Raw genomic sequence first — 133,385 nt, forward strand, 5'->3', positions numbered from 1 at the left:
TAGGCTAAGTGAGAAACTAATTGTCCTGAGACTTGAGACAACACATATAGTTTTGGAGTTCAAGTACATAGAGGGGATTAGCCATCCCCTTTGACATGACATCGTAAAGACAATGTAATGCTTTGTTGGTGAGGCCAAGCTCTCTTATTTCAGATGCATAATATAATTAGCTCAAGAGGTATAATACATAGAAATATTTTGTGATATAGGATGCCGATGGGGTTTTCTATTTGTCTTGATGTCGCTAGGAGGCTGGTTTGATGAGATATCAAGTTCAACCAAACTCACTATGTGTAACACATTTCATTGGAGAGTGTATGTTAAAGTCCAATCTTGTCATAAGTGTTTTTTTTGTAACTCTTTATATGCTAGGAGGAAATGTCAAGACTTTGTGAGACCACACAAAAGAAAAACTAAAGTATTGTGATGTCCTTAAGTTGTCCCAATTGGGGCACAATCCTAATTAGAGTTGGGACTCACCACGGGGCCCAATCTCAGTCCCAAAGAAGGCACCACCTTAGGTTGGGACAACCCAATCCCGACTGGGAGTTCGAAGGGGACCTCCCAATGGCCATATTTGGCCTGTATAAGGAGGATTACTCCTCATTTGTAACAATTCTGACATTCCCATTTTGAGAGATTCACTCTCTCCTATTCTCTTGTTCTCATATTGGTTCCAATGAGCTTGTAACATTTCTCTCTCTCTCTCTCTCTCTCTCTCTCTCTCTCTCTCTCTCTCTCTCTCTCTCTCTCTCTCTCCCTTTTTGGTGGTTTTGGGGAGTTGTCCCAACTCAATCTCCACTTGTGCCAATTCCGAGTGGTTGATCGTGGTTTGTCCCAATTTGGGACGGTTGTAAGCTTTTGTATTCATAATGAAATATAACTATGATTTATGTCCTAATTGGTGTCTCAACTGTGTTTTCTTGTGGTTTTGAGACCATCATAATCTAGGGGCATACCATGTACAAAGTTGTGCACAAAAGCATTGAATGTCGACGTTAGTACTAAACTAAGTGCACGATTAGGAGAAAAGAAGAAAAACAAAACTATCTCAATTGTTTTAGGCCAAATGACCTTACCTCAATGTGAAACGGAACAACCTTTTTGTGAGAGAGTTATGAAACTAACTTTTGTGACGTGTTTGCTCTTTCTTCTTCATTTTTGGCCTAAATTTCTCTTAGATAGAATCCAGGCTTGTTGAGTACACTCTTGTCCAAATCCACCTTTATACTTGTTTGCTAGTACGCTACTTCATTCACATCAAACATGATCACTTTCTCTATTGTAATGCATGCTTAGCACAAAGTCATAATGTGCCTTCATGTTAATGCATGTAGGATGATTCTCCATCAAGGCCAACGTGAATCATTGGGCTTGATTACCACATATAGATATCTAGGGTTTCCATATTCACATCTAAACCCACATGTAATGCGCTTCATTGACCCAATGGACAACATGGTTTTTGTTTACGAGCCCTATTCTATACAATATTATCACATGTCTTGACCTTGTAGGGCTCGCTTTTTTGCATGTTTGAGGACAAAAAGCTAAACCTCAACCTCATGTGTGTTTGAGCATGTATGCCACACATAATTGATGTGTTTTACTCTACATGAAGCTTTCTCTTTAAAACTACCCTCAAAGTATCACATATTTGACATGATATCCATTGAATTTCATTCAATGAAGAATAGGGTACTACTACGAGGGACATTTTAATGCAAACTTCATCTTGATTGTCCTAAAGTCTAGATATCTCCATACATAACCATTTCACCCTCCTTTGTTGCTTCAATCATTTGTGAGTTGTTATTGTTATGACATGTAAGTTGAGCACGCATCAAGGCATCATCTAAGTATATATGTAGTGAGTGTGCTTCTTAAGAGTTTCTTCGACATGATGTCTTGGAAGCAAATAATAAAGGTTATGCATCCGAAGTCATCCTTATCTATGCTCCATGCAAGTTTGTTCCAGAGGTTTGGCTTCATCTTGTGGATTCATGTACATACACAAACGTTAATTCTAATATAGGTTGATCAATTTATCTCCACTTCACTAACTTTTTTAGACTAGAACTTAGATGTACAAGTTTCGTTAGTTATAAATTCAGTATATTACTTCATCAGGAACTAAAATCTTTCTTCTTCTTCTTCTTCTTCTTCTTTTCCTTTTGTTAGAATTGTTAAAACAAAAGAAGCAAAAACAGGTATGCTAAGCATGATGCTTTCTGTACAAATTTTCTGAATAATGCGGAAGAGAAGCTGTGGGAAATCGAATCTGAGACCCTTCCGCCGCCCCCAAATGGATCATCATGAAGAGGTTGATAAAAGCAGCGCAGAGTTCAGCGATGATATGGATCGATTCCACTCTGCACCTCCTGCTAGATTTGGGGCCCCTTCCCAATGTTGTCCTCATCAATTCCCACAGGTACAACAATTGGGGCATGGACAAGGGCCGGAGGAGCATAAGAGTGGGTATGGGTACAACGTTGTTGGGTAGTAGAGACCAGTAGGAATATACGTTGGTCCACCTATATAACATCCATTATAGTTGATACATACTCATATTTGTCAAATCTACTACCTCCATGGATTTTTTGATTGTTTAACAAGAAAATGTCAAGCAAAACATACACAAGTTATTGATTTGTGAGCACATGCGCGTGCATTACCTGGATAGCTAGGAGATATATGATGTAGAGGTAGAGGATGATGAGGGTGATGATATAAATGAGGGGGGTGAGGATGAGGTGATGAGATTTGAACGTGTGCGGTTGTGCTCCTTGCTTGCGCCGAAGTAGGTTCTGTCAATCGTGTTGGTGGTGTTGATTGTGTCGCAACCGATGGTATTGGTGTCATTGACACTTGCGCCGGAGTAGACTCTGTTTGAGGTGGAGGCACAGGGGGAGGAGGTGGCATTTTCTCAGGAGGCAATGGTGCAAGAGGCATCACTGCTTGTGGTGGCACCTCTACATCTCCATCTAGACACCCTCCACAACACCTATCCACCACTCCTTTGGACCCGTAGGGAGAACCATCACCCACATGTCTACTAATGCATGCTCGTCTTATGGCCTTTGCAATGATAAGGAGGATAATTATCGTCGTGACGACAATGATGACTCCCATTATGGCTAGTCCTGGGTCTGGGTGATGCCCCTCATGTTGTTGGGTTGCATTGTAGGAGAAATCCACATTGGTTGTAGACATAATGTTGCTTAATTTTTACAATCTTACTGTATAATATTCCTAGGGGAGTGGTTATTGTAAATACAATTAGAAGAAGCAAAAAGAGAAGGGTATATATTCCCCGTCCTATTGTGTTATACCCATTTTATAATATCTCTCCTTGGTCAAAAACTTATGTTGCTTACTTTTCCTCGGTTTCTATTGAAATGTTAAATAAAGTAGGCAATCCTTGTTTATTACATTGTAGTCCTTTTTCCTACGGAAGTGGTTACTATCAATGCAACTAGAGAGAAGGAAAAATGGAAGGGCATATGTTCCCCATTCTATTGTGGTATGTCCATTTAGTAAAAAATCTTTCCCTAGTCAAAATCAACATTCCAATTGGAATGTTAAAGAAAGGAGGCGATTGTTTTTTATTACTTTGCATTCCTTTTTCCTCCCAATTGAACAATATGGGACGCATGTTTTCCTTATTGGAGTATGTAAGTATGGTGCTTAGTCCATCCTAATATCATCAACATGTATCATTTGTTTTTTTAACACATAATCTTGTTGTTCATATAAATAAACCATCCTTTGTCAATCTTGCTTATGCAGTTCCTTGGGTCATTACTTTATATATATGCATGTATATTTGGACATCATCATTAAATCAACAAGATGCCAAGAGAACCAATGTCTTTTGGTTGTAATCGTAATGAGTACACGATCCCATTCCATTGAGCCATGCCCACATGGTTATATCTCATTGCAACAATTTTGTTTCTTGACATAAATTTTACCCTCTCTCCACATTTGATTGGTGATGACCACCCTCTTTGCCAATAGACACATTTAATCTCTTACCACTACTCATTTGTAATGGAACAATTGCCTATTTTTATTACACATTCAATAGGGTTTATTTTTTTGGGCACTATTCTTTGTGAACCAAATTTATATTTTCCCTTTCATTTGAATGACATTTCTATATCCTTCCACGATGCTAAATTTCAATAACATACCCAAGAGTTTTCATCATTAAGCACAAGCATGACACATCCTGTGTTATTCCATTTACACAAATTTGTTGACTTCACTTTGTTTATGGATAATGTTTATTATTTAAATTTACACACGTCATTTGTGAAGCCACAACCACTTGTTTATTTTTTTCTTCCCGCAACAATACATCCACCAAACACGACTCTACATTTTCCTGTTACAATGTGCTTTCACAAGGGATGATTATATCAATTTCTTGTCGCACAAACAAAAAACGTTGTTTATGTGAACTATAGTTTAACATATTGCAAAGAAGGAACATTGGTCGTTTTAATGTTCTTAGAGTTTAATGCTTGAGATGTGGGTTAGACTAAATGAACATGATTTCTCACCTCTCTAGAGTAAAGAAGCTTCTCTCCACATACATAGTTCTAATTTAATTTTATGTTATTTAATTATAGCAAACTAAGCATTCATATATGTATACATACATTAACAAGATTGTAATGGACTTCTCTCAACGTGAAACATATGTGTTAATGATTTATCACACCCCAATAACATATTGGTTTGTGAAATATACTAGATAGAATTTGTATGAATCCTATAGATCTCATTGTTATTGACCGTCTTTTCCATACAAATCTTATCCATAAGTGTTGTCACATCAAATTGTTCAAATAGTTGAAATGCCAAAGTTGGCCTTGATTGATTGCAAGGTGTTTTCCAATTACAATTCAAGTTCATATGTAAATGTTTTCAACAAAGTCATTGTTATCAATTCCATAAAAACAACAATAGAATGACCAAATATGAAACTAAACAATGAAGTAAATCAAACAATAACGATATGAAAATCAAACTCCCAAACCAAGAATAACACAACTATACGAACACTCTTTGGCATTATATTGCATTATGAAATTTGTCCTAAAATATTGCCATCGTTGATTCTAATGACAACATTGTTGAACCCAAATAACATGTTGACTAAATATTGAAATACCATGTTGTGTGTGTTAATATCTTGTCATGTTGTATCCTAATATTTCATTTGCATATGATTAAGTAGATCGTTCATAAATATTGAATGTGTCAAGATTCCTTTCCAATTAAGTAATGATATTTCATTTACACCATTTGGTATCTTTCCAATTAAGTAATCATATTTCATCTACAACCTTTGGTATCTTTCCAATTAAGTAATGATATTTCATTTACAACCTTAGATACCTTTCCAATTAAATATCCAATTAAGTGTTGGGATGATATTTCATTTACAACCTTTGGTATCTTTCCAATTAAGTAATGATATTTCATTTACAACCATTGGGTAGAACGTTGCTCTAGTTATTCTTACAATCCTCTTATATGTACCATGGCTAACTTTAACCTTCAGGTAGGCTTACTATACTTGTCATGAAGTTGTTCCTACAAATTCGGGGGATTGAATCATAAGTGACGATAGGTTATTATCCAAAAACTCAAACTCACAAAACATGCCATCTTGAGAAGGTTTGATAACAATATCATATTTGGAATGATTATTGTTGTTGAGATATCAAGGCCATACCACACACCCTTTGGGGCACATGTACTAGACTCCACAGTAAAAATAAAATGGATGGGAAATGACTCAACTTGAATGAATTCACACATTAGCTTCATCAATGGGTTATCAATTTGAGCTACTCTAGTGGTAGCACTAAAAGGTTTAGACATGGCTTTTGGTGATTGAGGGCTCGTGTGACAAGCATATTGTTGTAAGGATGGTGGGAACTCATTGAACTAGTAAAAGTTTCAAATGGCTTCTCAACCATCCATTTCCATGTGGACTTGAATGAATTCACACATTAGCTTCATCAATGGGTTATCAATTGGAGCTACTGTAGTGGTAGCACCAAAACGTTTAATGGCTTTGGTGTCTAAACTTTTCGGTGATTGAGGGCTTGGTGGGAACTCATTGAACTAGTAAAAGTTTCAAATGGCTTCTCAACCATCCATTTCGTATGCCCACGTGGCAATGTGGTGTTGAACCTCTAACATCTATTACTTACATGACAAGGAAATTAGCTTCCATTTTGTTGATACCATCAAGTGTCACACTGCTTCCATGATAAGGAATTTATCTTCCTTTTCTTTGTTGTCCTTGGGTGTCCCGTTCATGTTGAGCAAGTGCAATTGGCTAGATTTTGTTACCCATTGCCATAAGACTTTTGGCAATCATCAACAATGTCAACATTCATTGCATCACCTTGCTACCATCATTTTGCTTTGGCCATTGGTACGAACCAATTCAAGGGATTTTTGAAGGCCTCTTGTTGGGTTGATAAAACGCTCAAATTGTTGTTGAAGTGCAATCAATGCCTCAAAAGTTGCCATTAACACCAATTCTTGATCGTAAAGCCACTCCTTTGTATGTTTTTCATCCATTAACCGTAGAGGTCCCTCGTAACTATCAATGAAGGAGGTAGGATGTTAAAGAAAAACTAATGATCAAGCAAAAATTATATATTTAAGGAAATAAATAGATTAAGGGCACATTACCTCCAAATCACCCCCCAATCCAAGGAATTACAATGGATCATAAACACCATCGTTATTCTATACCATCGAATATCACCTAAGATCATACCTTATGTGTAAATCCACAAAACATTATCATTAACAAGAGCCTCACCATACCACTGGTGTCTGAACAAGGTTTTGATAGAGGTATTCCTCTTCCCTCGTGACATTAGCTACTTCTTAGTTTATATTTGCACCCTAGGTTTGCATGCCATTGCATATACTTGACATGTGTCCAAATCTTATGTGATTTACCTGAATCTTAATATACCCATAAAACCATTAATATTTTGGATCTTATATAAATATTACAATTCTTCACGTAAGGGCCTTCAAAACCTAATTTTTAACAACGTTAACCCCTCCTACAACTCTCTTGAATTTGTCCTTTGCCTATTGTAGTTGATGGTGAATGAATTTTTTCTCCACTAGTTGGAATTTGTCCTTTGCCTATTGTAGTTGCTGGGGAAAAGCAACGAGTTGTTTCTCCACTAGTTAGGGTCATTGTTTTAGATATGAGTGATTGTATATTTACAACTATTTGGTTTGATCACTTACCATGGTTACAAGTTACAACAATGATATAGTTCATTATTTTCCCATCCAACATTACCTTTACAAGCCAAGGCACTTAGAGGCATCTTGAAGCTTATATTCCTTTGTAGCCACCTTGACGCTTAGCTCCTTCACGAGTCTAGTGATTTGGAGTAACTTTTCATTTAATTACCATTGTAAGAGAAACTAATACAATTGATAATTGTGTTTTTTCTTCACTTCATTAACCACATGTGCCCAACCATATTTAAGTCCCTTATAGTTTTGTTTGAGCTTTGTTGTTGTTGGTTCACATGTTTTTTTTATCCATATTTATCAACCCCATGTGACAGACAATTAATGACTAAGTGTTGAGAATCGAGATATCAAGCTCAATTATGATTGTTTAGTTAACCCATTGTTAAGATCCTTGTAGTTGTAAATATTTTGTAGTTGCCTTCATGTAGGTCAACTCCATAAGTGTTCGATGAAATAAGATGTTGTGCTTTGAATCAATGTTAGATATTTTCTAGACATCCTATTTTCTCACTCATTCATTGTAGAATCTTGTTACCATTGCATGTCCACTCACACGTGGTTCTTTTGAAATCGATGTTTAATAGTGTGAAATGCACATAAGAGATAAAAAACCAGTCTACTTAGCTTCTTACTTCTTAATCAATTTATAGTTGATACAACGGAACCCATTTGGGTTGGCTTGGTTAAACAGGGTTTGCTAAAAGGGTGGGTCAACTTGAGCACACACATCCTGAAAAGGGTGAGCTAAAAGGGTGGCACAAAGGAACACATGCACACCACATTTCCCCCCTGCGAGAAACAAGAGATTGAGGGGCATGAACAAGAACAGGACAAGAACAAGAACAAGAACAAGAACAAGAACAATGGCTTGTCGAAGGAGGGGGAGCATCTGATAGCAGGTTTCAAATGGAAATCCATCGTTGATTTTAGTGCGAGGCGAGGGTTACACCCATAGAGTGCTTGAAAAGGGTTGATTTATGCAACCATCTCGTGTTTGAGGGTCTTGTTGAGGCGTTCGGTGAAGATGGCGTGGGGATGTAAACATCTATGGACACGTAGTTGAGGTGCAACGACGTTGAGGACATCCCCATGGAACTGTTGGCCTTGATAGTTGGACGGGGCTAATGACGAAAAACGAGTTATCAATCGGCGAATATAGATCAATCACTCCTGTGGACTAAGGGCCACCTAGACTTTGCTGAGGTGGGGGACAGGAGGGCTATCGTGTCATCTCGGAGGGGGATCGAGGAAAGATCATATGGTGGCGAAGATAAATCGCTCCTGTGGACTGAGGACCACCTGGACTTTGCTGAGGTGGGGGACAGGAGGGTTATCGTGTCGAAGGGGGATTGAGGAAAGATCATATGGCGGCGAGAGATGAATCGCACCTGTGGACTGAGGTGGGGGACAGGAGGGCTATCGTGTCAGAGGGGGATCGGGGAAAAGATCATTTGGCAAAGAAAGATCAATCACTCTTGTGGTCTAAGGGCCACCTGGACTTGGTTGAGGTGGGGGTCAGGAGGGCTATCGTGTAGGAGGGGGATCAGAGAAACTCATGGGACAAGAAGTTAATGGGCAACCTAAGGTGAGGGGGAAGAATTGGTGGGGCAAGACATAAAAGTGGTGTGAGAAAGTGAGAGTGTCTAAGGTGAAGGTGTAGTGGGCTTACGTGCTAGAGAGGTATAGATGGCGATCGCCAAAAACGGACTTGGATGGAGGAAGTGGTGGATATCGGGAGGCCTAACTAGTGAACTAAGGTGGTGCTAATAGAAGAGATACTACTACAAGAGACTAACAAGAGTGTCGGTGATGGTGGTGAGGGTGATGCTACTTACGAAGCGGAAGAGGTAGATGCTTAAATGTGGGGGACTGGTACCCCGCATCTCCACCAATATGTGAAATGCACATAAGAGATCAAAAATTAGTCTACTTAGCTTCTTACTTCTTAATCAATTTATAGTTGATACAACGGAACCCATTTGGGTTGGCTTGGCAAAACAGGGTGTGCTAAAAGGGTGGGTCAACTTGAGCACACGCATCCTAAAAAGGGTGAGCTAAAAGGGTGGCACAAAGGAACACATGCACACCACAAAGGAACACGTGGTTCTTTTGAAATTGATGTTTAATAGCATTTGCTCTTTTGTGCTTATTTTCTCAAGTATTAATCATCAACTATTATTGTATGATTATTGTTTAATTATTTCTCTCTCTTAATTAAATTTTCCTCTCATATGCACACAAGCACAGATTAACACATATGCTTCCACTATGTAATCACACACATGTGACATGATTAAGAATCACTCACATAACTAGTACTAGTTACACATATGATTAGTACCTAATTAGTATACAATTACATACAAAATAGTATATATTGGGTAATGTACCAAGTATTTATCTAGTTTGTTTTGAAGTGCCATGTTGAAAAGAGGATCTCAAATTGTCTTATTCATTTGCAACACAGCAAGAAAAGAAGATGGAAAGAAAAACAAGTATAGATAAGGAGATAAGAAAGGGAAACACAATTAAATCACCAAGCAAGGAATGTCCCTTTTAGGGCATTATTCATTTCCTATTTAGGACTTGGTAATTTATCAAGGCATGGTCACTATTGTTGTAGTTATGTGTCCCGACTTTAAATATAGTCAATCCTTAAACTATCTAGTTGTTAAACCTTTTCTATACAAACTACACTATGTTATCCAATTCCTAAACATGAAACTTGTTATAACTTCTTATGTACATACCTTTACCTATATTGCCATATGGCACATGATTGTTAGTTGTTGCTTTGCTTTGGCTCACTTGAGTTGGTCTCTAGCCTAACTAGGAATGGATTTGCCAACATGGTAGTATGGTTTTGGCCAAACACCATTCATCAAGGAAGTGGCCCATGCTATGATGAAAAGGAAGACAATAAGCACTCATAGCAAGCATAGGTTGTAATAGTATCTGAAAACATATTTTTGGGGCATCCCAAAGCCGGGTTATTTATCTCATGCATTGGTGCCTAACTACTCGAGTACATGATATGACTCCGCACAAGTGATCGTATGGAAAGCAATCAAATTTGTATCACTTAAATGTTTTGATAACATCTATGCATGCATATTCTATGAATTCTAAACAAACTAGTTGTTGCAAAGTCAAGAAACGTGTATTTTTTTAGCTATTTCCTTAGGGTTTTAAAGTTCACATATGTCACTTCAACGAATCAACATTGTGGTATGCTCCAAAGTTGGTCACAACTACAACAATCGAGGACATCATTGTTGTCAAACCAAACCTTATAATGTGTGACTAAGTGACTATCATGAGCTATTGAGTGACCACAACACATTGAGGGATAGTAGAGACCTTGACAATATCTCTTCATCCCATCCCATTTGTCTTGATAGAGGAAACATAAAGATGATCTATAGAGCTCCATTGATTTGACAAAACAACTTCATCCGTTGATGATGAGATCGATGAGCATATCAAGAGGATACTTACTATGCAAATTTTATACTCCAACGATACATTTGAATCACATTTTTTCGAAGGGATTAACATGACTCATACCTTGGAGCGTTGCACTTCCAAGTATCACTACCAAGTCTTGAAGGGTAGCTCTTTCCATGGGTGGGCTAACCAAGGAATTAGTGGATGTCACTCCCCAATGGTTGGGCCCTCTATTTTTTTCCACTTTCTACCTTTCGGGTCTGCCACATCACCACAACAAGTGTGTTAAAGTCCACCCTCGTAATTAAGTGATGTGAGATATCTTGATAGAATGGCCACTTTCCCATTGTGATAGATTGGTTCAAACTTCGATGCAAAATACGCATAGAATATCTTACATAAACCAAGCATGGTTCATTGTTAATATGAAATCAAAATCATGTAATAATTTAATTACACAAAATTTGGTTAAAAACTTAACACTACTTTTGAAGTGCAAGAAGTCTAATTCAAAAGGAAATTGTAAAGACTAAATAAAAGGAAGAACTTAACATTTTTTTTGTATTTCAAATATGTTATATTATTCTAATTATTGTAATTGTACATATCAACATTTCATCATTTGTGGGTTGCATTACAAATTTAGTTATGTGAGAGTATGCTTCATCACTATTTTATGGGATACTTGTTTCTTCATTGGAATATTTCAAATGCATATGTATTAATAAGATTGTTTGGCTCTTGTTCGATCCAGATTCCAAACCATGATCTAATGACTCATCCAATATTTAATTGGAAGAGACCACCATGATATTTGATGTGAGTGCCAATGTTGGATCATGATTCATAAATGATTTGTTGTATCAAGAGACATACAATAGCAATTCGAATGTTTTGAATGTCAATATCGGTATCGTAAATGAAAACCTCATGAATTCAATTACACAAATAATTTCATTAACTCTACCCCTCTCGATTGTCATGTGAGAAGTTTTGTCAAGAAGGGAAAAATATAAAACTGAAATCCATAGAGGATATCAAAGGTTCTAATGATTGTATTGGTACCGATATATAATCGACAAGAAGGTCAAGTACGCACATTTGGCGCAATATTTCAAATTTGTCTTGATAAGGCTCTTTGACATCCACCTATTAGTCATAACATAATGGCTAATAGCATAATACCATCATCCATGAATGAAATAATATGTTTGAAACAAGTATATGCTAATGCAGAATTAGAGATTCATGGCACATAAATGATTTGCCGTATCAAGAGACATGCAATAGCAATTCAAATGTTTTGAATGTCAATATCGGTATCATAAATGAAAACCTCATGAATTCAATTACACAAATAATTTCATTAACTCTACCCCTCTCGATTGTCGTGTGAGAAGTTTTGTCAAGAAGGGAAAATATAAAACTGAAATCCATAGATGATATCAAAGGTTCTAATGATTGTATTGGTACCGATATATAATCGACAAGAAGGTCAAGTACGCACATTTGGTGCAATATTTCAAATTTGTCTTGATAAGGCTCTTTGACATCCACCTATTAGTCATAACATAATGGCTAATAGCATAATACCATCATCCATGAATGAAATAATATGTTTGAAACAAGTATATGTTAATGCAGAATTAGAGATTCATGGCACACCTAAATTTTCTTCTCATTAGAGTGTTGGTGGGCAGTCATTAAGTCTATATCCTATGTACACACGCTATCAATGTAAATGCAAACAACTACATAAAATTAAACATGGAGCCAAAAACCGTAAATGTTGAGGTGGAAATTTAATATTAATCAAGTTTTGTTAGTATTCCCCTTTCACTCACATTGCAAGAAAACAATATAGACGTTGATATGAAGAAAACGGTTGATGTGCCTCGCAAAGTAACAATACAAAAATCATCATCAAATCTATTACGTGTGAAGTTTAGAATTTTGATGAAATAATTTGGTGGATCTAAAAGCATTAATTTATGGAGACATCCAAAGTCTCTTCTATGATGTGTGAACTCATGACAAAAGCGGTGGTTGTTTCGTGCATGTGCAATGCACAAAGGAAAACATTAAGTCCCTTTCGAAGGTAGGTGTGTCAAATATAGAGAAAAATAAACAACCAATGCAATAAACAACAATTGTTTGGTTTGTTCAAATGTATGTATGTACATCTTATGAGTAGTGTTTTTGCATGACGTATAAGCCAACAATGTCCAACGAGATAGTGATGATCCCTCTACTTGAAAACCCATGGGTGAAACCCCTATACTTTCATTTCCAAATAAGACGCAATCCCCATCACTATCAACTCAAGTATCTAATACATAGTTATCAACCACTTCACTTTCCTACTACCAATTTTTGGAACAATGTGTGACCCACCATTACCTACTCCTCCACCCCCCCTCCCCCACCCAAACTTAAAATATGTGCCTTTCAAATCCCTATAAGGACATGCAACGCTAGATCTAATCATCGCAACTACTTTTCAACAACATGCCCCTAATTTAGAATATCATTCTAGGATGTTGTGGTAAACACAATCCAAATTTAAAGGGAGGAGTCCGAGGAGAAATAATAAGTATCCAATTTACACATCTCCAAACATGATTTATGACTTTTGGAGTGATACCTCGACGTGAAACAACCGTCAACCATTATATTACACGCAGGTAGTGACAATACTCTATGGGATATCAAGGTAAACCTACCATGATAGTGATAAGTGATGGATAATTATGGTTAAGCTAGTGAGAGAGGGGTATGAATCACGATGTAAACATAACTATTGCATGCATGCCCATATTCCATATTCAAAGCATGTTTATTTGAGTTGAATACTAACCCCATCAAACGTGGTTGAATACTAATCCCATCAAATGTGGTGATAACGATCTACATAATAGTGATATTTCAAGGTCGTGATGGGTGATGTATGACAAGGACTTTTGTCTAAGGTTTTCAATTCATGGTAGAGAACTTGACGACTATTGCTAATATGAACAAGTTATTGATCATGATTCAATGCCCAATGCTAGTTTAAATAATTGTATGCAGGTATTGCCATCACTCATCACTAAAGGACACATTTGTGAGTCGAAAATGTGTTCCTCCCTCTTCATCGATGTGTGGCCACCCTAAGGTTTAGGTTTATGCCATAGCCCTCTCGATTAGCAATTGACTATCTAGGGCTAATGTAATTGCTTTAGCTAATCCACTTACTTTAGCCATTCCACATGCTCACAACAACAATATGATGAAAAGAGACAATCATCACGTGCACATTATGATTTGATGGAGAATGTCACAAGTCATCGATTTATATGTGGGTGTTAACAACAATTGTGTAGCTTGTCCTAGAGTAACCATGCCCCTTTACGACATAATGAAATTGTCTTCTCGAGTGATTGAGAGGTTTCCATATGCCCACCACTCTTCCTAGGGTGAAAAGACGTGTCATCACCCATAGAAGTGGGCTCCCACAAAACATCACACACTCTTTTTGCATTAATTTTCTCATCTGTTTCAGTGCAAGAGGGAGACAATAAAGGGTCATGCGTTCAATCCCCTACACTACGTAGTTGGGGCATAAAGGGATTTGGAAGAGTCATTCATGTAGTCACCCACCCAAGAATATTTGAATTTAGAAGAGTCATTCATGTACCCACCCACCTAGGATGGATTTGAACCCAGGTGGGGTGTGCATGGCACCATTTCATGTCCCTCCCTAAGATCAAATCTTACATCTAACATCTCTCTTTCTCTCTATTCTTCACTTTAACAAGGTTTGAACCATTTCATGTCCCTCCCTAAGATCAAATCTTACATCTAACATCTCTCTTTCTCTCTATTCTTCACTTTAACAAGGTTCGAACCATTTCATGTCCCTCCCTAAGATCAAATCTTACATCTAACATCTCTGAATTCTTCTCTTTTAACAAGGTTTGAACCATTTCATGTCCCATCCCTAAGACCACCAAATCTTACATCTAACATCTCTCAATTATTCTCTTTTAACAAGGTTTGAACCATTTAATGTCCCTCCTGAAGACCAAATCTTACATCTAACATCTCTCTTTCTCTCTATTCTTCACTTTCATGTCCCTCCCTAAGATCAAATCTTACATCTAACATCTCTGAATTCTTCTCTTTTAACAAGGTTTGAACCATTTCATGTCCCTCCCTAAGACCAAATCTTCCATCTAACATCCCTCTTTCTCTCTATTCTTCCCCTTAACAAGGTCTGAACTTTGAAGACGAACAAAACACCCACCACTCCATATCTCTGGCTTTTAGGGCTTGAAGAGCACACCCTGCCTCTGACATGTCTTTTTTAGGGCTCGAGAACAAACCCTACCTCTGATATTTAGGGTTTTGGGACAATGTCCGTATTCTGCTTTTAGGGTTTCCGTAAACACTCACATCTACAGGTTTGAGGAAATTCATCTCTAATGTTTAGGAACTTGACAGAACTGGCATCCCTGATTCTAGGACGTCGGAGAAAATCCATATCTGTTTTTAGCGTTTAAGGAAGAATCATTTCTTGTTTTAGCATTGCTCGGAAAACTCGTCTTTGATTTTAGGGTTTTGGTAGGAACATCTCCGATTCTAGGGTTGTAGAAAGAACTCATCGCTGAATTTTAGCATTTGAGATAAAGCCCTTCCTTTATGGTTTGAGACTAAACTGTCTCTGATTTCAGCTTTGAAGAAAAACTCGTCTTCGATTTTAGGGTTTGATAAAAAACTCCATCTGTGATCTTTTTCAAGTTTAGGGAGGAAATCTCCCCGCACTGTGGATCGAGAGTATCACAGCCATGTCTGGCCTCTGCTTCTGCTTCTCTCGTGGTTCCTCTACAGAGAAGCTAAGCTCTGTTATACCTTCATCTTCTACTGTGGCAACAAAATTGCCTTTCCAGTCATCAGAACATTCTGGTTCATCAAAGTCATTGAGCCCACTACTAGTAGAGCTCTTCACATCACAAGGATGCAGCTCATGCCCCCCTGCAGATCTAATTATTTCAAAGCTTGGTCAACAAAGAGGAGAAAAAGATGAAAGAGGAGAATCGGAGAAAGAAAGAGAAATAGATAGAAAACGAGAAGGGGAAGATGGAGATGTAAAAAATAGAGACAAAGAAGATTCTAGAAGCAATGAACCTGACCAGATCTCGAAGCTTCCACCTGTAATTGCATTGGCTTATCATGTGGATTATTGGGATTATCTAGGATGGAAGGACCCCTTTGCATGCAATCGATGGAGTGGTAGGCATCGAAGCTATGGTGAAGCTCTCCAACAAGATAGTATCTATACGCCAGAGGTGGTTGTCCAGGGTCGTTTGCATTGTATTGGCTCGAACGTGGAATTGGTTTCCGATCTCATTGAATCTGCCCCGAGATTCCCTGCTCTGGATGTTCGGGTAAGAATGCTTCTGCTGGAGCCTTTTGTTTTTGCTGGTTTTTAGTTTTGTATTGGATATGGCGTTAATCAGGATGATAGTGATCATCACCCAAAGGAAATGCAATGCATCTATGTGAGTGATAAGCTACAATGATGATGGTATTATGGATGATGTCTATGTTCACGATGGTGATCAGGATAATAATGGTGACCCAAAGGAAATGCAATGTATCTAGTGATAGAGAGGATGATGATGAGAAGATGTATTGGCATTCACAGGGCGCCAACTTAATCTCTGGGATCAACTATAATTAGAAGTACTCGCCCCAACTTTTAATACCAAAATCTGCCCATGGGACAATTGATTACAGTAATGGGATATGTACTCAATCATTGAAAATAAAAAATAAAAGAAACATAAATAAAAAAGTTCTAGTGTGGTACAAAAAATGTTATGACGTGTAACATGTTCTATAAAGAAAAAGGCTTTGTCATAAGACTATTGTTTCATTTCAATCCAAGTCCCTCGAAAAAGGGGGGGGGGGGGTGTTGACAGGTTTCGATGTAGGTGTGCCCCATGGTTTCAATGTAAATTGTATCTTGACCATGATAGCTTCTAGGCGGGGTGAGTCCCGTTTCTTATCTTCTCATATCCTTCTACATGACAACGAGTGGCTTTGAAGCCCGGTATCTGAGGGCATTTGGTTGCTCTTTGGTTTTTTGCGTTAGTGAGGGAGAGGCTGAGTGGTGTAGTGTGTCCACGTTCATCGTTCCCCTTGTACTTGAAAAAATTCAATGGTTATGAGTTCATGGCTATTAGAAAGGTTATAGTAAACATTTTGTAGCTTAGTCTCTCTATGTTGTATTAGCTCTAAGATATATGTACGTAGTGTCTTTATGTTTGAGGTATCTACTAATTGGGAGAGGGTGGGATAGATTCGAACTTTGCATGTAAAATGGTACTCATCCTCTATCTCTCTATGACATAATCTACATTTCCTTTCCTCTCGAGGAACTCCATTAGCACAACCATTTTCAATCCCAAGTTGGTGGGATGATACTCCAAGTTGTCCAAATGACAACCCTTAATGCATTTGGTAAGAACATATCTAGATATTTTGGTCGTATAATAAATCTTAACTTAAGAGAAATGCATGAAGTGCTCTCAAAGTGTGATACTTGCATAGTCGACTACTCTCAACCCTTGTGTCCTAACTTTCTGTCTGACATTGCAATACACATGAGCTAGGTTGCATGGAAGCAATGGTTTGGATGGCAGACAATGGGATGTGTTCTAACATGTATTCATGTGTGCGAATTTGTTGTTTGGCGAAGAATATAGATTTGGAGTTAGGTGCAACATAGATGAAGCTAGTGATGCATCATGAAGCAAGTGTGTGGCATCCTATATTCCGAATCATTTTTCCATATCTTGCATCCAAATAGAACATAAAAATTAGCATTTATGTGTCTTTTGGATCTTTTGGAGAGAGAGAGAGGATGGCAAAAACCCATGGTTAGGAAAGGCTCTATTTTTCGGCACTTGGGGTATCCAATTGGGAATGAATGTTACGAATGGTGAATTGATCGAATTGATGTCTAGTAAGTTAGGGTATAAGTCCATGTATTGTAAGTCACAATGTTGGCCATTGTACGTACACCTAAAGGTTGTACAATGTATTATGGAACCATGGTATTATATTACTTGCGATTGTTGCCATGGACAAAGGCTTTGCATTTTGTTTTGCAACCTCTTTTATATTTGTTGTGGAGGCAAAGGGATAATATGGGAATCAAATGGGTTGTGTGGAATCATCTATGAACACCTAAGCCCTTGGACTTATCTATGCATATGATGGCTCATAGATTTTCATTTTTGCAAGATGTGATCAAACTCACAATCATGGATATCTTTTATTTAATATTTTATTGAAAACAAGGTTTAATATATGGGAGGACATTGATTAAGGGTTCATGGTGGCAATTACGGAGCAAATGTATTTGACTTAGGATTCCTTGGTCTTCATGGTTCATGGCAAGAAGCTCTCTCGCTATTTGTATGGAAATCATCATCTAGTAAAGAGCATTGTAATTTAGTGCAAAAAAAGTTAATTGTGTCTTCTCGGTTATTATATTGGCCTAGAAAGGAGAGATCGTGCTCTTAGTTTAATCACATGTTTTATTTGGGGGTTATAGAGGCGGGAGATATAATTGAGGCTCCATCTCAAAAAACTTTGGAGCTTGTTGAAGTACCTCAATTATTACGCATCTTGCCCAATGATTGGTTTACCTTGCAACAACTACAAAATATTGCATTAATGTAAGGTTCATTACTGTTACAACCAAAAGAGAAATCGTGGTTTGATTAGTGTTTACAAGGTCATATGCGGATTTTACAAGTGACTACTAATCTCTTGTATCAGTGTCTACTAAACTCTGAGCATAGATAGTGGCAGATCATACAACCTGGTTGGCATTTTACATTTCACTTGTAGCAGAGGTCTTCATTTGGAGAGTTTTGATTGGGGTTTTGCTTGTGGGATAAACTCTAAAACGATGAGAAATAGCAATGGGTAGTTGCTTCTTTTGCATTGTTCAAATGGAAGATAGTACTCATCGTTCATACAGTGCTTGATTGCTTGTTAGATTTGGAGTTATGTTTATCACATTCGGTTAGGTTTATCACGGTTTTATTTGATGCTAAAGACAGTGGGTGTTTGCACAATTCACATAGGTCGACCCAAATTAGAGATGGAAATTGTTTTTCTACTTCTAAGATATTAGGGATTGTGTCATAATTGGGATATCCGCAATGCTTTTGTGTTTGATGGTAGGCATGGAGTCAAAAGCATGTTTGTGAAAGTTGAAGGGAGCACTGATGTGATATATTTTTTTATATGGGCAAGTGGAAATTCTTTTCTCAGTGGAGTGTTTGTCTTGCCTATATGCAATTTAACATATTCCACTACCCGTGTAGTTAGTGGGTGACCGTACTCCATTGTGACACTCATTGTAAGTAGTGGTTGTACACACATTTATTAATATAATTGGTGTTTGAGAGAGAGAGACAGAGAGAGAGATTTTATACCTTTTATCTCAATCAGGTTTCTTTCTCGAGGCCAAACCCATCAGAGCTCCAACTGACGCTAAGTGTATCCTTGAGAGTTAAGGTCGAGGGAAATGTTGATGCAATGGTAGCCATTTTTGAGAATGGACTGGTGACAGATTGTTGCAAGGGCGAAAATAGAGGACGAGTTCTCACAAATGATCGCATTGTAAGAAGCCTAGAAAAGGTTTGCACCTTGCAAGCACCTGTAACTAAAAAGCCCACGCGGGGACAAGTTAACATTAAGCTTTGGGAAGGATATACAAAAGCTAAGTGTGGAATGGTTGTTTTCCTTCAAAATCCTTCTTCAATGGAGGTCGTTGGAGCTCAGCTTTTAGAGTTACCCAACGATGCATGATAGATATCGTATCTCAATAAAAACTCTTTGATTGATGAACATAGTTATGTATGAAAGATAGAGGAGAGGGTACATGCCCTATTGTTGTATAATTTTTTATATTGTATTTTCCCTTGTATCAATTCAAATTCTTTTATGAGTAATCATGTGTACGTACATATATTTTTATCTTGGGTTTACTGATAGGGCATATCTTAATGTGGCGAGTAACTTGAGCATTTTGATCATCCTGTGTATTCTTGTAGAATGGTTTGAAATTCTTTATCCATTTGAGCTCAGAAAAATCTCCTTATTAATTCATATGAATTTTCAAACATGGAAGTATATATGTCCATGATGTTCCAATCAAAATTTTACTTTGGACATGTAGTTTGCTGAAGTAGACCCCATGATATGTATTTTGGGTTTGGTGGTCTTCAACCATCACCATCACCATTACCATCGCCATCGCCTATGCTTTGTTTTTAAAAGAGATGTCATCCCATCAATGTTGGAATTTAAAAGAGACTGATCCTCATCTGCATTTTGGTTTAAAAGAGATCCCTACCAAAATTAGACCCAAATTGATTTGACCTTTTGTCAACCAATACCCAAATTGATTGCTACTCCTTATTGAAACAACCTTTCCGGGCTCTCTTTATTTCAGAATGACTTGCTTTGCTAGGAAATCGTAGAGATTAGATTGTAGTTGTTGTTGACTCCAATGGATATCGCAATCCTCTTTTTCTGAAGATCAATTTACAATAATTAAGATGTGTGATTATTTAATTGCTAGTAGGCATGTCATAGTTGATAATTCATCACTCTAATTTTTGAAGCTTAATTTGTTCATTAGAAGCTCCCTTAATTAGTCAAAATCGTAGGTTTATATCTTAGTTAGAGCTCAATCGCAAAAAATGCTAAATCAATTTACCTTTCACCCTAAATATTGATTGTGGTACTCTATGGAGAACATCTTAGAAGAACATATTCTCATAATCCAGTTATTCCGTTGGTAAAGCTATGGCTTCCTCCCTATGTGAAAATTAGTTGAAAGGATGGCAAAACTTTCGTAATTAACAATGCCCAAATTTGTGACATAACAAACCAAATGACTTCAACAAGTAGGCTTGCAAGGAAATGCCAAATTGTGCTTGGTATCTCCTCAATCATTGTAGAAAAACTGGCCCCATTTGAATTTGTTGGTGTTTTAAACCAGCCCGAAAGGTAACCTTGATCATCATTGGCTAACCGATGATTTCATGTAGAATTCCAACAATAAAGCCCTATTATGTTGTGATGTTTCCTTCTCAAGATCTATAATTTAATTTCAAATTTGGTTTGAAGTTGAGAACAGCTACCTCAGAACCTTATAGTTGCACAAGGTTTGTGCTATGTGCTTTAGTAGATAATATGTGTAATGCATCAATTGATTTTTGTAATGTAGAAGGTTGATATGGTCAGTTGAACAACTTCCAAGCCAACAAGAATAAAGGTGTTGGGGTATTGAATGTAATTGTGAATCAGGTGTATCACATATTGCATATTCTCCTATCTATCATAAGTAAATAAAACAATAAATAACCGTAAATTTAAAAGTGTAACATCCTTGCAAGTTGCATGTGTATATCTAGAATTGAAATTAGTATAAATCATCATCTGCTTGCTACCCGATGATTATCCTATCTTCTCAAACTAATAATACACTATTCAACACATCTTCATGATATAAAAAGTCATAAAGTGTTTTCAATGATATAGTCTATTGGTTATTTGTTCACGTCTCAATGTTCATATCCATCATTTGCATTCAACAACAAAAGTAGCCGGCGGGATCGTGGGTATCTTGTATAGATATTGGTTTGAACAATTTCTTCACGATTGACCGTTCCGAGTTTGTTGCACAAGAGCAAAATACATCATTGACATTGAATTTGCCTTTACTATTCACTGACTTTCAAAACATTTCTAACATTTGACACAAGCAGATAAATGCATGCATTATTTGGCAATTTGGTAATCTCACCAAAAAACAAAAATTGCATAGTGTCTAGGTTGGAATTTCTAGATTGTTGGTGTATTTCCTTGTAGAAGATATTTCCCATGCATGGTTCTTCATACCAAAATATTTCATTAAGAACAAACCTTATAAGGATATAAGACCTACGTTCACAATATTTAACTCACTTGTCCGCCTTTCCAAGAATTTATAACATATAAATCCAAAATGTGTCATTGTTTCATTGTTTCATTGCTTTCAAGAGGACAAATGTGTTATGTTTTGGAAGTTAGTGTTCAAAGAGGCCATCAGCTCAGAATCCTAACTTTATATTTAGGATCTTACATTGTGATATTCAAGTGTGTATGTATGCAAGTTCTTGTTCATGTTTAAATGAATGTGTGGAGAGGAGAAAAAGGACAATGGTAAGGCACACTATTCTTGTTCAACTTTATGGATGCTCTTCACATTTATCCATTGGCATCTTCATTTGGTTTTGTTGGTTATGATCTTGTCCAATACAATGTATGTTAGTGCGAAAAAAAGTCTAATTCTGAATATTGTCCTATAATAATATGGCAATCGGCAAAATGTCCACAAAAAAGTTCAATAAATTAAGGTCCAATTACTATGTAACAATTGAGTGAAGAGAAGAGACCAAGTAAGACCAAGTATATTTACGAAGGAAGCAATCTAGACAACAAAAAGTTGCTCAATCAATACATTCAATGGACACTTAACCATTATTGGTTTATATGTTATATGCAATAATATCTAACATTGCATAGGCCGTACAATCTACACTTTCCAAAAGGTGCAGCATGAAAGATAAGACTTTACATGTACAATCATAGCATTCTTTCCAAACTTGCGCACTATACCTTTTAACATGCACGTCATTGCATGGATCATGTGCAAAGGATCAAATGAACAGGATGATAAAGAAGGGGTTAAAATGTGGGAGTATCATTCAGAAGAAAAACCTAACTTTATACCTTTAACTTGCACATCATTGCATGGACTGCATGTGCAAAGGATAAAATGAGTAGGACAATCGAGAAGAGGGTTATAGTATGGGAGTACCATTCAGAAGGAAAACCTAACCATATTGTTCATATCCATTTCCTTTTACCATTAAATGCATTGCCAAATAAGCAAACTAAATTGTTTTAATGTTACTTGAGCAATTTCTGTAAACGAAGTGTAATAGAGAAGTTATTAGTTTGCTATAATTGCACGTGTCCTTTCCTAAAATGCACTCGGCTTTAGATCACATACACATAATACACCTTTAAAATACAAATAAGCTCTAATTCTCTGTGCATATATCTCCGTATCTTTATCATGGTTCAGCACCGTTCAAATAAAAATATATATTGTCTAAGGCGATCAAATCATCCATGGACAAATACATAACCATTCAATATATATATATAACTTCCATGCAATTGTGGATGACAGTGATGAACTAAATTTGATTCTTTTCTGTTAATCATAAATCATCTAAATTCATCACATGACTACTCTCTGGGCGTGCATGGAATCCAATGTATCAATGCAGTTTCACACCTTTTTCCTCACTCCCAGGATTCACATTATCCATAACTTCCCATGTTGGTTTCGAAGCTTTTCTTTCTGCATACATACTCATAGGCTCAAACATCTATATGTTAAACAAGTCATTTGCCTTTGAAAAACAATTCACTACCAATTAAAAAATGTTTGTTATAACATATTTCTAACATAAATTATCAATGATTTCATGCATGTGCTGTGCTGATTTCTTTGGAACAAGTGTTAATTGTGCTCAGTTGTGTAACACATTTTCTAAAAAGACTTATCAACACCGTTAAGAATTTAACTGCAATTACATCAATAGAGTCACAAGTCATTCAATAGGTTGTGAACAGAAGACATGACATACTTTATTTCTAACATAAATTATCAATGATTTCATGCATATGTGCTGTGGTGATATCTTTGGAACAAGTGTTATTGTGCCCAGTTGTGTAACACATTCTAAAGAGAGTTATCAACACTGTTAAGAATTTAACTGCAAATACATCAATAGAGTTGCGAGCCATTCAATAGGTTGTAAACAGAAGACATGACATCTTTTATTTCCCTTTCACAAAAATGTAGACAATTCAGGTTATAAAAGATCATGGTCTTGAATCTCATAATATTTACCTCCCCAGGAAATACACAAGGCATTTACAATTGATCTCAAATGATGTACATCCCCAGAGGATTGTATCCACTTAGGGAATGATGTACATAATGCAAAGATTTCCGAGACCCTTAATAAAGACACTCGGAGACTATCACCATTCTTGATAGCTCTTTCATGTACCCTAAACAATATGCAATTATAAAATAGAACAATAGCGTAACCAATCCTCAACTAAAAATACCTTCAAGAACACAAGTCAGCTGAAGCTTGGCTTCCTCTTCAAAGCTGAAAAGAAGCCACCTTTTTTCTTCTCCTTTTCTTCTTCCGCGATGGTGACCTACAAATTAACTGCTTCATGATCAGGGAAGTGCTTTTTTTCATTCCAGGTTTTTAGAAGCCATTGCAATGAATGAAAACGAAATAGGATCATATAATAAGACCTCTTTCAGAAAATCCCGAAGAAGGCTTGTGATTTCCGAAAACTCAGGACGTTCAGCAGGATTCTGTTTCCAACAATGGAGAAGTAGATCAGCGAGTTTCGGATGGACATTCTTGGGGATGGTTGGGCGTAATCCCTGCACAACTTTATAGAATTAATCATTCAAAAGTGGCATACAAATCGCTCTATCTGATGTGAGTGGTGTAAATAGTAAGGATGTGTCTGATTTAGCAAACAAGTTCTTATGCTGTCTGTTAATGGGGTGGCATCTATTGTCATCTGTGACAACAGAGGATAGGAGGCAGTGTTCAAACACCCCACCTGTGGTTTAAGGCAAGCTTTGAGTAGGAAAACATTAACTTCATCAATACAACAAAAAAATGTGCCATTTTCCTACTCGTCGAACCTTTTGTACCACTCCGACAGCCGCTTGCAATGGCGTTAAGTGGTCATAGGGTAACTGCAATACAAAACAAAGGATTACACTACTCAGGAGTGCTATGCAGTGGGTGAGTATTACATATATGCATACATAAAGTCAACACCACAACACCTTGCCAGTCAACAACTCCCACATGACTATTCCGAAACTGAATACATCAGCTTTATGATCATAAGGTTGGTGCTCAATAACCTGTTGAATATGACACAGTCATTTATCAGGAAAGAAATAATCAGAAAGCATATTATTAACATATAGCCTATACTAATACTTAGATGTATATATTTTTGGGAAGAGGACACATCAAACAAAGGCGTGGCAGAATGGCAGGGATAGAAAGATGGCCATCTTCAGTGACTAGAAAATATTGTTTGAAATTTGATGTGGGCTTCTGAAGAGTGAAAAATTCTCTGGGTGTTTTTTATCTACAGGAAAAATATTAACTAAATGAGAAATCCTACAGTATCCCAGACTCTAGGTGCATACCTAGCAGCACATGCTTACCTCAGGAGCCATCCATCTATAAGTGCCAGTCTCTGCTGTCATCACACCACTTTGCGATTGGACACGGGCTACTCCAAAATCTGCAACCTTAATAACCTGGATATATCGTAATCAATTACGTTCTTAGACTTTCATTTATTGCAAATATTATCTAACAAAAATTACACAATCTCAAAATATAGATTGATGTGTTACTTGAATTACCTCATGCTCATCAATTAAAAGATTTGCTGCCTTGAGATCTCTATGGATGATATTACATTGATGCAGAAAATCCATCCCTTTTGAAATATCAATTGCTACCTTAAGCAGATTTGGTAGCTTGAATGAACCATGTTTCTTATGCAAATGGTCATAAACACTCCCTCCTGACATGAATTCTATTTTTTGATTCAATGAAACATCATGAGAATCTTTCAAGTAACAAAGTACAAACACAATTGAGTCAGCAGAAACCAATCCAAATATTATCACCTGTAACAATACATAAATTGGGAGGTCGGGTGCATGCACCAATGAACTGTACAACATTCTTGTGACGAACTTTCCTGAAAGATTAAAAACAAAACATAAATGGTGTCTACAGTCTGATAAAAGATTTTTCTCATACAATCATGCACGTGAAGCCTAAACTTGAGGATCAGATAGTAAAAACTTCAGCTTTAGATTAAGAAAATTGAACCCATGTACTCCAAATATCACATTACTTCAGAACTTAACTAGTGGTTTACCCAAATGTTGTTGTGCAAGAAGGAAACTCATTGGACTATTTCAAATGAATTATCACTGTGGAAAGATTCTTATCCTAGTGCTTTAAGACAGGCCAAATAATAATTTATTAAGATTGTTTTCTAATAGCACCTCATGATAGAGACTTCCTGAGCAAATTCCTTCTGCAGATCTTTGTTTAAACGCTCCGGTTTCAAGACTTTAATGGCCACATCTTGTCCACAGTATGTACCCCTAAACCTGCATTGAATTTGCAAAATATCCATTTTCAATGTTCAAATAAAGTCTTAAATGTAAGGAAGAGTTAGTACTCACAGATCTCCGAATGATCCACTTGCCACTTTATTGCCATATCTAAGTAGGTTAGGATCAATCTCCCAGTCATCAGTGCCGTCAGATGGGATGCTCAAAAACTCATCTGCTGCCCTTTTAGCATCTGGCATTGCCTCATCACTAGAATCTTTTGTCCAAATTTTCTTCTGTTGACAATAGAAATAAACAACTAGAATGCTTGCCATTGATCAAAATTTTATATTACTACCCAAACTGGGATATGTCAGCCTTTTTAAAAGTGCACATCAGCATGTACATCTGCCTAGTCACCATCACTACCATGTTATTTGAATTTTGGATCTACCCTTGAATTGTGGAAGGACACATTTATGAAAAAAGGAATGATGCTGAATAATTTATTACCCTCTGGCAAACTCATGGGGAACCTTATATGTACATGATCATGAATGAACCTTAGCAGCCAAATTATTTTATTATAAACGAAGATATATTAAAACTAAAATCTACACAATCCCATTTCAGCTACATGATAAGAATATAAAAGGCTGCTCATCAATGCACATACCTCTGAATCAGCTATTGTATTCCACAATTGGTGTTGTAATTCTTCTGTGTCCTATATAAAATACATTCATTGCTGACATTTCACACCCAAAGAAAAAATAATAGAAAATGGCAATTACTATATGAGACTTGGTAATGCATTTGGTAATGAATCCTGTACCTCAGTTGGCCAACCATCTACTAGAAAAACATCTAAAGAATATCCATCATCTGTTGAGAATACATGAGCTTCACGAATGTTGAGTCCAACTTCTGCAAGCACAGATGATAACTGCGCATGCAACGCAGCTGTGACTATAATCACAGATAGTATGGCATGATAATTTTATTGCAGAAATTCTTGCTCTCAACCTTCTTTACAACATTGATTTTACCTCACTAAGAAGCTTTGGTTTATCCATTGTCGAAAAGGTAACTTCATGCATGGGTACATGATATCTTAATAATCCAACAAAAAAAGGTTTCTTTTAATACAAAGGGCATCAAGATGAAGAATGATGGACACATATACATGCAAGCCCAGATATGCTGACACTTCTCGTAAAGATTACATAACATAGGTGCATCTTACTTGGGTGAAGAATGAAGACCATTAGCAATGCTAGATCTATCATTATCGATTCCTGAGGGCTTGATCATCTCTACTGCCAATGCTTCTAAACTTGCGAAAGTGCCGAATGAAGGAGGACCAGGCATACTGACACAAGAAGATTTAAGTTTATCAATACATTGAATCAGAAAGATAAAATTTCCTTCAATATTGCAATACCTTGGCTTGGCAATGCCCCCAATATCTTCTTTCCCCGATGAATTCTCTAAAACATTTACTTCTGAAGCATCCAGTCCAGTGGGCACAACCTATACTCAACACACTCATAGAGTAAATTCAGCAAGATGCAGACTAGAGTCAAAATAAAGTAAATATACACAAACTGTTGCATTTATTTTTAAGGATATACTGCGATAATTTATTCAGCCCATACTTCAATTATTTTCTAGGTCATTAATTTATATGCTAATTAAGAATCTAGAGATGATTATGGAAATTTAAAATCCCTACTATAAGTCGTGCAAAAATAGGACGAGAAAATTAAGATCCTTAATTAAATACAGGTTCATAACACCATTTTGAACATGTCCAATGGAGAAAAAGGGGAAATGCTTACATGGATAGATCTAACATGGACAATGGGGGGGGCAGTTTTATTAGTTCTTGCCAATTCCAGTAATCTCTTGTGCCCCAAAACATCTTCAGCTCTCTCAGGATTGACATCCATAGCGTACCTGCAATGAAAGTCCTTGGTCTCCGTTTCTTGTAGAAAGATATTGTATTGTTCTAATATATACAAAACGCGCACATGATCTTAGCTCTCTCTCACACACTATATTGTTGCTTTGTGGACTTCAAATAAGCATTTGATACTGTATCATGGAGTGGGCTTTCGAAAAGAATGATGGAGATCAGAGAGCCAATAGAATATAAAACAGCTGTAGCATGATTTTATGAGCATGTCAGGTGCAATTGAAAATGAATAGTGGTTTCTTGAAGTACTTTTTGAGCAACATGGGGGTCAAGCAATGGAGTCCACTCTCTCCCACACTCTTTGGTCTATGTATCGATAAACTTGAAGAAATAGTAAACAAGGCTGCAAAAGAAGAAGGATTGGATGGCGCAAAACTCATGCATGAGCTTGTTTTTCTACTCCTATATTCCAACAATGTTGTTTTATTCTCCTATAACATTTTATCAAATCAGTGGACTAAATGTTAATATGGACAAAACAAAAATGATGGCAATCAAGGCAATACAAAAGTGTCCAGGATAATTCATCAATTCCAGGAAATACAACACCCAAGAAAAGGCAATAAAGTCATAGCTATATATACAGGACAATTCCAGGGAATACAACACCCAAGAAAACAGATCCATCAATAAAAAACTGGCCTGACATAGCACAAGAATGTACTGACAACATAAGGCTGTGCTATTGATAAAAATTGATGTTCTGTAGACAGTGGGCATATATGCAGGGGTAGCATATCATCAACGGGATTAGGAACATTGTTAGATTTCCTTAAACAATCATGGCTCCAGTCTCTGAAGACTCCTTGTCTGGCCGTATTCATAGAAGTTTTGGGTGCCATCATCAGCACTAACAGGTTGAAACACACTCTAATACACTGGCAGTAAAGTACACTCTCATAGTGAACTTTACCATGATAACAATAGAGGTAACCCCAGTCTCTGCACATAGCATCTTTTGCTCAAGCTTGTACAATAGGTTATATAAGCAGAGGACCCATGATAAAGACAGACAATGACATGCTGACTAGCACAGATAATGACAATGGCACTGGAACACCATCAACATTAACAAGATGATAAACACCCTAACGAACGGGCAGTAAAGTGCACTATCATATTATGAACTTTACCAAGATAACGAAGGAGGTAACCCCAGTTTCTCCACATAACATCCTTTGCTCAAGCTTGTAGCATGGGTTATATAGGCAGATGATCCAGAAAATAAAGACAGACAATGACATGTTGAGATTCTTCCAAAGATTACAGAGTACGCTATTTTAGTAAATACTTGGAATGGAAGTATGTGAACCCAAGCTACTAAATTCTGTAAGACTTGGTGTATAAACATTTTTCATATATAGGTTGCTTCACTTTGACAGAGTCCGTCTATGTAATTAATGATAGGATTGACCAAAGCGAAGTCCAGGTTATTACCAAAAGTCTATCTCTTGTTCCAAAGGTGAAGGTTGGATGAGCTTGATCATAAATATGGATGTTTAATTGCTACCAGCCTTAGAAACATTATCAAGCAGTGGATCTCCTAACAAAGAGAATAACATAATTTAATATAAAATTAAAGAAATTAAATAAGCGCACTAATAACCCTCTGACCTAACCAATTCCCTAAGCTAAGATCAGCCAGTAACCTAGGTGACTTTTGCACATCCCGTAGAGACCCATGTTGAAGACTAGTGCATCAAGAAACATCCATACCACTGCAACCGTAAGAGGGTTGATCCAATCACATAACAGGGAGAAAAAGATGTGCAGAAGGGTAACTGGCCCTCTACATGATATTAAACACCCAAGTATGTGCATGGAATATGTCAATGTCCAGCACTATAGCTATCCAGACAGGATATCGACAAAAGGCCAATTGCCCTATCTGTAACCTAAATTCAACTACACAATAGAAAAGTTTTCGAACAAACATGGCCTGGGAAAATCTCCAAAAGTTCCACAGTCACAGAAGGTTATCATATAAAGGGGATACTTACATACTCAATAAGAAAGGGCATATGTAATTATCATAAAAAGGGGTGTTAATTTAGAACTTGAATACATGTGATATACAGATTTTAAGTATAGTTACCCCATGCAAATCAAGTAAAGACACCAACTTGAATGGTTAAACCTGCTGTAGAATATCATCTAAAAATGTGTAGACACTATCAACCTTAATCCATATAGCATAGCAAATGTTACAAGTAAATTTTTTGATAGTATCTCAAAGACAGATGTGGACATATCAGTTGAAATGAATATGAACTCATACAAAATAAATAAATAACAAACATAACTTCAATGATTTAGTTTGCGTTACAATTATAATATGAAAATAGCACATGGTCATATTTATGATCTCATTCAAATAAAATTTAGGAAAGGCTCAATGGAATGTTTAATCCTAAACCATATTATCCTAAAGCATGAATTCATTTCAATCTGATAGAGCAAAAATTAATTGAAATGCTAAACCACACAGGTAGATATAGAGCAAAAATTAATTAATTAACCAGAAATGAGTAGAAACTTGGGCAAATCAGATAAAAATAATATAAAATGAATGCATGAAAAATATCATATGATCATATTCTGACGAAATGTTTAACCCCTAACCCCTGACTCACATACCTTACCACATGTTCATACATGTGACCAAATCATTTGTTCCCATCAAATGACCAGAATTCATGCACATCTAAGTAAGACGAAAATTAACCACGAAACGTTTGAAACTCAAAACACCTAATATCATTTTGGTCATATAAAATGAACTGAACTCGTGCAAACATGAGAAAGACATAAATAAACTGAAATGTGCAAATAATCCTCAACCCTATGAACCCTACTAGGCCGTACCTGACAGGTAGATGCTGGAAATGGGCATGGAGGCCTTCTACGAACCCGGGACTATCCACAGCTTCATGTCCAGATTCTCGGAGCCTTTCAATAATCTCATTGCATACGTCCTTCTTTTGGCGGATCTGCTTTTCAGTCGTATTCCCGAAGCTCGTTCGAGAAAAGCCCACTGTTTCTTCTTTGCTTTTAGTATGATTATGATTACGAAATTCTGCTTCCATAGAAAAAACCTAATTTTTTTATTATTATTATTACAAAAGACTGAGGGCAAAAGTAGAAACTTAAGAAAGGGAAGGGAGTGGGTAGTTTGGAATTAGGGACAGACTCAGGCGCGGGAAAGCTGAAACCCTGAAATTCTGTGAGAAATGAGAGAAGAAAACCAAGGTTTATCGAGAGCTTTGGGATGAAACCCAAATGAGAGGGAGATTTGTCTGTGCAACCATGAGATTAGGGCAGGAACAGAGGAGATATTTGTTGTTGCAGGGGATGTGGGCCTTGAGCCAACAAACCTCTAATAATTGGAAAAGAGAAATATTATTATATTTTGGTGGTGTAGTGAGACGAGAAGTCAATAGGCAAGTGGATCAAGATCCTAGGAATCGCCACTCAGTTTGATTGACCCGCGGAAGATCCATCCAGGCATATGATCCTCGTTACTATTAATCACACCTATGTCAATGAATCGATCTATCGGGTCGACGATTCTCGCCTCTATCCTGAATGACTTACTGGATGCTAAATGATGCTTGTCATTATCTCATAATGGGGATGAATGGTTAGATCAGCAATAGAGAATCCTTGTTGTTATCGCATTTAATGAGAGAGAGAGAGAGGAGTTGGTCGGTCAATTGATTGGCAATGGAGGATCGTTGTCTTGATTCCTTAAACGAGATTGAGGGAGTTTGATTAGCATTTGAGGATGCTTGTAGCTATCTCAAAAAACAAATCTTCGTTGGTCGATGATTAGTGATCATTGTTAGTATCTTATAAACAAGGGAATTGAGTTGCTTGACATGATTAGTGATCATTGTCACTATCGCATAGCAAGGAGGATTATTTGATCAATTAACTTTTGGTGGAGGATCCTTGTCACTCTTGGCAAGTGATTTTATCAACTAATCAATAGTGGAGAATCCTTTCATATGATCTCCTAGACAAAGTAAACTGCCATTGATTGATGATGTAGTATCTTCATCACTAAGGCATCTTATGAGTTTGAGAAAAAATAATTAAGAATATACTATTGAAAGTAATATCATCATAAGGAATCAAGGGTGAAAGTGTTTGAGCATGTAAGAAGGTCCAATATGAAATGCACAAGACATGCATACCTCTTATATGTTACATATATAATCTCTACTAGCAATGTTTTACTTCAACTAAATCTTGACATTCAATGCCTCCTATATTCCATAATGATTGCCAACATGCTAGAGTTGCTATTGTTGTTTCACAAAATCTTCTATCCACCTAGGATTTAGCCTTTGAGATGCTCTTGGTCTAGGTTAAATACCTTACCCTTTCGTAATCAAAGGTTGATTCTTTTAGCTCATCATTTCTTGTCTAAGGTTGAGTCCATATTCATGAAATTAGCTTCTCATAAACCCTTTTGCCTCCAACACATCAAAATTAGACACAAATAAGTTAATCCTTTTCTTCAAAGCTTTTGTGGACCGAATTCTTGTTTTGATATCTTGATGAATAAATATGCCTTAAAGGTAATGGTAGTTTTTTATAAAATTGTATTTTTCTACAAAAGTCATGGCTAAGTAATTGTAGAGTTTTTCAACTAGAAATGCAAGTACTATGGATATAAATTATAATAATGGACATATTTGAAGCCACGGCTGTAACATTGTGAAGCGTACTTTTTTATTTTTGCACTTTCTTGTTGAAATATTTAATTTATGAGAAGATTTTCACACGGAAGTAACTTACAAAGTGGACATGAAGATCTAATCTTTAGCATCATGATTCTTATATTGCTTCTAATCTCTTTTGGAGGGTGTACTTTGAAATCCTCCTTTATAAAGTATCTCCTCCTCTACTTGTTCTTTTATCGATATGAAAGTTTTAATTGCTTCAAATGTTTGTGTTACATTCAAAAACCCAAGACATCAAATCTTAATCCAATCCAAGTCATTGACTATTAAAGCTGACATTGTTCCATACTTTCATTTGTTACCAACTTTTCTACAAAATATCATGGAACCTATCATCTTATATAATTGAAGAAACAAAATATTATCGATTATGCTTTGCATCTTAATATAATCCAATCCCATCACCTATTAAAAGTTTACATCATACCATATTCCCATTTGTTACTAATTCTTCTAGAAACACCATTGGATCTATGAAATCATAATTGAAGGAACAAATGTTATTGATTTTGCTTCCTTGAAATTGGAGCACAATTAAGATGATTTCAAACATTTTGCTAAATGGCATTGAGAGATTTGTGGTTAGGTATGGGTATAAGAACAAATTATGGCACACATCATATTGGGACTAGATCATATAGGGGTATACAAAAATGTATGTCTGTCATCTAATCTCTACTCTTGTAAGGATGATTTTTGGTTTACCATATCCTGCTGGCAAGTGTATGAGTCATCCTCTTTTTGTTAATTGACAATGCTCACAAGGAAGCTCAATGCTTGGTTATGAGAACAAAGCTTTTTTCACACCAAGTTATTGCTTCTGTCTCTGAAGTAGAAGTGATGGGTTCAATTCTTCATTGCATCCTATACTTCCTATGAAGTCGATAAAGCAGATTCTCCTCGTGGGTTTTCTTTTTCATGAAATGATTTATAGGAAACTGGAACAGATATCATGCAAAAAGAGACATTTTCAAATGATTGATGTGATAAAGGCTGGAAATGACATCTGCATATACATGAATGGATTACCTGAGACAAAGAAAATAAGCCAAATGAATTTGTAGTGCAAGAAGAAAGTCATGGTGAATTAAACATTTTACTCAGAACTACATTATGAATGCCCAACATATGCCACATGTACCAATGCAAAATATTTTACATTTCACACAACCACTTTCTCTTCATGGGTTCATTAAAGAAGATTGTTGATCATGTTGTAAACACCTTAGCATATGAAGGGTCAATGTCAACTGCAAGTTCAATAATGTCAATGACACAAGATGTTGACTAAATCTTGTATGACTTGCCCTTCCATACCATGGGGCTTTCCTCTAACACTAAATTCAGTCAACAAAAAAAATAAATTCTGTGGCAGCTTGTGTTTTTGTATAGGTTGGTGTATATGTAACATATAGCATACATATAAATACAGACGCGCGAGCGCACACACACACACACACACACAGAACATAACAAAAAAAATTGACAAGAGATTTAAATATTAGACCATCAGTGATAGAAGGAAATATTACACATGATTTTTAGTCTGACTTTGCGATGAATATGCATATGCATATGAAGAAAGATCCTCTGTCAGGAACAAGTCTGAGCTCTTTCAAAAAAACAGATATTAATATAGATGAACAGTATGATTCATCTTACATGATCACATTTTTATCAAAATGCAGAGATTGTGAGGCGGAATCTCCATTGCAATTGACACTTTTGAGTCAAACCAGAGCATGGAAAGAAACCATCATCATCATCAGAACTACTTTAACAATGGTTCTTATCACAAGAAAACCTCAATTTATAAACACTGGTGGAAGCTCTTCACTCCTTGAATCCATCCTGAAGAACAAACTCCAGCACCTCTAAAAATCATAAAAGCAAAAAGAAAAGCACAACAAGATTTGCTTTACATGTTAGGTGCCAAAAAACAAATGTAAGCTTGCTTCCTTTTTTCCCTTTCATGGTCATGTATGTGTAAGTCTTGCATAAGTTAAAACCAAAACCTAGTTCTGAAGGTATGAAGCACTTTCAGTTTCATAAAGTTAACTAGCTCCAAGGTGTGAAATCCGGGTCTCCCAACTATTGACTTCTCAGGGTTTTATGACGTCAAGTAGTTTCACAAGGCAATGGAAAGCTGTGGGGTTCTTCTTTTCAGCATCATAAAGCTGACTAACTTCAAAAAGCTGTAAAATTAGGCTTTTTGGCATTACAATGATAGCTAACATCAAACGGCGAGCCCCAGGAAAACTTCCCTTCTGAATAGGTGAATCCCTTAAGGTATAATTTTTCCCTATTTTTGAAAGGGGGAATCACAGAAAATATATACTTACAATTATATAAGAGAAATCTATCTCTTTCACTGAAAATCCAGACCTTCATTACGTGCTTCAAGCATTACTCTATCACCAGTATCATCATCCTGTGCACGAGGTTGAGATGTTTGCCCAGGACTATCGAACCCTTCTCCGGCGGGACCACTTGAGACAGTCTCAGTACTATTTGCCTGGCTCGCGGTGCCCATTTGAGCATATGCAGCTGAATGGGAGGCTGCCATGCCAGTACGAAACCATGGAAGGGTATTCATATGAAACCGAGCACTGCCCCTTCCTCCGCGAGGGGGAAGAAGAGAGTTTGATCCTCCCCCAACCATGGAAACACCCCCTTGAGTCTCGAGTTGTTGACCTGTTGTCTCTGTCCAACTCTCACCACCACCTGGACCCAAGCCTGCCCAATGTGCAAAATCACCTGCACCGCCAAGATCAGGCAAAGAAACCTCGGGACCAGATCCAGGGCCTTGCCGTCCATGATTGTGATTTTGATTTTGATTGTTATTGTGATTCTCATCCTCATCCTGAATGTTACTGGGACTGGGGTCTTCGTCAGTGGGCATCTCATACCGACACACGGGACATGAATTATGCTGTGCGAGCCAAGGGAGGATGCAATCCGCATGATACAGGTGTGAACATGGCATCTGGCGAGCATGAGCACCCAGTTCAAATGCGTCTTTGCAAACTGCACAATGAGCAACATCCGAACCATCACCCTTGCCTATTTCTTCATCAGAGATAGTAATAGATGGCATGGATTCAACAGAAGCTTTAGAGGCTGGACGGGAACCATAACGATTAAGGTCATTTTCAGAGAGATATTGAATGATTTGCTCGAATCCAGGCCCAACAAAATAGTCACCGATATGACCTGGCAACAATGGGCGAGATCCACCACCGTTTTCCAAGAAAATGTCTATGTTTTCTCCTCCTCCTATTTGTAGGTTATTGGACATGTGTTCTTGAAGTAAAAACCACGGATTTGTGGGCCGATGTGGATTGTTTTGTTGCATTTGTTGAAGCACAGCCGAGAATAGATCTAGCAAAGGAGGACCTGGAGATCTATTCTGGCCAGTCATCATCGCTAAAGGTCTTTCTGACACCATAGTATTATGGCCATATCTCCTATCAGAAATGTTTTGACGAGCTATGGTGGGAGCAAGCGTTAGAGGTAAAGGTAGAGTCAAAGAGAGGCTAGGCATTCTCTCTCTCTCTGCTACCACTTCCTCAAGAAAACCTTCACCACAAGTAGGGCAAACAAGATCTCCGGACGACGATAGTGGCGACGATATCTGAACATTCCTATCACATCTGTAACAGTGGTATAGGTGCAAACCTGAAGAGGTAGCCATAGCGGAAGGCTTGCTTCTTTCCTGCCTGATCGATCAGAGAGAGGGAGGTCTGCTTGGCGAAGATGGGGTCCCGCTTTCGTGAAAACAGAAAAAGAGGTGAGAATGGGATGTGGGCGAATCTCTCTCTCTCTCTCTCTCTCTCTCTCTCTCTCTCTGCGACTGGGAAAAGGGGATTCGATTCTCTCAGAGTTTCTCTCTTCCTTCCTCTTCAGCTAAGAAGAAAAAGACTAAAAAGCAAAAAGCAAAAAGCTAAACGCAATCTGAAACCTAAATAATAAAAGAACAAAGGAGCCCATGTCTATCTACGCATACATTCATACCGTATATACTGTTTTTCCTGCCTCTAAACATTGACTTTATGCCTCCCATCACACGGCATGTGCAAGTGTGTGTGTGTGTGTGTGTGTTCATCAGAACGTGTGTGGACCACCGAGTGCACATGTTCAACCAAGCTTCATTGTCAAATCTAGGTCCCACATGTGCCCATTACTACAAGCTTCAGAGTACATACATAACTTATGGCCACCGATTGGTCCTTCAATTCGTGGGCGAAGAATGAAAACAAACCATGGTAAGTAGAGGCTCCCCACAATCAATCGAAAAGATATTGACCCACCCACCAATATGTGGACGTCTTGATAGACATGAACCTACACATAATTGACTCCATTAATCTACGAAAATTGAGGGATTCAAAGGCCAATGGTTGACATAGGGATTGACTAGGTAAATAGGGCCCTTCCATGAGCTACAAAGATAGCCATTCGTGAGATTATGACCATTGAATGAAGGGCCCTTCCAAGCTACAAAGATAGCCTTAATTCTTGAGTGTACGTTAATTCTCTTTATTTAAGGTGTTGCTCTTGAGTGTTCATTAGTTCTCTTTCCGTTACATACTTGTCTTGTTTTCTCTGATCCAAGGCAACCATACTTTATGTTTTGCTCTTAAGTGTAGGTTAATTCTCCTCAAGTCGTATCCTTCTCTTGTTTTCTCCACTCCACAACATAAAATACTACTATGTTTAATCGACACATTATTTTGGGAAAAAACTTTACATTTCTCGATCTACAATGTCCAAAAAAGGTCCTAACATAATACAACTAGCACTTTACGTTATGTGCAATTTGCTTTGCCTTGGTAGTGTCTTTGTAATACAAGTGGAATGCAATGTTGACAATCTACTCAATAGCATTTCATGCATGTTGACAAAAATTGAGGAGGCAAGCATGAATCCGTAAAGACTCCTAATCAACAATGTACAAAACAATGACTAGGTTGACGACGTGATTTAGAACAAGTCTTTTCATAATATAAATGCACTACTAGCCAAATTTATCAATAGCCATTATAGGAAGTTCTACAAAACTATCACTTATCATTGTCCTTGTGCAAACTCGTCCTTTGGCCATTTGGAATATTATACAAAATTCTTGAATTTGGTTGTGATGTAAGGAAAGTTTACATTAATCATGGGATGCTTGTCCCATCGAAAGGACACACATAGTTTTGTGAGCATAGAAATATGTATAAATGCAAATGCATCCAATAAAATAGCCAATATATTATCTTTATGACAATAATCTAGACAATCATGTTATCCATGCGAAGCAATTATGGATTGGAGCACCTTATGCATAAATGGACTGTTTATAAACATTGTAACATTTGCATGGCATGTGTTTATTATACAAATTGCAATGTTTTTGTGTTGAGTTATTATAGACAGTGCAAAACGAGCATATTACAAGATGAAATATAACAGATTATAATCATTGTAACATTTGCATGGCATGTGTTTATTATACAAATTGCAATGTTTTTGTGTTGAGTTATTATAGACAGTGCAAAACGAGCACATTACAAGATGAAATATAACAGATAGGAGGTTCCCTCGTTTCAACTATTGGTCACGCTGTCACATTACACCATGACATGAGAGACCTCTCAACTTTTGGTAACATATTCCCATGCCTCATTTCAAGAAAAGAGAACACAATAAACCAATCTATTATTTGTTATGTTTTACAACTAACCAATCTGAATTGTTGCTTCTAAGAGAATTTAGGAATAGAATTTGACAATGCAATTGTGGTCTTTTGGGGTTTACGGTTTAGGATAACCCAATCATAGTCTTAATGGGGCTTCAGGTTAACCCTTTTTATGCTTCTTTGCATCTTCATACTCATTACACCCCAGTTATAAGCCAGAATATGGAGTTTTCAATGATATTTTGCAGGGAATTTGTATCACACCCCACTTATAAGCCAGAATATCTAATTACAGTTAAAACATCAACAAATTGATCTTTCTTGCAGAATTTTGTTTCAAAAGATCATATAGAGGTCAATCATTGCATGTGACGGTAAAAAACTATTGTAAGAGATCCCAACAAGCATTATTATAAGATCAAAACTAGTTTCAGAATAAATAAAACTGAAAATGAATTATATTAAAATAGAGTTGTGGATTAGGATATCACCCACCATTAATATATGAATATTTGACAGAATATCCCTGAATGAAAGTTCACCAATCACAACATTACCAAAATACCACTTATGATTCAACTCTTATTCTGCAACTTAAGAATCAGGCAAAATGAAGTCACCTCATGCACGGTACTACGCATAGGGGCCTATAAAGTAACCCATATATTTATAGACGATGTCACCTGCATGCAAGGGGCGGCAGGCCTCTGACAGAGATAGGTGGACCATTATTATGGCTGCCCTATCATGTAGGAATTTGCAGTATACAAAGAGGTTGGCAGGAGCCTATAAAGTAACCCCTATAGTCCTTGATGATTTTGCCCTCATGAAAGAGGCAGGCCATCTAAGATAGGTGGATCATTATTAAGGCTCTCCTATCACTTGGAGAGTTGCAGTATAACAAAAGATTGTGGATAGGAAGCGTGAATAAGATTTGCAATACAGAGCTACAATGCATCATTATGAACTCCCACAATTGGAGAATGCCATTACAGAGACATCAGCGCCCAGAGAGAGGATCCCCAATTGGATGGACACAGATAGTGCATCCATGTGTCCAAAGACTAAATGTCAGCATGGTGAGGGGCTCAGGGGTGGCTATACTTTTCAACAGAGAAATACACAGAGGATTCAAGTGATCGCAGGAGTTTGATATATGTGGGTCTATGTAGATCCCACATCACGTGGGTAATATGCTGTGGATACCGGGGAGAAAGGACACCCTACTGCTTACATAATCCTGCAATAGCAGAACTCTTTGTCATGCGAGGACTTCGATTGTCAGTGTTACACATCCTGTCCAGCACTCCAAGATAGATATCATATATGGGTTTCATGCAAGTCTCTAGAGCTGTGGCAATGGATCTTATCTCTATCTACTCAGAATGCTCTTTCAATAATGGAGGAAGAAATACACTTGCCTTATTGGACCTTCTAGATCACCACACAAGGCCTTATCATTTATGGTGCCACTTTGTCCTGCTGGATCTGATCATATACATATATGAGCTTCTCATTCTTGGGCTTAAACAAGAGTTGTCTGAAATCTAGACTAATTTGGATCTGAATACTCCCATGGGGACCCTCACATTCCGGCTTTAAACCAGGCCAAATTATGCAGTCCTGAGGAGTTTCCCACATTATTCATACATGAACAGGAAGCAATGCTAGAATACGTAGTACGATGAGGTATATCAAGAGCATACATAAACAAAACTCACTGCAGAAGACAACACATCAATATGCACTACTGTAGATGCATTATCCCAAACATTGAAAATGACAGGAATGGGGAAAGATAGAGGCTCTCTTAAAAGATAGGGGCTCTGTTATGACAGGGGAACACCTTAGAGAACCCATATACCCATCCCCATAGAGGATTTACACGCATGGCATGGGTCTGTATAGAAGCTTCACCATGTCCCAAAACACCCATTGGTAACACTTCTGCACCATGGCCCATTATCTCCACCTTCACCAAAAGATGCTCTCGATGATCTTTTAAAGATTACAGCAAAGTGATTGAGTAATTGATAGGTCAGGGATCCAGACTGAGCATCCTATATATGCTCATGAGATGCGTGTTCCCTCTAATGCACCCCTCTTTAACCATGCCATGGTTGAAGTTTTTATAAATGAGAAGAACGAACACTGTTATACCTATACCCAACAGGGGACAACATGGATCCCAATAGTTACAGAACAATCATTCATTCACATTGATACTGTATTGCATTGTCATAGAGGCTGATCTTTCAAAGCATGCAGAGCAGAGGGGAAATGCAAGCACCAGGAGAGCCTTGTCTACATTCCCTTGCATGTTAACTTATTCAAACGAAGGATATGGAGAGAATCATATCTATTACATGCCCTTCAGAAAAGAGCAGGAAGGAGATCAGCTCAACAATTAAGGATGGAGACTGGAAAACACACACATAGCTTAAAACAATTGCATTTGCCAGCTTTGCAGTCAGGAAGTTGAATCACAGGAGCATTATGTATTACAATGCTCAATCTATGAAGAGATTGGAATGAAAGATATCACTGTCTCTTTGGAGAAGGATCTTTGTAGAGTCATGGAGTAGAATGATCAAATATGCTTAGACCTATTCCTTCAACAAAGAAAGACAGAAAGATATATTAACATCTACTAGAGACCAAATACACGATTACAAATGAGATATGGATTCATGTTATCCATACGGAAAAACAAAATACAGGTTCTATGTTTCCTATTAGCTCCACGATTATGATCTTCATACATGTGAAATCATTTTGGAGATGGTTTACAATCATGAAGTGGACCGATATGTATGGGTGGAGTAGCAGTGACTGGACATCATCCAAAGCTGGTTGGTATCGCAGAACCAGACATGGCAATCAATTATCTCCATGATATGTTGATGGCATGGTCCGTGTGCCTTATATCTTGGTCAGTCTCTGTTATCGTCAGCATTCTTCTGCTTGGCCCAGCAGCAACAGTCACTCTCTGAATTGAGAGAGAGAAGGAACCTTTCGGGAAACAGAGAGTACAAGAGAGACAAGACAGAAAGAAGAGAGAAATAGTAATTTGGTAATGTATAAATCAGTTCAGGAGTACTTTGGTAAAGAGATAAAAAATAATTTGTTGATTTCTCTTTGACAAGGTTCTAGGGGTCAATCAATGCTTCTGAAAGTAGTGTGAGAGTTCTCAACAAAACCTATGCCAATAATATGTGAAATAAGGATTGATCAATTTCTTGAAGACCTTACATTTTTCTCTCTCCAAGTGACTACCCATGGCTGAATGCTCCATACATGTTGATGCTTTACCTTTCCAGATTGTGCTTTGGCTTGCAATAATCAAGGTGCTTGTATATGCACAAATTGATTTCGATTTCATGCACTATATATTCTCCTACATGGTATTCGAATCAAACAAGCAAGAAATGTTTCATCCTATGATGCTAACTAATAATGGCCAAAAATGATGTGTTGCGTCCATAATTGAGACCAGTGGGATCTAAGCTAATGCAAACCAACCAGTTGAAACTTACCATCTGCTAGGATTGACAATACTATGAACTCAATGTTTCAGGATCTTCCCACTCAGAACAACTAGGCACAACACTTTTCACAAGAGATTCCACTAGCAACCTGATATCGTTTCCAGACAATTTGATTCAGTATAATTTGGCAAATAAAGCTTATATGACAAGATATTTAATCTGACTCACGTAACTTATAATGCAAGGAAAGACGTGATCCAAATAAAAACAAAAACGATGTATGCATTGCGTGGTCATGTTCACCTTAACAGGATTGACGGAGAGCCTTGGTTACACCTTACAGGCTCTTCTGTAGTCCACATCCCTTTGGCCAAAAAGGTCTAAATCACATTTTGACATTGCTAGAAACCTCCTCATCTACTCGATAAAGTTACGTACAAATGATATGGGCAGAGACTATACCACAAGCTCATCTTCTAGGTAACTATACTCGAATGTAAATTCTGTTTTGATGCGTTGGCACCTACATTGCAAAGAAAGCTTGTAATATGGATAAGCAACAAAATAAAAATTCATTTCTCTTTTGCTTCACATTCACATCACATACCATCCTTGTTGAAAATCATCATGAAGAATGTGGAAGTCGAAATACACATATGTTCCCTGCTCGAATTCATCAGTGGTCACTTTTGGCTCCTCATGCCGTTGAAACCATGTGTTGTATTTCTTGTGGTATCTCCAGGACTGTTTTTTCAGCTCCCTTGCTGCAAGATATTGCTGGTAGGTACCCTGAAATCAACAGTGAAATAACCCTCAAAAAAATCAGGTGTAGTGTGGATGTTACAAAATTTCCTATGTTCTTTAAAGATATGTCTCATTAGCTTATAATAATTTGTGTGGGTTCATTCACTCTAAATTCCATAAATCTCTCAAAACATGTATTTTCATTAGTTTGGAGGAATTTCAAGTAAAAACCAAATATCCTTTTCCACAGAAAGATGGCCTATATTAATTTTGATCATCTCTCATTTAAATGAAAGTTAATTTATGTCAGATTTTCATAAGTTTCGACATTAAACAATCAAAAATCTTCCTTTTCGAATGTCTATTAATCCATTTGATCAAATTTAGCAAAGTCAGATGTGATGAAGTCACTCCAATTCAGTTAAGGTTTTACTTTAGCAAGAAGTTTAACCTGCTGATAGTAAAAAGCAAAAAATAAGACATCAGTGCCGAGACGTTCCCAGAATACTGGATTATCTATCAACTCTGCAGGTGCCTGAGGATAGCTTGAAGGTGTCACAGCTGGATGTCTCTGCATGCAGGACACTTTCAGTACATATTCTAATTTCTGCTAACATTTTAGTACGTGTTGGATAATTAGATTTAATTAAAAAATGGAGAACCAATCACGAGATTGATTACATATCTAAAAATCTTGTGACTTGTGTCTTATGGTGAGTGTTTACAAGAGGAGAACCAATCACAAGATTGATTACATATCTAAAAATCTTGTGACTTGTGTCTTATGGTGAGTGCTTACAAGATAAACCCTTGTGATTTATATTACGAATTTTGTATAAATAGAACTAATGCACACATATAGATAACATTTCCATACCGGAGTGTAGCTTCGTAACTGTTCAGAATCCTTTGGCAAAGGAATCTTATGAAATGCAGCATCAAGCATTTGCAAGTTGTAAAGCTGATCATTTGCTGCAGTGTTAATCAAGTTGTCCCCGATAGCTCCAAGGTCAGCTGTACTTCTGCGTCCAATGATACCTGGCCCTGCAACAGATACTTGGCTTGATGGCATACTCTGATTTGATGGTTCAACATTACTACTCGCCCACCGGCTCATCTCTGGGAGGCTGCTTGATCCCCCCATCTGTAAACAAATACAAACAAGGAAATACAGTCTAGAACATCATACCACTATTGGAAACATTCCCTAAGGACAATGAGTATTATACACAAACAAATGCCAATGCAACCATCAGACAAGTAACCATAAAGGAAACACAGTCTAGAACAGGCTACTATTGAAAACATTCCCTGAGGACTCTGAGTATACACAAACCCATGGTGATTATACAAGCCATCAGACAAGTAACTATCACTTAATTCATACATTCCATGAATGAATGGAGTTACTGAACAAATTCATCTAAAAATATATCAATTTGTACTCTTTGCTATCTAAGAGAACTCATTGTGTTCCTTTCTAGCAGTAATAGTCCATGGGCATGCCAACCAAACAATATATATCACCCTTATTAACCTTAAAATCATCACCCTCACCAATTTAAACACCATACTCATCTCTAACATCTTCATCACACTTATCCTCACCCTTACCATTTCCATCACCTACATGATGTAAGTGACGAGAGAAAAAACCAAACTTTACCTTTTGCATAGCATCAAAAAATGTGTTTTTGTTGTAATAATCTAAGAAGCCCATCAATAGGAAAGTAAGGTAAAGTCTCTAGTACGCAATACTTTCATCCTATAAAGCTCACTAGGCTAAGCACTTTGCATTAAAAAATTGGCTTTTGGTGCTCAATATGGAAGCTTGAAATCTCATATCTACATATAAAAGCATACAATGGTTTCCTTCATCACCTAAAGCATTGATACTAGGAAAGTTCATAGGTTGACTAAATATGTGATAAAACCTTAGAAATGCTGTTGCAAAACTTTGACCAATAAATTTCAATGTGGATTCCTCATCCTTCAGTTTTATGAAGAAACCTGGGGAAAAATCATTCCTATACATGTGGTTGAACATTGCATTCATTACCTCTTGAATAATATGAGAAATTTAGTGCTTTTTAGGGAGAGGATTCAGATCATTACATCATCAGATAACTTGTGTTGTAGGCCAGACTGAGATAGTTCTCCAATTCTATCTGCAGAGGTTTCTGTTGCCAAATAGGAAGATAAAGAAACTATTAATAATAAAAGGAATGCCAATAAGGGATACATGAATCTTTAACATTTAAATCCTACTGATTCACTACTACCCTTTCTTTTTACTGAAAAAGAGACACAAACTCTCATATTTGTATCCTATGATCAACCATACCATTTTCTTTTACTGATACTCCAGACGGTAGTAGAATCTGCTGGCTTGCCTGAGTTGCTGGCAGCTGCTGTGCTTCCAACCCTGTCTGAACCAGTGTTGTGGGTGAATTTGCAGCTTGAGGTTGCACTCCAAGATTTAATCCTGACTGTTGCTGTTGTAGGACTCCAGCATGTGAAGGTTGAAGAGAAGTATGTTGATTTGGTATTAACTGGAAAAAGAACCCACAACACATATACAACTACCATTAATTCATGTAATATAAACAAAAATAACGTGTCTTACACCATTGGCGCATTTAACCACATTACTAGCCAAATAATTGTTCAATGTCTCATATTTGAATAGTAAAATAGTCTCCTGTTTATTCTTCAATTTTCAAAGAAATGAATCAGCCCTTTTGTTTTAGCTAGTGCACCATCCTATAATGCCTCAGCAGACCAGTTCAAAGACAATTCACTCGTAAGTGCAAGCCACCGAGTCTTAATGTGGAAAGGGAAAGGTTTGAATTTCCCACACAATCAACCACAGCTTTAAGCAATCTTAATAATCATCTTCCTCAGTCCCTTGTAAGCTGCAGTTTATGAAACCTACCCTGGCCTTCATTGTAAATTTGAATTTCGAATTTTAGTTTTCCTCATTAATTTGGACAGGTTATTTTTTCTTGTGAAACTCTGTTTTGCATCAGATTTGAAGTTCTTCACAAGAAAAGGTCTGTATTACTCCTAAGTGTGCACATAATAGGTAAGAAAGGTGAGAACATATCGAATTAGGTAACAATTTTATAACCTGTTGTTTCTGACTCGTTGCTCCTAGATGAGATATCTGTTGAGCACTTGCTAAAAGAGGATTGTTCTGCTGTTGCTGCTGAGAGACTTGCTGCAAACGCTGTAGAAATTTTTGCTTTTGATCTGGTGCTATCTCTGCCCTTGCTATGAATTGTCCCTATTATATATCAGAAGGAAATTGTTAACAATACAGCTAGCTAAATTCTCAGCATTATCCTCAAGAAGAGAATGCTTTCTTACAGTTTCAGTTGATTGAAATGGAAGTGCTGAAGGGGACCTCCATTGTCCTCCCGGTGACGTAAACAGCCTAGTTCCAATAATGCCCCCATCAGTGGAAGATCCTGTGACAAAATAAATTAATTCAGTTACTGTCTTGAGTCCTTTTGCAAACATTTGTTTGTTACAGCTCAAATTGTTCACACAAACCTCCAGTAGTTAGTCTTTCTTCAGATGGCAATGGACTTCTCTTGCTCAAATCTTGAATGGAAGAGGTTATGACATGGCTACTGCTAGTAACTGCACTAGAGCTTGATGACATGGCTGTGGCAACAAGAGGTGAAGATGGCACAGAGTTCACACTTATCGGTAATCCTCCTCGTCCTACACCTCTTGAAAGACTGGAATTCTGCCCAAAGTAGCTTCCACCACCTTCCTCGTTTACAGTACTAGAGAAAGCAACAGGGGATGAGGGAACTGATGGATTGTTACTTTTACCAACCCTGGAAGATGTTAATATAGTAGGGCTACCAACACTAATTCCAGTGCCTCCATTTGTCGTAGAGACAGCCGAAATTCCAATTGGGATAGATACAGTTACACCAATTGCATTTCCATCTTGCTGTATTTGCAGAGGTGGTGTTTTAGCTCCACTTTCCACACTAGTTTGTAAGGTACTCTCCTCAGGCACCACTGTTAAAACGTCCTTTGGAATCTACATTATTTTTAAGAGAAACCAATTGTCCAAACTCAGAGAGTTGAGAGAGATATTTCATACTAGCAGAACAAGAATGTACACAAGAAAGAAGGAATATTCCACAAATGGAAATAAATCACCATTATCCATCAAATTAAAAGGATCATTTCAGTATGTTCTGATACAAGGTAGGTTCTACATGGAAGTTAGTAAAGCACCTTTTCGGTATCTTTACCATAACTGTTTCTCAGTTTGGAATTTGGATCAAAAACTGCATAATTATTTATTGGTTTGAAGGCAAACTAAACCTGAAGCCTTCAGCATACTAAAACAATAATTATTCAATGAACCATCGGTAAGAAGCGAGCTTGAGTGCCCATGAACAATAATGGTTATGCTTTACATTGAAACACACATGTACGTAGGCAGACAATAATATTATAGTTTACCTTTACCATAAGTGCTGAGGCGGCAGTAGCTATTGCATCCATTTCTAGGGCCTCGATCTTCTCAATGGGTATTGAGCTATAAAGTTCATCCACTTCTGAGAATTCTTCAAAATCATCCTAAGAAGGAAATTTCCAGTATAAGATAATGCATTAGCAAGCATATACATACTAAGCTAGGCATATATTTACCTGGTTGCGCTCCACATAGTCTTCAATAAAAAACTTGATTTCATTGACCTGATCAGGGCTTACTCCATCGTTATCCAGGAGTCTGAGTATTTGTTCTAGCTTCACAATATGTGCCTTGTGACGGTTGATGGACTCCTCTAAATGTCCCTTTAGTACAATAATGATTTGTTAACAGAGAATATAGCTATATACTATAAATATCTTCTGTAGGAACTCCGTTATTCCTTTGTTTGTAAAATAAGCGATATTAGGATATTTTGCTCATACATGCAGAGCCCACTTATGGCCTTAAATTAATTTAAAAATTATTAATTCTTCAAACAGCTTTACCAATCGGGGGGTCAAATTCCTGCTCTTTTTCACTGTCAATCGCTCAATTTCCGCTTCAAAGGAATCCATTTGCGATTCTAATTCACTAACCTGCAGTAAATCTTGTGTATAAGATCTATAGCATATAAAGTACACTGTAAATATCAAAAAACGTATTTAATAGAGTAGGTAATGTGTAAGCTTAGCTTGTACTTAATAGCTAGATGAAATGACATTATCGTTTCAGACATCTAAAAACTTTCTCAGTGCATTGACAACCATATTACATTCTATCCAATAAGATACCTCTTTCAGCATGAACAAATATTTCAAATTATTATTTGCATAGCTGAAATCATTAGGATAAGTAAATAATGGTGGATACAAGTTTTTCTTCAGTTTCATCATTCAATCCATAAAAGTCATCCAGGTTCGTTTTAAGTGACATGGAAATCTGTGTCTACTGTCCAATATATCCAGCAAAAGATAATTGATATCACCATCCCATTGTTACATACATAGATTGACATATTCGCATTCATGGGGTTTTCCATTCGAATGCAAACGAATACATATACGAATGCATGGTCAAGTACATGAGCTCCCTACTTTTTAGTTTCCTAGGGCTAGGATATAGGAAAGGGGACTTAACAATAAAGAAGGGAAAATAAAAGAGGGACTTCCCCATTAAGTTCCAAATAAGTTCCAAAAACTTCCCATTAAAGGCAAGTGGATCATTGAGCCTATATAAGGACCTGCCATTTCAAGTGTACCATTTGGGGCCATAATCTCATTGTTCTCCTGGATTAATACTCAGGTATTTCATTTTTTTTTTAACTTGTCATTGAGTTTTACTCAATCTCTTATGCTCCATAGCTATGCAAACCTATTTGCTCTCCTCAACTTCAAGCATTTAATTGTTCTCAATCTTTTCATTAAGTTTAAGAAATCCATTGTCCTCCGTAGCTACACAAAACTACGGATGGCACCGCAAATATGGAGACACAATTGACCCTTGAACTAGCACACCTCATTGCACTCACACACCACACAATATGGCCTGAGCTAAAACCGGATTAAATCAGTTCAAATATCTCTCCAAAACAAAAACAATCACAAATAGTCAGCCTCAATCAATTTATCTTATACTAATTAAAGTTTTATAAATACATACCATATTATTCAGCCAGTCCCTTGACTCACTTTTGGCTTTCTCCCTTGGATCCTGTAAAACATGCTTATATATTGTAGAAAGAAAACAATTACTATGTCAATGTCAAAATAACAATACTTTAATGTGTTTTGGCAACCTCTTAGACTTTGTGGACCATCCAGATTGAGACATGTAATTCTATAGTCCAACGATATTTCAAATAGACCAGACAATATTGTTTTCATGTGACCATGTAATCATAAATGTCTACAATAATGCTGTCACGGCATTCTAAAAACATAGAGACTATAATGCATGCATCATCATACCTTTTTTTTATGTTATTGATCTATATCAAGATCACTTAAGATACAAGGATGGTAATTGAAAGAAGCAATGGCATATATAGTCATGCATGAACACAGCCAATATATTATGGGAATTATGAAGATGCATGCATATAAATATAAATATATATATATATATATATATATATAAGTTCTGATCTCAATGTTGGTGTTATAACCTAAAAGATTAGATGAAAACCATGTGTGTGTATCTGTATGTATATACACATGATGGAAATTAACTGCACCTCTTATTTGGTGGGAGGGGTATGTGGAATAAATATTCGATATTATAGAGAGGGCAGTCTTGATGTGAATTTCATGTCAAAGTAGATTCTTCAAAGTGACCCCAGCATTGAATGATATAAGCTTGCTTTATCAGTCTACTTCCACAACCTAAACTAAGTTATCCCTGCAATATTGTTTTCTCTCCTGTACTTTGTCAAGGATTGTGATTATTGATGTGATGAGGAAAACCAAGTGAAATTCACTTAGAACCTCTGTCTACGAATGTCATACTGAAGAAGAGAATATCCATACTCTTCATCAATAGCTGCAACTCTAAGAAGCAACAGACTACATCTGTAGAAAAGTCCAAGCTCCCAAACATGACTTGAGACTTTTGGTTGATAATTTGATGAATGTTTATCAATCACATTTCACACTTGAGCAACAAGTTGTACCCATAAAAACATATTACCCACAAAAAAGCTTACAGTTTTAGGTTGTTGCCCAAGGCCTTCCTTAGAGAATGCCTTTGTTTTTGTTTCTTTCTCACAAACTTTGAAACGTTCCATCTCCTTCTCAATAAGTTTGCGTGCATCAAGAAGAGCCTGGGCAAAAGGAAACATTTCTTATTTTTCCAATAAACCTGTTCAATCAAGTTTTTCGATTCATAGATAGTTATATAATTTCCATAAAGTTACAAAGTTACCAAGGATTGAAGATGATTGCCGATTTAGACAATCTCCAGAATTATGAGATTAATATATTGCGCTTAATAATGTCTAAATTTCAAAACTCTAAATAAGGCTATCTTCATCTTCGAACAGGTCTGAGACACACCGATAAAATCTGCCGCAGATGCCAACCATACGTACTTCACATTTATAATCAAACATTGCCTATATTTTACCTATATTGTACTAGATCGATGGATCTAATTTGTGCTAATGTTTGTCAATGATATGAAAATTATTTTTTTTCCTGATTCAGATACTTTTACCCAAGCGAAACAATTTCCAGCATTCAACATAGTTCAAAAGAAGTAAAAGACCTCCAACATCAGCATATCACAAACTTTATTTATAAGAATTGAGCACTCTACCTTTTTATCTTTAATTTCCGAGGATTGGAGCCATGTCTTGATTTGGTCTCTGTATCTTTGCAACTTCTTTATTTCTTTCTTCAAATCTGCTTCAAATTTCTCCTTCTGATTTGCATTCTCTGTATCATACACCTAATTTACAACAGCAAACAGTTTATTCATAACCTCAAAAAAGAACATTTTACTCAGAAATCAAAAGATAATCACAAAGGAACTATTTATGGTCAAACCTTGTTCCAAATGCTATCAAACACATCCACTCCTTCTTGAACCTTTTTCAAAACTTTATCAATCTCCCCTTGCAATTTCCGTGTAGCACCCATCCTGCTTTGAGCTTTATAATCTGTTCAAGTACCTATTCAGATTATGTGTGCATACATACACACACATTTGAAATTTGGAAATGCATTCATCACTTGACGAAATCTGACAGATATATGAGGGTTTCTAGTAAATTCCTTTGTTCTTGTGGTATTTTCTCATGCATTCCTCATTTTCATGCATACATACGGTGTTAGGACAATTAGACTTAAACGTTTGACAATATTCTGAGAGAAATATAAGATATTTTCTACTAAAACCCATAAAGTATGGTATTTTCTCATAATTTACTATATTTCATCATAGAAATGAAAGTCTGCCAATTAGGGGATAGGTCATTTGGTAGTGGAAACTTTTCACTGGTCCTAATTGAACTTGGACAATTAATTGGAATTCTTTAACGAAATTCAAACAAACCATCTGGTATTTTGTCAAATTTTCCTTCTGTGCTGAAATCCTCTAAACGTTGTGTATTTCTCAAACTTGCCACTTTTCTTACTTGTGCATGACAATATATTTATTCAGTTTCATTAGGAATTTCCCATAACGCATGCAGCATTTTGTCATAATTTTTTATATTTTCATGCATGAGAAGGAGAGAGAAATTTTCCCAAACAGTGAATTTTCTCATTGATCTTAATCGACCTTGACAAAAAAAAACTTCCGTTAGCAAGTTACAAGTTCTGAGAAGACACCGGATATAAAAGGTTAGGGTTTAGATTTCTAGTTCCAAGCAAAATAGCAGTTCTATAAAGATATAAAAAATCATCAGAGAATTGAAAATGAATGTTACGCCACATACTTTTTTAACACTTTTTAACAGAGAAATTTAGAGAAAAAAATCATCAGAGAATTGAATAAAAACATTACATCAGCGAGTTCTTTTTCTCTTAAGCCCTTTTATTAGATAAATTTAGGAAGAAAGAAAAAAAAATTATTAGAGAACTTTTCTTCATTTTTAATAGGAAAATCATTTCGTCTGATGAAAAATTCATCGTCTGTTTTTTTTCTTTTGTGGGAAGAGGAATGAAGAAACATTTTATTTTCGTCTTCAGATGAAATGAGATATGGGACGAACTTAGAGAGAAGAGGAAGAAGAAGAAAAAGAAAAAGAAGAAAAAGGTAGCAGAAAACAGGAGCAGATCTGAGCATACCTGGAGAATAAATACGAAGTTATGTTCTCCTCCTCCTCTTCTTTTTGTTCTATTTAATTTGAAGATGCGAGAGGCGGGGGGGATGGATCAACTGATGACGAAGATCAGAACAGGAAGAAGAAGAAGAAGAAGAAGAAGAATTGTACAGGAAAAACAGGAGAAGGGGGTAGCAGCTGCTGCGGTGTGCCTGTGAAGAAAAAAAATAATGGCTTTTATATATGGATTATATATGTACATATGTATATGTATAAATATGTACAGTGTGGGGAGTGGGCTAAATTTAGATTATTCTCATTTATTTTGGCTATTACTTTTCTCTAATTCCCAGAAATGACCCTCACCCCCCTCCCCTCTCATGTCCACAACTCAAAATTCCCTTCCCTTCTGAGCTTGTCGTACTCGCTCTCTTTGCCCAGTTTCCACCACCACCAGTCCGCAGTTTTGAACCCCGACAATTCGATCAATGGCCTTACGGGAGCCACTCACTGATGGACGGTCACATCACGTCCCACCGCTCTCGATCACGCCCTCATCCCCTGCCTTGCCTTATTGTAGTTGTTAGCATAATGTCAATCGATGCTTGATTCGTACGATACCGTCATTGTTGCAACTCTCGAAACATGGAGAGTTTTATGACCCCCGGACCCTCTAGCTCCACTTTGCATTCCTCTATTCTGGTTTTCGCCCGTTGTGAAGGATTTCCCCTTGTCGCTCCAATTCTAGCATGCTTGATTGACCCCTTATACTAGTTATTGATCATTACCTCAATAGGTCACTATTGTCACAACATCTAGGACGTTGGTTAGGGAATGCTCATATCTACCAAGGTAGGGGGTAGGCCTTTGAGCTTCATGATGGACATCATTATGACATGTTGCTTTTATTAGGGGTTCAAACAAGCCATGGTAGGAACAAGGGTGGTCATTAGGGCTCATGGCGGTATGTGGTTGCTATTTGCAAATATTGGGATGAGTCCTCCAACGAGAATGAAATAGTGAACCACCATGGAAGCAATGTGTTTGGAGCTTCCCCTTGTGAGCCAAAAGAACTTCAATGTACATGGCATCAACTAGATATTGCTCTAAGTATTAATGTTTAATTCCAGTAGACGACAATGCTGGGAACTACTCAAACTCTAGACATGTATAGGGTCTTGTGATGGAGAAAGCTGAATTCAAACAAGAAGTGGGCCACTCCTCGATAGAACGGGTTGGGTCTACCTGAAGTTTTGTGGGACTTTGCACTAGTGGAGAAAGGGAAGTAAAGTACTACTACATGGCAGAGTTATCTACATGCTCATGGTGGTTGGTTCCATTGCCGAGGAAATGAATGCAAGTGGTTGATGAAGGCATTTATAGGGAGGACAAATGGAGTATCCTCGTAGAGGGCAAAGACAAACATGTGCAACCACAAGTGTCGGAGGAGCCAAGCATATGTTTAGTACCAACTATAGGTTTTAATGGTGTAATCATTGTCATACACTAGGAAAACTTAGGAAAAAAAAAATTGTCCCCACAAATGTGAAAGACAGACATTCAACTCATAAAGAAATATAACAACTATTGATTCAGCTCACCTTAAAAGGCCTTCTTCATTCAAAAGATTTTTACTAGTTCTCTTAGAGTCACGGTGTGCACCCTCGATTGCAACATTCATCAGTAAGGTTCTTGAACATGAAGAGTTGTTACTCACTTTCGCATGTATTATGTGGAAATGATATATTTTTGGTCTTATATGTCATATTTGACCTTGCGAGAAATGTTAATAATTAGGTAATTAACTAGGGTTAATTAGGGTCTAATTATGCGAGTATTGATAAAGTAGCGGAAGATTATTTGATTTGTGTGTATGTGTGTGAGAGGAAGATACACTTATGAACAATAATATAAATGGGGGATGATTAACAAAGAGTCTAGCTAAAGACCTTTATCTAATTAATAAGCATCAAGTTACAAAAATACTCACAAAGAGGTATATACATACATCTCATGTGCAAGGGTACACGTGTGTGAGTATAATATAGGTACAAGGAAGTAAGTCTTATATTAAATATACCTAGTACTAGAGGATCTAGAATGTATCCCCACTTACGTACAAGTATAATATCCTATTTAAGGCAAGACGAACACTCCACCGAAGAAAGAATTTCCACTTGCTCCAATAAAGAAAATTGTCACATTAGTACTCCCTTCAATTTTTGTAGATATGCTTTCACTCCATGTCTACCGTTGAATACAAAAGTGTTGCGCATATTCCAATTATGATGCAATCCCCAATATCTCACAAATAGAAAAACAATCTCCATCTCTGATTTTAGGTCAACATGTGTAAATTATGCAAACACCCACTATCTAGGTGCCAAATAACATCGTGATAAAACTTGCCAAAATCCAAGATTACTCTAAGTCCTTAGCTATCCCATAAAAAATTAGCTCAATTGTATGACCACAATTATGATCAGGAACACTTCAATGGTGATGTGTTGGGGGGCTAGTGCCATAGGTGTTTGCTACTAAAGAGGTATTGATTGTCATGTGGATTGATGTTTCATAATTAGGAGAGTTATCATCGAAAGAGTTAGCACTTGGAGAATTGGCACTAGTGTTATATAGTGCGTTGAAGGAGTGAAATGTAAGTTGTTCCAATGTTGAACCCATAGATAATTTTCATGCTACCTCCGAAACGGTGTGCATGATAAAGGGCATGTAAAAGCCTTTTGTTTGAAACATATTCTAAACATAGAACACACGTTTTTTAACAACTATGCGAGTAGTAACTACATTAAGCATAACAAAGTGAACCCTCACTGTACTACTTTTTGGGACATGAGCTCATATGGTACACTCTCTTAGTATTACTAACAACCTTCTCTCTTTACAAGGGTGGTCTTGTATATCAAACCTATCTTGTCTTGATGTGATGTGATTGTCATGTGCTAAGTTGGCTGGTTCTACAGATAATACATTGAATGTTGTATCGGGTTACGTTCTCTTTCACAAAAATGTTGAGTTTTATACACCATTACCTAGTGTTACACATAATGCATTGAGTGGTTAGACCATTTAATATCAAGTAGTCATTATGTAGGGCATTGGGAATGTGAGACATGCATATTCCCATTCATCTATCGCTATTCTTTAGGAGTTTATTGCTCTCTAGATTCAACACCCTGTTAGGCTTTTACAAGTATTCGTGTTTTTCATTCTAAGAGGATTCTTGTGCGTAAGCCACCCATTAGCGCAAGTCCATGAATCCATGTGCTTTGGTAATCATGTTTGTTGTGACTCTAGAAATGAGGCCACACCATATCTCATCATTCTTCCTCTCTATCTAACTACATTACATTAACTCACAAGTGGAGCTCCCTAAGAGGATGCCATTGACACTATCCTATTAATGATTAAGATGGAGCACTCCATAGGGATGTGATCCAAACACACAAACACATACTCTCTCATTCATAACATTCTCCCAACAATGATTAGGATGGAGTTCTTTGGAGAGATGCCATCCACACACACATTGATCTTTTGTGGATGTTAAATATATATCTTTGCAAATATAATGTATTAATTATCAAAGTCGAATTACAATTGATGTAATATAATATCCTACTAGTTCACCTGAAAATCAATTAGGTTCCCTACATACATACTCTCTCCCAAGAGAGAACAGGAAACTTGGAAACAAAGTAAATTTTTAGGTACATTTTCCACTTTCAAGATAAGAATGAAGAAATTGGAGATTTTTCCAATTATAGTATTGATTTGGGCCCCTATGTGGTTGTGAAAAGGCAGAACAAGAATTGCTTTCATTTTTACAATGGCTAAAGTAAGTATGAATAACATAAAGTAATAGATAATTAATAATTTGTTATCTTTTACTGCACACATTAACAAGACTTATGCACGGTTATCAATGCAAAGAGACCACCTATTTTTAAAATCATAAGATGTGCCCCCCCTTTTACTCCACTCAATGTAACAATATTCTAATGAATCTAATCTTACTTCTTATAAGAACTCACATTGCAATGACGATTTATTGAGTAAAACTCTATGCTTTCCAAGTTCCTTCTAAATCTCTGTAAGACTACACTACATCCTATTACTATTCATGTTTAATCAATCTAGTCTATGCATAATAATGTACTTGCTATTGTAGGTTGCGTTAACTAGGTGATCGAGGATAGAATGAGCAGGTATAAATGTAACCAATGTCGTAGGAAAGCAAGTTAAGAAATATACTAAATTCAAGCTCCATTCTTTCCCCACCTTTTATTTTCCCATCTCCAACCCTTCAGTACACACATTACCTTCTTTTAGTGGCTCCAAATTCTCTGGTGCCTCAATGCCATAACCCTCCAATTTCCTTGCTTTTTTTCTTTGATTCACACATACATAGATTAGAGCATGCACTGACACACATATTAAAGCACATGTGTACGTACACTTCATCATGCACCAAAAATGCAGTGTACCATGTGGACAATTCCCCCTCCCCCTAGGATCAATAGAACAAAAACACGATACATGCCTTCACAAGGGAAAAATTTAGAAAGATATTCAAGTTTTCTTTATTTGACAAAACTATGCTTAATAAAACCACATTAGCACATAAACATCTCACATTTTGAACCTTGAAATCCTTCATGGCATACATTGTGTAAAATTCCTATTTGTATAGACAATCTCACACTCACCACCCCTAAAAATGTTATATCACCAATATTGTATGTTCATGTTTAAATTCTTAATAAGAAATATGATAATATATGCCGTTGAGCTTTACTTTGCAGGGAATCTGGAACCGTCGCCAAGGACATCATTAACAATGAGATGGATGGATCTGATGTAGCATTGATCGAACATGATCATCATGTATTTTCCCTGTCTACAATACTTTTATGACCATTTTCCATTGTGTGCATGATTAGGTTTTCACGATTAAAGTTTGTAAGAAATACGTGTTCATCCATTTACACACTTTAATTGATATACTTTCTAAATTTAAATATATATAAACATGATCATGCAAGGATGGTGTTTTTGTAATGCTTGTGCGTTACAATTTAAGGTGTGGCACTAGTTAAGGTTCAAATGCAATGCTCATTCCCGATAATTCTTCAAAATTTATAGTTTGTGACAATGCATAAACTTCATCATAGAAGTTCTTCTTCTTATCAAGACCATGTAATAGAACTTTTGCAAGTGTAAGCCTAATTATCGCTTTAACTTACCTTTAATGGACGCGTGGTGCATGTATTCTATCCTATTTTTCCTAGTTTTGGATCCCACTAAATCTTTCAATATGCGTCTATCATATGTCTTCTTTCCCATATTTCGAGGTACCCGTCTATTGTTAAGACATATGTTTATCGAGGACTCGAACCAAGGCCATAACATACTTTGCCATGTGACATTGGGGAGGTCAATCTGCACATAACGTCCACAGGACATTCACATGTGTGACCGACTTGTCTCCGACACCTCACCTTAATGTCTATCACATATTGTGTGACATGCCCAGACAAAGTTCTCAATTGCAATCCATGTCTCTCCTTCCTACCGCACAAATTTCTTTTGCCATGCGGCACTCTCGGGGTTAATCGCGTGTCTGCATTCCATTGCGCCACGTGGCAAAAGGAATTTCCAAGTGGCCACACCTGGCACTATTGTGCCACTTGGCCTTTTATTATTATTATTTACTCTGGTCATCCAAAGCTATGGAGAAGCTCAAGAAGAATTTTGATGGGTTAGATCATGGAGAAACTGGAGAGGAATTTTCATGGCCAAGCTATGGAGAGCCCTCAAGAGGAAATTTGACGGGTAAGATGATGAAGAAACTGGAGAAGAATTTTGATGATCATGGAAAAGATCGAAGAAGGATGGTGATGAGTGGTAAGATGATGGGTTAGATCATGGAAAAACTCCCGAAGGGAAAACTTGATGCTTTAGATCATGAAAATGCTCAAAACGGGTTTCTGATGGGTTAGATCTTTGCGAAAGCTCGAAGAAGAATGTTGATGGGTTAGATAACAGAAATTCTCCAATGCTTTTTGAATGATACATATATGCAATTCTTCTGATGGTATTATGTACATAATACTTTCTTCCGGATGTTTGATTTCTACAGATAACACTGGACAATGGAATTCTGCAAGTCACAATCTCTAAACCAGAGGGACATATAGTTGGCATTCAGTATGGAGGGCTTGACAATCTCCTCGAGGCATCAAACAAAGAGAAAAACAGAGGGTGAGAGTAATCTAATGAAAAATATCATTATGCTTCCACCATTTCCCTAGAGAGAAAGAAGGAAATAAAGAAAAAGGAAATATTATTTCAAAGATTTTATCTGTAACTATTTCATGATGGAATCAGGTATTGGGATCTTGACTGGAACATCCCTGGAGGACACGATCGATATGACACGTGAGTTGAAAATAGATTTTCTTTTATGCATTTTGTTTGTGGAACTAGGTGAATGACATGGGCACAATTCCTTCACATTGGAGAGAAATGATTTGCAGTGTTGAGGGAACTCAATATCACATTGTGGAACAAACACCAGATAAAGTGGAGGTTTCTTTTGTGAGGAATTACAATGCGAGCACAGACATGGTGCCATTGAGCATTGACAAAAGGTACTAAAGAAATTGCCCCAACGTAAGATCTTGCTGTGTTGCTATGTGTCATTAAAGACAAAAAATATATTCTTGTAGCAACTTAGTTGTTAATTCCAATAGCTCTATTTTACTTGCAGGGTTCTTCTTCTTCGTGGCAACCATGGTTTTTATAACTATGCCATATATGATCGCTTGTCTGGATGGGAAGACTTTGATCTTAATCAGACACGCATTGCATTTAAGCTTCGCAAAGACAGGTGCATACAATCTTTCTTTCTATCTTTTTAATGCATTTAAGACTTAAAACTTAGATGAATTATATGCAATTTTCACTTTAAAATATGGGTTAGACTAAATGAACTTCGTGTTCATTTTATATACATAATATTTGTGTTGTGATAAAGACTTCCATAATTTATATAGAACCATAGATGGATAAGAGAGTGAAGTTCTGATTTTTTTATATTATATGAGAGCATGCTGAAAGTTGTGGGTATTGATATTCCATTATGTAATGAAACAGCCCATATCGAAGATGTGGTTACCTGTCAATAACCTTAATATACTTCTATATGAAATTTAACCTCTGCAGAAGTTATGGTTCATTTATAGAAGGATAAACAAGCTTTAAAATCCTCTTTCTTGTGTTTGCTTCTAGATTCCGTTATATGGCAATAGCAGATAACAAGCAAAGGATCATGCCATTTCCAGAAGATAGACAACCACGTAACTCCCAGGAACTTGCTTATCCTGAAGCCGTTATTCTTACACACCCAAAGGATCCAGCATTACAAGGAGAGGTTGGTAATGGAAGGCTTGATGGTTATATGGGAGATCTTTGTAGACAATTCACTCTTCTCCTATAGTGAATGCCATGAAGGATAGATACCTGGTTACCTTGTGATCTGGTGTCTTTTTTAAGGATGCATCTGAAAAATAAATGCACATCAAATTATTGTACCACAAGGACAGATGTTCTTTCGATGAAATGGAGATCATAGTATGTAATTCTCTTGCTCAATAGATTGATGCTTGATTGATTTCCAGGTTGATGATAAATATCAATACTCCTGTGATAATTGGGAGAATAAAGTGCATGGGTGGATCAGCTTTGACCCGATGATAGGTTTTTGGATCATTTTCCCAAGCAATGAATTTCGTAATGGGGGCATTGTAAAACAAAATTTGACGTCCCATGTTGGTCCAACCAGCTTAGCTGTAAGTGAACACTGTTTCATTAAACGTGATTTTTCCATAGTTACTACATGCCAACAAACAGTTTTTTTAAGGAGTCTCTGACAACATCATGATGCAATTCTGTGTTGTTCATGACCACGATATTTTTCCTCAATAACTATCTATATAAGCGGAAAACTTTATTTTAAGCATTGATTGTCCTAAGTCTTATTTGTCTTGAATGACCATGGGACTTAACTGTTAGATAGAAAACCGATCAGCCAAAGCACCAAAAGTCTGAAGCACACTACGTAACATCTTCATTAAATAACTTCAACTTCTCCATTTCGAGTTAAAACCATATGTTCATCATTCTATCTGGAAATATCCTGTATCCTTGATTTATTCATCTTTTTATATTGCAGTTCCAGATTATAAACAAGATGAATCATAAAAATTATGACCCATCATATGGGTAATTTCTCTCAAGTAGTCAAATGGAAACACTGTTAACTTTATGTTATTCTTTTACATTACGATGATATTATAATCAAATGGAGCTGAAGCCTGAAAAGAAGTCGAGCAAATCATTGCCAATCAATGGGAACTTACTATGGAGTATCTGAGCGATCCATAATCTTACAAGAACTTAGTAGTCAACTCTTAAAGATACCATTTCCTAGCAAAAGAGCTAACAGGCCATTATATAATCTGAATCTCTTATTATTCATGGTTTCTTATTTGCAGATGTTCCACAGCGCTCATTATGCAGGCCAACCACTTTGTGCAAAGTTTAGGAATGGTGAGCCTTGGAAAAAAATATTTGGACCAGTTCTTGTATATCTGAACTCTGCAGCAATTGCTACCACTGAAACTCTATGGAAGGATGCAAAAGATCAGGTAATGTAGGGAGGATTTGCATATGTTGATGACTTTATAGAATTTATAATAATGTTTTTTAAAACTCTGACTTCTTGGTATTTTTGTATACTTCTGTTCCCTATGGTGTTACTATAAATTTGGGATTCATGTGATGGACCAGTAACCTACAAGTTACAACTATGTACTGGTTCTATTTATGATGGGAAATAAAAGAGAGGGGTGTCAACGGCATTGGATTTTTATGTTGTGCATGTCTTTGCTATAATCATGTTATGTGTGTTTTTGCTATGATCACATTATCCGTCCATGCTTTATTAATATTGGATGGTAACGGGAAATTTGCCAGACATGTGATGTATTTTCCTAAATTAACCATTTATAAGATCTCAATATCAGAGAAAACTGAAGTGTATGGATAATGTTTGCTATTAATTATGTAGGAAAACAGTTATTAATTCTAGATAATTTTTAGCTGATGCACTCTGTGCTGTACTGAATGTCCTTTAATATTGCCTCATGCAGATGATCTATGAAGTTCAGTCATGGCCTTACAACTGGCCAAACTCTGAAGATTACTTGAAACCAGATGAAAGGGGAGCGATAAGTGGAAGACTGTTTGTGAATGACCGGTTAGTTCAGTACCAACTTCTTTAACTTTCCGTAGTGCCTTTTTGAAAAATACATATGTAGGTCAAGGAAGAAACTGAAAATGCATAGTTTTGCAGTACTGTTTCATTTTCAAGATCTTGATAATAGATACTGTGTGTGTGTTGATTATAGCTACAATGATCGAGTGTGCATAAATTGAACACAACATTCAGGGTTGATTTGCAATGTAGTATTTTAAAATTTCCCTTTTAGCATCTTCCCACTTTTTCCTTAGTGTTTCCATTAAACTTTCCTGAAATAACTACATATTGCATCGCATCACTTGAAAGGTCTACGAGATCTTCTACACTGCATCTTTTGAACCATTTTTTGATGTCAACTACCAAACCAGATGACAGAATTTTGCTCCCTCCAACATTTCAAGCAGGATGTGGTATTCTATTATTTGGCACATTCTTGGCGTTTGTAATGTATCTATATATTCTCTATGGGTCGAACACCTGTTTCCAAGAGTAGAACTTGGTAGGAAGTTGAGGATTTGACTTAATAATGAGGAATAAATGTCATGGGGGTTGGATTTTTACCCTGATATTTTTTGTAGAGACCACTAATAATGCTCTTGTTATTGCCGAAAAACCAAGGGCACTGACAACTTGAAATATAGCCAGTTGGGAAAGAGAATAACATAAATTCAACCGTCTGTCCTTTGCGATATGACATGCTTATTTTGGCTCAAATATTTGAATGACATAAATTTCTCTGTCTATATTCTGATTATTAAAATAGCTGATATCATACAAAGAACCAATAACAACGGCGTTGCTAATGGGAAAACATATTTTTTCATCATACTCTTCCGAGGAGTGGAATGAATCTTGTGACAATTATTCTTTAGAAAGGAAGCATATGTTCTTGTTAAGAGTTTCCTCTTGTTTTATTTGAAAAAAGGTTTGGGAATATCAATTTTGAGTTTAGGTTGCAATGTTTGAAGTTCTTAATAGATGCTGAAAAGATATTATGTTGTATGACATAAGAGGCCATCATGTGCAATATCTCTTTCTTTAGTACCTTATAGATATGAATACAATGGCGAAAGAATAGATGCTCATATTTTTTGATACAGTCAAATAAAAGGGGTTGTATAGGACGTCTTCCTAGTGTATGTTCTTGTTAAGATTTTCCTACTGTTTTATTTGAAAAAAAGGTTTGGAAATATCAATTGTGAGGTTAGGCTGTAATGTTTTAACTTCTTAATAGATGCGGAAAATATATTATGTTGTATGCCATAAGAGGCCATCATGTACAATATCTCTCCCCTTTTTGTACCTTATAGATATGAAATACAATGGCTAATGAATAGACGTTCATCCTTCTAGATACAGTCAAATAAAAAGGGACTGTATAGGACGATTTCCTAGTATTCGTGAAGGTACTTGCACTTTGTGGGATATCTCATGGATATGACGCTTCCTGCAAATGTTTTGTGGAGAAAGGTAAAAGAAATAGTAAAATTGACCTGTGTACATATTTATCTGCTTTGGAGTTTATGTGTGGGAATTGATGTGCATTAGCATTATAATTGAAATAGAAAGATGAATTTTATTTAGTTGATGCCAATTTCCGATTATGGTGGTAGTGAAGTTCTAGTCAGTGCAATTTGTATTTATATCAAATTATTATTTTTCAGTAATACTCCTTTTTTTACATATGACTTCAGGTTTTCATTGCCACCAATCAGACTTGCTGCGTCAGCTTTTCTTGGGCTAGCGTTACCTGGAGAAAAGGGATCTTGGCAAACAGAAAGCAAGGTAAGTAAAAATTGAAACTCTAATTATATATTATAATTTAAGAGCTGCATTTTAAAAGAGGATTGTTGAAAAATATAATTTTGTCTTTTTGCTGTAATCCATGCTCTCTAGGGCTATCAGTTTTGGACGCAAGCTGATGATGATGGATACTTTACAATTCCTAATGTTCGCCCTGGAGACTATGAACTTTATGGTTGGGTGCCAGGGGTGTTTGGTGATTACAAGAGGGAAGGAGTCATTACAATTCAAGCAGGTAAGCTTGGTGTTTCGTGAGAAAAAAATTAGGTGGAGGAAAAAGACTTAGTTTTAGATATATCAACCCAGCTACATGATCAGAGAACTGTTAGACATAAGAATAGCTTGAGATGTTAAAACAGATCAAAACCACAGGATGGATGTTTGGAGATGTTATTTCATAAAATAGTCCTCTACGTGTAGGCTTTTGTTTTTTAAATCTGTATGTAGACATTTCTAGGACATTAAATCTATAGTTACAGTTCCCTAATTGGATGCTCTGTAATGATATTCTCAGGTTCATCCATTGACCTTGATGAATTATTGATCTTTGAAGCACCAAGAGATGGTAAAACGGTGTGGGAGATAGGCATACCCAATCGAAGTGCTTCTGAGTTCTTCATCCCAGATCCAGATCCCAAATATGTTAACAGGCTGTTTCTTGATCACCCGGAAAGGTAATTTGATCAATTCTAGTGTCCGCACTTGCACTTTTTGTTGATTAAATGCTTAAATCTTTACTGATGTGCAGTTAATGTCTAGGACAGAAATATTTGACTTTTAATTGGGCAATAGAATGCACATTCTTTTCTAATTGTAATATGTGCGGTATTTAAATACTCAATATACTACACGCTTCTCCATTAATCCATCCAAAGTTTCACATCAGTTGAAAATGATATCGTTAGTATATTTCTCATGTATATCATTGTCCTTGTAAGATGTGATTATCAGGTATCGTCAATATGGACTTTGGCTTCGGTATTCTGAAATTTATCCTGACAAAGATCTTGTTTACACTGTTGGAGTCAGTGATTGGACTAAAGACTGGTTCTTTGCCCATGTTGGAAGGTTCTCTTTCTCATTCGATAAATCTCCTTTCAGATCTAACTTTTATGGAACGTATGCACAAATATTCAAGTATACTTAATGTACCATTTATCTATGGTAAGGCAAGTATGCTTTTTAAGTGTCTTCAGTTGTATCTGGACAGGGTGAAAGAAGATGGCTCTTTAGAGCCTACAACATGGCAAGTTCATTTCCAACTCGATAGTGTCACTCAGTCTGGAGTCTACAAGCTCAGACTAGCTTTTGCATCTGCAAATTTTGCAGTTATTGAGGTATCAGTTTTCCATCCTATCCTACCATTTAAGTCTGATTGCTCAAATTTTATAAATCTTCAACGCTGCATTTGCACTGCTTAAAATTTCAAATGTTAGATAGACAGTTATAGAGTACCCACTCATCAAATATGAATTCTCTGCTTCTTCTTTTTGTTAATTTCCCTTTTCTTAGATAGAAGTGTTTGAACCACATGGTGATTCTAATGGAATTTAGATTCAGTTATACATAAGCTCTGGTCGTTTTAGAGGGCAAAACCGCAACATGTCTTCCAGCTTCAAGTAAAATACAAATAAAACCATGTCGCAAGATGAATTGAATTAACAATTATACTCTTTCTTGACAATGTCAATCATAAAAATTCCTCCTCATTCCTTTGGGAAGGCTCAGTTTTTGCAAGCCTGTTCTACATGAAAGCAAACAAATCTACTTTTTGACTGAACGACCGAATTATTTGGCAGCGTAACTCATCTTCTTTTTATGGATGTCAATAGCATTGGTTAACTCTTTTCTCATGTACTGACATAGAGGATATCAAACCAGTTGCATATAAAAGATTTAACTTCTTGTTACAAAACATAAAAGAGTGTATATCTATGAGATGAAAATATCCTTGTGAACTCTTGTCTGCCTATTATATCGTATGTCTACCATGCAATAGTGACTGTATTTTAATTTGCTTTGTAATGCAGGTGAGGTTCAACAATCCAAATGTTAATGTGCCACATTTTGATACCGGTCGATTTGGGATGGAGAATGCAATTGCAAGACACGGGATTCATGGATTGTATCATTCGTTCGATATTGATGTTGCCCCTGAGTGGTTGCATGAGGGACAAAACGTTATGTACCTCAAACAGAGGAATGTTCCAAATATTTTTGTCGGGGTTATGTATGATTACTTGCGGATGGAAGAACCAGCCGCTCTTGGCAATGGTGAATGATGCATATGAAGGAAATTATAATAAGGGTGATAATTCTCATCAAATCTTTCAATAACTTGGAACCATTTAACCAAACATATCAAAACTATTTCTCTATTTCCTCGAACTTGCTTTCTTATGAAGGAAAGAAATTATGTCGCTTTTAGATTAAGGTTGATAATTCACCTCAAACCTTTTGATGCTTGGAATCATCTAAGCAAACACATAAAGGCTATTTCTCAATTTCCTTTAACTTGCTTTCTTATGAGGGTTCATTTCAAAAATGCATCACCACAAAACCATGATCTATTTCATTAGGCTCAAATATGTCACACTAATATCTTCACATATATATGAGCAAATACAAGTATATAACATGTTGATGCCTGCAATGTGGAACATACTTTATTTCCACACCTCCCATATTACACAAAATTTATATTGACTCAGCAAGGCTCAACTTATCGCATGACAGCCACTATCATGTCACCGAAAGAAGTATTAAGCATTCTCAATTGACATCCAGCACATGTCTATTCTAAAAACACACAGCTGGATTTTGAGCTCCTGCCTAAGATATATATGACATGGCTGCAAACAGTTTTTTCTATTAACAGAAAATAAACCTTTAATATCTATCTCATTGCACATGACACCTAATGTAGGTTCCACAAAACAAATCTTAGCATTTACAGCAACAGATACCAGGAAATGTGTTATCACTACTTATCAAAGGCTGAGCACATCAAATCATACACTGAGTAGTGGATTACACAGACATTCAACCGAAGCTACATTAAAGCTTTTGCTAAGTCATTGCCAACCTAGTATAACATGGTTACCTTCATGTGAAATAGAGAGATTACTATCATATCAGGGGCATAATGGTAGTAATCTCCATTTCACATGAAGCTTTCTAAGTCATTGCCAACCTAGTACAAGATGGTTTACCTTCATGTGAAATAGAGATTACTACCATACCAGGGGCATAATGATAGTAATCGGTATGTCAATTTGCAATCACTATATAAGCTTGCTTTGCTAATGTTGCAATGAAATACAGACTGCATTTACTTCATTATAAATATTGCAAAAAGAAATGTATTTCTGAGAAATGTATTGAAGTTTTGGCACTATCACAATTTCAGGAACCACCAAGTCATCTACTTCTCAGATGGTACGTACCATGCCTCTAAAGTAAGATTCAAGAAAAGCTAGAAAACCCAAATAGCATTTTTAGAGTACATGAACTACTAGCACTTCCAGTTCAGAATACTGAATGATTCATTATCTTCCATCAATCTTGCCTCCTGCCAGATGCACTACCGCTGCCATATTTACCGCCAGATTCACGATCATAGGGACCCGATCGATCTCTATAAGCACCGCTGCCGCCACCGCCTTCATTACGAGAGGGTCCACCACTACTATATCGATCACGACCCCCACCATTCTCACGGCCAGATCTACCATAACGATCACCACTAGAACGATCACTACCATATCTGCTTCCACCACCACTTCCTCCGTACCGATCACTTTTACCATCACGATCTCTATCTCCACCTTTACTATAGCCACCATCACGGCGACCACCACCACCACTTGAACAATCTCGAGCCCAATGGCCAGATTGACCACATTTGAAACAACCGTCACCGCCACTAGCTCCTCCCGAACTTCTGCCCCCACCACCCCCACCCCCACCACTGCCCCTTCCTGAAGCCTTGTCAACAGTAATTGGTCTGCCATCCAGCTTCATGCCGTGCATCTGTTCTATCGCCTCCTGCATCTCCCGCTCTTCACGGAACGTTACAAACCCAAAACCTTTTGAGCGACCTGTATCTCTATTCACAACTACCTGCATCATGAATGAAAATACTAGAAACGTGAATATTTGTTGATAGTGACTTAGCTAAGTAAGCCAAGGAGTACATAACCTAAACTTAAATAAGGTAAAAGAAATATAAACTATACTCCATCCAATATTATCAAAACACTAGAAATATAAATGTATTGTTTGAGAGTTGTGTTGCAAGTACAACAAGGTACAATACATAAACATGAGGTCAAAAGCAATATAACCTAGACTCCCATCCAATCCATGCAAAAAGTTCCTATGCTAGCAAGATGGAGAATAGAAATTAATGATCCAAAACCATACACAAAGTAAAAACAGCATTGAACCTTTAACTCCTCATCTACTCTGTGGACATAAATGCTTAGCTCCTGTGCTAATTACCATGAGGACTACTACCAATTATCCAAATATAAACCTAGAAAGTCAAACCATGTTTCCACCCAATCCATTCATATCACTGCTTTGCAAATTATATGTACAGATGCAAAACTTCGAATTTTTGAAGCCTAGTTTAGTGGACATTCTGATTCAAACTACGATCTTTACAAGATTGAAATATGGTAAAGAAACAAAGCTTTCTACACTTCGACATCACTCCGCAAGGCTATAACCCTAAAAATCTCCCACTGCACATCACTCCAGCGATTTATAAACCTATACATCTCCTCCTCCACTAAGACAAAAAAGGAACTACCTTTGTAAATAAAGGACCGCTAATCAGAGAACCACATATCCAAAAAGAACCATCATGACCGACTGTCAAGAACCTTTGCTTCGAGAATGTTGCCATAAGGTCGGAACGCATCCTCAAGCTCCCTATCAGTAGTTTCCCATGAGAGGCCTCCAATAAAGCACCGATGCTCTGTCTCTAAAGCCATTTATGTATAGTTTATTTTTCCTGCATAATTCAAAAGCATTTACAAGTTATGGTACACCAAAAATTATTTGGAACAAGGCATATATTCTGGACAACGAAATCATACAACCAAAATTGGGATTAACTAATCTCGAAGATGATTAAGAACGGTGAAACTAAAGCTAGTTTTCTCAAATCGATTATGCAACAAAGAGATGATATGCTTAAACTACTTCAAAGATTATGGACCAAGTCATAAGGTTAACCATTCTAAGCTTACTAACATATATTTGACAACATATGAGAAGACTAAATAACAAAAACAGAAAACGGAAGGGAAAACAGGGACTTTTGTTTGCTTTGTCACTGAAGGCAACAAGAACAGGAAAACATATAAAGAACAAAAGAACATATGCAACGACAGGTCTAAGATTCTACTCGGCAAATAGTTAAAGATATCTTCCATTAATATAAAGGGTTCCTAATATTGAAAACAGCAAAGGTGTAAATTTTAAAGATTTAGAGTCCCAGTAATTGATCCTCCTGAGACTAAGAGTTCATATTGTGTCGATTGAAGAACTAGAGTCAGTTACGGTTAATACTTAGGATCCGTTCCTGCTAATATTTAGAGTTTCGTAAAGCACCAGAACCGGAAAAGGCTGCAGCAAGACCCGGTTTAAGAGTTTTACCGTTAAATTGAAGATTGAGAGTTTCAGAGAAACGGGTTCAACAAATCAGGATTGAACCTAAAGAGGGCAGAATAAAATAGTTACAGCTTGTTACCGTTAAAGATTTCCGACGCCCTCGAAACAGAAGCAAAGAAAAGGAGAAACGAACCCAGAAAGGCCAGAAGAACAGATGTAGAGCCTGTTCACATGAATGATTTAGGGCTTGTGACTGTAACAAGATTTAGGGATTGTCCCTGTTAAAAATTTAGGTATTGACGGTGTTGAAGATTTAGGACTTGTCTGTGTCGAAGGTTTAGGAGGACGGCAAGCAGCAGATTTAAGGTTCGTTACGGACAAATATTTAGGATTTGCGAGTGCTCAAGATTTAAGGTTTGTAGCTGATATATCTTTAAGGGCGTGTCCCTGATAAACGGTAAAGGGAGTTCATTTTGCTGTCGACAAAAATTAGGGTTTCCCGAGGAAAGGAAGAGAGCGCACATACCTGAGCCAAGGTTTCCGCAGAGGGGGGATGGGGATGGGGATGGGGAAGAGAGAAAAAGGTAGGTTGCCAAGAAGATATTCGTAGGCTGCAGAATTAGGTCGTCTGCGTCTCTCTGTGTCTGTCTCTGTTCTGCGTTTTTATAGATGTATGTATGTATAGAATGGAAGTAAGTAGCCAGGGGCAGAGTAGTATGACTGTCTTTCTCTTTTCTTTTCTTTTCTTCTGTTTCTTTTTTCCAACAAACCCTAAAAAAGCAGAAAGGAAAGGATTGGGTTAAACTAGGGTATGTATGTGTATGTGTATGTGTATGTATGTAGGGTATGTATGTATTAGTATGTATGTAGGGTATGTATGGCTCGTGTCTATTCTGCATCAAATCATAAAGAGGGTTGGCGAGGGAATTGCAGCCACAGACGGTGTAGGTCGCTTAGAGGAAGGCGCGTGCGATCTGCACCGTCAGATTTCGATAAGGAAGAACGCGCGGAAAAAAAAGTTGTCAGAGGTCGCCCAACTCTGAGTTGATGGTCGCCCAACCCTGTCAGAGGTCACCCAACTCTGACTGTTGCAAGTCGCCCAACTGTTTTAGGTCACCCAACCCTGACATTTGCAGGTTGCCCAACCGATTGGTCACCCAACCGTTGCAGGTCGCCCAACCAAATATATCATTTCGACCAAAATCTTCAAATAAGCTTGTTCATTACCCTTAAAACTTACAATAACATATCAAACAATCACAAAATCCAAACTTAAATTATTCAAAATCGACGATCTTTACCATACTTATGTTAAAACAAATAATCATATTAAAACATAAAAGTTAAAAGTTAAAAAACATAAAACTTAAAACAGAGAACGTAAATCCACTTTAAACACCGTAAACCCAAATCAAAGGATGACATACTTGAATAAGGAAACTTTAAACATAAATCAACATATGACATACTCCCAAATGCACTCATAAATCAACATAAATCCACTTGAAACATTGTAAACCCAAATGCACCGGTCCGCAAAACCACTCAAGCTATGTTTATGGCTCATCCAGAGATGATGGCAAGATGCGACCACAATTCTTGCAACAATCAACATTTGAGTCCCTTGATCTAAAGGTCAAGGCATCGCAATGCAAGCATCGCATCATCTCTGTTGCACATATTAGCAACCGCCTCCTAGCTCGACTTGCGCCTCTTTGCATTTTTCCTGTGTGTGCCTTGCAAGTGTTTGGGGAGCTGCCAATAAAATCTTGTGAAATGTTGATTGATGCTCCTCTTTTTGCACCAATTGCTTGCTTATGCCCTATGGATCCACGGTCTTCTTCATTGGTTGGTTTCGGTGCACCTAGGTGATACACCAGCGTCTAACCTATTTCTTCAATGGACTCCATACATGCCAAAATTGTTGCACGGTTGAGGGATCATAACCCTTGCCTAAGACATTGAATAGCCCCCTCAACCGTTTGTATTTTCGACTCCCATTCCTCCATTTGTGATGTTATAGGGTTTGTCTCCTCGACTGGTTCTACCTCTGTCTCCACTTCCGTCTCTGTGAAATGGTCATTGCGCATATGGGTTGCATGATCTATAAAAGGCAACGACCCACATAAATGTGGCATGTGCCTCTCAATAGTCATCCTGATGCCGAGTATATGCTTACATTTACTCGTAGGGTCTTGGCAATCACAATATGAACATTGGAGTGATACACTATACCATACATTCGGTTTTGTCAAGCTCAATATTTTTAACCAATATCGGGGCTCGTCCACAATATGCATTGTCGCATCATTAGTTTCATACCTCTCTAGTAGCCTTTCGGCCTCTTTAAGTCTTGTTGTTTGATCCCTACAATTTGCACGTGGTGCAAATCTACCACTCTCACATATTTCTTGTCGTTGCTTGTACCATTCAACAACAGTACCCCCGATGCAAGTGCCAGTTTGACTATCCCCGATTAAAACATGCACAAGATCCGTAATTGATCGGTTTATCCTCCCTCTTAAGGCAGTATATTTGATAAACTGCCAATGTCTCTCCACGAGATTGGTAGTATCAACATGTCCGTAATGCATTACATGAGTTGGCACATCCGATTATAAAGATGGTTTCTCTCAGTTGCACTTACCTTTGGCAACAAGTTGTCCAACCATGCTTTTTTTGCATGGAAGTGACACAACAAAAGTTGACAATGTGTTTGCAACCAAGATGAACTGTTGCCTTGTGGGAGATCCATATTCACCAGGCAAGTAAGGTTGGACATGAGCCACCTTCCCAAGATCTCGGAGGGCATAGGCATCTTGCATCATCAAAGATCAATCAACCCCTGACATGGCACTCCCAATTTTTAAGTTGTTGGCCATGTTATTGACCTCCTTTGGTATCATAAAGAACCTATAACTCACAAGGTCTAATGGACTAGCCTTGGACTTATGATATGCTTCCTTATGCATGCTCATTCGTGCCACATGTCATGCGCAACCAACATCAAAAAGGTCATCTCTACAACAACTTATAACATTAGGGGCCATTGGCAAATAGTATGCATCTGGTCTACTTCCCGGTACATGACCCGTATGAGGTCCATATATTGAAACGGTCATTGTCCCATGGTCAACCCCGCCATTCATTCGAGCGTTCACATGAAAAGTACACCCACATCGAGATGAATGCTTTCTACGTCGAGTGCATGGATATTGCTTGTTGGCCACACCGCATCGGTGACAATTATACCTAGTCACATGTGCACCCCTTGTGATCCCTGTACGGAAGCGTGTGTGATACCTCAATTGAACATCTATGAGTGTATCATTAACCCTATGTGCCTCTATCTTGATCACTTCTATGGGTCTAGACTTTTTATATTTCACGACACTTGTCCCCTCCATGTCAGATGGAGTTAACCTCGACACAACTTGACAACCACATTGGTCAATCACTGCTTTCACATACGCACTAGGGATCCCGTGGTCACGAAGGTCATTGGACCAAAGTCTCTTTAACTCTGACAGAGTACTTGTCAAAGAACGGTGCGATGCGCCACAATGTGACGCCAATACTATCTCCCTCCATTTCTCTACGTGCGTAATCTGAAGATAGGTGTATTGCATTCTCATTTCTAAGCATGAGACGACTCTTCATGCGCCTCCATGCATGTAAATTAAGAGGTGCACCCCTTGCGATTGTGCTTAATATTTCAAATGTTACCTTAACTTGACCCAATAAATCTTTAAGCATTAAATCGTACATACCTCTAGTGAACGCAAAATACCTCGCCGAACAATACATGAAGGGATCAACCTCCTCCACCTCTTCTTCGGATGAAGCCAACTCATAGTCTTCGGATGTAGACGAATCCAAGTCTTCGTCGATGGTTGCGGAGTATGGTAATGCATAACCATCCTCAGAATCATACAAGGACGTGATGAAATCTATTTCATTTTGATTCATCTCGACAACTTGGTTTTCTTGTAGTGATTAATCAGAGGTAATTTAAGCTAGAGAATGTGATAAAGTAAATTTGATTAAGACAGAGATTATGATTAAGATAGAGACGGTGATTATAAGAATCTGATTAAGCTAGAGAATGTAATTAATTGAACTTAATTAAGATAGAGAATCTAATTAATTGAACCTGATTAAGCTAGAGAATGTGATTAAGTGAATTTGATTAAGACAAAGATTATGATTAAGATAGAGACGGTGATTATAAGAATCTGATTAAGCTAGAGAATTTAATTAATTGAACTTAATTAAGATAGAGAATCTAATTAATTGAACCTGATTAAGCTAGAGAATGTGATTAAGTGAATTTGATTAAGACAAAGATTATGATTAAGATAGAGACGGTGATTATAAGAATCCGATTAAGCTAGAGAATGTAATTAATTGAACCTAATTAAGATAGAGAATGTGATTATAAGAACCTAATTAAGATAACGAATGTGATTATAAGAACGTGATTAAGCCAGAGAATGTGATTATAAGAACTTGATTAAGACAGAGAATGTGATTAATTGCTTCGGATTAAGATAGAGAATGTGATTAATTGCTTCGGATTAAGATAGAGAATGTGATTAATTGAATCTGATCTTAAAAGGTAATTAATTGGAGATGGAATCAACTCTGATTAAAATGACGGTGAAGGGTTTAATATGACTTAAAATGTGATTAATTTACATGTTAATATGACCATTTGTTTGGCCGTTTAGGTAACAGATTGGGCGACCTGGATTATGAGGTTTGGGCAACCTGGTTGGGTGGTCATATCAACATAGAATAAATTTTAAGAGGTTTGGGCAACCTAGTTGGGTTACCATATTAAAAGAGAATTAATTGTAAGAGGTTTGGGCAACTTGGTTGGGTTACCATATTAAAAGAGAATTAATTGTAAGAGGTTTGGGCAACTTGGTTGGGTGACCATATCAAAAGAGAATTAATTTTAAGAGGTTTGGGCAACTTGGTTGGGTGACCATATCAAAAGAGAATTAATTTTAAGAGGTTTGGGCAACCTGGTTGGGTGACCATATCAAAAGAGAATTAATTTTAAGATGTTTGGGCAACTTGGTTTATTACCATTGATGTTTTTTACAAGGGTTGGGAGATAGATTGGTTTTAAACAGCTTTTTCAAATCAGCTCTTTCGAAAAGATTAACTTTTTCGCGAATCAATTGGTTTACATTTGAGATTGAGCAAGGATTCCTCGAGAGGCGGCAATACTCAGTATAGATACACGCACAAGCCTTGTTCCTATTTGCATCTCTTCCAACCTTATACAACGAGTCTGGGCGAGGAGCATCTGTTCCTTCTGTATGTGTTACATATTTAAGATTGACATAAAGATTGACATATTGCAACGACACCAAATCCACATACCATTTGGAGGAGCATCTTGGTCAAATGTTGCCATGTCTTGTATGGGCTCGATCTGAGGCGTATGTGTCTGATCCATTCTGTCCCCACTCGTACACATGTCGGTTGACGAACTTCGCCAATGTCTTCTAACGAAGACCCTTTAACAAATCACGAGTCAACATACATGCATCAAACCCTAAACTAGTATTAGGGGAGATTGGTTCGTGACATACCTCTCTTGAGTTGGATATATGTCACTGTTATCGAAATCCCACCAATCTTTGTACTTGGACTTGGAAGCCATCTACCACCATTCAAGTAATCAAACATTTTTTGAATTTAATACTCAAACACACACAATATTAAGTTTAAGCAAGCAAATCATTAAACCCTAATCCCTCACTTCCAAATCTCCCCATATGTTATATCCTACTTATCATGTTGCAATAATTAGATTAAGCAGGAATGAGACTCAAATCCCAATGTCCTATAAAATGAGTGCTTTTTACATGATTAAGTTTTTCTAAGTTGTAACAATGTCGAATGAAACCCAAAATCCCCCCAAAAATGGCTAGTATTTTTCTATAATTTCAACTATAAGCTAAGTTTCTAGAAATGCAAACTGAATCCCAAAAAACAAGCAAAAATCATCATCATAGCCAAAATCAAAACCTTACTATGTTGATCAAGAAAAACCCATTTACATTACCCTTGTCTACCATCTTCACACTTCACTAAACTCATTCGCCATATCTTATACACAAAATATCACAAATTGTAATCTTAATCACACCAACATTTGATATTTGTTGTAATCGATTATTTGTTGCCATGCCTCGACTAATCACGATTCACAACATCCACCCACCCCATCAAGCAGCCCTATTATATATGCAACATGCTATAACATTTACAAAACAGGCTAGAAATGGCAATATGCCACATTCTGCTTTGTGATATGTAATTTCGAATTGAAGTTGCCTACACTACTATTGCACTTCATAGTGAATATATGTTATACACTACAGTTACATTTCATAGGAAAGCATGCTTTATTAAATAAATATACTTCTAAAGCACAAAATAATGAGGTAGCTTAGACAAAATGAAGGCAACATTGCTCCACTCTACGTAATCTGAACAGATCTCAAAGAAGCCAAACTTTGTAGTGTCCTTTCATCCATGAAACACAGTCTACAAGTGAACTTCGTGAAACACCCCAACATGGAAAAAGAGAGATGATTGAATAAACTTTTATTGAGTTGGTTGGGTGACCAACTCAACCTACTTATCCTTGTAATCCCTCAACTACTCCAAACCCTAATCCCTCAACTATTCCTACCACATGTAAAAAAAATAGAAAAAGTGATGTGATAGGGTTTAGTACATACATGGGAATAATGATGGAGGAGATTGATTGTTGTGTATGTTGATTGCAGGCCGCCTGACGCCCAACTCTTTCTCGACAAAAGAAACCTATCAATCGCGTTTGAAAAAATGAGAGATAATGACAGGTTTCAGGCTTTTATAGTCATCGGTTGGGCGACCTACATCTTTTATTGGGTTGGTTGGGTGACCAACTCAATATAAACCCTAAAGCAGTTGGGCAACCTGCTTAAACTGGTCACCCAACCACTTTAAAAATAAACGGTTGGGCGACCTACATCTTTTATTGGGTTGGTTAGGTGACCAACTCAATATAAACCCTAAAGCAGTTGGGCAACTTGCTTAAACTGGTCACCCAACCACTTTAAAAATAAACAGTTGGGCGACCTGCATCTTTTATTGAGTTGGTTGGGTGACCAACTCAATGTAAGCCCTAAAGCAGTTGGGCAACCTGCTTAAACTGGTCACCCAACGGTTGGGCGACCTCTGCACAACTTTATTTTTCGCGCCTTCTTCCTTATCGACATTCGACGGTGCAGATCACATGCGCCTTCTTTGAGTGACCTGCACCGTCTGTGGCCGCGATTCCCTCACCAGCCCTCTTTATGATTTGTGTCATAATAGACACGTCGGGTATGTATGTATTAGTATGTATGTAGGGTACGGAATCTGGATGTGTATGTATGTATGCTTGTGTCTAATTACTACCGAATATTAAAGAGTGCAAAATTAAACAAAATTATACCTTGTGTTCTTTTAGTAAGCATTATTGCCTTGCCATTCTCTTCAATCATGTTCCCACCTTTGTGAAGCATCAATTACTTTGTGAGGCTCAAGTTACTTATAGGATTAACTTCTGTATGTGTATTGTTCACACCATAGTATGAATCATACGTACCATACGTGCATTCACATTCAAGAATGTTTCAATCATTCGAGTATGATAAACATCTTCGAAGTATGGTAAATACCATACTTTTGTATTCATTGTTTATTATAAGGTAAAAAAAAATCTAAGGTAAAAAGTGTAAAAAAAACATAAGAATGTTGTGATAACATATGCATTCCTTTGCATTCGTGTGAAAAAAGAATGTTTGCCAATGCATTAGAGTATATTACGTACTGTGGTTCACACCTTCAACTATTCATGTCATCATCTCCGCATCGCCCAACTTGCAAATGATTATCTAATCCTTGCTTGCAAAACTTGGTGTTTTTTATTCATTGACAGAAATTTCCCAAAATCTGCATTCACAAAAGTTCCATTTGAGCCTATATGAAGTGAATAATCAAAGAATGTTGCCGCTGAAAAACCAAGAAGATCATTAAGCAAAGACATTAACAACCGACAAAGATTGATAATAATTAAGAAATGTAACATAGGTATATTCAAATGTACTTACAAATGCCACATAAGGTCAAGGTTATGACACATGTACACATATAGTTAAAACTATCCCATGCTTATGACTTTAAACATAATCTTGGCTTATGCAATTATTTCTTCTATTACTCCTAATAGAATGTTTTAAAGTATTATAAGAAGTAACATCAAAATCAAGACTTTGGGAGTCTTTGCTCAAGGTATTACATACCTCTATGATTGTGATACATGGAAAAAATGCATTTTATATACTATCCATGCATAACGCTTCTACTTTATATAACCAATTTATGTACGTCTAGAAAGTTCAACAATACATCTACACCATTATGGATCAATTTACTTAAGACATATAAATACACACACATCTATATCTATCTATCTATATATGTATGTAAGGTTAAACTAGGATAGAAAAAACACTATACGCTCATAGCATTTGATCTTGCTTGCCCAAATAATGCATTGCATAAACATCTTGAATGAAGCCCAGTAAACTTTCAACATATTTGGAAAGTTCAAAGTTCGTGATGGATATATGTATATATAAAGAACATACTTGAACATTAGATCCAACAATCATGTTGGGTTTGTCGTATGTTTTTCCTTCTTGCTTTCTCCTCTCTTGCCATTTCCTCTTCATTGCAAGCCGAACTTGCATGGTAGACATGTCAACAACTAGTTCATTATCCGTCAATGGTGCGTGAAAAAGACGAGCAATCATGTTTACACATCTATCATGCATATGCATTAAAAGGGTCAAGACATATCTTCCGAAGGTCATCTATCATATGACAATTTTATCATAAGATTGACCAATCATATAGTCACTCATCACATAAGTAATCAGATGGTCATCATCATACATATTGATTACGTACCATACACTTTACATATACCCATTCATTACTCCACATAAGTATGAGATATATCAATATAGATTACATACATGTATAACTACAATTGTTGGGTATTCATCAAAGTCAACGTAGTTCTCGTTTAATGATTGGGTGATGAGCTAAACCCTAAACTCCTTATCAAGACATACATACAATTGCAATGCCTACCTTTCCATCCCCCAACCAGAAAAAATGAATGAATGAGGGAGGAAAACGAATAGAGAAATACCTGACATAGAGAAGCATTAGCAACAACCTAAAACCCGAAATCAACTGATAATATTTCAATTTGCAATCGTCTTCTTTGTTTTCCGCTCCGCTCTCGCTCACCACAAAAAAAAGATTTCAAAATTCTCTTCCTAGACCACAATTTATATATATGGGTCAGAGTCGGGCTCCTACCTCAGGTAGGTTGGGCTCCTGACTCGGATGAGTCAAGCTCCTCAACGTCCTACTTCAGGAGAGTTGGGCTCCCGATAAAGTGAAATTTTGAGCGCGCGCGTTTTTTTTATCCACTTTGGACAGTGCAAATCACATGTGCCCTTAGCTGAACGACCTGCACCGCCCGTGCCTGTGATTCCCGCACTTGCCCTCTTTAATATTCAGTAGTAGTTAGACACTTCGATATATGTATGTATGTATGTACGAAGGGTATGGATGTGTATCTATGTATAAAACAATTCATACAGAGCTCCCCAAAACAAATCGTGGAAACCTTGTCGCTAGTTGTTTGCACACGATTGCCCACTTTCGATAACTTGCAATCATACTCTTTCTTGCTCTAGTTACTCCACCTTGAACAAAATCTATTCGCAATTGATCAACTTATTCAAATCTTTGCTCTTTGTCGATTCTTGACAAAGAATTATCAGTAATGTGCATGTCTATTTTGTTAAGGCCTCAATTGCCACAATAATGTAAGTAGCAAATCACCAATACGATATGGTATTTATTTTGGAAATAACTTAACCAATTCCATTTGTCAAATCATACTCAACCAAATCCATGTGTCTCCTCTATACATTCTTTCTAACCATAACCATACCTTTTAATGTAGAGTTCTCAAGGCACTTCATGTTTGACAACTTGGTGATGATACTAAATCTTCTATATGTGGTTGAAGTGTGGGGTGGTGACGTCTCAAAGTCCACTTGGAATGAGTTTGAAAATGTATGGTTTAATTATGATATTTCTTCAACTTGAGATATAAATGTCAGCTTTCACTTCTTGAAATCCAAAACCCCTCAAACTTCCTAGATTGACAAGGGAGGAAAGTGGAAAATCTCAAAGGACACAAACAAAATAACAAGTCCACAATATAAAGAAATGGTTTGGGAAATGAGATACATCATACTTGTTTCATGATGCCTTGATAGATTCATAATTGTATGAAGCTTTTTTGCAACATAACATCACAAAATCATTAAGAAATTACATTCCCCCAATTGCAATGCACACTCATTATCGCAAATATTCCTCTAGTTGGGCATGACATTACATGTAAGATAAGCAAAAAGCAAAAATCTATCGTCTAGTTGGGCATGAAACACACAAGTTATTGAAGAGATGGAATGTAGACATACTACTTTATTTGCGTGATGATAATACTCAGACGAACATCAAACCATGCATTGTAAATGAAATCAACAACAAAACATGTAAGACATAAATGATTCAAGCGATGGATTGTGGACATAGTACTTGAGTTGCCCAATGATGAACATTGAATTAGGCATTCTAAATGCAGTCAACAACAAAACATGCAAGACAAGAGAAAGCAATATTATGTAATCTAGCTGGACATGCAACATACGAAGTGATTTAAGAGATGGAATGCATATATGTTAGTTGATTTGCTCATTCATGATAATACTTAAACGATGAACATCGAATCACGCACTCTATATGCAATCAATAAAAAAAAAGTAAGACAAATGAAAGCAAAGTTCTCTCATCTACTTGGCAACAAAACACACACAAATTATTTAAGGGATGGAATGCGAACATAGTACTTGAACCACCTGATGCAAATATATAGAAAGATGAATATCAAATCATACATTCCAAATCCACTCACAACTACATGGAACAAGGATGCCAATAATAACAATCCACAATGCTATCACGAAGATGTGGCATCATACACAACATCAACCGATAGGCATCAAATGCAATAGTGTTGTGTTAGGCTAGAAGACCTTGCTATCCTAGATTGCGGTCTTTAATCTTGTTCTATCACAAAATCAAAGCCATAATTGCCTAAGATAAGAGCCACCTCATGTTTCGAAGATATTTCTATTGTTGTTTTGACACATACAAGTATACTTTAGTTATGTCGTTAACATTCGTACAAGCTATACCTATTAATGTAATCATACAATCATATTACTTCGTAGAGTTTGCATACTTATGGATACACCTCTTCATGTACTCTAATCATAGTTTCGTTGGTTTTTGTGAAACTGTGTTTGTTCAAAGGTAATCGTACGAGTACAACAATTATATAAAGTGCCACATATCAAATCATTTCATTTTACTTCGTTTATTGTTCTCATGGACGAGGCGGGCTTTCGGTCATTTGGAAGTTTACAGTGTACCATGGAAATTGGAGTGATGAAAAGAGTTGGTCCGGATGAGGGTTTGAGAAAACGTGAGGGGTATTTCGGGAATTAGACAATACTTGTTTTTGTGTTGGGTCCTGCCCCTATCTGAATCTAAAGCATTGGCTTTGATCTCCCCCCCCCCCCCCCCCTCTCTCTTTAAAACAGAAAGAAGCTGCCACTGCACAGAATTTTCCACACATTCTGCTTCCAAGAAGGACGTGGATGCGAGATATGTCGATATTCCAACATGGGTTCCTCCTATCTTCTCTTCTTCTTCTTCTTCTTCTTCTTCTGCTTCAACCATTCTTGCAGTGCCTAGGATTGCAGATCACTGTTCAGAATACAGAGTGTGTGTATGAGACCGTGGAATATGAAGGAGATCTTGTGAGTGGAAACTACGTGGTTGTGGATCATGAGATCTTCTGGAGCGACGACCATCTAGGAATTGATTTTACGGTAATGTTTTTTTTTTCTTTTTTCTTTTGATTATACTTATAATTTTTGAGATAGAGAGAAAGAGAGAGGAGGACCGAGTTTGAGGAAAAAATGTTACATAGTTTCTGGTTGGCTTGGGACCCAGTACTTCATATATGGGCTTGTGTGGTTGTGAGAGGTTGCAGATGGATAAAGAGATATGTTTCTAGGTAGAGATGGTCTATTGTTGTCTTCTGAGGCTAGAGAGATAGATATGATGTAGATCGTTGCATATATTACCGTGTTTCCTAGGAAAACTATAGGATATGCAATCAAGCATGAGAAAAATGCATACGTTTTTTGGTGGGGTCATGAAAGTTGTTTGACAGGGAAATTACAGCTCAATTAAGAACCACACACTCAATCACAGCTTAAAATATACGGTAATAATCAGGGAGTAGATAATCACTTAATCACATTCACTTAAGTAAGAAGACGTGGAGGTAGTGCATGCAATGACACTATTATCAAATCTCTTACTCAAAGAGAGGATTAAAAGGGGTGAAATTTAATTCTTTTCTCTCTCAAGAGTTAAGCATGCCCACACAGATGGAGCTGCTTTCTTGGTTTGTGCTATCCTAGGTCAAGCAGGTGATGAGAAAAAAGTTTATATACAATTGATGAGAGGAGGGAAAGTGATAAATTGAATACATTTTCATCTTTACTTCTTAACTACCAATAAATTACATGTGTACTTTACATGTCCCCTGTCCACCTGCTAAGGGTGGAGGAATTTAGAAAGAGAGATAAGATGATGATGTATCATCACCATTGGGAGGCCAATGGGATGACCTACGGGACACAAAAGCATTACGAGAGAGTCTTCTCATATGTTGGAGAGGATAAAGTACACTTGTCTCAAATGGTTTTTTGCATAAGGTTGTTTCTTATGCTTAAATATAAAATAGCACGTATATGGGCCTGAGGCACAATGTTGGATTTGTCCAACTCAAAGATTGGACGTCCAACCTTGCCTTTTGGAACATTGGGTCCATGTGAGATTGGTGCATTGGCCAATGTTTTTTTTGGTTTTGCATTTGTACGTGCATATGTTCAATCATATCCACCCAAGAACTACGTATTTTGGCTTCTAAAATATGTTTTCACATATTTATATTTCGTGTCTTGATACATCGCACGTACTCCAATTGAGTCTTTGCATAACTTGAGTCCACTCTTTAAGAAGATGAAAGCACAGTACTATTCGACTTGAGCTATTTCATTACAAAGTTAAATATTTTGAAGCTGTGATATATTTATCTTCTCACTTTCATCATATTTGCAACATTTAATTAATTTATTAGAAAGAAGCCAATTTGAATGTATTTTCTGTACTTCCTCACTGTAGGAATTGTCTTCGCCCTCCCATGTTTAGAGACTGAGATGTTGTTGATGATAATCAACACTACTTTCTGTGGATTTTCTCTATAAGCGTAAAGGGCATATTTTTGTCTTCATGTTCTGCTGATCAGTGGCGATTTTATACCCTTCTATCTTGTATTAAATTGAAATTGCAACTATATGATGAACTAATTACATTTTAATGTGTTTATATGTTTCTGGGTTACTCATCAATAAACCTTCTAAAATTTCATTTCATTTTCTAATTCGCTAAATTTCTAATTTAGAAATTCATGAAGTGTCCAAGAAAACTAAATGTACTTGTTAACCAGATTTCATATGCAGTCATAAACACGTATGACTGTCAAATAATAGTTTATGTAAAATCATATTTGTTTCTGAAGGGAATTGTCTATCTAGGTCTTTGAGGATGATATTCCAACTCAGAAACAGCCCCAAACCATTTTAGAAGGCATTAATTAACATCTTCACTTGAAATCAGCTTTTGCCCAATTAATAACTATTAAAAGTATGCTCAGGAAGAGAAAGCATTTAGAAAAACTTGGGGCAATAGAGTTCTTAGCCCTGAAGCTTGGCAATCACCACAGAGGGCGTGAACCTCAATCAAATGCCAAAACGACAATTTAGCACACTAAAATCCTAAACACGTACAATTACCTTAGTCCTAAGATAATGGATAACTAATCTTCCAAGCATATTTGGTAGATGTATAAGTTCTTACAAATTTGATTCCTCATTCTTTGGTGCTTGAAATACTACAGACACCAAAGGACAATGTTTTTTTTTATTCCTAGATTTATTTTTCTTTCCATTTTCTGAAATTTTAATCTTTGCCATCATTGAGTTTATCCATCAGATTTGTTGAGGTTTTATTGGACAATGACAATTTGTGTGGTATAGAATCTTCTTTTTCATGCATCCATGATGAACTCTTGAGCAGATCACTCGTAGCTTTTGTTTTCTTTTCTCTTAAAACCACACATGTAACTTCCAGAGGGCAATAGAACACCAATCAACCCTAGTTTAGCGGACATATCACTTCCAGAGAAATATTATACAACAAAGAAATACCTTCTTAAGATTTTGGACTCATCTAGACTGGTACTCCTATTGGTATTTTTCTTTATTCATAAATAGATAGATAGATTCTATATTGTCTTCATAGGTCAAATATGACCTATGAGACCAAAAATATTACGTTTCACGTAATACATTTGAAAGTGAGTAGCAACTCTCAATGTCCAAGAACATTACCAATGAATGTTGCAATAAAAAATGCATATTGTGGTCGTGAGAGAAATTCGTGCAAGGGGTGGGTTTGGTCGAAGATTTGTGAATGGGAGAATGGGCAAAACTAACTAAAGTAGAAGATTATGACAAATTCTTTTCAACTGATCTTAGAACTTAAATTATACGTAAATTTATTACTTGTTTCACAGTCCTTGTTTAAAATCATAACCAAGTTCTGGTCTTCCATTACACAGTGAAACTCCCAGGTCTGGTCGGAATGCTTCTCTTGGTGACGTTTGTTAGTGATATTTCCTTAAGCTAAGTTCTGGACCAAAGAACATGGGAATAAATAATGTAAAAGGAGTATACCCTTCTGACTATTTTCTCAAGCAATACATAGCAAGTAGTCATGTAAAAATAGAAAAATGTTTCAAGTGATATACACTTGTAGCGGCATGTTGAAAACTAGGTATATTGGCAAAGGTTCTAACTGATAAAGTGAGATAATCAGGTTGAAGGTAATGAAATTGGTAGAGTACTTGAAAGGAGCTAACTGCTGGAGAATGAGAACAATCTTCTTAGAAATGATAACAAGCTATCATTAACGCCATCTAAATCGAAACGAACTTATATTTTTCTCTAGGAAACCCCAACCACCATTTGTGTGGTTGCCTGCACGTGTGAAAATTGTGCATAAGACAGCAAAAACCAGTCTGTGGAATTCTAGAGGACTGGCCACACCATAATCCAAGAGACAGTGCTAATAATCACTTAAAACATCAGTACCAATGATTTCAGTGTCCTCCCTTGCCATTCTGTCTTTTTATGTGGCATGTGTAGACAACCAATTATTAGAACAAAATTCTGTCATGTTAGCTATCAACATGTGTAGAAAACCAATCTTTGGAATTCTAGAGGCTGGCCGCACCATAATCCAAGAGACAGTGCTAATAATCACTTAAAACATCGGTATCAATGATTTCAGTGTCCTCCCTTGTGATTCTGTCATTTTATGTGGCATGTGTAGAAAACCAATTATTAGAACAAAATTCTGTCATGTTAGCTATCAACATGTGTAGAAAACCAATCTTTGGAATTCTAGAGGACTGGCTGCACCATAATCCAAAAGACAGTGCTAATAATCACTTAAAACATCAGTATCAATGATTTCAGTGTCCTCCCTTGCGATTCTGTCATTTTATGTGGCATGTGTAGAAAACCAATTATTAGAACAAAATTCTGTCATGTTAGCTATCAACATGCATAAAATATAGCATGGGGCAAGTTTTCTTATTAAACTTCAATTCCTATCATATATACCTCATTGGAGATTGCAGATGAATGTAGTTTATGTGCCTCGTCTTTTTCACTCTATATTCTAAATGTGGAGACAGATGGATTCCTAGAATAAAGTTTCACAGACATTTTAAGGTTCTTGATTTGGTTTTATCTGGTCTTATTAACTAAACATTTTGGAGTTGTGGACATTTGTAGGTGACAGCTCCTTCAGGAACTGTAGTGCTTAATCAACTCGGAACATCTGGTCAGAAGTTTGAATTCAGGGCACCGAGGAGGGGTCCATACAAATTTTGTTTCCACAACAAGGGGCACACACCAGAGACCATTGCTTTCTATGTTCATGTTGGTCACATCCCAAATGAACATGACCTGGCCAAAGACGGTAAGTTCAAAGAAAAGTCTTACACCCTAAAGCCTTGCTATATGAAAGTCTTGCTTTTAAGTATTCTTTTGGTGGTTATTTGCTGTTTGTTCTAGAGCATCTCAATCCTGTAAATGTGAAGATTGCTGAGCTGAGAGAAGCATTAGAGGCAGTCTCTGCTGAACAACGATACTTGCGAGCAAGGGATACTCGACATCGCCTTAGTATCTCTCTCTTTCTCTCTGTGTTATTGTTATCTGCATATGCATTACCTTAGCTGTTATGAAGATCGTCTGGAATCTAGGACACATTCCTTTCTTACTTGGTCAGTAAATGTCAATAAGGCGGTGGAAGCTGAGCTACTTACTTTGGATTTAGATGGTCCTTCCTGAACCATTTGGCCAAGCCTCCACCTCTGATACAACATTGAATGCATTATGTTCATATAATTATAATTTTTATTCGCAATACTCATGTTGTGTTTTTAACTAATGTATAGCGGTGGAAAGCACACGACGACGACTTGTTGGATATACTCTCGCGGAATATTTGGCGTTGGTTATTGCAAGCCTTTCTCAAGTGTTTCTTATTCGACGAATGTTCAATAAGAGGGTTGGATACAACAGGGTATGATTGAATTTTCATACCTGTACTTTGGTTACAAAAAGCTTCTAAGCTTGAGCGTGAGGGATGGATTTTTATTATCAGGCAGTTAATGGAATCCATACAAAATTTAGACATGGAACCTCGAATGAAAGAGGGATATGTTTTTGGTGTGGATGAGATCATATTTATCAATGATTGTTCCAAGTAGAACCTAGACAGTTAATTGGTAAAGAAGTCTTAAATATATCATGGAAACACTTTTTCAAAGGTCTTAATGAATATATCATGGAAATGTTGTGCAAAAACTCTCATGAATTAACGGCAGCTATTGTTGCATCATCAAATTGCATTTGCCATAGCTTTGCTCTTGGAATTATTAAGGAATTCTCTGAGCGTCTCTCTTTAAGCATCATGTAGCGCTAGACAAAATAAGAGATCTAGCCGAAAGTAGAGAAATAAGGTAGGAAATGATTCAAACTATAATTAGAAACAGTTTCACTATAACATTTTGATTATGAACTCATTTTTAGTTGTGCTCCAGGTTTTGAAATCTTAATGGCATAAATAGATTTTCTATTGTCTATGAAGCCAATTTTGATATATGGATCAAACTAATAACATATCATCTCTAGCCAGGGGGTTTCCACTCAATAGTTATAACTCGATATGTGAAAATAATACACACATTTGGTCATTCTTCTTGATGGATATTTCAATATGATAATTAAATAAATATGCATGTCTATCATGCTTCTCACAAACTACATTGTATATGTTGAGCATGTAAATATGATCCATTCTCCACTTTCACAGTTTCTTCTCACTGAAACCCACACTTACTAGGATATATGTGCCATTCAGCCAAGTTTTTTGTATATTTATTGCATATCTTCATACTTGGGTGATGATGCCATGAGGATACCTCTCATGGCTTTAGTAAGATGTGGTTGGATACATTTTGGCATTTTACCTTGTATAGGAGCCAATGTTGAGGGTTGATATTTGTAATGTAATATTCTCCTTTGGTATTGAACAAAGAGTATACAAACATACCAAATCTTTATATCCTCCATGCTGAATTAATTTAATACAATTTATGACTTGATCTTTCGGAAAACATTGCTTGATAGCTTGATAGCTTGATACGTGGTAGTTATCTATTGGCAAGTTGGTGGTTTTGCCCATTTCAAGAGTTCACTTTTGATTAAAGTTGCATATGTTGCTTTAATGACATCGTGTCTCCATACTCAAATGTTATAGGCAACATCTCATAATGCATTAAGGCTTATGTGCACATTGTTCCATCCCTTGAGTTGTCTCCAAGTTAAATTTGGTTGGAGTTTAAAACATTTACTTTTTCTTCCTTTCTTTTGTTTGATAATCTTGCCTTCCCTTTCTCCACACTAGTCTTTGATATTGATACAATGTTAGTGAGCCTGAACATATTTGCAATCTTTATCAACCCACATTAGATAGGAAACTAAGCCATCATTCTCCCACCTATACATGCACAACAATATTGATGCCCTACCACATCCTTCAATTTCTTTCAATTTATTTTCACATCTTTGCTAAGGGAGAAGTTCGTAGCATGGTTCTGAACCTTATTTGCATATAGATTAGCCTTTTTTATAGGAAGGCCACATAATGTACCTCTTCTCCCATTGTATCCTAAGACATTGCTTAATGTTTCAATTTGTGTTTGCAATGTGCAAGCATAAAGGCTTCATGGTTTGAATCAGGTAACAATAGGCCAATTTTGTATGCTTTCACCATGGATGCATCTCATTTCCATTAATATATAGTCAACCAAAATTTATTCTCGCAAAGGTGGGAAACATGTCAAAACATTTGTCAATGGAAAGGCATGGGTTACATTGAGAATCTTCATGTTTATGCAATTAAGCATGTATACAAGAAGCCTACCATAATCTAATATAATAAAATGCTCTTGAGTCATGTTTAAACCTAACACCGTTAACTTCCACATTTCGATAAGTTGGAACTCTAGCATTAAGATCTCTCACGATCAAAATTCCAAGATGATGGGTGCTATACAAGCATAAATATACCATATCTTAAAAGTTGGATATAACAAGTATAAGATACGCCATCAATCCATGCACAAGTTGGAACATATGTATATGTATGGGTGTTTTGGATACAATACACTCATACATAAAAAGACATACATTGTAGGGGATGCATTAGATATCCACTCAACCCATGCACAAGTTTAATTAGATGTGTATGTATGGGTGAATTGGATATAATATTCCAATACGTATAAATACAGTTGTTTTAGGGGGATATAATACACCCATACACATCATGCATACCTTGTTGGGGATGTGAATAATCAAACCATTTGAGAATCAAGAAAATTATATGGACCTGTAACTTATAGGATTAAAGAACAATAATGGATTGGGAACTAGATCATTTGTAGCTGTACTCGCTGACAAAAAATTTCCATTATTTCAATGTCCTCTAAAGAGCTTATGTATACTTTGAACGTTTACAATATACCTAAAGAGAGAATATGTCAATATATCTCTATTCATTGCAATAGTCAATATTCTGGATCATATTTCAATGGAATCAGGATCTATAACGTGAATCTTGATGTAGAATTGGGTTCAACATTGGGTCAGATTGAACCAGGCATAAACTTTAGTCTATCTTTCATCATAAAAACATATTCCATCATCTCACTTTCCTGACCATGCATAATGTTTACTATAGCTTTCCTCATTATCACTTCACTACCCATGTTAAGGTTTTGTATACCTTTCCTCCTGTTCACTCGCCCATGCATAAAGTTTCAATATACATTTTCCAAATTCCCTTTTTAACAAACAATGCCTAAGGTTATGTCTGATCTTTCATTAAGACATGTTTCTATCACTCACTGAGCTGCAGCAGCTTCCTTTTTATGCTCTAGCATTATTTCCCGAAGCATGACCATCTCCCTTATAAAATTGACATATGTATAAGGCCTTGCTGCAGCTTTCAGTACAGGTCTATGCTTTGATTCAAAACCAACAATCTTGTGTGCATCAATATCTATGATATCCACTGAGTTGGCGATATTACCTTTCCTTGATCCCTTCTTTTGGAAATCACTAACAGAATTCGCATACCATTCATCATTCTCACTTTCGTTCTCCATATCATCATTCTCACTTTCGTTGCCTATATCATCCCACTCTTCATTTTCACTTTCATTTTCATTATCATGGCTGTTTTCAGTTTCATTATCATCATCGGTCCACTCGCTAAATTCTGTTTCATCATCAGTTCCTTCAGTGGTATCAAAACGTTCTTCTTCCTTCTTTCTGGCCATGCTTCCTGGTGTTGAAGCTTCGGTTTCTCTTCCCCTACGTGATGACTGTGAATCTTCTTCTTTCATCCAAACCCTCAAATGGGGATATGGAACGAAATACATAAGCTTAATGGGATGCATCGAGAACAAATGCTCTAAGCATGCAAGACGAGTTTCTTCAGAAGCTTGTTCATACCTTGAAGTGATTTCTTCATCTGAAGCATCCACATCTACACCCAAAATCCGACAAAAAACTCCATAATAGCTATCCTTTTCATGAACCTCTCCAACAGCCTCAAAGAGTAAATTTTGCAACCCATGAATAAACTCAAGCTGAGGTTCAAACCGCACTTGATACGATGGTTTCTTCACAAAAACTAAATCAGGACGGATCCATGCCGTATGTTTGGTAATCCGATTTGTCATAACTGAACCGAGCCGAGAGGCCAAATTAACCTTATCCAACACCTCACCAGATTCTACTGTTATCTCCGAAACAAGACTCCATTCCTTCCAAAAAGGTTGATTCTCATACTTAAAGGGCAATCTAGCGAAAACATAGAAGAATTGAAGGCCTACTGAATCATCAAAGGTTTGGACTTGGCGATCATAGCTGACGGAAGCATTTTGAATTTCAGCCTCTTCTATATCTTGAAGGTTTTTAAGGGTAGACCACATAAACACATAGTCATCTGACCAGGAAGTAACTGGCTGAATTGTACCCACAACAGGGGCTTTGTAAGAGTAAGGCCCATAGGGGCCAAATTTGTAGTAATCATCAGGATGTTTTGTATACGGTCCAGAGGTTTTTTTTTTCTCTGTGTTTCCTCGGAGCTTTCTTGTTTTTAAGTGCTTTCCAGAGCGTCGAGGGCTCTCTCTGCTTCTTCCTGCTTGTGGGATTATTCGTTCACGTTGAGTTTTCTCTGAATCCGCAGAGAAGAAGCTCGATTTAGGTTTTCTGAAGAGACCTGCGCAGTTGATTCTGGGTCTAGGTTTTCTGAGCACGTCTGCGCCGTCGGTTCTGTGACAAGGGTTTCCAAGAAGAGAAAATGCGCCTTCGTTTCTGAGATCACCATATCCTGCAATTGGGCGATGCTTGATTCGTTCTGTGGGGAACAGAGAAGAAGAACTCCAAGCTAATGGAGAGAAAGGAGCAGAAAAGAAGGGAGAAGCAGCCATGGCTGAGGCTTTAAGCTAAGGTTTTGGAAGAAACTTGAAAGCCCAAAGTCTAGAAGGTTTTGATGGGTTAGAGTTACCCCAATGTATATATGCACTATCTCTACCCCACAGTAGGCAGCTATTTGGGGGGTGGGGGGGCTCTCTTTTGATGGCCTCTTCGATTCTAGTAACCCGCTCTACGAATAGTCGTCCATCCCCACACACCCTATGTGTGTCCATTCCCAATGATCCTACACCAGAAAGCTTTGAAATGCGCCGAGCAGTCTAGTGCTCATGCACATGCTAGAAAGCTTCCAAACACCCTATGCTAAGAATTGATCGAGTGCTCAATTCTGATGCAAATGAATGTGATCTTGTTGGACCCAATTTCCCATCTGGCAAAAAGACCTCATGTAAACAAGTGCTAGAATATTCAGGATATATGCTAATTTATGTCATACATTGTAGGAGGCATAGTTGGCGACCCAAATCCATGGATGCTAGAGGCTTTGTACAATCAAAGTGATCCAATGCTAACGGATGCTAAAGAACCCATATAGACCCATACATATGAACTTAATACTTCCCATGTCATCCTCCTAGATAAGCCTACTAATAGCTAGGGTTTGACAAACTATTTGCTTCCTTGTCATAACTAATTTAAGAAATTTTCAATAATTAGTTGAAGCATATTATTAGAAAGCTTATAATGATGAATAAATTAAGTAAGAGAAGTAGATTATGCTTAATACAATGCCACACTTTGAAAATTTATACATTATTATTATATACATGTTAGACAAATATGTTCAAAATATTAGGGGCATAAATCATGTAGCAAGCATAATGAACAAAAAGAGTTATTATACAAATACCTGAACAAGGCCTACATAATAGGTAGAGTGTCATGGTGTTGGTTAATGCAACCGCGGGCCAAAGGGGGGCTTGGCCTCATAGACCCCTTAATGCAGAGTCGTTCATTGCTGGCTAAAATGGTGGTTCGTTGCCTCCTGCCAGGTAAGGGGTGCTAGAAGGTACTACTTCGCAACAGGTTGCAAGCAGGGACTCCCAAGTATGGTGGGCCTTGGCCCGACTCCTTGAATTGGTGCTGCACGAGCGGAGTCCCACCCAAGCTGGCTTGCCATCCGGAGGACAGGGTCGCGAACTCCATCTTGCGGGCATGGTGCCATCTACGACAACATTTGGTCAAGCACACCCCGGAGACATTGACCGAATGGACTAGACAACCACTATTCTGGAAACGTGCGAACAAGTGACGACACGATGCTAGGGCAACTTAAGGGCCTAGGATGGGGAAAGCTAGCACAAATAGGCCTCCTATCTATAGACGATTGGAGACGCATGGTTGTTTCAGGAAGAGCCCAACAAGACCTTTTCCCTCCCCTCAAGGGAGCTACGAAAATGCGGAGACTGATAGCTGAGGAAGTTGACAGGGTTCCGATGGGGGAGGCGAGAGAACATGCATGGTTCGGTCTCTTTGACGAAGCTGGAATGGTCAAGTCGCTAAAGGGTGTGAGCGGATTGGGGAGAGATACAGTTTTTGGGGACAGTCAGAGCAGGGGCTCTTGGCACCCAATCCGAGTGGTGGCACAGGTTGATAACATCTGGAAGACAGACCCAGATGTTGCTAAGGTGGAACCCCATTGGAGGTTAAGGGTATACGGTTGTCGCCCCCTTGTCGATCTAGATTGGGACATAGGGGATTTCAGATGGAAACATGACGATAGACTCCATCACGTCTTCGATTACACCACTAAATTGGATCGGACTTTGCAACTGTAGCTAGGCAGCCCCCTTCGCAATGGCTGGCGAACATTGGGCATCCCCGATGAGGCGCTCATTACCTTTTGGATGGGTCTCTGGCGTCTCCACATGCCTGAAAAGATCAAGCTCTTTTGGTGGCAGATCGGTCATAATGTGGTGCTCGTTGGCGAATGGCTAGATAAACGTGGCGGCTCGTTAGGCTGCCCATTGTGCTCTTGACCTATTGAGACTCTGAGACATTGTCTATGGGATTGCCCTCAAGCTCAAAAGGTATGGGATAGAGTGACTCGCCTCCTTGCGGCATGTGAAGTTGAAGGAACAACCTCGTGGAGCGCTGCGGCATGGATTGATCACTCGGTCGAAGGGTGGACGGACACCGTCAATGCGGATAGTTAGTGCTATGTATGCACGAGAGGCAAAATCGTCAAGATCCGTTTTGAAAGAGGCTTGCAGCCCGCATCCCTTAGGTTTCCAGAAATCTGGATGTTGATCGTAGGTTTCACCTTGTGGTATATATGGAAAGCGCGTTGCCTCAAGGTTTTCCAAGGTACGGTACGACCCCCGAAGGAAGTGATCATGGACATATGGTTCGCGCCTATCAACTGCCTACGAGGGCAACTAGAAGAGGTTTGCCGCCACTCCAACGACGTGGTCTCTGCTCGTTTGCGCTTTTGGCAGAAATGGTGGAACACACCTATGGTGATGCAAGGCAGGAGTGGCCCGAGGTGGAACTACTAGCCCCCACGTTGGTTGTTTCCTACTCACCTACCACCCCCTCTTCGTTGTAGGCCCCAAGAGCCGACTCGTACTAGGCAACATTGAAGGGCATCGCCTTGGATATAGGTAGCTTCTTACATTAAGTTAGGCCGCAAGGCATTGTAAGTAGGCTCATCTTCTTTTACTTGATCGGAGAAAGACTCCCCGATGTGTGTATAAGTCTCCTTGTAGACTCTCTATGTAATAATCCTTCCTAACTAATGGGAAAGTAGCTTCATTTTGGAAAAAAAAATCCAGCCTACCTTTCACTTTAGGCATGTATGACATTAGTTTCTATGCACAACTTTAAAAACCTGTTATCGTTGGCCAATTTCGTTTAAAGGGTGGTTTGAGTATGACTATCTTTGTGTGAATGCACAAACCATGAAAAAACCCTTTTGCATCTTTTTACTTTTGATTACATCAAACTACTCCTGTGTTAGGGCTGAGACAAACATATAAGCCAGAAGCCAAATTTGAACATAATATTACAGAAATTGAAAGAAACCAAGGGCTTACTTGAACACGATCGAAATAACAGGTTAACTAACAAATTTTCAATGAATCCAACATAAAAGAAATTTAAAAAATTTCATATAAAAGTTAGAGTTTCTAAATGTTATATGTTATCAATCATACAATGCCATAAACATCAGGTAAAATATGTTTAACGAATGTTATCAAACAGTGAATTCTTCGCTGATCCTGAGATATTCCTTTTGGATCTTTTCAACAACTTAAGCCCCCTCGGTAATAATGTTTAATCATACTGTTTGTAAAATTATACAATTGATGAAGAACATGTATTCTGGACTAGTCAGAAAGATACAATTTATTTTTGTTTTGTTTTGAAACTTATGTTAAAAATCCAAAGAAAAACCCTTTGTATCATGTCTTTGTGTACTACTATTCTTTCGATTGTCTGAATTGGCACTGCTGTTGTTATCTTCAATCAACGTGGTGGGAAGAGCTTTGGTTTGTCGGGTTCGGCTCAGCCCTAGACGTGGGAGACCTTTATTTAAGCCATCCAATAAAACACATGCTTTGCACCATTTCTGTATTATTATGGCTAAACATCTTAGAATACAAATAATAGCATCGCATGCCCAAAATATATTAATACAAAATCACAAAGATCTGATGTGTAAATGTTTGGCACCGCAGATGATGGAAGCAAATAGAAAACATACTAGTAGCCCTTTGAGTTACTATACCTGGCTCGATATATATCCACATCTTTCACACAATCCTTGTTCTGGCATCTTAACATCAAGAGAGATTCGGAAACCCTCCCCGGATTTGATAATATCCAGAATAGCCCTTGGTCTGCACAATATTCCTTCCATAAATTGATCAGCAATAAAAGAGAAACAAACATTTGATTGATCATTCACCTAAAACATTTAATTATCCACTATTACTATCCAAAAAGCATGCCTTATTGCCTCAAGATCTTTGATAAACTCTCTTGCGAATCCTCGATATGCATTGGGTGAGTATATGCCTGTAGAAAGAATACGTAAACAAGACCTTCTGAGAAAAACACTACACGTGTCGTTTTACATCATTTAGAACATCGATTCTACTCTGTAGCATGCATCTTACTAGTTAAACGACATTAAAGACAAAAGACAAAGTTGTGCGCAGTGGGAGAATATCTAGATATATTCCCTAGCTCATTCCTAAAGGAAATTATTTTGGGTGACCAAACAAACACTTTGCAATGGTTTGTGTAGGGATTATCTTCCTCTCAAAACAAGTAATAACATCAAAACAAAAAACTAGAACATAATATAACAAATAGGCTGTCGATATTCTTGACAAAAATTCCTATCAGCTTTACCATCTGGTTCATAAGCACATGGAATGCATTTTGGTAATGAGAAACAAGCACGAGAATGACCAAAATAGTTGTTCTGGCAATGGAACAAAATTGGGGATGCGAAGTAGAATATCTCTATGACGTGATTGTCGCACATGAGAGTAATTTCCTATGTGCTTTCCAGAAAGATAAACATCAAATATTCAAATGCATGAACATGTAATACATTAATTTCTCTATGATTATAATCCAATCAGGTGGTGACAGTAATGCAGGCAATGGAGCAAAATAGGGGATGGGAAGTAGAAAACCTCTATGACTAAGATCTGATCACCTGATTGTCAGAAATGAGATTGCTAAATGATCAATATCAAACGCTCAAACACACTACCATCTAATATATCATTCTCTATGATTATGATCCAATCACATGGTCATCAGAAACGAGATTGCTGTTTTACATGTTTGCCCAAAAGATAAATATCGAACACTCATAGGGTGTGGCATGTAATGCAATATATATTTCTAGATATAGACAGTGATGATCATCTCAAATTTCTTGTACCAACCTATGAATAGTAAATAGAACAGCAAGTACAAAAGAAACTTACATTCTGTAGAGAAGTAATCCAATTTCTTGAAGTAAGCATACGTGATGAAAATACGTCAAGGTGTCAAAGGAAAAATAGAAAATATGTAGGAAAAACAAACAAAGCGATAAATACTTATGATACAAACACTGCAACATAGCATTAATTCACTTTAATAGCAAGATAGGATATATCACAATCTCTTTCTCATATGTGTATTTGAATGGTTTGCAACGAGGCAGCGATCCTTCTTCTCCTGTAACTATGGATGTGCACCGACTTAGTCTGCAACAAAAAGGATTCAAAGATTACCTCCCTAAACTCACTTTCCAAACTAATCAGATAAAACCAGGACAAGGGGGAACAGGGAATTGGGGGGGGAGGTGTAAGTCTCAGATACTATTAACATTCATACACGATACCAGTAAAAAAATCCATTCAATATTGAACCCTCTTCCTTCCTCTTCCTCTTCTATTCTTCTACTTGGAGTTTAGGTTGGGTGAGTCATGATCACAAGGGTGGAATTGGGCCACCTCTTCATCATTTTCTATTTCTACTTGGGTTGGGTAAGAGATGTTTAAGGTTTCGTCTCACTCATAGAGGTGATGAACAGAGGAACAAAAAGGTGGAGAAAGGAGGCAGACCACAAGAGGGAGTGGAAAGCCACAACAACAAAAGGCGTGGCAGCCGTTCTTCGTGAGCTTGGGCCACCAAAACTCGGAGTCCTTCCATTATAATCCCCGCTCCATTGTAATCACTATTGTAAACATTTCTCACAATCACTATTGTAATCATTTTATACTTGGGTTGAAAACCTTATTTTGTAAAAAGGTTTTTCTTTTAAAAACTAAAGTTTAAGGTCTTAATCTAGGTCTTGTTTTATTGATCGGATGCAATACCATGGTGAGAGGGGGAGAGAGAATCGCGGCACCAGCAAAAGGAGAAGGAATTAATTCCTTCACTCTGAGGTTTCCTTGACTCTAAGATTTCCTCCAGTCTAAGCTTTCCTCTACTCTAAGGTTTCCTTGGGTCTAGACTTTCCTCGACCCGAATCAAATCCTCAATCCTGACAGCTCACTATTTCACAAGGGGGAAATTACACAAGGAAACACATGATGGGGTTTAGGTGTCTCCTCGCCCAACGTCATGTCTTCCCTGGTTCAGGTCCCCCACAGTCCAGTTCGAGTAGCACATGCACGCATGTTTACGTGGCACCACTACCGCAGCTAATTGACATGCAAGCAGAGAGGAACTCCCTTATATAACTTTGTAGGCCTAAGCCCCAGGTGCATTCTCTTCATGCTCCTTGACAACTATACCCCTGGCTGCTAGACCTCTGGCTTGCTGTTTGGCTGTTGTAAGCTTCTTGTCACTCCAATTGTAAAGATGCAATCAGAGCTCAGATTTCATCACCATGTTTGTCTATGTGCATGAGAATTTCGTCCACAGCCCACAGTTTCATTGCATTAGCGCATTCCATCACTGCTGCCAGATCGCCAAATGACAGGCTTCCTTTTCCGTGACCTCCACTGTGCTCTCCGCTTCGTTTGCTCCTTGTTCCACCATGCATCATTGCTCGGTGACCAATGGTCAGTGTTCTTCTTCTGACAATGTGCTCAATGCGGTACTTGGCAGCCTGAGGTGGCAGCGGTGGCATGCTTTTCCACAACTACTTGTTTTCTAAGATAACTCCACGCCTTTGTCCAATCGTGGTAGCCATTCAATTTGTTCTCTGCAGCCCATGCTTGTTCATGGTAGCTTTCAGCCTGCTTAGCAGCATTTGCTGCAGATTCCAACGAGGCAATAATTTCTGTACAGAAGGGTTGTTTGTTGAGTTGGAGGTCTGTGGAGTAAGTGGGATCCATGGATTATCCAATCAGCTCCATGGTTCCATCCACTGCCAGTATGAGTGGAAGGGGTTTGGCAGCAAGGCCTCGAGTAGGGGTTTAGGTGAAACACAATGATTAATCGTGGCTTGACTAGCTGTCAAGGGTACCCACCTAATATGTACCTTTATCTTTTTCATCATGTAGGGTCCAGCCCAACAAATGTGGAGCTTGGCAAGCATCAAAATGGAGTGTATTTGGAAGACAAAAATAAACTTCCATTTCTTAAATTAATTTACTATTTTTTAAAATCTCAATCAGCAAAGACTTTCTCCTACTTACCTGGACCACCTAAGAAGCCGATATACAGTTGTTATGAGCAGATTAGGAAACACACAAAATTAACAATAAAGTGTGCTTCCTCAATTTAGATGAGGTAACCAAAATTCAACCACCAATCAAGGCCATTTACTTGGGGCTTTCTAGGCCAAGATAAACGAAATTCAGAAATTCCAGGTTAACTTAGAAAAGACTTGTACAGATCCGAGGACCAATTACCAACTGATCAAAACTCGAATGAAGAGGAATGGCCACGCAGTGACCCCATGAAAACCCCAATGAAGCATTAGGCAATAACAGCCAATAGACAACAGTGACCAACACGTGGTCACCACAGCTAAGGTGGCCAATTTTTTAAAAAATCTTTTCTTCAGACACTGTCCCAATAGTATATCATGTGTTAGCTGTGTGGAGAAGGATATCTATCATTCGTTATAAAGTCACAAATATAAATATATATGATTATGATAAGAGTACACATAGAATAGAATAGTTAGATGCTTAGAAAGAGAAAACCACTTAAAGTGGGACCATTATCAATCGCTTCCTACTTGTTTGTTGTGTTTAATCAAGCATCTACCATTTTTGGAGGTATCATTTGCTCAAAATACTTGTTATTTGTGTTTGTTTTGCTAACTTCTAATCAGGCATCAATTGCCTCATGTATGTAATTCAGTGGATTTGGATAACCTATTGTCTGATTGTTAGTAACCAGGATGCCTGAGGTCGCCTTATCAATATGTGCTCTGATTTGTGTGAGATATCTATTCACTATATGATTCTATTATTATGATTTGTTTCCACACTGATTGGGGTTGATCACCATTGTCGGAATACCCATGACAACTCCCACATTAAAATAGACAATAATTTGCATTTCGGAATTTAGATTCAAATTCGTTTAGAGATCTCTTTTGTGATTGGGATAGATCTGTCTTAGTCATTATTTGATTAATATCCTAGAAGTAGATAATGTGCAATGACAAAGAATGTGACCTTGCAATATCACCACGAAGAAGATTTAATAAAACTGTCTCAGCCATATCATCAGCATTGTGACCTGTTGCGAGTTTGTTAACGCCCAGCATAACAGCCCCCCTGTCCAATGCCTGTCGGAATCAATTCACTAAATGATGATTTTAAACAATTCTTTGTATCAAAGTGTGAAATCTACCTTTTCATGTAAAACCCGTGTCTTATCAATGCTTTGTTTTCTCTGATGCAGCATATGTAATTTATATATATATATATATATATATATATATATATGCATGCATACATACATACATACATACATACATACAAATACACGTACATATATACATGTATGTATGTATGTATACACATATTGTAGTTGACAGCATACACCTGACTAATAGCTGCAACAATGCTTACCTGACGTCTAAACACCCCACAAAATGTGCAATTGTTCCTTAAGCCTATCTCAGACACTATTTCATCCATGGTCCATCCATATAATGATTTGTATGAAACAACGAGAAGTGGCACACCATACTGCAAAAAAACACCTAAAATAAGTCCCAATAAATACTGGCATTTGATTATTGCATAATGGTTTAAACATATACTTGTTTCTCATTTCTCTTCACAGTCTCAAGCGAGTCATCCCTATAGCCAGTGATGCCTTCATCAATTGACAAAAGAAATACATCAAGGCCATAGCTATGTCGACGATTCAGCTCTGTTAGCACATAAGCTAGCACCGTTGAATCTACACCAATAACATACAATAATTAGTTTGCACTAGTGATCTATTTTTACCATCCATTTCACTTTTTCAAAACTTAGATCACCTTTTCCACCAGATGCACCAATTGCAACACGATCGCCAGGTTTAAATAATTGATTTTGTATTATTGTCTCATGTATCTCCTCTTCAAATTTCAGGAAAAAACATTCTTTACAAACCTGTAGAAGTCAAACGTTAAGAATGAAAGAATGAAAGTCGTAAATGACCCAACAAGAGATTGCATCTTAAATGTTATCTTGTCTTTGAGAACAATAAATTTAATAAAAATAACTAAATACAGGGTACTAAATAATCTAGTTATCGAGGGACTTCAGATTCTGAACTTAGATGGATTGAAACTTCTACCATCAAAAACCTCCAATGTGGGTTGTTCTACGACGGGGTGACCGTCTGAAATGAGGGAGCACCTTTGGTGCCAAGTCATAATGGCCTTTATTTGTCAATGACAAAGGGTGACAATAATGTGGTCCAGATGGTCATTGCCTACATGCATGACATATTGCTATTGCCTAATCTAGGGTAACCTCTTTCAAGTGTCCTGATCAAGACCCTATTAGCGTGGCCCTTGATTGACTAGTAGCATGAGTGATGGTGTTAAAGAATTTTGTGCTTGTCTCAGTTGATGAGTACTTGTTGTATTGTTATCCATCAACTTCTTTCTATGTCTCTTGAGTTCTAACAAGATACTCTCAAGCATCATTTATCTTCATATTCCATTAGCTTGTGTGGCAGGGCAACCCCTTGCTTGAAGAGGCAATGGTATCTCCCTCTTATCTCATAAAAAACAGTACAATTGCAAACATAATGTTCATCCAAGTCCACCTCCTGATGGCACAATTGGCAGCTATGTTCTTCCATAGATTAGCATACATATCTACTTATTTTAATTTATAATTCATGTGAAGAGGTCTTAATTGCCATATAACATTGTCGAGTGCATAAGATAGATGTGTATCCATATAAGCAAGCATGATAATAGGTCCACCCTACAACGTATGTAAAAAGAGTACCTAATATTGGGTCACCTTCCTACCAAGACATGTCATGGGGTTGCTCCATGTTCTTTCAATGTCGAATGAAATAACATCAGCTTGGATTACTCTATTCTTTTCACATTTCGTCATTTTCAGATGTAGACATTCAAGGTATATTGGAATGGGATAATGCATTTATATTATGCTATGTGACTGGAACCATTCTTGCATTTCAGCATACCAATAATGATCATCTCTATGTTTAGCAAGTTATTTTCATGACATAATTATTGATCTTGACAACCCGTTGGATAGAAGTCACTGATCAGAGTAGTGCCTTGGTGGGTATTGGATCTGCACCCTTCTCCTCCCCAATGATATCATGGGGCACCAATGCTTTGCTCCTTGTCATACATGCAGTCATCAAGACTAAAGGCTTCTCGAAATCATGTCAATCATATGCTCTATGAAATCTCAGTTCCTGATTTTCTACTCCATAGAGAAATAATTGGTTTTAAAGGTGCATCAAACAACCACAATTTAGTCCCTGGTCTTTGAACCTGTATATGTGTACTCTCAAGGACACCAAAGGCTGCATATCCATGATAAAGTCGTGAATAGGTAGTCTCCCATAGGCAGAACTGAGACCATGTTAATGTTACTCCTAGAACTGTGTTGGATTGTGTGGATGCCATTTTTTCCTATCTTAAGAAGAATTTTGGCTCTGACCTTGTTCCCAGGCTTGAGTGGTGTTAAACACTATCAATTCAGTTTTATCAAGGTTGATTGACAAATCTTTATTGATATGAAATGAATTTAAATCATTTAGATTACTTAGTAGTCCTCTTGGGAGTTGGAAATGAAGACAATGTCATCAACACAAAGTAATTTCGGTAAGACCACCCCTGGTAAGCAGGCTTTTGAACCACCCAATCTTTCTTTGTAATTAGATATCTCATCTATATAAAGGTTGAAGAGAGAGGGTGATAGTAGGAATCCTTCTTTAACTTCAATCATGATATCCACTCCACAGCCTTCAACAATAGGATTGCACATTTTTCTTGATACTGATTCATATAGTGCATAGATTCCCCAGTTATAAACTGAACAAGCACTCAAAAAACGTAATAAACAAAGTGGCCTGACTTGGGCCTTTATACACAAGAAAGAACTTTTACTGGCATAACATACCAGAGCCTAAGGTGTGTTTTATTGTTTCATAATGTATGTTTCACATATGCTGAAAATTATCATTATTATAAATTCAACCTCACATCATTACATCTACTGTTATGTGACCATGATGCACCTGATATATAAAATGTTGCATCTTAAATTCCAGCATATACATAGCTACATAACTTTGAATTTTTCCTAAGGTTACAAACATGGTTATTATACAATCGTTACTTCTTGCGAGAGATCAGCTATGTGATTAGCCTAGGATTAGAATAATTTATGTGTTTAGATTTTAGAGTGTGAAACCGCTATTCTTGCTTGTGAGTGGGGTTCCTTCACTTTGGCAGAAGATACGAGGACTGACACTAAATAACAGAAAGAAGGCTAAAACTGGTAATCATAGTAATAATAGAATTAAAATTTTAATAATAAGAAGACAAATACTAACATACCTAGCTTATGGTAATAATCACAGATTTTTGCAACTAGAAAGATAAAGAGAACGAACCAAAATATCCAATCAAACAAGCACAAACATGTGGAAGATTAACAAATAAATAAACAAAATGGGTTTTTTGTTTAGCCGGTGGTATGAGCTATTCCTTTATCGCAACAGCATGTGGGCGATATCCAAGAAGAAGAGCGAAAGAGTGAAGTAAGCGAGATTAATTACCTGCTGAAGTGTCTTGGGTCGGCGCAGAGCCGCTCGTCTCTCTGCGCACAGCTCACAAAATCGGCCCATGGCCCCCCCCCAAAACTAGGCACGATGGTCTTTCTTTCTGTATGTAGAGACGCACATGTATGTATGTATGTATGTATCATGTATGTATGTATATAAGGAAAGCTCTATCCCCATCAATTTCTCAATATTTACAATTCATATCCCCCCGACTTCTTAGAAATTTAGTAGAAATGCCCCTCACATTCCATATTTTAGCATCGACTCTTTTATTGAATAGTTAATTAATATTGCTCCTAGATCATTGTTATTGATCTCGTCGGATGGATACTGACTCACGAGGCCTCATTGACACCTTCACTTCGGCCCATGAATGTATGTATGTTGTTTGAATGATCCCGAAGCCTTCGGGAAATCCCCGATAATCAAACCAGAGAACCAATGAATGGGAGGAATGAGGAGGATTTTTGTTTTTGGGATTTTCTATTATCACTCCCGTACCAATGCATAAAACTCCCCCTCCCCACATATATGTCTATCTAGACATCTCTAAGATCCAATTACTAGAATACATACATCAAAAACTCAAAATCCTAAACACATGCATGCACGCTTACATACATTATAGGGATAATAGTATGTATAGTTATCAATGATCGTGTTTTCCCAATATTGATATGTTGCTTCTAACATGCAACTAAAGGAATCAACGTTTGGGTTACCTTACAAACACATATAATTATGGTTTGGAGAATAACTACTTTTGTTTGAGTTGATCTCGCAGGCCACCGTGAAGCCACCAAAATTATCCACATATCTATTAGTTAAAGAGAAAGCCAAAGGCCATAATCGATGTTGATGCAAGGATTTTTGTGAATTAGTCACGAAAGGAAGTGGAGAAACATTCAAGGCAAAGCCTTTAGTATTTACTTAAGCTCAAACCTTTTTCAACTATTAAAAAAACTAGTAACCAATTAATGGGATCCATGTCAACCAAAAAAGGTCGCGCCATGGGGAGTAACCATGTCACTTCCAGTGGGCACATCATATTCAAATATGTTTTATGAAGGTCATGGAAAAATTTGTATAACACGAGCAAAGTTATGGATTTATAGTCCACCATTTTTTATATTTTTAAAGAAAGATACACCTTAATATATTACTTGAGAAATGTACATATAGAAAACAGAAGGAGACATTTCATCTCACCTCTATTGTGATACAAAGGCTAATACCAACATCTGATCAAACAGATGATATCATATAAGAAACGAGTGGAGCAAAACTACAAACTATGCAACAAAAAAGAAGGTATGACATAATTCCACCTCAAACCATTTATAGTCCACCATTTGCATTGGCCTTTAGCTCATTTGACGATATAGGTCCATAATGGGAGATCCAAAGACACAAGATGTGATGAGATACCTAATGAGTTTGGAGTGGGTGGATGTGATATTGTGTCCTTATTCATTGTACTTAATTTTTTCATAATCAATACATTTACTACTTACGGAAAAAACAAGTGTGTAATAGAAAATTTAAAAAAGGCAAAAAAAGGGAAGTGAAAGAGAGATAGATAGATAGATTATATTATATTATCGTCTTCGAAGGTCAAATATGACCTATGAGACCAAAAATATTACATTTCACGTGATACATGTGAAAGTGAGTAGTGAGTCTCGATGTTCAAGAACTTTACCGATGGATGTTGCAATCGAGAGTGCACATTGTGGTTGAGAGGAATTCATGCAAAGATTGGGCTTGGTTGAAGAGATGTGGAAAGCATGGTCGAATATGATCAAAGGCAGAGCATTGTATCAAGGTGTGATACTCAGACTCGCGAACTTGTTTAGGGCAAAGTGTGCATAGCCTACCACTCTCATCACTTGTGCCCCAACGCCTTGTTTCACATCGCAATGCATGTGAGCTAAGTTGCATGGAAGCAATGGTTTGAATGGCAGATAACGGTATGGGCTCTAATATGTATCGATGTGTACGATTTCCCTGTTCCACAAAGAATATGGTTTTGTAGTTAGGTGCAACATGTGTAGTATAATGTGTGAAGCGCGAGCCTCCACATTTGTCCCATGTCATGATACATTAGCGTTGCAAAAAGGCCTCATTTACATAGGAATCTAATGATGCATCATGAAGCAAGTGTCTTGCATCCCATCTACCAAACCATGTTTCTATATCTTACATCCAACCGGAACATAAAATTTTGCTTTTATGCGTCTTTTGGATCTTTTTGCTTGCTTCCCACGCAATTCTAGGAAGTCAATGTGAGGGACTTTTTTGAACCTTAAGCATGTATTCAACAACCCTTTCCATGGCCATTATCTCAATGGGAAGCGATCCCATCTCAAGGAGGAGGAGGGTGTAGGGCGTTTGTTTCTTAACTTGTAGAAACTTTGTAAGAAAATGTTATTGGACATTTTCAAACTCTTTCCACATAGATTTAGGGATGCTACTACCCCATACTTCCACCCCATAGAGAAGAACCGGTGTCACCAAAGTGTCGAAAAGATATTTCTTGAGGACCCAACACTTAATATCTCCAAGATTGCATGTGTTCTCAAATGCATAGTATGCTCGCTTACCCGCCTTTAATCAGCGTGTAGCACATTCATTCCATCTATGATTTGAAGGAACTTCAAGGCCAATATATTTGAAGCTTTCCACACATTCAAGTGGCTCATTGTTGTACATAATGCATGGTTTATCTCTTTTTTGGCTCTTCACAAGCATAATCTTTGTTTCAGAGCTATTGACACTTAATTTAGTATGCATGCAAAAAATTTCCAATGCCTTCATAAGCTTTTGTGCATCTCTTAAAGTATTTGCAAAAAGCACTACATCATCTGCATATAGCAAAAGCATAATCACAACATTCCCAATGACAACTTCTTCAACACGTTCTTCCTTTGCAAACTTGGTAACCATTTCTTCCAATTCATCAATGCATAGACCAAATAGCGTTGGTGAGAGTGGGCATCCTTGCTTAACACCAATAGTGCTTTTGAAAAAATCTGAAAGTTTATCTCTCATGCGCACACAACATATAACCTTCTCATAAATTCGGGAAATTGCAAGCATATATTCACTTGGCACCTCAAAGTTCTTCCATTCGCCTCCAAAGACGCTCACGAGGTACCATATCAAAAGCTTTCTTGAAGTCTACAAAGCAACAGTATAAACCTTTACCTCTAAGGCGATTTTCCTCCATTAATACTCGAAGGGTGATAAGGTGATCAATGGTGTTATGGTGTTTTCGAAAGCCAGCTTGTCCATAAGCTCTCTTACCACTTTTTTCAGCCCATACACTTATCTTTGATTCCATTATACATCCAAATAGTTTTGCCATTAATGAGCCAACCATGATGGTTCGATAATTGTTTACATTATTTATATCTCCACCTTTATGTAAAGGTTTGATCCAATTTGTAGTCCAATCGTACGGCATACCATGTTGCAATGCATCATTAAACATATCGTGTATCCATATATGTGCTTCCTTTCCCGTCCATTTGAGCATTTCAATAACAAACACACACACACACACACACAGGTTTATTGAGGGTTTACCTTACTACATCATGATTCGCTACTAATGAATTAGAGTGGAGATAGCAAGGGTTGTATTATCATCTTGTTTCAATAACAAACACACATTTACGGAAAAAAAGGACATTTATTTGAATGTGGAGATAAAGGTTGGATATTGAGAGAACTATAGTTGATGTTATGGCGATGGTGGCATTAGAATAGGCTCTAGTTGAATTCATTAAAAAATAAGTCGAAGATGGGGAATGTTTGAATCATTACAATTTACCCCTACATTCATCATGATTTGGTAGAGCAAATGGAAGAGGGTTTTAACCAAAATCTCCAACTAGTTTCAACCCAATTATCCATACATTTGTTTCACTTTGAAATTGTTTCTTTGGGAACTATTCTATTTTCAATAATGTCTATAAGTCACCTAAAAGCTGATAATATTGTTTCACATTCAATCCCATTCATTGAAATCTCAACAAATATTTATGATAATTCTAATTACTGTCATCGCCTCACAACATAGTAATTCAATAATTTTTAAATATTAAATCCGTTGTCTTTAGAGAATATATTTGTGTGTGTTTCTTCTCACCAAGATTGATTCCTCTCTTTTGATTGCAAACAACTTGAATGTATTTAAGCTGCCTTCAAACAACTTTAATGTATTTTAGTGTCTTTGAATAAGTCATGCTCAAGAACTATATACGTTATGTTGGTTGCACATAAGTTTTTGCCTTAGGTTACATAAGATTTTATAACACCTTTCCGTTTTTACCTTACTATTTTCTTTCGATGCACTTTATAAGTTATGCTTTTGCATTGAGATATTAACCATTGACAAATATTTTTGTAGATTTGATAATAACGTGACAATGAGTTACATATGACCAAACTAATTGCATGTGTATGTACTATAGTCCGCCAACGTCGTTTCTTGGATCACTGGAATTGGTAAATATGCATTTAAAGTATTAAAACTATATTGCTCCATATGTTATTGTAATACATATGACCCTAACTTATTTCAATTGTAATAGTAGGTTAGATATGTTTACAATTTCAACGGAAGTCCAAAACTTCAAATTGCCATATTCGGCGTAGTTTAACGTTTACAACCTTTAGATTAAGGAAAACAATGGACCATGCAAGAACATCCAATTTTTCAGAACCAATTGCATGTTATTGTGTTGTTGGCATCGTAGTTTAAAGTCATCCTTATAGTTCTAGGGTAAACATTTTTTTGTTTATATATATATACACTATATATTAAGGGGGTGCATCAGAGAATATTTCATTTTCAACTATTTTCCTGCTGATTTTAGTTCCCTTTTTAATGTTATAAAATAAGGATGACAATAGGTGACAATGAAATATTCTTTGATGCACCGCTTTAATATCTAGTTGCTTCTTGTACTATTTTTTTCATTTTCAATACTTTTTGTGGTTCCACTTTCTTCTAGTTGTCATTTGATTCCCTTGTTCTTGATTTTGTGGATTTCACGCAATGCATCGGACTTGAGAGACCATGTGTATCCTAACTATGGTACATATGGAAGACCACATGTTGATGTTAACAATTCATTTTTGAACAATTTGAAACTATGTGAACACAACCATATCCCTCACATGTTGTCTCTTTGAACCAAGTTTCCCCAAAGGGACCAACACAACTCATACCTTGGAGTGTTGCGCTTCCAAGGGTCACTACCTAGTCTCAAGGGTTCCCCTTCCTTGTGTTGGGCTAGCCAAGGGATTGGGGAACATCACCCCTTGTGTGAACCATGCTAGTAGATCTTATGCCCTTTAGTCCATGTAGGTGATAGGTTAGTTAGTTAAGGTAATGCATTTTGTTGGTGTTATGATCATAATATTCTTTTGTTTTTAGACATCCACTTTGTATATGAGAATCTTGTCATTCGAAATAGTTTGTTTCATTTCAACTTCGATTTGATCCCCTTGACTTTTGTTTTTTAGATGCGTTTATCATGCTATAATACGTATTTGGGGTCATATGCACCATTTGATGGTACAAAGTGGGAGAAAACCTCATTTTTTGGTTCTATATTGGCCTCATATTATAACTGTTATATATGGCAGGGCATGTGATCTCCCCTCCACCACCAAACCATGATTCTTTGTTAATGATATTGAGATTGATAAAACCTTGTTTCCATATCGAATAACTAAGGTTAATTTAGTATGATGGGCAAGGGTGTTTGCTTAAATGCAAGTGGTAGAGATATTTATGTCAACCTATCTAATCTTGGTCAAATTATGTTGTCGAAAGTTTCTAGCAATTACTTGAGGGTGCACAACAAAAACCTTGCACCATTTATACTATTTCATGCACCATTGAAGTTGTGGACACTCATGGCATGTATGTCCTTCCAAAGTTGGGTAAAAATGTTTTCTTTCACAACATATTTGGTTGGCTTCTTGGCCTTGCTTGTTTGTGCTTTAGGTGGGGTAGTAGAAATTTGAAGGCTTAGCAAAATGTCTTCCTTGCTCATGGACTCACCATAATCTTGGATGAAGGATCTAAATTTTATGTCAATGAACCTTTTTTTTTCTTTTTTTCTTTTTCTTTTTTGTCAAGATTCACTACGGTATTAATGAAAAGATGGCCAAAGGCTACAAAGTATCCATACAATATATTACAACCCTCCTACCCACATGAATCAACATGTATAGTAGCGGAAACCCTCATGCATGGTCTTTTCAAGACGAGGGGCGGAAAAAACCATCTTGGTGGAGCATATCTCCATTTTATTCTGTCCCCAAAATAGGTGAAGACCTCTACCTTTATCCAAATTTCTCGAAATTGTTGTTGCTTGTGAAACACAACATCATTCTCACCATGTATTACAATCCTCTTATAAGCCTATTCATAAGTTTTACATTTGACATTCTATGTTTTGGTTTGCGTTAACAATGTAAATATTTCAGTTAAAGAATGTAATTCATCTCTATTTATGTCATGTTTTAACGAGAAAATATGATCAATACAAATTCATTTGGCCTTGTATAAAGAGACACTATTGAAGGAATAATCTTTTTAGATTGGAGTACAATAACTTAGGACTTCTTTGAGGAGGGTACACAACCACTTCTCAAATTGGTTGTCAAGGGACAAAGCTACCACTCATGTTTTATTATAGATGAGTTCATAATTTTCAAGAAACACTTGATGAGACTGTGTGTGTTCCTTTTCCCTAGATATTTTGGCACCCTCTCACTCATGCAAAATATTTACCTTAGTCTCTAGGGATCTATATTTGTTGTTTTCCTTTGGCCATCATATCTACACGATTTTTGCATGCAAGAGTTTGTAGTCCATGTTCCGTAGAGTTCTACCCCGCCCCCCTCGAGGATGTTGCATTAGGATAGTACATGTGGTCTTATATCTCATTGATGGTTGGAGGTCTCTCTAGTTAGGGGTGGTCAAATATTTATTTTCAAGGTTTCATGTTGCCCATGTGGGTGACATGCACAAATTCCTAATGTGCTTAAAATTAGTATGGGAATTTTTTCTAGAATCAGCTTGGTTGTCCAACTTTGAAAATCTCTTCATCTACCCCTTCTAGCTTTGAGATACACTTTACAATTTATGTTTTCGTTTCATCCAACCCATGTGGAACTTCTTGGGCTACTTCAAGTGAGAGCCTCCTTTTAGTTCGTAGGTCAATCCTCCTCTAAAAATCACTTTTCATAACATCTCGTTTTATGAGAGCATAATCTTTTTGTATATCTAAGATAGTTATAATAATTTCCAAGTCATCCTATGTAGGCGTTATTATTGTAAAGTGGGTGGTAGAGTCTAGTTGTTGAGTCATTGACCCTCATCAAATTCAAATCTACTAGCTAAATTGCATTGGAGCGACTTGTCAACCCCTGCCTCTTGCACACTAGATACACACACATCTTATTCAATAGGCAATTTTAATAAACCAACATTGTTTTACAAGGTTGGGCAAATATGGAACCATGATTTTATTCCTTGCGGAATCTCACTTCTAAAATATTGAAGGTGAATAGTGAACAAGTATGGGGTTTAGAACCTCAATAATTTACGTGTGATCAAATTTGTCTAACGTGTATATTACACATATTTGCAAAATGGGATATCGTGAAAGGGAAAAATATATCCAAAGGGAGAAGAATTTTGTGTGTTCCCATATGTAAAGGTAAAATGTGTGGGAGAGATATATGAACTCTCATAGAAAGTATTAACCTTTGAGCCAACATGATTAAGGAAAGAGGTGAGTAAGAGTTTGTTAAGCTTTTCCAGTGGCATATATACGTGTGTTGAACGTGAACACCTTGAGTTGACACAACATAATCAAACAACTCATGTTTGCAAGTCACGGAACCATCTATTGTGACTTGAAATATGGTTGGATACATTTGGTTTGACGAACCACACACCATTCACCCAATTAGTATTTGCTCACATCAAGTTTTTCTTGTGATTCATTGCAAACATTCTTCCATAAATATCATGGTCAAAGTTGTTGACGTCACTCTATTTCTTGAGACAATCCACTTGGAATGCTTCAATGTGATTGAGCTTGTTGCAATATCGATATTTCGATTTCTTCCAGTAATTTGCTCCATCATCGAGACTCCCTCTTATTTTAGAGTTTCCTATTCAACTTCCCATTTTCATGGTGAAGTTGGGAAATTACAATTTGTGAGTGTCATTTTTTGTCATTGTACCATCCACTACCTGCTGGCCTTCTCCTTTTATGGTTGCCATTTCCATCTCGATGTGACAATAACATTTGGTTTCAAAAGAATGACTCTTTAGACTGAAATTATTTTCGTACACCTACGCGATTAGTTGAAAATATAAGAATCATGACTTCTCATGTGAAGAGACCAATACTCAATAGGTTGAGTTATTGCAAGAGACCATTGAGATACATTTCCATCATTTTATCCTCATTGATATCTACGTTGATTGAGGCAATAAAGTCGCACAATAATTTCATGGTATCGGTCGTTGATGAACATACTTTTTGTCAATTGCTATTCAACTCTTCTTGGAGTTGAAACTCGGGAGTGGTCGTGTTCTTTAAGTTTCCTAATGCTTCATTGTATGTCTCCATGCCTTGTACGTAGCTAAACGTGTGATTGTTTATGTTGCAAGATAATATTGACATTACAACTTGCACCTTGTTGCCATATTGCGTAGATTGTATGTGTCGTGTTTGTTACATCAATCGTCAATGTAACCTTCAATATTCTATTCTTCCAAGGTATTGGTGCTAGAGAGGGAGCTTATGTTGTCTCTAGGCGAATTACACTGAGTGTAGATATTTCTTCAAAGTTCATTCTCTTCATCGAAGTCATGTGTTGAGGTTGGATTGTCATATATCCTTTCATTCACGAGCACTCTCAAGCTACTAACACTTGTATTTTATGATTTACAATATTTCTTCCTCTCTTCTCTTAAATCGCTATCTAGACTCTAACAAGTTAATTGGTGTCTCGATAGGGCTTAATTTTAATCGATTAATTAAGAACTTGTAAAAGTGTATATGCACAAGCAAAACACACTTCAATTAGTGAAGAAACGCCATAAAACACTCACAATTCAAGAAGAAGAGATAAAAAAAGCACAAAAATAAGCTTTATAGTCAATTGTAATGTTTTTGCCTTTTTCACTATTGTGTGCCCACAAGTCTCTAAACTCTCTAACTCTCTCTCTCTTGTGTCCTTTTCTCTTGTTCGTAAACTTGCATCATTGGTACCACTATTGATATCATCATTAGGCAGTGAAATGTACGACATGCACTTAAAGAGCTCCCCATTTTCATTCTCATATTGCTGGTGCCAATTCCTTCTTCTTTTCATCTTCCTTCAATCTTCACAACATACGAAATTGGGTGGAGCTCTTCCACTCCTGAGCTACTCCGTTGCACTATGATAGAAATTGTTGACGACATCAATGCGTATGAGTCGATTCTTCAACAAAAAACACATAAGCGACAAAGAGTTTATTTTGATGAGCAAACCTCTCGTTATGCTGCCGTGTTAAGATCTAGAGAACATAGTTCTATGTAGTTGGATAGATAAAGTAAGATATAAATATGTGTTGTGTGTATGCATGGATGGGAGAAGAGCGATTAATAGACATTGTACAAGATTCATTGAGACAATGTATCAATCAAAACGAGAGATGATTAAAGAATGAAGCTACAAAATATTTTTAAGAGTAAAATAAACTACAAACCAAGGATAATCAACCCTTTGTCCAATGCAAAGGTACATCATTCAATGCACATTCATAAAGTCAAAGTTAGACTTTAACACAAACACCACATGCCATAGGGAGTATGTGTTCAGTGTTCACACAGTTGTCATCCCAACCTAATTTAGCATCTTTCAAAATCTTGGTAAGAATGAACTGTATTTTGTTTTGCAAATATGCTACACATACTACAACAATAAAGATGCCCAAAGAAAAGGGAGGTTGAATCAAACAAGTCAGGCTCTTGCATCATGTCCTTCCAATATGTCGCATATACATATTGAGCAAAGGCAACAAGCATCAAATGAACTTGGGTGAAGCAACATCTTTAGATTTCCCAATGCATATATACACAATTCGCCATCTCTTTGGATCTTTGGTACTAAAACAATGCCACTATAGACAAACCAAAAAACTTTGACGTTCTCTTGTCCACAATTTTGTCTAGATCCAGTGCAAGATGATCATAAAAAAGATTAAAAAAACATCCCACGAATGAGTGAACTGACAAATACATTTAAAGAAAGAAAGAAAGATGCATTGACATCTTTTAAGAGGCCAAAATGGCATATAAGATCAAAACGAGCGATTAAATATTAGGTGTGTTGTCTCATCTCAGGGGTCATGGGGGGGGTACTTGAACCCATGCTCTACCCTATATATGATTATATCAAAACTTTAACCCAATAAGTTGGCACCTCCCGTGTAGAGAAACGAAAGCATCAATACACATTATTTTGTCGAGAATTCGTCCAAATCCAGAGCAAAGTGCAGAGATGGCGGAGACAAGAAGATGGTTAACTTTTTCCTCATCATCCACGATGACACACGAAGATGCCAAGCAGCATACAAAAAGGCAACATCACATCGGACTTACAAAAGCAACACCCCGCATTCATTTTGTTGGCATCTCTCTTACTTAGTTGGGGAGGTTTCTGCAATGATTGAGAGAGAGAGAGAGAGAGATAATGATTGAATGTGTGATAATCATAGGGACTCATAATACATATGTATGTATATAATTGTACATAATGCACAACACACCCAATAATGATAAGAAGGATTTAGGAAGAAGGCATGGGCCATGGTGGTAGTGAAGCTTAATGAATGGCAAAGTACTAACTAATATGTATGTATAAGATCATAGAGACAGACAGAAATAGGGACAGGGGACAGAGACAGAGACAGAGAGACAGAGACACATTGAAAGAAAGAGAGACATAAGAAAAGGAAGGATGAAAAAGAAGAAGAAGATCAAATCCATGGCGTAGGAAACGCATACACTCCCTTCTCTCTCTCTCTCTCGGCTACTCTGCAGAAAAAGGGCACATTTTTTAGTACTTTAGATTGGACAACAGTCTGCTCCCTCTTCCCCATCTCTCTGATGTGACATCGGATAACTCTGGGTCTCTGCTCTCTGCTACCTTTCGTCTGATGGTCTTTTTGGGGCTTCCATGACTCATATATACGATTTCGACCTCCCTTTATACAACAGACAACGACCCCCCTCCCCCCATTCATAACCTTTTTAGCTAAGACATCCTTGTCTATCCCATTTCCCCCCTGTGTAGGTAAAATGGCCGAGAAAAAACTCTGCTGTGTTTCTCTCTGTATTTGGTCTTTGTTTTCTCTCCTTTCTCACGTTTCAATTTGCAGGTTTTTATTCGCTTTGATGATGATGGGGCATTTTTTGAAAGGTCTGTAAAAGAAACCCTAACAAATCGACAAGAGGCACAGCCATAGCTCAGTTGTAGCTCTTATTTCAATTTCTCTCCGTCTCCCAATGAGAGGTGACAAAATTCATACCACTCTCCTCATTTCTGCACTTATTGGTGAAATTTAGAGGCTTGCTTTCATCTCTGTATTTTTGGTAAATTTTAGGAATAAAACGGAGAGGAAAGAAAGAAAAGCTTTATTGACGGCCGTTTTCTTTGATCACAACATTCATTAGACAATTTCATTAGTTTAATGTCCAAAAGTGTTGGGTATATATCTTTTAGGTTTTCTCTGGGAACTGTAAGGATGAAAACCCTGTATTTTTGCTCAGTATTTCTGATTATAAAACATAATTTATTATAAATAAATAAATAAATAAATTGTAAATTACTTTTTTTCTTAAGTAATTGTGGTGAAAAATACACACAATACAGTGAATGTTTACTGATGCAAAAACCTTATTTATTTATTTATGTATTGTATGATATTGTGTTTTCTAGCTTAATTACAGATAGGAACATACATATAATACACGAAGTGATTACCGAGACCAAAGTCTTGTCTTTTTCTATGCAATTGCAATACAAAATGAGCAGTTACTGATGAGTGGTTATTGTATTGCTAGAGCAATTGTGGCAGTTGTGAATGATCACCTTTTCTTCTGGAAGAGCTCTTTTTATAGAGATTAAACATCAAAAAAGTTTTTTTAGTCTCTAAGGGTTTGTTTACACCAAGCCAAGCCAAGCTGGATTCTGAGCAATTTCCAGGTCCTTTGTTCCGCTGGGAACAAAGGATGGTTCCTCACAAAGAAATTGTTCCCATGGGGGTAGTGGTGGCAGCTCATCCTGTAACCCCCACCCATTCGAAGCAAATAAAGCTTCTAGAAGATCTCTTCAAAGATTACGGTGTCCGTGCAGCTACTATAGTCAAATTTATGGAAATGGGCTTCACTTTCAATACATTAGTAAATATGATCGAACCTGAGATCGATGATGTCATCAAGACCATGGTAGAAGGCTATCAAATGGAGCTTCTGGTCGGGGAGAGATATGGTCTGAAGTCAGCCATTCGAGCCGAGAAAAAGCGGCAAGATGAAGAAGTTGAGCGACAACGCTTAAAAACACTCGGGAATAGTAATGGGAAGAAACAAAAATTGGACGATAATGGCACAGCGGTGACTTCAGCTGAGGGTATCATACTTGTTGTCCTTTGAAAGTTTTGCCAATTTTTTTGGAGCCTATATCTTTACAATTTTTTTCTAGAGGGTTACGAGCATATGCCCAATCATACAGTATGCAGTCAATTAGGCCAGAGATACGCTCAATAGCTTATGGATGGGATTTTGTGGAGTACAATCCGGGTAGTTGGGGTTTGGACATAGACCTAGGTATAAATATGGGACATTTCAAGACCTATTTATACATTTTAACTCTAGAATTTTGTGTGGCCAGGTGGTCACCCATGATATGGGAAGGTTAATTGGTATTGATGTCTTGCTACCTAGTGCATATTTAGGCATCAAGACTTAGAAAGAGAATTGTACCCAATAGCAAGAAGTGCATAAACTAGGCTGCAAGCCATATTGATTCAGGTTAATACTTGGGTCTTTGTCCCAGCCACTTGTTTGCACATAGACCTGAACCTAAAGTTAATTGTTGTAAAGGTTATGGCTTTCTATCTCCAGGCCACATCTGTCACGATTGAAGCCAATTAAATGTTCATCCATGAGCTAATGACCTTATTGCTAGGCCATTCGCTACATTGAAGTTTGATAACAGGGGATGCTCGAGACAAGGACCCATGGTCAAGAAATTAGTTCGGTCACATGATATTAATTTTCTAGATATGTTGGATCATGCAAGCAAAGGTAAAAGACTCGAGCATTTGGATTTTTGCAGGAAACCGAGAGCAGAGAGGAGATAATGGCATTATGTTCCTTGATGCTGTTGCCACCAATGGGCCATTGAATTTGAACTCAAGGGAGCATGCACAACAAGAGCATAGCCATGCACAACTTGGTCCTCCAGGCCTATTAGCCATACCTGAGCCAAGTAGTGATAATGAAGGGAGGACATTGGTGCGAAAGAAACAGAAGCGACGTCTATCTTCTCGTGAGCCAGGTGAGGATGGAGATGATCGAACAAGAGAACATCCTTTCATCGTTACCGAACCTGGTGAAGTGGCAAGAGGGAAGAAGAATGGATTGGATTACCTCTTTGACCTCTATGAACAATGTGGAAGGTTCTTAGATGAGGTGCAACAAATGTCAAGAGAAAGAGGGGAAAAGTGTCCCACGAAGGTATATCACCGGTAATTCTCATTACAATAGTTGTGATTTTAGGTCAAAACTGCTGTATTAGAGAGAACCTTGGTTAAATTATTTTTTTACTAGACTCTTATCATTTGTTTAGTGCAAAAGAGGGTCAATTGACATCTAATTGTGGTGCCTCCAGGTGACAAATCAAGTGTTTCGACATGCAAAGCTTAAAGGTGCGAGCTACATCAACAAGCCAAAGATGCGACATTATGTACACTGCTATGCATTGCATTGCCTAGACAAGGAGAAATCTAACTTTTTGAGGAAGTTGTACAAGGAGAGAGGTGAGAATGTGGGTGCTTGGAGGCAAGCTTGCTACTACCCATTGGTGGAAATGGCCCGAGCAAATGGTTGGGATACAGAAGGGGTTTTTGTCCGGAATGAAAAGCTTCGGATTTGGTACGTTCCAACTAAGCTCCGACAGCTTTGCCATCTTGAGAAGAGCAAGGATAGCGATAGTTGTAGCTATGAATAGGTGTACACATACATACATAACCTCTTCCATCCTTTTGACAACAATGTCTTCTATGGGTATGCCCAACTTATTTTTCACAAATGTGCTTACAATCCGTGATGATTAGGTTTTTGTCAATCAATCGTCTTGTTTCGTGATTGTTAGCTCGGAAGGAACTGTAAAACAACTTCTTATTCCATATCACATCAAAGGATGTATTGGTCATTGTATTTATCTTTATGTTGTTATGGACATGCATTTGATCATGGCAATCAAAGAGAGGCTTTGTCATATGAGTAGTTTCTTAATAGACGTGTTATATATTCCCAAAATTGATAATTGTACAAGGGGATTTAATTATGTTTTTGGGCAAGAGTGATAAGGATGAAAGAACAAATGCCTCCAAGATTTGCCTTTTGAAAGTTTTGCGATGAAATGTGTCATATGAATGAAAAGAACTTTGTTTGGCATGGTTAGAAGGAAAACAAAATTAGGGAATATTTCAATCTGCATGGAATGATAAAAGAATATGAGGCTTGAGTTGAGCTACATAAATGCAATCTCATTGGTTATACTCTAGTGGAAAACCCACTATGAGCTTGAGCACATGCTTGAAACTCAATTTATTGTAATGAGGATTCAGCCATATGGATTTTGAAGCATGTAAAAGGAAAACTTAAAATGAGAGATGTTTATTTTCAAATGTTTGCATACACAATTTGTATCCAATCATTGTTGCATCCCACATGATACCCTAAACCCAAAACATGGAAAAGATGTATGGGATGAGCGATGAATCATAAAGCTACTAGATAAATTCTTTAAACAATTGTGCTTGTGCAAAAGGGGCATACTTAAAGGAACATGTAGGTTTATTAGAATGATTAGGAGTCCTACAAGGTAATGATGATAGTGAAAACCATATATGTGCTCATACACACATGCACACAATGGTTAATCAACTTGATTGCGTTTCTCCACTCATATTAATGTTATGCACAAAACAAAACATTTTTCATGTTGCATTTATGTCTACTTGATCACGAGACGCATGAATACCTACACTAAGAAAAGTTACACTTGATGTGTGTTTGGCACATGCACACGATATTGGTTAATCTTATCATTTGTCTACTTAAACTAGTCTTGAAATTTGGCACTTCGATGCAAGACATAAAGAGATACAATGCTCATGTTCATATCATATGCCAAATGAAGGATTGTATGTGTACAAAAGTAATGTGATGTAAAACATAGACAATGTAACATTGGTCATTCCCTAGGAATATGTTGTTTCAAGGTATTGGTTTAGCTGCATTGCACCAATTTTACGTATCTATATTTGGTTTTAGAGATTGTTGAATGAAATAATGCACATGTAATGTGTGATAAACTTCAGATTTTAATCCCTCCTTCCAAAGAAGTTTGGAGAATGCCTAAAAGAATTTAGCCAAATGAAGGATTGTATGTGTACAAAAGTAATGTGATGTAAAACATAGACAATGTAACATTGGTCATTCCCTAGGAATATGTTGTTTCAAGGTATTGGTTTAGCTGCATTGCACCAATTTTACGTATCTATATTTGGTTTTAGAGATTGTTGAATGAAATAATGCACATGTAATGTGTGATAAACTTCAGATTTTAATCCCTCCTTCCAAAGAAGTTTGGAGAATGCCTAAAAGAATTTAGCCAAATGAAGGATTGTATGTGTACAAAAGTAATGTGATGTAAAACATAGACAATGTAACATTGGTCATTCCCTAGGAATATGTTGTTTCAAGGTATTGGTTTAGCTGCATTGCACCAATTTTACGTATCTATATTTGGTTTTAGAGATTGTTGAATGAAATAATGCACATGTAATGTGTGATAAACTTCAGATTTTAATCCCTCCTTCCAAAGAAGTTTGGAGAATGCCTAAAAGAATTTAGCTCTATAAGGTATTAGCTTTCTAATGTCTCTTTGATTATGGAATAACAACACAATGCGTGTGATTAAGTTTAGATTGCGGCGGCTCTATAACATATTAGCTATGTGATTGGTCATTGATGTGGTAAATTGTATGCATAAAGGCTCTTCATGTACAATACACACAATTATACCCCTAGACAATAAAAATGGTAGACATCTTTCCTAGCAAGTTGCAACTATGTCATTTATAATAGATAGATTAATCGACAACCAAATATTACATGAAATGTTTTTCTCCACAAGGCCTACTAATATGTGTGTTGGCAAAATATCAAAATTTGGCAAGATCCACTAAATTTGAAGAGCAAAACATAAAATATATGTTGCTAGATTTATGATATTAACCTAAATTCTACAAATTAGAAGATGTCCTCGATGGATAAGGGCTCGATCCTTTCTCAAAATCCCACAAAAAACAAACATTATTGTAGTCGACTAATTACATAAGTTTGGGAAAGATAACCCATTCTAACTGAAAGAAAATAACTTTTTCTTAACTTGAGAGGGAAAAACTTGAGTGGCTAGTTGCGGAAAAAACTGTGTAATTTTGTGCACCATTCTTTGGTTAGAGAAAAAGAGGAAACTTTCGAACAAGAAACTTAGAACAAACCTAGTTTTGAACTAGTGAAATAACATAAGTACATGTGTCATAGATTTCTGAAGGAAAGCATGTACATACATTCATTACGGAGTTGTTGAAATTGGATGTTGATAATCGATACAACTTTGACAAACCAACATTATTGATGAAGAGATATTATTCTTTCGTCGTGCTAGAAATGACTACTGAAATAATAGAGTAATCCACGAGTTATTTGGACTAGAAGATCATGCAATTACTTATGGGTCTCGTCATGCTAGAAATTACTACGGAAAGAATAGAGTAGTCCACGACTTATTTGGACTAGAAGATCATGCAATTCCTTATGGGTCATATCAATGTATCATATTCAATGAGTGTTGAAAAGCCTAGAAGTCAGAATTTTGACGAGGAGAAAACTTTCTTAAACATCCTATAGACATTTTGCATGGTTTGTACGTAGCTTGTGAACCTAGATTTAGTTATATTTGCCACCAGAATATAGATTCAATTGCTTGACACCCTAAAATATGCCTAATGGTCATTATGTGAAAGTTTAAGACATATACATAGTTTTTTAATAAGGCAATAATGTTTCGTATGATATGGGAACGAGAAATTGAGACCGGATAACCCTTCGAAAACTAATTATGCTTGCCATTTGTACAACAATGAGAAGATTGCACATCTAGTATATCACACCCATAAAGGTTGGTTGCAATTATGCTTGACACATATCATTAGTTTTTAGAGCTTAGACATCCATTTGGTCAAAATATTTCCCATTAATTATGCAACAAATTGTTGAAGGCTCCTATATATTTATATCACTTCAAAAATTAGGAGACATGACATGCATTAAACATAAATCATCGATGTCATGTGAGGTTCATAAAAAGATGAGCTTTACCACACATTATCATGGCTATGTTAAGTATCTTGCATCCGAGACACCGGTTCTAGAAACAAAAGCACCAACAAGGAATATCTAGCTCAACAACGCTATAGTAAAAGGGGGATAGAGTAAATCCAAATAGGATTTTTTGTCGCCAATGGGCAACCTAGTCAGAAAGGAACCCACCATCCTTGTAAAAAGCTAAAAATGCCATTTGTAGCTCTTCTCAAATATTAGGTTTTCTCTTTTCTATTAGTGCATTAAGAGATTTTACTCTATCCCCTTAATATTCTATTAGAACTAGGAGAGGTTAGGGCCAACAACTAGTTAAGCCAAACCCTAGTCTCTCCATGCTTGTATTGTGCTAAACCTCTTTGATAATAACAAGTGGTGTATATTTATCTCTTGTATTCTTTTGTTTTTGTATCTATTTCTATTACGAGAGAGAGATTAAGTGTTAGCACTAATCTCCAAGGTTAGTTAAGCTAGTACCTCAACGGTATTCGATAATCACCCTTGTCGGACTCGCTACCAATACGGTATCGCAGGTCCGAATCCTAGGCACAACAATATCAAGGGAGGTATAACTCCATTGATTCATACATGTATTCCGATGTGAGTACACCAAAGTAGAGGAGATGTGGCCTAAAGTAAAGATGAGTGGGACAACAAAAATGGAACCTCATTAAGAGATCAATGATAAACTGGTTCATAGTTTTTATCCAAGAAGTACAACTAATCAAAGCATTTAATGACTTATCTTGTTCTTGTAAAGAAATGTATATTCATGGGAAGATGAAGTTCACGAGAATAAAGTTGTGTTATGGATAATATGTTTTTAAAGAGACTAAGGCAGAGAAGTACCACTAAAAGAAGAGACTTGTTCAATCTCATGAAACTTCTGGTCTATTAGCATCATATCACGTGTTTGACTAATTAATCACAACAAAGGAAGAAATTAACAAGAGGAAGTTGCAATGGATTCTTTGCCCAATGGATATCCTAAATTGAGCCTAACAAGCTTGCTACAGGCTCCTAAACTCATTGGTCAAGTTAAAAGCGAAACTTAACTAGAAGTGGATTAGATTAGATGATGAATAAATCAATGTAGTTATTAGGCACATTAAGGTAATGTATACTCTCAATATATCACGTGCATTATCATGCTTTTGTATCCGAAGTCTAATTATATACTTAAATGAGCTTTGTCATTTTGGTGTCATGACTCATTACTATCGAATACTCTGAAATATTTACAAGTATTCTACATTTTAGAACTACCATTTCTCAAATTTCACGTATTTTACATAATTCTAAGAATTTGACATATTCTACGTATTTAAAGTATTCTACACGCATTCTAAGTATTTAACATCTATAAAGTATGTAATCTAAGTATTCTTTAAAAAAAGTTAGAATACTTAGCATTTGTATTCTATGCGTATTGTATGGTTAGTCCCAACTCTAAGACCCAACGGGTAGTCCAACCGCCATCTAAGGCCCTATATAAGGAGAAAGAATGGATAGGAACATCCATTCGCTTGTTCCATTTTCAGAAGTTGATTCTTGGTGCACTCTCTCGTTGGTTCAGAGCGTGTTGTCCCAACTCACATTTTGGTGTTGTCCCAATTATTGGGAGTCTTTTGTAACATTCTTGCACATAAATAATAGAGCATTCTGTCCCATTCTTTTGTCTCCATAATAGCGTGATATGTGTTTGTATTAAGTTGATCAATATTGTTGGGACATACCATGTGAGGTAATTTAGTAGAAGTGCGAAAGCTAGGTATCGAACACAAGACCTACGGCTAATATAGTCTTAGACCAACTTACCATCATGGCCATTGGTAACCTAATTCAAAATTAGAACTTTAGCAATTAACCTTAAGATATGGACAAGGGTATTTTGGGAGTTTTAAAAAAGTCAGGAAGTTTGATAGAAGGGGCATGGTGTCTAATTTCCCAAATCTCGGGAATCAGAAGACGGGGGTGGGTCTGGGGTCCTTCGACTTTCATCAGAAGAAGACGAAGAAGAAGTAAAAGACAGAAAAAGAAGGATTGGCTATGGCTTCTTCCATTCATCGGCTTCGGTATTTCGTCTCCAAAGCCCGAGATTCTCTCTCTACCAGCCTCAAGGTTAGCTTCTTCATCTGATTGCTATCCTCATCCTCATCTCTCTCTCCCGAACTTCTTTTATTTTTCTTTTGTTAAGAATAGATTATGAACATCCAAACGTTACGCCATTATTTTACCCACGCATATTGCATTTTCTTTTTGAATTCTATACCATCTTCGAAATGTCTCATTGTTTTCTGTATGTCGGAAACCCTAGATTTGGTATTACTTGTTTCAAGATAGCTGACGAAGAGATCATTGTAAGAAATTTGTATGTTTTATCGACGATGTGGATTACTTGGCCTTTTATGTGAAAGTGCGCAAATTTCTGGTGTGATCAGTGAGAAAATTTCAGTGTTTGAAGAAAGTTGCTTTTATTATCGGCCAAGTTCTCTTTCAGTAGTAGGAAATTTGAGAAAGTATTGGAGGATTTTAATTTTAAAATGAATAAGTCTTCCATAAATCTGGATTAAGATCAGTGATCAATTTCATTTCCTGGGAAAGTTTTTATTTTGCCAATAGACTGAACTCCCTTTTCATGCATGAAACAATACCCCCAATTCTATAGGACCTTAGTGTCAAAGCGATTGGAAAACTTTAGTAAGATTCTATAGGACCTTAGTGTTAAAGCGATTGGAAAACTTTACTAAGATTCTATAGACCTTAGTGTTAAAGCGATTGGAAAACTTTACTAAGATCCTATAGGACCTTAGTGTTAAAGCGATTGGAAAGCTTTACTAAGATTAATAGACTGAACTCCCACTCCCTTTTCATGCATGAAACAATACCCCAATCCTGTAGTACCTCAATGTTAAAGCAATTGGAAAACTTTCTAAGATTAATAGACTGAACTCCCTTGTCATGCATGAAACAATACCCCAATTCTATAGGACCTTCGTGTTCAAGCGATTGGAAAACTAAGATTGAGAATTGTTTTCTTTCCTAACTGGTTGAGTCTTCTTCTCATGCATGAAATAATAGTACATTATGAGGAAACACCACAAATTTTACAGGTACTTAAGTGAAAAATTATACCTTTTCTGTCAGATTTTACTCTCTTTATAAATATTCCAACTGGTAAAGTAAAATTTGGCTAGAATTTAAGTGAATGATCACATAACTTCATAGAACAAAATGAAATGTTTGTCCAATTGCCACAAAAGAGTGATGAGAATGATTATGTAAAATCTAATCGAAAAAAATGTAAACTTCGGTAATTGGACATGTCAATACAGCCATTTTACATATTCTTTCTTGAATGATGTATAATTTACCTCTATTTTGGTTTGTGCAGAGCTATGAAATTGGTCAAATGTCCACCAAGGAACTTGTTAGCAGACTGTGGAATGATGTGTTCAAAGATCGCATGACTATTCTCAGAAGCATGAAAGTCGACAACATGGAACCAACATTCTCTGGGCAACAAGAGACCCTTCTAATTCGAAAAGTACCATTCCCGTCAAGGGGGTAATGTCTCTAAACTTTCTATATGTATGTAGTTTTGATATGTATTCAGTGGCTGGATAATATGTCATTGACATACATTGTGCATTGAATAGATGCAAAATGAGATTTTGTTGATCATAGTCCACAATAGCCTTTAAGGCACAACCAGGCACACATCTGATAATGTAGACTTGTTGATGAGAATAACAAAACTGATAAAAAATATTTGATTCAGTTAACAAGACCTATATCCATGCAAACAATAAGTATAATCTTTTGAACCAGACTATAGAAAAAGTAAACTGGAAGGGTAGTTAAGAAAACTTCAAAGGAAGAACATAGTGATTTCATGTTCTACGTTTGCTATCTGCTCATCCAAAGAGTTGACAAGATTCAAAGAGGCAATTGAAAGAGGATTGAGAAAGAAACCCCTGTGCAACATCACTTTCATTGGTTCAATGTGATGAATAAGAAGCTCAATGCTATCATCAAAACTAGAGGGTCTTCTGGATATCCAAGTTGTCGATTTGATTAAGCAGCCCATTTGTTTGTCGTTTTTGTGTTGTACTTTTTGTTACCTCTTTTAGTTAAGAGAATTTCTCCTAAAATAAAGGTCTTTCAATTTATCAGCCATAAATAAGGATTTTGGTTTGTACACCGCAATGGATTCATTGTGTTTAGCTTCCCATCAAATGTTCTTTCCTTAGATTCGTGTTCTTTTACTTTTACGCAATTTCTATCTTCTTCATGTAATGCCACAAACAGAACAGAAACTTTATTTGTGTGCTTATAGTGCAATAATTTGTTGTACGTATATCCATCTCAAATTTTCCTCTGATGATATACATAGGGAAGGTCATCTCGTGAGCTGTTTTCATATATTTAATTTTCTTATAACCATCCTAGACTCTTTTAGGTTCTTATAGATACCAGACCATATTCAGCATGCTCTGAAAGTTTGCTCAATGTGACCTACACATCATACCATAAGATGTTCATATTCTTCATTGGATTGATGTACTTAGGAAGGTTATACTTTCTTCACCCATAACCTCTAGCATATTCTTTGATCTTCACATTCTTTACAAGCACCCACTCATAAGTGCAATAATATAAAGAGTTCTAAAAAATTATCAGAAGAGGAGAATATTTTTGACAATGACTTTTGCCTGAATCTATGAAAATATTGATCAAGAACTCATGGTGATGGTATAAATTTGTTTCATTGGTTTATGCAAGTGTAAATTGATATGTGCCTATTTCTGATAGGTATTGATAGCTCTCTTTTAATAATACTAGGCCAAATTGATAAAAGCCACAAACCCAATTAACATGATTAGTGAAATAGAGTGATGAACAGAATATAGTCAGATTAGTCCCCGCTAGAACTTGCATGATGTCAATGGAATTTTAGTGAAAACATATTCTCTAAGGGAGTGCACACTTATGAACATTCTATGCTGTCTTGGCAAAAAGGAAATGAATTAGAGTTCTGTAGAGGCACTTTCCACCAAGAGATCCAAGGTCAATGAACAATCTCTTTACTGGGGAATTATTTTCTCGTAACTGTGAAAACATACTAAGGCTCTACATTTTTGAGTTTTATAGGCTTATAGGCTTCTAAACTTGCAACAAAGGCACCCAATCAAATCTACACAGTAGATTTCTTACATAGTGTGCGGATAGCACCCATCCCAAAATAGCTGCATGATGGCCACAATAGAGTTCTATAGAGGAACTATCCACCAAGAGATTCACGTCCAGTGAACAATCTATGTACTCAGGGAACATGTTCTCATAACTGTGGAAACATACTAAGGCTCTACCTTTTTGAGCTTTATAGGCACATGGGCCTCTAGACTTACACTAAGGGCACCCAGTCAACTGCACACAATTGATTTCTTACATAGTGTACAGATAGAACCCATCACAAAATGATCACTTGATGGCCACAAAAGCATGCTGGTTTAGCATAGCAAGATAAAAGACGAGATAATAAGTCAAAACAAACTAACACCAACTATAGACAGTATGAAGAGAGACAAAAAGAAATTAAGTTAATATTAAAATTGTTTGGAGTCAAACATGGCCTATGAGACAAAACCAATACATCCAGTAATTTTACTTTGGGGTGCCAAATGAAAAAAAAAGAAACTAAAAGTGCTCATGAATTTCTTTGATGATTGCCACAACTCCTATGTTAACTACTTTCTAAACTGATTTTCCTTTCAGTGACATCGCTTGTTTCATGAACTCAATATTTTTCTTGAGATCTAACTATGCATTCCATTTTTTCCAATTGTCCTTCCTATGCAATGTTCTGCCTTGATACCATCAAGCATTTAGATCTGGGTATGGTTCTTGAAGGTTTTTAGGCACATTTGTATCAACAATGTTACATGGGTGAGTTGTAATTGCAATACTTTTATTTTTTTGACCGTCAGAGAAATTTACAACATACAAGCTCACAAACACTTGAATTCATAGCTTGTTTACAAGCTGCAACAATAGAGATGACACTCTCCGTGAGATAGAATCTTACATCTGTTTTGCTAATAAATAAAGAATTTTATGTTTCTAGATTCTACACACTCCCTCAATAAGTACTAGAAACAGATTTTACATCTCTCTTGGTTTTTTGAAGATTTATTTTCGTGGCAACTAATTTGCATGCACTAGCATCTTTCCAGTGGACTGATTAATTGGCAACTACAATTTATTTAACTACACATCATCTAGGAAATGTTTTCATGATTTGTAGATTTGTAATTTTACTGTGGCTAATTTCGTTTCAGATGGAACATTGCACATTTTTGTTAATACCGAATACAAATAGAATCAAGAAGAGAAATAATGGCTACCATATGTTTAGCATAGTTTTGTTGTGCTTTTGGAATTGTTGGACCAAAAAGAATTGTAACCAATTAAAAATTAAAAGCGTTTGAAGATAGGAAGCACTGTACTAGCTTTTTTTCACTCATATAACCTGATTGTGATTGGACACTTTCTATACATTGTTAGAGTCTTCATGAATGCATATGTAATGATGTTTATTCTTTTGATGCACAAACCTTTTTGAGTTCTTGAAGCATATCATGCAACATTTAATTAAAAGAATCACTGGAATTTTGCGGCAGGTCTATTTTTGTAGGGGATGTGGTTGTGTTTAATGATCCAATTGACTCAAAGACAGAGCGTGTGCGACGAGTTGCTGCAGTTGAGGGTGAAGAAATGGTTTCAATAAATGAAAACGATAAACCATTTGAGCTAGAAAGAGGGGCTTGTTGGGTGCTCTGTGACAATGACTTGGTGAAACCTAAGGTATTACGAATGCTTTAAACTTGTTTCTCTAAAGAATTGGAAATCTAGATGACTTTCTTGTGTTTATATTGTAACAAGGATAGAAGGATGAAATTGTTGGAAGAGATGACGGTGTGATCAGTTACTCCAAACACCAAGGATGTGGACTGTTGTGTGAGGAGAGAGAGAAAGTAGAGAAAACTGTGCAGAAAAATGGAGAGGAAACCCTAGCCGCTAAAGTCCCTATCTCATTATGAGAGATTTGGAACTAATTCTTATTGATAAGTAACTTTTAGGTCATTTGGGCATGTTCGCACATGGTCCATGACCAAAAGTTATAAAGATAATGTAAATGCCTATAACCCCCCAAATTGAGGCCAAAAATATAGTAAAGATATGTCTAGAAAGCTCTCAAGGGAGCTCTCATATGGAAGGTTCAAAATATACAAAAAAGGAGTCCTTGGAGCCTTTATCCCCAACAACCTCCCACTTAAAGGACCAAGGAGGCTCCTTTAAGCTAAGTAACTCCCACCATCAGCATATATAGCTAATATTCTGCCTTGCTTTGACACTTTGTTATAGCATCTGCAGGATTTTGTGAAGTATTGACCTTGATCAAAGGGATTTGTCCATCCTCTAGCACATCTCGAATGAAGTGGTATCTTACATCAATATGCATCTGCAAGATTTTGTGAAGTATTGACCTTGATCAAAGTGATTAGGCCATTCTCAAGCACATCTCTGATGAAGTGGTATCTCACATCAATATGCTTTGTGGGAGCATGAAACATTGCATTCTTTGCAATACATATGGCACTCTGGCTATCACATCCAAGAACAAGTGCCTTTTCAGGTATCCCAAACTCATTGTACAAGCGGGCTAACTAAATGGCTTCATTGGACGTCTTTGTGGCTGAAATATATTCAGCCTCTGTAGTAGATAATGTGACTATTCTTTGAAGTCAGAGCACCATGAAATAGCACCACTTGCAAGGGTGTATATGTAGCCACTTGTGGACATGCGTGTATCCACATTACCTGCCATGTTTGAATCACAAAATCCTTTTAACTCTAATGGACCCTTAGCATAACATAGGCATTTACCTTTGGTCCCTTTCAACTATCTCAAAATAGATTTGATTGCCTCCAATGAGCTCTACCAGGATTAGCTATGAATCTGCTAACAACTTTGACTGCATGAACAATGTTTTGCCGAGTGGCAACCATAGCATACATAAGTGAACCACAAGCTGATGCATATGGAACATTCTTCATGTAATTGGCTGTATCATGGTCTTTTAGACAATCTTCCTTGGAAATCTTAACATGTGGCTGCAATGGCACTCCAAGAGGCGTAGCATCCTTTTTAGTGTATAAATAGTGATCTGCATGGCTTCTTTTGAACCCATGTTTGAGCATAAACGCATCAAGCTTCTTATACCATTGTCTAGGGGCCTGTTTCAGCCCATATAAGCTGCTCTTCACCTTGCACATGCAAGAATATGCATACCTTATCTGTTGAGCTCAGAATATGTTGTTATTCAACCTTCAGAACTATCATGAGCTACGTGACCATTGCAATATCCAAGGGATAAAATCTCTTGGAGGAGCCTTTAAAATGTAATAGAATACAAGAACCCTAGACTGTAGGCTACTCTAAAATTATAGATGCACCTAATCTAAGAAATTCAATCCTATTAGATTTCTCATTGATGAACTTTTCCTGATGATATCACATGGAGAGCTGATGAGACTTGTGCCATAAGTTTTGTAGAATTATTTTTTGAAGATGCTTGATCATGCCTTTGTTTTTTTCTAAAGATTCAAAGTAAACCAGATTATTCTCACAAGAATAAGTGCCTTTTGGTGGTATCTTCATCTAGAGTCCAATTCAATAGGTTCTCAAGAAATTCATTTTTCTAATTGTCAAACCTTAATGAAGATCTTCGTAAATATTTAAGAATGGTGGAAACTAAAGATTAAGACTAAAGGTTTAAAAGATATGGGAGAGAATTTTGGTTTTGGATGCATTTATGGAATCTCAGGTTTCCTAGTGGATTACTTATTTTATAAGAATCATTGCCATATTGGGCTCCTAGATGGTACTTAATCTGGGGGGTTTTGCTCATGATCTTAATTGTGAGGTGGGTTCATGCTGGCGGAATCCCTTAATCAGAAGATATAATCATTTGTGGATGGAGATTTATTTTTATATATACAAGACACATGGGTATATATGTTCATGCATGCAGATTATATATATATATTATATTAAAGGGAAAAGTACCAGGATACCCCTAGAAGTTCGTCTATTTATCAGAATGCCCTTGGAAGTTCCAAATTTACCAAACTACCCCCATGTCCAAAAAAGTACACTTTATAAAGTAATTAAACACTCAAATCTTTGGTAAATAGAGCTAATTCGGGTCCATTTCTTCCATCGTTGGTAAATAGGGCTTGTAGATTTGAGTGTATAATTACTTTATAAAGTGTAATGTTTTGGACATAGGGGTAGTTTGGTAAATTTGGAACTTCCAGGGGCATTCTGGTAAATAGACGAACTTCCAGGGGTATCCTGGTACTTCTCCCTAGATTAAATATAGTATATAGGGAGAGACCTACACACATGCATGTACATAATTGTGTGTGTGTGTGTATGCACACACATTTATGTACATGTATGTATTGCATGTGTGTAATATTGGAAGAGGGAGAGAGAGACTGAGAGTGCATTACAGGAAGCTGCTGACAGCAGGAGCTTTGGACCTTTGAGCATGGGAAGCATATTAGGGAGGGTGATATATGCCATGCAAACGAAATCTGACCATGGTCAGATCAAAAACAGGTTTTCCCAATGCACTTTGTGCATATCACTGAAAATTCTGTGGTAAAGATTTTTGTTTAAATTTCACTTACTTGGATCTTATGAACATTCAGTGAAGAAGCTTTGCAAGAAGACTCACCTATTTTAACAGTTGAGTGTGATCTTGATGAGCTAGCGGAGTACGACAAGATGTAGATCTATTGACCTTGCGGATCTCTTTTTAATGAAATAAGGGAGACATTGGAAAGGCTGACTTTGGAGGAGGGCATCAAGAAAGATTTGAGAGGGTTACCAACTGAGTCGGAAATGCAAATAGGTTGGTGAATAGATAGATGGATTTTGGGATGCTTCTCTTCAAGGACAACAGAAATAAACAGACTTTAAAAGCACCACATATACTTTTCCTATGCAAAATTTAGGATTCAAAGCTCCCATTCCATCTATTATTTTGTATGCTTTTGATTTGCTGAAAATTTCAAAACAAATACAGGATGAGGAATGCAGGGGGAAATTACTACATCATGCTTTCCTGGAGTATGTAAGGAGTTTATTAAGATGGAACCCTGGACGATATATAGTTTTAAGGGAGTCTTGATCCCAAATTCATGAATGTCTTAGAAAGGCATTTGGGCATCATGGATGCATTCCTGAATTATTTTATAGCCTGCTGTTAACGATTACAATGATTTGGATACTTGTATTCTATTGTTTTCATGTTTCCAACCAATGTAAATTCTTATTTGGGGGTACACAAGCACTGTTGTTTCTTGATTGGTGTCAAATTCTTGCATTCCGATGTTCAGACACGTGTGTGTGTGTGTGTGTGTGTGTGTGTGCGCGCGCGCGCGCGTGTGTGTACATATCCCAGTTTTCTTCAAATGCTCTGCTCTACTTGACGTAGTTTTGGTTTTTTTTTTCATACCTTTACATGTTTGCTAATTCTTTAAGTACCAGAGCAAGAGTACTAACAGCAAAAACTGATGTGAATATGCGCCTACAAAGTAGATGACACGTTTTGCATAGCATAATGAAAACTATTTCACTACTCACTGAAATTTTGTTCCAAAAATGATCTTGAAAGAGACACTTAACACGTGTAAGTTTAAACTCTGTTTTCGTTCTTTCTGTGCCTAGATGAATCCATGAATTTGTTTCTGTTTCCAAATATGATGGTATTTATATTTCATTTAATTGTGAAGCAATATGTTTATCACTTTGTAAATTATTGTAATTATAATCTTTGTTTTTGTGTTCTGTAATGATAATCACAGACTATATCTTATCTCTTGAGCATTGAATCTGGTGAGTGGTTTGGAAGCATTTAGATTTGTATATACTTATGATGCTCAACTGTAGCCATAGTGTAGATGTCAATAAGCTAACTAAACAAATGTGTAGACAAAAGTTTCTAGTTTCTCACAAAAATATCAGGCAGTCAAAGGATAATGCCCTTTCCATGTATTATTTTAGGTCAAAATATAGGAGATTTGTAGAATGGAGTATGGACATGACTACGATTTTCATGAGTTAACAATGTGCAAGTAGATTGTAGAGACAAGATCACACCGGAAAGTGTCTTCTGTATGTGGCAAACTAAGCTAACTCTAATGCACCAAAAGTTGCCAGCTAGACAAAGGTTGAGAAATCGGTTCACAACTTGGAAATTGTTGAGTTACCATAAATATCTCTCATCTTCGATCTTGCACCATATACCTCAACACCATATATCTCATTAATGCACATTGTATAAATGCTTGAAATAGTATCAATAGACAATTGTGTTGTTAAAAGTGGTTTTAAAATCATTTGCATTTAATAACATGAGCACCAAGTTTTTTTACTTAAGAATATGGTGGAAATTTGTATCTCTGTACTTTAATTTTTCAAAGGGAACCCGGAATACTAAGACAAAAAAATAAAGCTCAATGATGACATATATGACTTTTGTAACTAACTTAAAGATGGCATAAAATGAATTGACAAAAAGACACATAAAGTGATAGAAGGAAGTTATGAGTTCACTACAAGAACAATTCAAAGCTTGAGAAAAAAAAATGCATGTGCGCAAAACACTTGCACAATAAGATTAAGTACTAGTTGTCAAGACATAATTATAAAATGATACATTCACTCATTGTACAATATGGTGCATGTTTGTTATGCAAATATACAAAGTCATTATGCATATTTGAGGTGTAAACTAGGGATCGGCAAAGGTTAGGTTTGGGCTTAGCCGGTTTGGCCTGATCCAAGCCAAACCGGCTAAGCCTAAACCGTTTTGGGGATCTCAAACCTGAACTGAATTGAACCGAACCGTTTCACAAATCAATTTAGGCTAAACCGGTTTGTGAACTAGTTTGGTAAACGGCTTGGAAACCTCTCTCTCTCTCTCTCTTTCCCCTTGTCTGTTGTCTCCCTCCCTCCCTCTCTTTCTCTCTCTCCCCCTCTCTCTCTCTAAAGTTTCTAAACGGCTTGAGCCAGTTTGGCGAGGCTCAAGCCAAGTCAAGCCGCTAAGCCGGCTAAGCCAAACGGTTTAGGGTTGAGCTGAGCCGTTGCCGATCCCTACACTGTAAACCTTATCAACTATTTGATACACTACACATAGAACAAAAAATGTGCCAAGTATCTTATCTATTTCGTGCAAAACAAACTTCACTTTTCCAAATTTATCCATGTGCATACATACATTTAATCCATCCAAAAAAATTCAATTTGATATGTGGGTGAAAGATTACAAAAACTAAAATTTATCCATGTGACTTTGTTTAAAATACATGGACAAAGAATCAAATTAACGCACGGTAAAAGGATTGAAAAATCAATCGGTGTCACTCTCTCTATATCTATTTCTTTGTAACGACCTTACCCCAAAGTAAGGTGTTTGACTGAAAACCCATGGGTTCAAAGCTAGACAATCACATCACTAGATGCCACTATTTGAATGTTAGAATTGAACATATGATCTTCGAGTCACTTGTGGATAGCCTTATCAACTAAGTTATAAATTATAATTGTATCTTTCTCTCTAAACTAGTATGCACATCATGCACATGATTTGTATTTTTTATGGTTGTCATCGAGCGACCTAAGACAATAAATATACGAGTTCAGAAATAAAATAAGTTATGATCTGCATGAGTGCAGATCACATTGCCAATTTTGGTCAAAAACATCAATAGCTTGCAACAAAATGAGATTTAAGCCTTTATTTTATGTTGAAAAGAACAATTTTTTCATTTTTTAAATAAAAGAAGCTAACCGAATCATATTACCCATTAGTGCTAGAAAATAAAAGAAACATACCAAAATTCTAGGAATGAAGTGAAGGTTATGATAATAATTATTTCTCATGCTAGTGTCATTACGTTGATCTTTGTTTGATGTAAGGTAGGAATTAAGCAATGGTTTGGCCTTATCCAAGCCAAATTGGTTAAGCCTAAACCGTTTGGGGTTCTCAAACCTGAACTGAATCGATCCCTAAACTGGTTTAGGCTAAACCAGTTTGGCCTAAACCAATTGAGGAACCGGTTTGTGAAGCGGTTTGGGACAAAAAAGCTGAAGATACCCAATAAAACACCACTACCACTACCACTTCCTCCTCATAACTCCCACCCCCTCGGCCTTACCACTGATGAGTCAAACTCAACTCCAAGTGCCACCACCACGACTCCCTCTTTGTAGACTACTATGATTGGTCGGGTGACATCCATGAATCCCTTGCCTCCCACTACCCGAACCATGAGACCCAAGGCTATGGCGACCTATCACTCTCGGTGATCCAACCCTTCTCCAAAGAATGTATATAGCGTTGTTGAACAACACGGAGGTTCCCTGATTGTCCACTATGCAAGCTCTCTCTCCCTCTCCCTCCCTCCCTCTCTCGTCACTCAACACTATGTTACCTAAGGCTTCCTATCAATGAGACTCTGTCAACTTTCAAGTTCTAAGTTCTAAACCCTAATTCTTAAATTCCCATAAACGGCTTAAACAGTTTGATCCGGTTTGACAAG

The 133,385-nt window shown here is 37.0% G+C and overlaps 12 protein-coding genes across 16 annotated transcripts; 5 read left to right on the forward strand and 7 right to left on the reverse strand.

Moving 5' to 3' along the window:
* Positions 1–2,192: 2,192 nt before the first annotated feature.
* Positions 2,193–3,291, reverse strand: LOC147850147 (uncharacterized). The gene is made up of 2 exons (XM_087336585.1): positions 2,676–3,291; positions 2,193–2,534 (listed from the first exon to the last, which is right to left on the reverse strand). Exons 1-2 carry the CDS (start codon positions 3,211–3,213, stop codon positions 2,419–2,421), a joined length of 654 nt encoding a protein of 217 aa, XP_087192711.1. The 5' UTR covers positions 3,214–3,291; the 3' UTR covers positions 2,193–2,418.
* Positions 3,292–15,062: 11,771 nt separating this feature from the next.
* On the forward strand, positions 15,063–19,778 carry LOC147850148 (uncharacterized). The gene is made up of 2 exons (XM_087336626.1): positions 15,063–16,190; positions 19,276–19,778. Exons 1-2 carry the CDS (start codon positions 15,591–15,593, stop codon positions 19,633–19,635), a joined length of 960 nt encoding a protein of 319 aa, XP_087192752.1. The 5' UTR covers positions 15,063–15,590; the 3' UTR covers positions 19,636–19,778.
* A 4,002-nt stretch (positions 19,779–23,780) lies between these two features.
* LOC147850149 (serine/threonine-protein kinase STY46-like) lies at positions 23,781–31,274 on the reverse strand. The gene is made up of 16 exons (XM_087336333.1): positions 30,927–31,274; positions 27,925–28,042; positions 27,528–27,616; positions 27,330–27,455; positions 27,133–27,196; positions 26,919–27,029; positions 26,760–26,810; positions 26,216–26,379; positions 26,033–26,140; positions 25,646–25,719; positions 25,376–25,551; positions 25,172–25,267; positions 24,779–24,859; positions 24,632–24,685; positions 24,227–24,361; positions 23,781–24,123 (listed from the first exon to the last, which is right to left on the reverse strand). The coding sequence occupies exons 1-16, from the start codon at positions 31,145–31,147 to the stop codon at positions 24,043–24,045; spliced, it is 1,749 nt and encodes a 582-aa protein (XP_087192459.1). The 5' UTR covers positions 31,148–31,274; the 3' UTR covers positions 23,781–24,042.
* A 3,017-nt stretch (positions 31,275–34,291) lies between these two features.
* Positions 34,292–36,581, reverse strand: LOC147850150 (E3 ubiquitin-protein ligase RING1-like). 2 transcript variants are annotated; one of them, XM_087336346.1, is made up of 2 exons: positions 35,152–36,581; positions 34,292–34,660 (listed from the first exon to the last, which is right to left on the reverse strand). In XM_087336346.1, exon 1 carries the CDS (start codon positions 36,501–36,503, stop codon positions 35,178–35,180), a length of 1,326 nt encoding a protein of 441 aa, XP_087192472.1. In that variant the 5' UTR covers positions 36,504–36,581; the 3' UTR covers positions 34,292–34,660; positions 35,152–35,177. The 2 variants fall into 2 exon arrangements, with proteins under 2 accessions (XP_087192472.1, XP_087192471.1); XM_087336345.1 differs by having other exon boundaries at positions 34,292–34,683; positions 35,152–36,578.
* A 5,555-nt stretch (positions 36,582–42,136) lies between these two features.
* Positions 42,137–50,895, reverse strand: LOC147850151 (transcription regulator NOT2/NOT3/NOT5 family protein). Its single transcript, XM_087336232.1, has 16 exons — positions 50,771–50,895; positions 50,541–50,672; positions 49,930–50,046; positions 48,888–48,950; positions 47,735–47,824; positions 47,405–47,551; positions 47,216–47,332; positions 46,280–46,784; positions 46,094–46,194; positions 45,855–46,010; positions 45,069–45,276; positions 44,840–44,904; positions 43,602–43,868; positions 43,176–43,295; positions 42,588–42,769; positions 42,137–42,503 (listed from the first exon to the last, which is right to left on the reverse strand). The coding sequence occupies exons 1-16, from the start codon at positions 50,861–50,863 to the stop codon at positions 42,437–42,439; spliced, it is 2,430 nt and encodes an 809-aa protein (XP_087192358.1). The 5' UTR covers positions 50,864–50,895; the 3' UTR covers positions 42,137–42,436.
* A 5,191-nt stretch (positions 50,896–56,086) lies between these two features.
* Positions 56,087–65,745, forward strand: LOC147850152 (uncharacterized). 2 transcript variants are annotated; one of them, XM_087336350.1, is made up of 16 exons: positions 56,087–56,101; positions 56,814–56,895; positions 58,151–58,272; positions 58,399–58,449; positions 58,548–58,661; positions 58,781–58,900; positions 59,302–59,443; positions 59,691–59,861; positions 60,567–60,719; positions 61,224–61,330; positions 63,028–63,118; positions 63,230–63,371; positions 63,651–63,810; positions 64,088–64,204; positions 64,347–64,473; positions 65,167–65,745. In XM_087336350.1, the coding sequence occupies exons 2-16, from the start codon at positions 56,854–56,856 to the stop codon at positions 65,416–65,418; spliced, it is 1,911 nt and encodes a 636-aa protein (XP_087192476.1). In that variant the 5' UTR covers positions 56,087–56,101; positions 56,814–56,853; the 3' UTR covers positions 65,419–65,745. The 2 variants fall into 2 exon arrangements, with proteins under 2 accessions (XP_087192476.1, XP_087192475.1); XM_087336349.1 differs by lacking the exon at positions 56,087–56,101 and adding an exon at positions 56,161–56,216.
* A 730-nt stretch (positions 65,746–66,475) lies between these two features.
* Positions 66,476–68,156, reverse strand: LOC147850153 (glycine-rich RNA-binding protein RZ1A-like). Of its 2 annotated transcripts, none has more exons than XM_087336453.1 (2): positions 68,026–68,156; positions 66,476–67,258 (listed from the first exon to the last, which is right to left on the reverse strand). In XM_087336453.1, the coding sequence occupies exons 1-2, from the start codon at positions 68,134–68,136 to the stop codon at positions 66,695–66,697; spliced, it is 675 nt and encodes a 224-aa protein (XP_087192579.1). In that variant the 5' UTR covers positions 68,137–68,156; the 3' UTR covers positions 66,476–66,694. The 2 variants fall into 2 exon arrangements, with proteins under 2 accessions (XP_087192579.1, XP_087192580.1); XM_087336454.1 differs by having other exon boundaries at positions 67,953–68,156.
* A 12,393-nt stretch (positions 68,157–80,549) lies between these two features.
* On the forward strand, positions 80,550–86,040 carry LOC147850154 (emp24/gp25L/p24 family/GOLD family protein). The gene is made up of 4 exons (XM_087336834.1): positions 80,550–80,859; positions 84,964–85,150; positions 85,246–85,353; positions 85,629–86,040. The coding sequence occupies exons 1-4, from the start codon at positions 80,626–80,628 to the stop codon at positions 85,760–85,762; spliced, it is 663 nt and encodes a 220-aa protein (XP_087192960.1). The 5' UTR covers positions 80,550–80,625; the 3' UTR covers positions 85,763–86,040.
* Positions 86,041–88,212: 2,172 nt separating this feature from the next.
* On the reverse strand, positions 88,213–90,302 carry LOC147850155 (uncharacterized). Its single transcript, XM_087336788.1, has one exon. It carries the CDS (start codon positions 90,237–90,239, stop codon positions 88,644–88,646), a length of 1,596 nt encoding a protein of 531 aa, XP_087192914.1. The 5' UTR covers positions 90,240–90,302; the 3' UTR covers positions 88,213–88,643.
* Positions 90,303–93,407: 3,105 nt separating this feature from the next.
* Positions 93,408–102,069, reverse strand: LOC147850156 (cytoplasmic tRNA 2-thiolation protein 1-like). Of its 2 annotated transcripts, XM_087336579.1 has the most exons (10): positions 101,935–102,069; positions 99,152–99,266; positions 98,927–99,069; positions 98,733–98,852; positions 98,334–98,446; positions 95,364–95,456; positions 95,193–95,233; positions 94,197–94,263; positions 93,974–94,085; positions 93,408–93,814 (listed from the first exon to the last, which is right to left on the reverse strand). In XM_087336579.1, the coding sequence occupies exons 1-10, from the start codon at positions 102,001–102,003 to the stop codon at positions 93,620–93,622; spliced, it is 1,068 nt and encodes a 355-aa protein (XP_087192705.1). In that variant the 5' UTR covers positions 102,004–102,069; the 3' UTR covers positions 93,408–93,619. The 2 variants fall into 2 exon arrangements, with proteins under 2 accessions (XP_087192705.1, XP_087192706.1); XM_087336580.1 differs by lacking the exon at positions 93,408–93,814 and having other exon boundaries at positions 94,154–94,263.
* An 11,317-nt stretch (positions 102,070–113,386) lies between these two features.
* Positions 113,387–116,532, forward strand: LOC147850157 (floricaula/leafy-like protein FL1). Its single transcript, XM_087336553.1, has 4 exons — positions 113,387–113,544; positions 114,096–114,660; positions 115,369–115,769; positions 115,924–116,532. Exons 2-4 carry the CDS (start codon positions 114,264–114,266, stop codon positions 116,260–116,262), a joined length of 1,137 nt encoding a protein of 378 aa, XP_087192679.1. The 5' UTR covers positions 113,387–113,544; positions 114,096–114,263; the 3' UTR covers positions 116,263–116,532.
* Positions 116,533–121,688: 5,156 nt separating this feature from the next.
* Positions 121,689–130,120, forward strand: LOC147850158 (mitochondrial ATP-independent inner membrane protease subunit 2-like). Its single transcript, XM_087336683.1, has 5 exons — positions 121,689–121,826; positions 123,100–123,272; positions 126,389–126,572; positions 129,290–129,396; positions 129,489–130,120. Exons 1-5 carry the CDS (start codon positions 121,755–121,757, stop codon positions 129,568–129,570), a joined length of 618 nt encoding a protein of 205 aa, XP_087192809.1. The 5' UTR covers positions 121,689–121,754; the 3' UTR covers positions 129,571–130,120.
* The last annotated feature ends 3,265 nt before the right edge of the window (positions 130,121–133,385 follow it).

Source organism: Azolla caroliniana, unplaced genomic scaffold, assembly GCF_043228905.1.
Source record: "Azolla caroliniana isolate FFs.n. ecotype wild unplaced genomic scaffold, voAzoCaro1.0.p SCAF_21, whole genome shotgun sequence".
Lineage (NCBI taxonomy): Eukaryota > Viridiplantae > Streptophyta > Polypodiopsida > Salviniales > Salviniaceae > Azolla > Azolla caroliniana.

What these genes read in the sequence shown, in the direction of transcription:
- LOC147850147 (XM_087336585.1), bottom strand. Translation starts at nt 3,213, where the DNA reads ATGTCTACAACCAATGTGGATTTCTCCTACAATGCAACCCAACAACAT. An exon ending in TATATCTCCTAGCTATCCAG is followed by an intron (nt 2,535 to 2,675) that starts GTAATGCACGCG and finishes GATGTTATATAG; the next exon opens with GTGGACCAACGTATATTCCT.
- LOC147850157 (XM_087336553.1), top strand. Translation starts at nt 114,264, where the DNA reads ATGGTTCCTCACAAAGAAATTGTTCCCATGGGGGTAGTGGTGGCAGCT. An exon ending in AGCGGTGACTTCAGCTGAGG is followed by an intron (nt 114,661 to 115,368) that starts GTATCATACTTG and finishes GGATTTTTGCAG; the next exon opens with GAAACCGAGAGCAGAGAGGA. An exon ending in GGGAAAAGTGTCCCACGAAG is followed by an intron (nt 115,770 to 115,923) that starts GTATATCACCGG and finishes TGGTGCCTCCAG; the next exon opens with GTGACAAATCAAGTGTTTCG.
- LOC147850152 (XM_087336349.1), top strand. An exon ending in CCATTGAGCATTGACAAAAG is followed by an intron (nt 58,662 to 58,780) that starts GTACTAAAGAAA and finishes TTTTACTTGCAG; the next exon opens with GGTTCTTCTTCTTCGTGGCA. An exon ending in TTGGTCCAACCAGCTTAGCT is followed by an intron (nt 59,862 to 60,566) that starts GTAAGTGAACAC and finishes TCTTATTTGCAG; the next exon opens with ATGTTCCACAGCGCTCATTA.
- LOC147850155 (XM_087336788.1), bottom strand. Translation starts at nt 90,239, where the DNA reads ATGGCTGCTTCTCCCTTCTTTTCTGCTCCTTTCTCTCCATTAGCTTGG.
- LOC147850148 (XM_087336626.1), top strand. Translation starts at nt 15,591, where the DNA reads ATGTCTGGCCTCTGCTTCTGCTTCTCTCGTGGTTCCTCTACAGAGAAG. An exon ending in TCCCTGCTCTGGATGTTCGG is followed by an intron (nt 16,191 to 19,275) that starts GTAAGAATGCTT and finishes TATCTCAATCAG; the next exon opens with GTTTCTTTCTCGAGGCCAAA.
- LOC147850156 (XM_087336579.1), bottom strand. Translation starts at nt 102,003, where the DNA reads ATGGGCCGATTTTGTGAGCTGTGCGCAGAGAGACGAGCGGCTCTGCGC. An exon ending in GTGGGGTGTTTAGACGTCAG is followed by an intron (nt 98,447 to 98,732) that starts GTAAGCATTGTT and finishes TGATTCCGACAG; the next exon opens with GCATTGGACAGGGGGGCTGT. An exon ending in TATGAGAAAGAGATTGTGAT is followed by an intron (nt 95,234 to 95,363) that starts ATATCCTATCTT and finishes TATTTTCATCAC; the next exon opens with GTATGCTTACTTCAAGAAAT.
- LOC147850151 (XM_087336232.1), bottom strand. Translation starts at nt 50,863, where the DNA reads ATGGGTGCTACACGGAAATTGCAAGGGGAGATTGATAAAGTTTTGAAA. An exon ending in TTGGGCAACAACCTAAAACT is followed by an intron (nt 48,951 to 49,929) that starts GTAAGCTTTTTT and finishes ACAATATATAAG; the next exon opens with CATGTTTTACAGGATCCAAG. An exon ending in AGTATCAGTAAAAGAAAATG is followed by an intron (nt 44,905 to 45,068) that starts GTATGGTTGATC and finishes ATTTGGCAACAG; the next exon opens with AAACCTCTGCAGATAGAATT.
- LOC147850154 (XM_087336834.1), top strand. Translation starts at nt 80,626, where the DNA reads ATGCGAGATATGTCGATATTCCAACATGGGTTCCTCCTATCTTCTCTT. An exon ending in ATCTAGGAATTGATTTTACG is followed by an intron (nt 80,860 to 84,963) that starts GTAATGTTTTTT and finishes GGACATTTGTAG; the next exon opens with GTGACAGCTCCTTCAGGAAC. An exon ending in GGATACTCGACATCGCCTTA is followed by an intron (nt 85,354 to 85,628) that starts GTATCTCTCTCT and finishes ACTAATGTATAG; the next exon opens with CGGTGGAAAGCACACGACGA.
- LOC147850149 (XM_087336333.1), bottom strand. Translation starts at nt 31,147, where the DNA reads ATGGAAGCAGAATTTCGTAATCATAATCATACTAAAAGCAAAGAAGAA. An exon ending in TCCATGTTAGATCTATCCAT is followed by an intron (nt 27,617 to 27,924) that starts GTAAGCATTTCC and finishes TGTTGAGTATAG; the next exon opens with GTTGTGCCCACTGGACTGGA. An exon ending in ATACAATAGCTGATTCAGAG is followed by an intron (nt 26,380 to 26,759) that starts GTATGTGCATTG and finishes TATTGTCAACAG; the next exon opens with AAGAAAATTTGGACAAAAGA.
- LOC147850153 (XM_087336453.1), bottom strand. Translation starts at nt 68,136, where the DNA reads ATGGCTTTAGAGACAGAGCATCGGTGCTTTATTGGAGGCCTCTCATGG. An exon ending in GCAACATTCTCGAAGCAAAG is followed by an intron (nt 67,259 to 68,025) that starts GTTCTTGACAGT and finishes TTCATGATGCAG; the next exon opens with GTAGTTGTGAATAGAGATAC.
- LOC147850158 (XM_087336683.1), top strand. Translation starts at nt 121,755, where the DNA reads ATGGCTTCTTCCATTCATCGGCTTCGGTATTTCGTCTCCAAAGCCCGA. An exon ending in ATGACTTGGTGAAACCTAAG is followed by an intron (nt 126,573 to 129,289) that starts GTATTACGAATG and finishes AGTGCATTACAG; the next exon opens with GAAGCTGCTGACAGCAGGAG. An exon ending in CATGGTCAGATCAAAAACAG is followed by an intron (nt 129,397 to 129,488) that starts GTTTTCCCAATG and finishes ATGAACATTCAG; the next exon opens with TGAAGAAGCTTTGCAAGAAG.
- LOC147850150 (XM_087336346.1), bottom strand. Translation starts at nt 36,503, where the DNA reads ATGGCTACCTCTTCAGGTTTGCACCTATACCACTGTTACAGATGTGAT.